At 36.3% G+C, this 110,384-nt stretch overlaps 7 protein-coding genes and 1 long non-coding RNA gene across 8 annotated transcripts in view; 4 read left to right on the top strand and 4 right to left on the bottom strand.

Annotated features, from left to right (window-relative positions):
• Nucleotides 1-33, bottom strand: part of vtnb (vitronectin b) — a 4,202-nt gene extending 4,169 nt beyond the window's left edge. Inside the window, exon 1 of the mRNA XM_030153427.1 lies at nt 1-33. This exon is cut by the window's left edge and continues 181 nt beyond it. The gene's annotated coding sequence lies outside the window, so the exon portion shown is untranslated.
• An 8,675-nt stretch (nt 34-8,708) lies between these two features.
• On the top strand, nt 8,709-18,622 carry slc13a2 (solute carrier family 13 member 2). The gene is made up of 10 exons (XM_030153428.1): nt 8,709-8,822; nt 9,240-9,376; nt 11,417-11,851; nt 11,959-12,081; nt 14,955-15,158; nt 15,298-15,395; nt 16,938-17,053; nt 17,645-17,806; nt 17,881-18,018; nt 18,491-18,622. Exons 1-10 carry the CDS (start codon nt 8,724-8,726, stop codon nt 18,620-18,622), a joined length of 1,644 nt encoding a protein of 547 aa, XP_030009288.1. The 5' UTR covers nt 8,709-8,723.
• A 3,021-nt stretch (nt 18,623-21,643) lies between these two features.
• Nucleotides 21,644-53,985, bottom strand: unc119a2 (unc-119 lipid binding chaperone a2). The gene is made up of 5 exons (XM_030153429.1): nt 53,670-53,985; nt 27,772-27,885; nt 27,446-27,545; nt 26,502-26,674; nt 21,644-21,931 (listed from the first exon to the last, which is right to left on the bottom strand). Exons 1-5 carry the CDS (start codon nt 53,956-53,958, stop codon nt 21,819-21,821), a joined length of 789 nt encoding a protein of 262 aa, XP_030009289.1. The 5' UTR covers nt 53,959-53,985; the 3' UTR covers nt 21,644-21,818.
• Nucleotides 53,986-59,070: 5,085 nt separating this feature from the next.
• cryba1b (crystallin, beta A1b) lies at nt 59,071-61,004 on the top strand. The gene is made up of 6 exons (XM_030154450.1): nt 59,071-59,098; nt 59,464-59,526; nt 59,614-59,732; nt 59,910-60,051; nt 60,148-60,290; nt 60,416-61,004. Exons 2-6 carry the CDS (start codon nt 59,488-59,490, stop codon nt 60,561-60,563), a joined length of 591 nt encoding a protein of 196 aa, XP_030010310.1. The 5' UTR covers nt 59,071-59,098; nt 59,464-59,487; the 3' UTR covers nt 60,564-61,004.
• Nucleotides 61,005-62,020: 1,016 nt separating this feature from the next.
• LOC115433509 (Golgi SNAP receptor complex member 1-like) lies at nt 62,021-73,883 on the top strand. Its single transcript, XM_030154967.1, has 9 exons — nt 62,021-62,075; nt 64,178-64,295; nt 64,666-64,741; nt 64,921-65,028; nt 65,150-65,241; nt 68,345-68,419; nt 70,793-70,822; nt 71,046-71,128; nt 73,385-73,883. The coding sequence occupies exons 1-9, from the start codon at nt 62,033-62,035 to the stop codon at nt 73,507-73,509; spliced, it is 750 nt and encodes a 249-aa protein (XP_030010827.1). The 5' UTR covers nt 62,021-62,032; the 3' UTR covers nt 73,510-73,883.
• Nucleotides 73,884-73,915: 32 nt separating this feature from the next.
• Nucleotides 73,916-76,413, bottom strand: trarg1b (trafficking regulator of GLUT4 (SLC2A4) 1b). Its single transcript, XM_030154968.1, has 3 exons — nt 75,579-76,413; nt 75,267-75,393; nt 73,916-75,166 (listed from the first exon to the last, which is right to left on the bottom strand). Exons 1-3 carry the CDS (start codon nt 75,978-75,980, stop codon nt 75,147-75,149), a joined length of 549 nt encoding a protein of 182 aa, XP_030010828.1. The 5' UTR covers nt 75,981-76,413; the 3' UTR covers nt 73,916-75,146.
• An 8,160-nt stretch (nt 76,414-84,573) lies between these two features.
• On the bottom strand, nt 84,574-93,620 carry LOC115432477 (uncharacterized). Its single transcript, XR_003937210.1, has 2 exons — nt 93,342-93,620; nt 84,574-85,030 (listed from the first exon to the last, which is right to left on the bottom strand). It is a non-coding gene; the product is annotated as an uncharacterized LOC115432477 (long non-coding RNA).
• A 10,779-nt stretch (nt 93,621-104,399) lies between these two features.
• On the top strand, nt 104,400-107,168 carry LOC115433537 (protein LIAT1). Its single transcript, XM_030155001.1, has 2 exons — nt 104,400-104,628; nt 106,611-107,168. The coding sequence occupies exons 1-2, from the start codon at nt 104,505-104,507 to the stop codon at nt 107,126-107,128; spliced, it is 642 nt and encodes a 213-aa protein (XP_030010861.1). The 5' UTR covers nt 104,400-104,504; the 3' UTR covers nt 107,129-107,168.
• The last annotated feature ends 3,216 nt before the right edge of the window (nt 107,169-110,384 follow it).

The raw sequence follows: 110,384 nt of genomic DNA, 5'->3' as shown, positions 1-110,384 counted from the left end.
TGAGTGTCCCACTTCGGGGCGCAGCTGTGTGTGCAGAATATCAATTGATATTTTTCTAAAGCCACTGACCCCGAGGCGTCTGCTCCTCTGATTGGATAACCCTCAGCTGTGATAATCATTAAACTGATCTCTGTCCTGACTGTTCCCGAAAACCCCACAATCCTTAAATCTCACTGTGATCTATGCACTTAAATGCACAGACATAACAATATACAGTGTTTTGGTTGCAGTTTTTACTTCCTACTTGGAAAAATACTTCAAAGTAAATTCTAATTTCTGTTTAAACTGTTTTTTTTTTTTTTTTTTGGAGTTGTCGCCTAAAAACAGGCCATGCTTCTCGAAATGAAACTGGATGTAATATTAAAAACACCAGCACTAGTGACTGTGAGTGTGACAGAGCTAGAGTTCAAGCCCAGCATTGTGTAACTAGGACAGTCCTTTTCCTCTATTGATTACTCATGTAAAAATATAACCCTTAGGCAAATAAAATACCTCCTGCCAAATTTGGTCCCAATAGCTTCAGTGACATGCAAAAGAAGAAACAGCTGGAAAAAAAAATGCTAAATATATTACAATATGTGGTATTTTCAGTTCGTTTTTTGGATTATGTTTAACCAAATAACGGACTGAAAGTGACGATGGGATTCAGCACCACGGACAGTCACTGACGGTGAAAACTGCTAATCACCAGTGGGCATAAAACCTGAGCCTATAAAACTCCACAGACAGATTAAAGTGACATTATTACATCCTTATTGCTCTGATATCCAACCACGGGGTATCTGTCAAACATGGAACAATCCCTGTTTTGTCAAAAAGGCAGAGATTTCATTGGTATTGAGCAGTGGGTGTTGTCATTCACTGAAGTGTTTCCTGCCTTGAATATCAAGTGAAGAACAGCGTGGAGAAAAAGGTTTGTTTTTATTTTTGTGAAATAAGGTGAAAACCTTTGTACATCAGTTAATAGTGATCAGTAACATTATAAGGTATCTGCCAAATCTGTGGTAATATCCTGCCTGTTGGAATGACAAAGTCTCACATGGTTGTTTGGAAAATGACCCTGAATCTGAAGAAATCCTGATTGGACTTTTACATTACAAGTGCTATCTTTAGGTGTAGGTGTGTTTTATTATCTCAGTCAAGGAAGTTATGATTTTGTTAGCGTCTTTGTGTCTGTCAGCAGGAAAAACTACAATAGTTCTTTTAATAAAACTGGTTGGAAGGGCATGAGTCAAAGATGAACTAGAGATGGAGAAGATCCATAAAAAAGGGCCTGGATGCTGCTTTTTTATTTTATTTATTTATTTATTTTTTCTTTTTTTACTTTTTCTCACACTGCACAATCAGTATGGTCTCACAGATCACTTTTTATTTATTTTTTTGTAGTTTTGATTGTTTGCAGAGAAACAGCTTCAGCAGATGAACTTCAAATCCGTTGATGTGGTTAAAACTTCAGTGTATAGTCATTAAAGTCATTACAATGATTTGAGAATGAGAACCTTTTCATAACCAGCTTTACTGAAACAGTTTTTTATAGAAATTTGAAGGTTATTCTATACAGTAATTTGTTTTATTCATATTAAACTATAATGTATACTACACCATATAAGCTGTATAGTATAAGGTGTAGTATAGTAAAATGCAACACAATGCCACACAATTTATGAATGAAAGCATCTGTGTGGTTTCAAAAGCAAGTTCATTCATGACTTTTGAGGTTTAGTAGAAAGCTTCTACCTCTAAAATTTACATTCACCTTTCAGTGTTAAACTAAACTACACTGCCCCCAGTAAAACAACGAGGAGTGCTGTTTTCAGACCACATGGACCAAACCTTTGAGCTTTACATTGTAGACAGGGTCATGTGACACAGTCTGACATGCAGCCATAAAATCTACTCTATCACTGTGTGCAGACTGTGGAAAAAAGGAGATAGAAACACTGGATTCTGTGGAAAATTTGCAGGTTATTTTAAGTATTGAACAGTTGATAAGGAGCTGCATCGCTGAATTATCTGAGCCTTGATAAATACAGAAATATGATGGTGTGTTATTCAACAGTATTTTGAATTTGGTAGAAATCAGATTGAAATTTACTGTATTTTATGTTTTTTCTTCATGAATCTGAGATTTTTCATAAAACATCATGACTTTCACGGTGGACCTTGAGGTTGTGGTGCTTTTAATGAACACATTAAACACATCCAGATTCATAGGTACTTTAAAGCCTGTGTTTGAATTTAATAAGGTAGATATGTTTATGGTTTTATTGGAGCCATTTCTTATCCTTATCTTTCAAATGAAGTTAAGGTAAGTCATTTATAAAACAACAGAGTACACTAGATCAGTTCTGTGTGTGGTGTGAGATTCTAAAATGCTACAGATTAAAAATCTGTTACATGTTTGTAATATTTATAATAAATCTCCTTGTTATATAATACAAGGGTTCAGACTTTGTCTTCTTACTTTCATTTTTTTCTTTATTATCATCATCATCATCATCATCATCATCATCATCATCATCATCATCATCATTATTATTATTATTATTATTATTATTATTATTATTATTATTATTATTATTATTATTATTATTATTATTATTTTCAGTTTTTAGTCATTGAATTTAAGAAAAGTTCATATTAAAATTGACTCTTCTACATCAACACAACAAAATCCAGAAATCCCCCAAAGGCAAACTTCCTCCTATGTGATGATGCTGTGAGGAAGCACTGGATCATGGGAAGTGATGTTTTAACCACTGTTGTCAATGAACTGTGATAAAACTTGAAAAAGCATGTTTGCAGACAGTTTCATTTTATATACTAGCACACTGACCTGTGGGGAACCACGGGTTCTAGATGTGGTAGTTTTTATGCTGGGGAGAGCTGACTTTTGGGAAAAGATGTTAGTGTATATTTTATAAGTACTGACATAAAAATTGTTTGGTGAGTCATTTTTTAAAATGTAATTAATACATTAATACTAATATAATGTCTAGGGACTGAAGTTAGACGATGCATTGTTCCTGTTTTTAACTTAATTTTCCATCATGCAGTGTGGTACTGCCCTTCCTGTCAACCGTCATGGCCATAGCAATGTGATTGAACGGCTATTGTACTCCAAAATTACTAATATCTCCCAAAATGTTGGTCCTATCAACTTACCGTTTTTGTTAGAGTTCTTCCTCAACTAAAAATACATGATATGCAAAACTGCAGCAGTCAGCTATTTCTGGATTTTGTGTGATACCTGAAACATACACACACAAACATACAGAGTCCACTTCCCTTATATAATGTATATTAGTTTTATTTTATTATAGTTTCATATTCAGCTTAGTGACATATATTCACATTACATAATTTCATTGCAGTGAAAGAGCTGCAATATTTTCTTATATACTGTTAAATGCCAGGTGCTGTGTGTAACAGGATGGGTAAATTGTAGAGTCTGATTTTCTCTACGACTATAATAAAACAAGTTAAACTTAGCCTTCACCTTAAATGTTATGTTTCCCCCTTAAAGGGGATGTGACAGCATAGACAGGTGATCAAATGAAATAGGACATAACAGATTTCAACACAGCGATGACATAAACAATTCAACAAAAAACATGTGATGGGTCTAGTTATTTTGTAAATATTTTATTTCAGAAATGTTAAATTAAACAGAGTTGTTCAACATGACAAATGCTAAAAGTTCCGTATTAATCCATTGCACAAGTTTGTCAAAGCTAAGTTTGGCATAGCTCGGCTTAAACATCTTTAAAATGATCATACATGATGTATCGAACAAATGTGAATACATTTAAAAACATGAAAAATAGAGACGCTTAATTATTACTCACATAAAAACTCAGTGATTTTGGGTTCTAACATTTTAAACAATATTTTTTTTTAAAACAAAGTTAAAGTTAAACACTGTGGGTTTTGGGATGTGTGTGTTTTTTTGTTTCACTAACGTTTCACTCATGTTCTCAGTATACATAGCTGACATTTTGCCTTGTAAAAACAGAAACACAGGCGTTACTGGAAACATTAGCAACTCTTTGTTCCATCAGTGCCCCTGTGGTTTTTTTTGTTTGTTTTTTTTAAATCTGTCTATCTATTCTACGGGCTCCATACTATTCTATATATTTTTTAAAATTATTATTGTTATTTTTGTTTATTTTATTTACAAATATCTTGCACACACTAGAACACAAATATTGCTATTACCCACTTCAGACCCTTCAGACAAACCACTGTGTCTGTGGGACTTCAAACTGTGGACACTGTGGACCTTCAGATAATATTGGATGCAGCAGAAACAGCAGCTTTACTGAATAAACTTGTACACGTAGGTTAAAAGTTCAGGTTGCTGAGGTGTATTCTTTAATGACTAAACAAACTAAACATGGTGAAGCAGCTTTTAGCTGTTATGTTGCACACACCTGGAACAAACTACCAACTGAACTGAAATCAGCCCCAAATGTAAACATTTTTAAATCCAGGTTAAAAACTTTCTTCTTTTCATGTGCTTATGAGTAAACTCTTTTCAATCTTATCTTTTAAATACACTTTTTTGATTTTAATGTCTTGCTTTACTCTTTTTTATTTTATTTTAATGCATATTTTTAATGTATGATTTTAAAATAATTCATGTCTTTCTTTTATTCTGTGAACGCATTTTAAAATCACATTTTACCTCGGATGATTTTAATGTCTTTTTGATTTTAATGTAATTTAAATGCCTTGCTTTTTTTTTCTTTCTTCTGTGATTTTTTTTATGCCTTTGTAAGGCACTTTGAGTTACCCTGTGTATGACTAGTGCTATACAAAGTTTATAGAAATATTTTTTATTCTTTTATTTTTGGTCTTACTTTTTCTTCTGTACAGCATTTTGGTCCACTGCGGTTGTTTTAAAGTGCTTTATAAATAAAGGTGGATTGGATTGGATACAAATAAACTTCCCTTGCCTTTATATTATAGAGATTTCATTACGACCTAAGTACATGTTTCTGTCTCTGCTAACTGTGATCTATCATAAGTCATAGACTGACTTATACAACAACCTTCATTTGATATAGGTAATATAACTGTAAAGTACACTTATCACAGGAAGCAACGATATACATGCAGAAATTAGGATGTGATGTTGTCATTTTTCATCTTTGCTTTCCCTGTCTACATGGATACATCCACATTTAAATCCCATGCATGTAAAGAGACATTTTATAAAATGAAGGCTGTGTGGGCAGATTTTTTTTAAGTGGGAAATTATCTGTATCAGTGCACAGAGGGCTCTGATGAACCAGTGTGCATAACTCCATAGTCTGAATCTGATCCAGCTAAATGGGATTTAACCATTTTAAAAGGATATGTGTGTGCTGTATACTTTAACAAGCCAAATGCATGCAGTGAAAACAGGTCTATAAACAAAGCGGAACTTTAAAGTTTGTAAAGCGCAGCAGACCTGGTTGGGTGGTGAAGGACGTCTGTTTTATTCTCTCCAGTGACACAGCAAAGTCCGAGTGTCCCTTTGATCCACTTTACAAGAAAACCCACAGACAATTTAGTGAACTTACATAATATTAGCCTTCTGTATATAGTCTACATATTGGCTTAGCTGGCAAATACAGCAGCTGACCTTTGGTAAAAGTTATGAGATCCACCACTTCAGAAGATAAATCTGTCTCTTTTTCCTGTGGTTATCTTCCTCTCCTCAGTTGGGAATGTTCCTCCAGTCACCTTTCTGTAGTAAATCCATTAACTCAAGAACATAAGTACATATTTGGCATACTTATACTTCATTTTATTTTATGCTCCATCATACTTCCACTCCACCACATCTCAGAAGATGATATTGCAGTTATTTACTTTATTGCTTTAGCCTACATTTATTCTAAGCACTTTTGCAGATAATTAACATGAGCATAAACATCATATGTTATTATAGATTCTACATAGTAATTAAAATCATTCCTGATATTAACCTCCTAAGATCCACTGTCCACATTTGTGGACAAGGGTTTCACAACTTTAACCAAAAAAAAAAAAAAAGAAAACTGTCCACCACAAAGGACATTCCATAAAATTTTTAAAAACTGCATCTGAAAAAACTGTTGCATCATGATGTTTCCAATATAGGCACTTATTTAGTAAAAAACAAAAAAGCTTGTACTTTGCTGATATGTCCTGGGTCTTAGGAGGTTAAAGATGCACATTAAACATGTTAAAGCACTACCAATCCAGTTGTAGCCTGAATGATATTGTTGGTATTTTAATCATGAGTTGATGCTGATACTGCTGCACTTACTAAGGTTTTGGATGCACAACTTTTGCCTGAAGTATCTTTACACTGTGATTCTACTCTTGTGAGAGTACGTCCTCCGCCACAGCCTTTCTCTCTTTACCAATCGTTTCCTTTGTTCCCCTTGTGATCTGATCTCTTTAGTGTTGGGTTAATATTTGATTAGCTACCTCTATAAACACTAATTTTCAGGTGTATTAGCCCCTTTTACCACACTGGGTGTTTGTGCAGCACATCTCTGCTTTCCTTCTGTTTCACCTGATCTTCATATTTACCTGTCAAGCTCTCTGACAGCCTATTTTGGGGGGGATTTTTTTTATTTTTTTCCATCAGCTGTCTGTTTAGAGTTACCTGATTTTTATTTCTATTCTATTTTTGGGGTTTTTTTTGGACAGTTTGTTACCTCTTTGCAGATTATCATGGGTGGATGGCTGAGTTGGCTGTGGCACCACAGAAACTTCTTCATCATCACCCTGACTCCGATCCTGCTCCTTCCACTGCCCCTGCTCATCCCCTCATCGGTGAGTGTTTTATTTACTCAAACACCATCAAACCACAATTGCAGGGGGAGTTGAATGTTTCACAGCTGAAATATATTTCACATGGTTGTCATCTCATGAAATAATGGTTCTATTAATGCATGACTAATAGCCTATGGGTGGTTCACTAGCTTCTTAAACAAGTGCTATTTTTCAAGGGAGGTGTTCCATGTTAAATACACACACACACCTTTCTATTAACCATACAAAAATCCAATAGTAAATCCAGGTGACAAATGAAAGAAGTTATTGGATTACTATGTTAGTAACAGAGCAGGTAAAATGAGCCAAAACCGGCAAAGTTTACAATAGACACCTGACACATGCACATCTCATGTGTATAAAAGTAGGCATTTATCTTTCAAATGAAATTTGGTAGCCTCTGAATGCAACAGGGCTGCTTTTTACACATAAGTTCTAATGAATAATCAAAATGAGACAATCCAATGATTAATTTACATAAAAAATTGATCTGCACAGCTGTAGTGTTGAGAACATTTCACAGTTTGACTGTTAATAAACTCAGATATGCTGGCATATGTTGCGGCCAGAAATGTGACAGTCTCATTTATTTATATACAGGACAAATATAAAACTAAACAACAAGGTCGATCAAACACAAAACAAACACCTAATCACTCACATGCAAAAATTATGTGTTTATTTAAGGAATTAGAATTATAAAAGCATAAATTTGAATGCTGATACTTTTTTACCATTGATGCTCATAGTAGTGCTACATTGGAAAGACACTGTGAACCTGAAATTATAATGTATACAGACAGTTTAGCTTATGTAGCTCATATGGTCATTAGTCCAGTGCACTTCAGAGTCTAAATAACAGATAAAAAGTATCTACAAGGGCAAATTCTAAATATGATAAGCACTAACACATTCACTTAAAGACCCCAGTGACTTTGGACCACGTGTCTTGTGAAGTGGATTTCCTGACAATACATTTAAGCTTGTATTTATACAATAAGATGCAAAAGATAATTGCACACAGCATGCAACTTATTGTAACATATGAAAGTAGGATTATGTCTGTCAAACATTAAAAACAAAACAAAAACTCTGCACATAAATAAAATACAGTGTGTACAGGACTTATCCTGAATCTACAGCGGTTTCCTCATAAAATGTATTTGGTTTACAACATGCATAGAAGATAACATGCAAAGCCAATATTGCACATATGGCCATTTTTTTTTTTTGTCTGTTATAAAACAAAATCAGTTAAATCAAATAATTTCTTTCTCTGTTCCACCTGGCAACTCTCAACTCTAAATTAACAAGACTGAGAGATGAGACTATGTGTGTTACTGATTGTTTTTTTATTTTGTTCCTAAGCTAGTGTGTAAAAATACAAATGAATGACTGCATATGTTGTTAATATAGCTTATGCTAATCTTTAAAAGTCTTCTGAAATGCATTCACTGACAAAGTGAAGTCCAGCTGAGCCGAGTGAGATCAGTTTAGTGACAGGTCTTTGGATTTTTACTAAAGACTCATAAAGATTTTATCATCAGAGACAAGAGCACAACAAAGTGTTTGCTTTATGATCAAGGGTTGCTGTTATCTGCAGGTGTAAAGTCTTATTGCCTTTAAAGAAAAGCTGGAGATAAGACAAATGACTTGAAAGCTGAATTATATACTTCACTGTGAGACTCACTAATACTCTGTGCTTCTGTATCTGACTGTTTTTTTACTCACAGTATCTAATCAGATCAGGTTTCTTTCCATGTTACCATGTATCGTATGTAACACACATAACACACATAATGTGGTGCTGTGGTGCATCTCTTAAAATGTTGAACATTTATTGAGCTTCAAGTTTATTAATTATGTGTGTGTGTTTACAGGAGGCACGATGTGGTTATGCAATCATCCTCATGGCTCTGTACTGGTGTACAGAGTGTATGCCTCTGGCTGTGACTGCGCTGCTGCCTGTCGTCCTCTTTCCCATGATGGGCATCATGAAGGCCTCAGTGGTAAATTATTCTTAAGGATCACTCGCGTTTGACCTCAAATGTACCAAAACTTTACTGATGTGAGCAGTAAAACACAGTTTCCTTGTAGTGATTAGACTCTCATTTCCTTCAGTTACAGTTAACAATAAGGCTTTGTCCTGTTTCCCCCTCTGGAGTTATTTAGAAGATGTAACTAACAGATGTGCTGATTCCAGCATTTTACTTTTATTGCTCATAAAACAAGCTGGATGTACAATTACTTTTAAATGGGACAGCAGGTTCACAGGTTAAATTAGTGGGCTTTACAATGATTGTTTTCGACTTTATGGAATGTAAAGTGTCATGAGATAACAATTGTTATGATTTGGCACTATATAAATTTGATTTGATTTTGTTCCGTTTATCTCCTGACATTTCCTGCTTTGTGGTTGGTTTCAGGTTAGTGTCGAGTATCTGAAGGACTCTAACATGCTGTTCATTGGTGGCCTGTTAGTGGCCATTGCAGTTGAGCAGTGGAAGCTTCATAAACGCATCGCTCTCAGAGTTTTACTGCTGGTTGGTGTTCGTCCTTCACTGTAAGAAACTCTCAAAACCCCATATCACCACCCTGTCTGAATCTAGGATAAACAGAGACTATACTGGCATGTTTGTATTAAGACCGCATATCAATTAAAGGGACATTTCAAGTATTATAGAAAAAATTTGAAAATCACTAGAATCACGATAATTTCAAAGGAACTAAATTAAGGGAATTTGTTTGAATCTGTGTTTGTTCAAAAATAATGTGATGATGGGCTGAAAGACTATGAAGATTATTAACTGTTGGGGGGGGGCAAAACCAAAACAAAGAAATGTAAAGTAACATCTGTATCACCAACATATGTAGCTAAAATGTCATTTTGACTAATATTTGTATTAGCCAAGAACTGTGCAATCGTGCATTCCGAAACAATAGTAATAGATTCAAAGTGATAATAGTCTAAATGTATTGCCCAAACTCAGTGTATGACTCCAAAATGGGTCACAAAGTTGTTTTTTTGACAACTGGCAGAGGAAAAAAACCCAACAATAATAAGATATAAAAGGACAAAAACACTGTTAGCACTTGTTTGGTTCATGTTTCAGGTAGTTGGTGATGGTGTGTTTCTGTTTGATGAATGTTACCTGTCAGTGTTGGAGGCAACTGTTAATGTTATCTGGCAGTAAACATTCCAGCAAAATGTATTTAGTTCAACAGCCAAAATAACACTGGAAAGGTAGACATTATGATAAATTATAACACATAAATTTGTGTTTGCAGGAAACTAAAACTGAGTTTTTGGGCCTCAAAGTTTTGGCAAGGCAAGGCAAGGCAGGTTTATTTCTATAGCACATTTCATGTACACGACAATTCAAAGTGCTTTACATAAAACATGAAAAGCATTACAGCAGAAGCAATAAAAAGTATAGGCATGAGAAAAACAAACAAACAAACAAACAAACAAACAAACAAACAAACAAAAAATCAGATAAATAGATAAGACAGATAAAACAGACAAGCAAATAAAACAGATAAAAACTTTTAGCTTAAGAGGAACAGTGCAGATCTGAACTGATGAATCCAAACTCTATTCAAATGCAGCTGAGAACAGGTGGGTCTTTAACCTGGATTTAAATAAACTGAGTGTTTCAGCTGATCTGAGGTTTTCTGGAAGTTTGTTCCAGACATGTGGAGCATAGAAGCTGAACGCAGCTTCTCCATGTCTGGTTCTGACTCTGGGAACTGACAACAGACCGGATCCAGATGACCTGAGAGGTCTGGTGGGTTCATACTGGGTCAGGAGGTCACGGATGTATTTTGATCCTAAACCATTCAGAGCTTTATAGACCAGCAACAGAACTTTAAAGTCTATCTTCTGATGGACAGGCAGCAAGTGTAAGGACCTCAGAGCTGGACTAATGTGGTCCACTTTTCTGGTCTTAGTGAGGACTCTAGCAGCAGAGTTCTGAATGAGCTGCAGTTGTCTAATGGATTTTTTAGGTCGACCTGTAAAGACACTGTTACAATAATCAAGCCGACTGAAGATGAATGCATGGACTAGTTTTTCCAGGTCCTGCTGAGACATCATTTGGAACCTCTGGTCTTAATAATGTACGAGGGCCGTTCAATAAGTTCATGGCCTCACCCAGAAATACTGGTTGTTATAATACAGGATGTTACATTCTTTCGTGATGGGATAGTGATGCTTGAACATCGATGGACCAAGTGCATTGCTGTAAATGGAGATTATGTTGAAAAATAAAATATAAATTATCAGTCTGTGTTGTTCTGTTCTGGGTGAGGCCATGAACTTATTGAACGGCCCTCGTAGAAGCTAATACATACTTCTTAGTTCTTGAATCCCACATCCACATGATCCACCCAAACCACAGCACCTGAACACCACAGAAACGAAGACCCACAAATGTATTATAAGTGAAGAAAATAAACTGAGATTTGAAAACTGAGTCTGTACAGAACACTTCTGATTTCATTTGACAGCTTACATTACATTATTCATCACAAGAATCAAATATTTAGACATGAATTCCTTCAACCCCTCCTGGTTGTTCACATTCCCTCCTGTTTGTCACAGGTTAATGATGGGCTTCATGATCGTCTCGTCCTTATTGTCCATGTGGATCAGTAACACGGCCACCACAGCCATGATGCTGCCCATCTCCCACGCCGTGCTACAGCAGCTGAAAGCCACCGAGGCTAGGGCAGATGCGCGGGAATTTCAATCTGCAGCTCAAGACAATCATGCATTTGAGGTTGAGCCCACGCAGACCAAACAGGAAGTGACTGAGAAGAAACCAGAAGTCAAGGTTGAGCAGGAGGACAAAGTTGAGCATGATCACGAGTGGGCTCTGGAGTCGCTGGAGGAGTCGAAAAGGAAAGCAATAGAGGAGAAGTACGACCTCCTGAACAAAGGCATGAGTCTGAGTGTGTGTTACGCAGCCAGTATCGGAGGCACAGCCACGCTCACTGGCACCACCCCTAACCTCATCCTCAAGGGCCAAATCGACAAGTAAGACAATAACAAATACAGCAAACACACACAGGAGGAATAACTGCATAACATACAAATTCATCTCCCACTATATTTCGTCTTTGTCCTGTTTGTTGTCTGTGAAGGTTATTCCCTAAAAATGGTGACGTGATCAACTTCGCCAGCTGGTTTGGATTCGCCTTCCCAAACATGCTGCTCATGCTGGTCTTCTCCTGGTTCTGGCTTCAGTTTATGTTCCTGGGCTTCAAGTAAGACCATCTCACCTTGAGGTTCACAGAGATCTGGTCACAGACATAACATTTCCAGTGTTGTACAGTTATTTTGATACTAAATGCTCCAAAACTTAAAGTTAAATTGACCTTCAAAGGAGTGATAGTCACTTTTTCTTCGGTTTTGTCTGGTTCTGATATAATAATCCTCAATTCTAGTCGGCGCTTTAATTAACATCTACATGATCAGTGAATTAAATATAGGAAAAAACCTGATTTTTACTAAAGAACAAAAACAAACCTCAAAATACAGAGAATAATATTACAGTAAATGGTGATAAATCATGTAAAGGAGTGATATTTTGCTTTTTTAAATGGAATTATACATTTTAAAACATTTCCCTGTGGTCTACATAAACTGTAAATGCTATGCTTGGGTCTGAATTCTTCATTAATTCAACTCCACACGTCCATCTTCAACCCTATTTCTGAGTAATGACATGAGCGCTGGCCCTTTAAATCCAAATGAGCCACTTCACGCCTCACCTCCTCCAGGTTGTTGATCGTGCTTTCTGTCCCGTTCAGCCGCTTGTGTTCGTTAATACAACCAACAACTGAACATTTTAGGTAATTGGCTCGAAGGTTGGACATATTTTCAGTATGGACTACAACCACTGCTGCTGATAAACAATTATGTCGTACTCGGAGAAATGTTTGTCAGAAGTCTTGACCTTATATGTGCAAATGTCATAGCGTTGGCATGACGTAACTACTTATAAATCGTAATAAATTAAGCAGGAATTAAAACGGGTTGTAGAAATCCAATTGATTTTTCAAAATGAATATAAAGATAGCTTTGCAGCACCTGGAGGGTTCAAATTCAAACTTTTGGAACGATTAGGGTCTAAACACACAAACAAATGAACCAAAGACTAATAAAAGTGGGTTTAGCAAAATATGACCCCTTTAATGTATAGACAGTCCAAGTCCCGCCCCTTCCAACTGTGCTCCATTGGAAATTATTTTGAGAAAAAAATTGTATTACAGTCGATGGTGAGTGACAAGCTCGGTTAAATTTTTGGATTATTTACAGATATGATGTTTGTTTGATGTCACTGTAGTTGTCTCTACATTTTTAACATAACCAGACTCTAGTGATTTTCACCTTTTTCTCAACATTTTTTCACCTCACTTTCAAAGTTTGAGGTAAAATGTGCCAAACCTGTTTTTAAGATCACAGACAAGATCAAGAAACAAGATCAAACCAAATCAAAAAATATTTTTCTCTTGTCACTGACTGCTGATCAGAATTTTTTTGATGACCAGAAGGTGCAGGACTTTGGCTCTCATTTTGGCAAAGCACTAAAGAACTAATTTACCTCAAACTTCAACAAACATAATTTAATTGCGTAATTATTTTATGGACCACAAAATCACAGATCACAAATATCCCCCAGTGGACTCAACATTCTGTACAACATACACGAAACCTCAGCACAATCAATATGTAATTATAAAAGAAAGTCATATTTTACTGTAAAATATGAAAAATACACATTAAGCCATACTCTCTGTCTTTAATGAAGATGCAGTTAACAAGTGATAGTGGAAGAAATTTGCATCCTTTTGATGCAACTATAATTCTTTGTCTTCAACTTTCAACATTAAAAAAAAAAGTGTCATGAACGGCAAAAAAAACATCAAGAAATTCAATGATATGGCAAAAGACATACTTTTAAATAGAGTAACTAGCAATAGCAAATTCTTTGTTATCCATAATAACTCTACTCATATGGAAAACATACAGTACAGCCCCATTTTAACCCATAAAGACCCAAACATCTACCAGTGACCAAAACCGTCTCCTGATCTAAATTATTTAATACCCATTGATCCACTAATCCAGTCAATACATAACTGGTATAAAATACAGTTTGCCATCTTTTCATGGTCATCAGATATGACCCATTTGGACGTTCAGAGGCTTTGTAGTGAACGTGGAAACACTGTCATCTTCTACAACATTGATTCACCAGTAATACATACCGTATATATTTCATATAATAACCCCCAATTTTACCTCCAACTTTTATGGATATCTACATGATCAGTACATTAACCCATAAAGACCCACTGCTATTTTTGTTGGAGTTCTCAAATGAATTTTTTCCTCTATTTAACCTTTCTTAAATGATTTAGCAACATTTATTATAACATTATCCTCTGTATTTAGCATTTTTCAACGTAAATCATGCATTTCCCTACATTTAATTTACTGATCATGTAGATGTTCATTGAAGCTCAGAGTAAATTCAAAGGTTATTAGATCAGAAACAGAAAAAAACCTGAAGAAAAAGTGACTTTTTCCGCAAAGATATCAATAATTGAATGTTAAACCAAGTATGTCCATCCACTATCATTGATCCAACTCCAGGGATTTTACTGCTGAATCAGTGTTGTAGAAGAGGATAGTGTTTCCACGGTAACTACAGAGCCTCTGAACGTCCAAATAGGTTATATCTGATGACCATGCAAAGACGACAAACTGCATTTTACACCCATTATTTACATGTATTGATAGAATTAGTGGATCAACAGGTATTAAACAGTTTAGATCAGTAGATGGTTTTGGTTTCCAGTGTATATTTGGGTCTTTTTGGGTTAAATATAGGAAAATACAAGATTTTCTGTTAAAAAAAAAAAATACAGAGCCTGATACAAGAATAAATGGCAATAAATCACTTGCGAAAATATTAAAAATAGAGAAAAATGTATTTGAGAGCTGCCACAAAAGTAGCACTGGTCTCTTTATGGGTTAAAGTTTAACAAGACATTAGAATTTTATCACACATAAAAATGTTCAGATGTCTTGATTTGTCAATAAAACTGGAGCATGTTTGGCTTCATTTCAGCCTGAAGAAGACGTTTGGCTGTGGCGGGAAAAACGACAGAGATAGAGAGGCGTTCGCTGTTATGAAGGAGGAGTACAGGAAGTTGGGAAGCATGACGTTTGCAGAGGTGGCAGTGCTCATCATCTTCAGTCTGCTGGTGGTTCTGTGGTTCACCAGAGAACCTGGGTTCATTGACGGCTGGGCTACGGTGCTGTTCCCGAAGGAGTGAGTCTACTTTTTCCACTCTCTCAATCTGCCTCTTTCTGTTTGGCTCTTTCTGCACACAAACCATAGTTCTCCAATGAAACTGTTCTTTTAGAGACAAAGACAAATCTCATATATATCTTCTGATCGTGTCCCTCAGGTTTGTGTCAGATGGAACTGTGGCCATTTTAATGTCGATGCTCTTCTTCGTCATCCCGTCCCAGCTGCCCAGATGTGGAGGTTATCTTGACGAAGATGGTGTGTATTTCTATCCCACTGGTTATATTACTCAAAAGAAAAAAAAAAATCTGTGCAGTAATTTAACCCGTACAGACCCAGTGCTACCTTAGTGGCAATTCCCAAATTAATTTTTCTCTCTATTTAACCTTTCCTAAGTGATTTATCACCATTATTATAAAATTATCCTCTGTATTTTGTCTTTTTTTCAGTGAAAATTAGGTATTTTCTTATACTTAATTTACTGATCATGTAGATGTTCATAAAATCTTAGATTAAGATTGAGGATTATTATGTCAGAAACAGAGAAAACTGAAGAAAAAGTGACTTTTTTTTGTCAAATCTATCATTAACTGAACATAAACAAAGTGTCTCCATCCATTTTCATTGATCGAACTCCATGGGTTTTACTAATGACGTAATGTTGTAGAAGATGATGGTGTTTCCCTGTTTACTACAGAGCCTCCGAACATCTAAAGGGGTCATATCTGATGATGATTTAAAGCTGAGAAACTGCATTTTTTAAAAATATATCTTTATTGCTTTTTATTCATACAAAACCATCAAACATCGTGAACATCTTGAACATGGCAGAGAAGAAATAGATAATAATAAAATATACACAAAAAGGGTAAAATAAATACATGAAATGAAAATAAATTAAACCTCACAAAGATGTCACAGGTATTGTGCTGAGAGTATTGAACAGAAACAACAAATTAAATTACATAATAAATAAAACTTAGGTATAGAGTTGAAATAAAGCTATACATGTACATTAGTAGTAGTAGCAGTAGTAGTAGTTTATTTGGTCGTCAGTCACTTCAAACAACAAACAAAAAACACAACATATCCATTGTTCCATATATATTGTGACCAAAAGGGTTTAGGCTGAAGTTCAGGCTTATTTTGCCTAACCCTATTCACAATTAACACAATGTTTCCACATGAAAACAAACACACAAAAAAAATTCAAAGTAATCATTGCTAAATATACAACAGAAGAGAATACATATTTTATTTAATTCAGATAAATCATGTCCTTATCTCAACTACCAACATTAATCCCAGTCTTTCAAGCAGTATTTTCTTTAGTCAATCCTCAGCTCTGTATTTTTGTATAATAGTTAATTTGTACATCTTTTTAAAAGTTTTAATTCCCACAGTAAATGAAATAGTATCCCAATTAGTCAGTTTTTCACTACCCCTTCAGTATCACCATTCTTAATCAATTCTACAAACATCTTCCAAATGCCATAGAATTCCGAAGCTCTCTTTCTATCTGTCTATGTCAGTTTCTCAAGAGCCAAACTTGAGGTTAAATTAGTTAACCAGAAGTCAAGAGAGGGACAACCAACAGTTTTCCAACATAAAGCAACAGATCGCTTGGCTTGTAGAGAAACTACATTTTACACCAATTATTTCTATGTATTGATAGGATTAACAGTTCCTAAACATATTAAATCAGTAGATGCTTTTGAGTCACCGGTGGCTGTTTGGGTCTTTATGGGTTAAGGTTAGTTGATGACTACCTGAATGTGGCACTCTCTGTCTGTCTCACAGGGAAGATAGTGAAGTCTCCTCCTACTCTGCTGAACTGGCAGGTGGTTCATGAGCGAATGCCCTGGAACATCATCCTGCTGTTAGGAGGAGGCTTTGCTCTGGCCGCCGGCAGTGAGGTAAACACCCCAGAGCTGGGTGGACCTTCAGATTATGTGCATGAAAGACTCAGTTATCTTACTGGTCGGTAGATTTGCAATAGATTTTTGTCAACTGATTATCTCTGCTAAAGAGGTTCTCAAAGTTGTGCAGAGAAATTGTGTATTGTTTTCAAATGGTCTGGGTTACGGCATCATCAAGGTTTATTCTTCAAGCAATTTTTTTTTTTTTTACTTGACTGTTTTTACTCTTACATTGTCTTTTAACTTGACTGTTTTACACTTATATTTTTATTTTTGACTGTGTATTTTACTTGAGACCGTACAGAACAGAAAACCACATTTCATTGCACTGTACAATGGTATTATGCAATGACAATAAAGCTTATTCTATTCTATTCTATTCTATTCTATTCTGATTTACTGGTATATTGTGTTGCTTGTTTCTGTTTGTGTTTTTGTGTTTCTTCTTCATTCTTATGTCTAATCTCAGTGTGACTAAGTAAATAAAGAGTACACAAATAAATAATCTTTTTACATTTTTTTTTTTTTTACAATTTTTTTCTACTGTACTCTTCCACATTGTGTAAATGTGAAAATGTTGTGTTACAGGTGTCAGGTTTGTCCACGTGGTTAGGAGAGAGCTTGGCACCTTTGGAGAAAATCCCCCCATTCGCTATCTCAATGCTGCTCAGCCTGTTGGTGGCAACGTTCACTGAGTGCTCCAGCAACACTGCTACCACCACGCTGTTCCTGCCCATCCTGGCCTCCATGGTAAACACAAGTTCAGAGTCAGAACACACCTCTGTGCATAAACACATGACATTAAAGTCTGCTGTGTTTTTCAGGCGACAGCGATTAAGATCCACCCGCTGTACGTAATGTTGCCCTGCACCATCGCCGCCTCCCTGGCCTTCATGCTGCCTGTGGCGACACCACCCAACGCCATCGCCTTCTCCTTTGGAAACCTCAGAGTCCTCGATATGGTGAGAGTCATGCATGCACTTACTCATAATGTTTTTATTGTTTATTCAACACAGACAATGCAGATGTCATAGTTACTAATAGTCCTATAGTTGAGTTTTGCATACAGTCTTCATCGATAAAACCATGACACATCACAAATACAGAAATACAACAGTACATGATACAATATCAGTGCTACTTTAATGTTTACATCAAGATTCATGGACTGATTTAAATATAGCTGATATAGTGAACATTCCAAGTTTTCTGGATTAAGGCACAAAATGAAAGAATTTTTGGTAAAATATTTTTTCAACAATTTCTTATATATATATATAGATATAGATAGATAGATAGATAGATAGATAGATAGATAGATAGATAGATAGATAGAGATAAAGATATAGATATATATTATTATTATTATTATTATTATTATTATTATTATTAATAGAGGTTTTTCTGAGCCACTGTCCTTCCTTGTTCCTCCAGGTGAAAGCCGGATTCATGCTGAATATCATCGGGATTTTGTCCATTAATTTAGGAATCAACACCTGGGGATTCGCCATGTTTAACATGGGCACTTTCCCCGACTGGGCCAACGTTACACATGTCGACCCCTGAATAAAACACAACATAGAGAGATGGAGGAAAAAACAGTTTGTATTTATCAGAAGAAAAAGTACGCCAGTATATGCATGTGTTGCAACAGATGTTGCAGAGGCTTTGATTAACGTTAAAAAGTGAAATGACAGGGGATGAAAATATGGGACATATTTAAAAATTAACTTAATTGAAAGGACAGATATGCAAAGATAATGCACCTCTGTTTCCCAGTGTCCACTGCACTTCAGACAGCAGAAAACCACCCACTACAGCTACTCATCAGCCCCATCATCCAATTTAATATTAGATGAAAAACAAATCTGTAAAAATATAAAACTACTGAGGAAACAGAGATGAACATCAGATAAACATCAGACTTTTGTCTGTATGATTATTCATGTTCTTCTTAAAACTAAGGTCATTTCTTATACATTTCCCTGAATGTGGCATCATGTTATCAATTTATTTATCATTGACAGTTAAAAATGAATGTGATTTTAGAGAGATCATGTGTTTACAGACAAATGTAAATGAGCTAGAATTCAGTTAATTGCATCAGTTAATTTAACTTATTGCTGTGGTCCTTTTGTTGAATCTTTGTTTCTGTAATATAATTTATTTTTTACCAGTGTTTTTCACACTGTTTTTATCTCATAAGAATTGACTTCATATTTCTTATCTTGTAATTTTTGGGAACTTTTGTTAGAAATTCTGGCTGTAATAAGTTTAATAGATGAGTTGAGATCTAAAATAATAGGAGATAATAAAGATTAGACAAATGTATGAATAAAGAAGAGCTGATGCTAAAATGTCTTACGATTAAAGAAGGTGAAAGGAGGAAAGTGCACAACTCAATGACAGAAGATTTTCTAAGACTGTCTACAGTATGTACAGATCAAAAGCTTGGTTGAAGGATAACTTTTAGATAAGAAGCTGCCAAAACGATAAGATCAGAGGTCAGTATCCGTCATTTATTGCGACTCAATGCAATAATCAGGAGGTACAGTAAAAGAGATGTGAATGTGCAAAGTTTCCAGTGTATGTTTCTACTTTACAGAGTAGATTTTCATGTAACAGATGTTTTGTATTCTGAAAATAAAACATCATGTGAACAGTGCACACCCTCTCTTCTATCAACAATACAGACAAAGGAGTCCACACACAAATATGTCCAAAAAATCCCATAAATTTTTATTTATTTCACTTTTGTTCAGTCACACCAACATTTCCACTGTCAAAAACTTTACATCAGTTCAAAATAATTTTACATGAGACACAATCAGTCATAAATAAATCTGTTCTACATTTATCTTTCCTACATTTTTGACAAAAACATTCAGGTCAATCTGTTTTTTCTTCAGTTCAGTCTTGTTCATTTCACTACTTTTAGCATTCCCGCCGTTATTTCCTACTCTACTCCCCAAAATTCTTGATTAGGAGCTACCGCAGGCCAAACCCACCCCAAAAAAACCCTCAGGGAAAAACAAAGTCTAACAGCTGCTGATGACTTTGCACCACAGAGGAATAGTTTTTTTTTTTTTTTTTTTTTTTTTTTTTGTGCTGATAAGAAAACAATCATTAAGGTAATTTCCATCCAACTTGCAGCTCTAATTTTTGCAAATAATTTCCACACAGGCAGATTTTTACAAGACTTGAATGCCTCAAATCAGACAATACGTTCAGGTATGAAATAAAAGAGAGAAAAAAACCCTGTGTACTTGTGTATCTAAGTACAGTACTGACACAAAAGGAGGCATCTTAATATACTTTCTGCTTTTCTGTAGGATCTGAGTAAGAAGTGGCTTCAAATACCAGCAGATCAACTTGTTCAGGTCCTAACTCACTGGAATGTGAAAACAATGAGAAAAAAATATAGAAAACGGACACAAAAAAAATGGCAGAAGTGGAAATAAAAGAACCACAAGATGGAAATATTAAACACACACACACACAAAAACAAAACAAAACATGCGAATATGGTGTTTTAGGTGAGACTTGTTCATTAAACTATTTCTGCTACATTCCCCAGAGTCTTAAATCTTCACTTCTTTGCACATTAACGACTGAAAAATAGTAACATTTGCGACTTTCCCTTTTCCCCTTTTGAAGAGTTTTAAAGGTTTTACCTGGACACAATCGCAAATAGTGCAGCTTTAGGCTTTCAGTAACTTAAATGATCATCTTAAATAAATAAAATGAGTCTTGAAAAGAACATCCGTAGATGACAAAGTATGTTTATGGCCAGTGCACATCAGCTGACCTTTACACCTGTCTTCACTGTTGGCGCTTGTCGGAGATGTTGTGCTTTGAGGTAAGACAATAAATACATAAGATCTACAGTAAATACAGGTCACATGACGCAGTAAAGAAATAATGAACCGAGGAATAAAGGAATCAGGAAATACAGCTGGTCTGACAGATTTATTGTCTCTAACTACAGCACTGCCTACTGTGTACAAAATGTGCTATCAGCTTTTGGAAATCTATTGTAAACTACAGTAAATGACCACGATGGACCATTACTTATGTCTAAATTATTTTACCAGAGCAGTAATCATGCTTCAAACAGGCCGACACACACACACACACACACACACACACACACACACACACACACACACACACACGCACACACACACACACACACGCACACAGTCACACAGAAACACATAAATGTCTCCCAACTTTTTTTTTTTTTTTCTTTTTACTTCTAAAAACCGTTTTTTTTTTTTAATTAAGACGCAACATTTATTTCTTAACCTGAACATGTACAGGAATGAAAAAAATAACTTCTATCTGTATTTTAAGAGTTTTTTCCATTGTTTCTTCGTGACGTGGCAGGAACTGTTTGATTTTACCCTAAAAGTTTCTTACTTGCTGGTTTTTCACACATGATGCTGCAGACATGGACTGTGTTCACCTGTGTGTGTGTGTGGGTTTTTTAGGCTCTGACACACACACACACACACACACACACACACACACACGCACACACACACACACACACACACACACAGTTTAACACTGACACATTGTCTGCACAGGCAGACTCATCTCTCCTGATGAGTTGGAAAGAGAAAGAGAGAGGGAGATGGGGAGGGATGTGGGAGAGATACTACAGGGTCGACTGGATGTAAATCCCACCAGCGTCCCCAGATCGTCCCTTGGGTCAGTCCATACATCCACCATTCTCTTGTGTTGCTGTGTGTCGTCTCTATGTGCCCCCGTTGTATGAGTAGTCCGCCTTGTTGTGCATCACCAGCTTATTGTCCACAAAGTAGAAGCTGTCGGACTGTGTCTCGTACGGGTGTTGGATCATGTCTCTGACTGGAAGATAAACACATCACTGCTGTTACAGATGGCATTATATGGGCCAATATATAATTGAGGGGCTTTTGAAGTCCATGGGATATAGCTTGCATACATCTTTATTAAAATAAAAAAATAAAAAAAAAACGAATGCTTTTTTATGCTGTCTTTAAAAATTTGATAATTATTTAATCACAGAAACAATCAATTATTAATAAATGATTAATAAGTAATAAATAAATGACTAGATATACTAAATGTCAACTAAATAACCATCACTTTTTCTTCAGTTTTCTCTGTTTTTGATATGATAACCCTCAACTTTAATCTGACCTTTTATGAACATCTACATTATTAGTTAATTAAATGTAGGAAAATAGCTGATTTTCATTAAAAAAAAAAAAAAAAAACACAAAACACAGAAGATAAAATGACAATAAATGGTGATAAATCACTTAAGGAAGGTTAAATATAGAGAAAAATTCCTTTGGGAACAGCCACAAAAGTAGCACAGGGTCCTTTTGGGTTAAGTGTGTGAATATTATCAACAAAATGGGCGTCCAGTAGGAAAAGGTAAACTTATCATTGTGCAGTAAAAGGGTCCCTGTCAGTGTTTTACTATTAGTCATATAGTACTGTGCAAAAAGTCTTAGTCCAACTCTAGCTTTGTTATTTTTGCAGGGTTGAAATGAACATGAATATTTATTTCTCATTCTCTTTTCTTCACATACAAGAAACTACAGAAAATATATGCACAGCCTTAAAAGACGCACAAACAATTAGAAACGTGTTGAATGAAACCCGGTATAAAACATCAGAAAGTTAACGCAATAAATCTCGTATTGTCTGAACAAAAGAGTTAAAGACATGTTGAGTGCAAAGGGAGGTCACATGAAATACCACCACTTTGGTTTAAAGAGGCTGTTTTTTTTTTTACTGAAACTTTTATTTTTAGTGCTGTACATATTTCACATATATCTAGATTGTATCATAATACAGAGACTGAGAAATGTACAGTATCTGTGTGGTCATTAGACCTTTACTAGACCAACAAACATAATGTTGGCTTAAGACTTTTACACAGTACTGTATATATGTTATTTTTTAAATTCATTCTAACGCTGCATTAATGTCTATGTTGCATTTTACTGCCGCAAATGTTATAGGTTGAGCTCATTTTAACTACTTTATACAGGGTTCCTACAGGTTTCTACAGGTTAAATTTAAGACTTTTGAAGACCTTTTTCAGACTATTTACAACAGAATTTAATGCCTATTTCACAGTCTATTTCACAGCCATACTGGCAAAAATATGACTCCTAGAATTTAGGGAAACTCGTGTCAACCAGATAAACAATGATCTTTTCTCCAACCATGCATTATTAAATTTGCACTTCCTTATGCTGACTTTTCAGGCGCATGTGACTAATGGCTGCACATGTATTGGGCTGAATATTCTGCAAAGTTAGTGATATTTGGTTCCTAATTTCAGTATAAATTGTCGGGTTGGAACGGGTGGAACTGAGTAGAGTAATGTTACTTTCTTTGCAACTTAGACATTTAACAGACACATTTAAACACAATACAGCCGACAAGTTTATGACAACATAACTTAAGACCTACCATATCAAATTTAATACCTTTTAAAGAATTTTTTAAGGTATTAAATGCAGATTTGTAAATTCAAGACTTTTAAGACTTTTTAAGACCCCGCAGAAACACTGTTTATATATTGTTGGTAGATTAATCTGTAGTAATGTATTATTTTCTGTGAGATAATCATTTATTTTGAGCACTGCTATCCTGCAAAAGGCACATATCTTTAAAAAGCCAACATTTCATGAGAAAAACTGATGCGTTTTCAGGTTTGAGCCAATGCATTACCCACCAAATCGAATAGTTTGTTTAGTTTAAGAGGAAAATATTAAAGTTAACCACAAAGGGACACGTTATCTTTCAGTTTATCCATTCAGAATGAGCACATCTGGAGATACAGGACAGGACAGGGATGAAAAACTGGATCTGAAAGCTAATTAAATCTGTCAGACAAATGAAGCTGAGTAAAAAATACAATAACAGCCATTGAGATATAGTGGAGTAGAAGTATAAAGTTGCAGAAAACAGAAATTAGTCAAGTACAGTGCAAAATCCCCAGTACTCTCAGTGAATTATTTCATTACTCTTAGTTGGAATAGATTGGTCAGACAGAAGGATAGTTGTTTTCAAAATGTGTTACTGGAACTTTCACCTCCTCCTCTAACACACACACTATTACACACAAAGCACGACTGAATAAACAAAGAAAACAGTGCCACCTACAGAAACACTAAAAGCAGACGTCACCAAGCGTCAACAAAAGCAGTTTATCATTTTAACACAAACAGCTGATATAAACAGTGATCGGGAAACTTCAGAGAAAAAGAACTTACATCCAGCAGAAGCCACTGTTAAATAGTGCTACATTAGTGCAGTGGGCACAAAAATATAGATTTTAAGGCTTTTCCTGAGGGGTTTTGTGCCAGGGTTCCTAAAGGTTTCTACAAATTAAATTTAAGTCTTTGTAAGACCTTTTTAAGACTACTTAGAACAGAATTTAATGCCCATTTCACAGAAATATTGGCACAAAATTCATGACTCCTAGAATTTAGGAAAATTCATTTATTTACTCCAATGCCTTGATTCCCATTGTTCCCAGTTGAATGCCCATGCTGACCTTTCACTTCTGTGATCAGTTCTCACCAGATGCTCCAAAGTTAGGGATAACTGGTTCCTAATTTCAGTATAAATTGCAGGGTTGGAATGGGTGGAAATGAGTAGAGTAATGCTGCTTTCTTTGCAGTTTGGACATTTAACAGACACATTTTAACACAGTACAGCCAACAAGTTTATGGCAACAGAACTTAGGACCTACCATATCAAATTTAATACCTTTTAAGACTTTTTTAAGGTATTAAATGCAAATTTGTAAATTCAAGACTTTTAAGACTTTTAAGACTGCACAGGAACACTGTGTGCAAGTAGATTTTTTAATTTACCCCAAAGTTAATCATTCAGTAATAAACAAATGTCTATATATTTAATCAACAACGTGAATATTTTCTGCTCAGTGTGCAGTGTGATAATCATACACTTACTGATATGATGGTGTTCTTCTGTTTATGGACATATATTACATGTGTGTACATGTGTACATGTGTGCTCATATGGCCTGGTTTGTGGTTTAGTATGGTTTATCTGTGTTTAGAGTCTTGTGATGAGTTATCTTTTTATGTTGTCAGGATGCTGTTTCATCATTAGTGTGAGTGATTCCATAACATGAGATAAATCAGTTCAGTGGAACATTCAGCCATTGTCAGTGTCAAGTTTGTGTCTTATAAACATATGTGTCCTTTTTCTTACATGAGACACTGAGGATTTATTATGTCTCTGTTCTGTACAATGATACCTTTAATCCACAACCTGTAATTGTTTCATATAAGTTAACACACCAAATGAATTTGATTAATTAAGGTTTTACGCTCTAAAATTCGTGAAAAATGAATAAATCATGAAAGCAAGATTATTCCTCTGGAGACATTTGCTACTAAACAAAACAAACTGTATGCATTCTGTTTGTTTCTAGTAATATATTACTTATGAATATGTTTATCAAAAAGACAAATAGTTTTACTAAGGAAAGAGTAGTTTTTAATCATGTTTTGTTTTCAGTCCATGTAGCCAGAAAACAATTAATTAAAATTGTGAATTGAAAAAAAAATCCAGATTTAGTATTATTCATTTATTCAATTTATATAATTTAATTTATTATTAGTAATATTGCCTGGTTCTAGTGTCATGCACTTTTCAAATTCTAAAATTAAAGTCTGCAGCTTTCCATGACATTTTTCAACAGTGTGCTTTGTTCCTACAAGAGAAAATACCTAAAAGATTACCCATCCGTTCGTGTAATTGTATGACTAAACACATCAAATTACACTAATGCATCCAAAACTGATCCTTTAATGAAAAATGTTGTCATTTGCGCTATTTAAATACTTGTACTATGTGAATAAATCATGTTTAATAAGGCTCCTGAGCACAACAGTGGAAAAGTTTCCCTAAATTTGCTCTGCTGGTTTCAATAAAGGAAGGATAATGAAGCTCAAGTTGATTTTGAGGAAAGGATGAAACCATGACAACAGTGTTTAGTGAATGTTTGCAGAAGTGTACTCATGAAAATCCCACATTATGTAGTTTATATTGTCAGGATACATGTATTTCTACTGAGGCATTTCTTGGAGAACATTTGTCAACAACAAGCAGGAGTACAAATATACATTTCTGTTGCTGAATATGAAGTCTGTCATTAAATGTGAAGCATATGACTATAAATATCTGGATTAAAATGAAATAATTTGCATTTTGATTCAGGATTTCAGGCCAAACTGTGTAACTGTGTGATTAAAGTACTGATCTGAACCTTAAACAGATTTAACTCTGTCCTCTGCTGGATTTGTTCCACATCACTGTGATTTTATCATGTTGACAGATCCACATGTCCCCCAGATTATTTTCTGCTCAAATAGTGTCTGTGTGTGCGTAGACTTACTAATGTCCTCGGACAGAGGTGGGAACTCGTAGATGTGTTCACAGGTGTTCTTGCTGCTGGGCATACAGAAGCCGAACTCAAAGTCAAAGCTCTTCAGCAACTTCTCTCTGAAATAATGCCTCTCGATCATTCTGAAGTTCTCTATCGGCATGTCTCCCACTGTGAACTCGACGCTGGTAGGACAAAACCAGACACAAAGCAGAGAAATCACAGACGTTAAAACAAAGACAGAGAGAGAGAACAAATAAAACGAATGGATACAGTCCACTGTTGCCCATAAAGTTAGTAAAGGAATAAAATATTTGTACGTCTTCACATGAAATGATTGTGACAATGTGATTTGTTACCTCCACCAAGTGTAACAGCAGAGATTATGTTTTCATCGGGGTTTGTCGGTCTGTCTGTTAGAAGGATGACTCAAAAAGTTATAGAGGGATTTTCAGGAAATGTTGATACTGGCACAAGGAACAAATGATTAAATTTTGGTGGTGATGGTGTGGTGGGGGTCTGATCTGCCTTGGCAGAGGTCTGAGCTCTCCGAGTGCTTTTCTAGTTCTTTATAGATTGTGAAACTGGGACTCAGTATGGAATCATTGCAACTGTCTGCATATGTCCATCTTCACACAATTGCATTCCAACTGTACTGTACTGGACTGCACATACTGTGTTTTACATGTCTTACTTATATATAACGTTGATATACATATTGTTTAGGTTTTTATACTGATGTACATATTCTTGAGTGTTTATATATTATCTAGCTGACAACTACCTCTAAAAAAGTGTTATGTGCACATAATGACAATAAACATTCTTAAATCTTGCATCTGGTCAAAGGTGATTACTAACGTGGAATAAAAAGAGGAATGTGTCTGAAAACAAAAACCTTCCAACTCTATGGGCGACAGTGTAGTTCTATGCAGGGCTTCATGTGTCTTACTTACGTGGCTCCAACTTGCCGCAGTCGGAGAAAAGCGGGGGTGAACTGGTAACGCACAAATCGCCCAGCATTTGGGTCAATGTCCCTCTTCTCTCCTGCTTTTTCTGGAGTGAAAAGTAAATGTTTGACAAAACTAAGATCAAAAAGAGAGCCCACAGGAATAAAAAACTGAAGCTTTTACCAGTTTGCTGTGCTGTATTTATCAATATTATCATTTGCAGATTTTTTCAGAGCCTACAGGTGTAAAGCTACTATAAATAAATACACAAATAAACATTAAAGTTATCATTTTGATAATGTTGCATCAAAATGTGTAATTTGATGACTCACCTGTGGACGGAGGTTTGGTGATCTCGAACAGTACTGTGCCTGTCTCCATGTCCCGGATCTTAAATCTGGTGAAGTCAATGTTGTACACGTTCTCCTCTGGGCTGCATAGATAATCTGACAAATAGAGGGAAAACACAAAGGATGCAGTTTTTCATTAGGATATTTTATTTCTGTATTTTAACTTTTCATAAAGCCCATCTAGGGACTGGTGCTGCGAATTAGCTTTTGCTATAAGCACTATGATGCATGCATGGGATTACTGTGTTACAGTTGGTCTGTCTTTTGTATCTGTCCCTATCAAATAAACCAAACAAATAAATAAATACATTTTTACCTCTGCCAAGGAGGTTATGTTTTTGTCGGCGTTGGTTTGTTTGTCTGTCTGTCCGTGTGCAAGATAACTCAAAAAGTTATGGACAGATTTGGATGAAAATTTCAGGAAATGTTGATACTACCACATGGGGGGGGGGGCACTGATCTGCCTTGGCGGAGGTCTGCACTTTCCGAGTGCTTTTCTAGTTTAATATGCCACCTTTTAAAAGTGAGTACTGAGGAGTCACACCTTAAACTGAAATAAAAAATAAATAAATAAATAAATAAAAAAGTTTCTGGTTCTTGTCATGTAATGTGCAACCAGATAAGCTCAAAGTATTTCAATACATTCAATGATATATTCCAGCTTTTTTCAACACTCATAGATCACTGATCTGAGGAGTTATTTTCTGATCTCTGTCAATGTAGGTGTGTGTGTCTATTTTAAAAGTAAAACTATTATTTGCAAGTAAGGAAAGTTTATTTAGATAGTTATATGTATGCTTATATAGCTCTTTACACAGAAAGAATTCCAAAAGTGCTGCACAGTAAAATCAGTACAAATAAATAAATAAATAAATAAAATACATAATATAAAACAAAGAATCACACAACCACACAGAAAAATATATAAGGATAAAAACAAATTGTCACAAAAACACTTAAGTAAAAGTCTGTCTGTTCTTCAGTTGCTTTTTAAAATACCCAACAGACTTCAAAGTTCACAGCAACAGTGGAAGAGCAGGAAGGTGAAACTTCTGTTAAGCAATAGATGGTTTCTATCCACGGAAATGAAAGAGGACTTGTATTTTGAAATGATTAAAGAAGTGGTGAGTTTGCAAAAAAAAAAAAAAAAAAAAAAAGCACATTGCAGTATTTTTCATACTGAATATGACCTTTTCTACTTGTTAAACTCCATCACTTAAAGGCCTGGTATCCTCTGCAGCAAAAGAAATAAAAAGCCTGGACACTATTATAGGAAACACAGCAGGTCATTAAGAGTTGAAACGATATTAACTGAGATTTTGGTTACATCACACAGCAGTACTTATGAAGCAGTGACTAAAAAAATTATACAAATACTCTCAAAGTGAGTAAAATCTTTCCAGGTTTAACTTATTCTAAAAATCAACAAATTACTCACACACACAGAAATCAAACACATTCATGTGATAAAATCTGGTTTCACACAGTTCACTTATGCACTAATAATCAAGTGAATGAATGAACTTTGACATGAATCCGGAAGTTTCCTTACAGAGACAGACTCACACACGCAATCAGTCAGAGAAGAGAGTTATTTTTATTCCTCTAATCCTTCCTGCCATCACCAGGCAGTGTCACTTCTTATTAGCGTCCTCCAGCAGAGCAGACACTTCCTGCTTCATCTGTGACACTACTGGACGACAGGTGCAACTGCAGCATCTTTACAGAACTACAACTTTATGTCAATGATTGTCACGTAAAGAAAAAAAGGCCCCAGGAGCCAGAGAGTAACCTTGAAATACAGAGGTGAAAACCTGGTAGTCTTTTCCATTGTGTGTAAAATGACTACATAACTGCCCATCAAACTCTTTTTCTCTCCCTGTTTGATGATGACCCATCTGCAGTTGTCTTTTCTACTGTTTCTCTTGACAGATGTGTCTGTGTGCGACAGAAAGGCAACAACAAGACGACATCTATCAGCCCAGAAAACACATACTGCAATCACTAACAAAAACATCTGACTGGCCAATAAACCCACCAACTGTTCAACTGATCGACAGCAACTGTTTATGCTGTCAAATATGTCTGACTCTGTCTAAAACTGATGCAGCAGCCCAGCAAAATAAACGAAGAGTCACAGCAATAGAGGAAATGAAACAGATGTGTCAAATAACTGACATATAATGAAGAACTAGATGATTAAGATAACCTTGTTTTTACAAGATGAAGCAATAAAGACAAGAGAAAAAAGAACTGAATATAATACGTGCCATTAGAAATCTATCCACATTAAACTGCGCTATGATGAACATTATGATGGCTAAACAGATAAGCAATAAAGGTTACAGGCTTGCAATAAAAGTAATAAAAAAGAAAATTGTCCTGTGCAAACACTGGGCATTTTAACACAATTCACTTTAACAACACAAAGTCGTTTTATGTGCACTGAGAGGTTATTAAAATATGAATTCACTCATTAATTGGACAAGTATTTAAGATAATACGTCATTTATTTGCATGTAGTTTGTCATGCTAAGCTAACGGTGGCTAGTGTTGCTGCTATAGTGGCGCAGTCTGGTTTCGACCGACTCTAAAGTGTCATGAGATAACTTGTGTTAAGATTTGGCGCTATATAAATAAAATTTGATAGATTGATTGATTGACTGATTGAACTAGGAAACTCATGAGCCAGGATTAGGGTTTTTATGGAAAATATAACCCAAGTCTTATAAATTATTAGTGCAGGTTTTTTATCATGGATGTAGGAAAGTAAGTTGCAAGGACCTCAGCTCTAAAGTGAAGCCAACGTGGAAGGATCTTAAAGTTGTAATAGCATTGACATTGCTGGCTCTATTGACTTTGGATTTCTCTCTAAAAATACTAAGCAATTTTTTTTTCAGGAATATTTCTGGTCTCGTCTGTTTTATCTGAAACCATTATTAATTTATCTAGCTGTCCACCTTTAATTTTTTTCTCCTGTTAATCAGATCTCAGGTAAAATAGAAGGTTTGATGTGTGTTTTATTGAGCTTTGATTGACAGGTCTTTATGACAGCTCACTTGTCTGCCAAGTCGGACTTTCAGAGTTTCTGTTTATTTAATGAAACACATTCCTGACAGACAGCTCCAGTGCAGCTGTGGTTAATAGGTTACACCAACAAACATGTCAAATTGAGTGTCCTGTTAGTTCAGTCTGACCATGAAGTCAAGCTCAGCCCACATATCAGTACATGACTGACAGCCCACGTCAGCTGATTCTGGTCTGTGTGTCCTATTGGTTAATTTAATGCACGATGTCATGTTTAAATTGCTTCTCTAATGTTGCTGCATTGTTTCATTCTGTATCTGACTTCATTCATATAATTTGTTTTCATATATGCCTACTCGGACGGAAATTCCTCTGATACACACAAATGTTTAGAGTTTTACTAAGTCACTAGGTTAGGGTTTAGCATTAGCTGGCCTCTGACCCTTGGGGTTGTCATAGTCCTGCCCCTTTTTGTCCAAATATGGTCACTTGAGGCTCCAAACTGCCAACATGAGGATCAATAAGTTAACTATTGTCTTGAAAACAACCATTCAGACACCAGTGGGGTTCACTGTGGTTCCTCCATCCACAAATACTACATAGAACGTGTAGACCCTACAGCGGCTGACAAGGGCCAAACACATTGCGACAGCCCAATGCGTCTCAGTTAGAGGAAACAGCTGCAAGTACAGAAACAACGCAAATTCACAAGCACAAGTCTGAACGAGGTACAAAAAGAGGAACGTGGTACAAATGAAAAAATGCGCTACAAGAAACAAAAACAAATGCATAATCATCAAATGTTCTGCAAATAAAGAAATGATTCAAACCAAGAAAACATCTGCAAACGAAAAATGCTGCAGAACCAGTCACTAAAACGGAAGTGTTCCAAACCTGCAGCCAGCCAGTGTTTATAGACAACAGACTAGTGTCAAATAGAATCAAATAAAAGTCACATGACCGCACTACGCTGTAACTTCCATTTGTTCCCACTGTAGTTTGAAACACTGTCAGTCAGCTGTTCTCCGTCTCTCTCTCCATCCTGTGTGTCTCTGCATTGAGCTGTTCTGCTGACAGCGCCCCCTACAGGTTTGGAGCACTTCTGTTGTACTGACTGGTTATGCAGCGTTTTTCCTTTGCAGATGTTTTCTTGGTTTGAATCATTTTGTGCTTTGCATCACTTCTCTATTTGCAGAGCATTTGATGATTATGCATGTGTTTTTGTGTCTTGCGACGCATTTTTTCATTTGCACCACGTTCCTCTTTTTGTACCTCGTTTAGACCTGTGTTTGACTTTGTGAATTTGCATCGTTTCTGTACTTGCAGCTGTTTTCTCTAACTGAGATGCATTGGGCCGCTGCAATGTGTTTGGCCCTTGTCGGCCACCATAGTAGTGTCAGCTTACGGTTGGCTAAGGTAAAAAAAAAAAAAAAAAAAAAAAAAAAAGTAAAGAAAATGTGACCAAACTAAAGTTTTAACTTTGAAAATATACTGAGCTAAAGTCGTCATGAAATAAACAATGACATTAAATTTCCAAAACAGCTGAAGTACTAACAGAAACAACAACCAGGAATGAAATCAGATTAATTCCTTTATAAGACAAAAATGAAGCAACTTGAAGATTTTTCTAAATATTATTACAGTGTCAGGTGCACCATGGTAAAACTATACTCAGTAAAAAACAGCTACATCATAAGAATCTGCTATTTGATAAGCCCCCCCCCCCACTAAAAACAGCAGTGAATAGACACACTGGGACTGAAAAAAACAAAAACAAAAAAACATTTAAGGCCTTATAAATAAATAAAACAAGTGACTATCATACCTTACCAACCTTACTGGAATATTACAACAGTATTAGTGCATACAACAGTACAGGAATGATTTAATATGTGGTTTATTTTTAATTATAACTAATGAAGCAAAAGACATTCTTTATTCTAAGAGAGGAACAGATACTGTGAAAACAAACTCTGGTAAAAGCAGAAGTACTGAATTAGAATTGTATTTAAAATTAGGAAAGGAAACAATCCAGTTAACTGAAGCTCAAATTACATTAATGTACTGGGAAGACAGTTAGTGTGTACTTCAGAAAAAACAATACATTGAAAATAATGAACATTAATTTCACTACAATGTGCAAAAAATCAGTTTTCTGTGTGTATGTGATGCATCTTCTCTATGTTATTGTCCCATCCATGTGGACTGTAATCTGTCTTGATGTGGAGATGCATCAGAAACTAAAATAACATGGCTGTTGTGAAAATGTCAGGAGTTGAAAGTTTACGTATTACTGTTAAAATATAGGAAGTAAAAATAAAAACCTGTCAGAAAAATGAATACTCAAAGAAACAAAGTATTTGTACTTTCTGTCTTCTCACCTCTACTCTCATAATTTGTCTGTGTTTAGTAAATAAAACATAACAAAAGGGGTGACAGGAGATATCGGCTTGTTTTAACTCTGGCATACTTTCAGGTTGAACACACTTGTTTTAGAGAAAATCTCTGACCCATAACTGCTAAAGAAACTAATATATCTATTACAGCAATTTCACCTACTTTTCCTTTGGTGAGTGTGGGTTTTTAGGATGGAGCACAGATATAACTTGCATCATGTGCATCAAACAGTGATTCCTAAACTTATTTTTAGCTAGAATCCCAAAGCATCGTTTTCATTTGTCCCCTCGACTGATGGGACAATGTGGAATGAAATGTTCTTTGCTGGAATGTTGGTACGTCACTCACAGATAAATCAGATCTATCAGAGGCATGACAAATGATAACAAACATAATAAAACATGACAGACTGAGTTTTTTTTAAAATATCTGGTTTCATGTCATTTCTTATGTTTAACAATTTCCATATTTTGTCTTTCATGTCACTTTCATCTTGTTCTGCTTTTTACATAGTTTTTCATGGTTCATTGTTGACAGCTGAACATTTCACATGGAAGTATTTAGGGTTAGCATTTCTAAACTCTTTCTGTTTTAGCTGGGAAATTTATTCACATGGTATGCTTGTTCCGTTGTTTTACTTGGTATTTTTATTTTCACTTTTTTTTATTGTTGTTAGAATAATTGTACATAAGTTATCACATTCATGCCATACTTATCATGTTATTATATGCTATGTTGAATGAGGGCAAAGTGCTCTTAGAGTTCTTTTACAGGTTTTGCAGAAGTGAAAGCACCTCGGAGGATGGGGACCATGCCTTGGAGATCAGTTGACCCATGTCGTCTGATTGAAAGCAGAAGTTCACACAAAGGCTACACAGATGCGTCTGGACAATTCAGTTTTGACATTTAATAAGAGGAAAATAATCATGCCCCCATGTACTAACAATGTGATCAATATGTAAACCCTCAGACTAATCACACCCATGTAACTAGGGAACACACAAATGAAATAAATAAGGAGAGAAAGGGCAGGACCCTCAGAGTGAGTTGGGACATTGTAACTGAGCAGTGTTCTGTCAACTACTCTCCTCGCAAGCAAGAGATACTTGACTCCTGTGTGTTCTTGTGCCTTTCTTTATATCTAGGTGTTTTGAACCTGACAATTGTACAGCTGTTTTTATGTTTTGTATGTATCTATTCTTCTATTTTAATCTATAATTTTGCTTTTTTTGTTCTTCTGTAAGCCTTTTTTTTATTGTACAGCTGTTTCATGTCTTTGATCAGTTTTGTATTTTATTCTTTTATTTTGGTTTTTCCCCTGCCAAATGCATAAATGTAAATGTAAATGGTATGTGTTTTACTCTAAAAATTCGGACTCAAAAATAAATAGGTCACTGTGAGGTTTGAGGCAGAATTACAACATCTGATCTAATAGTTACTGATATAAACTCCAGCTGCATATCAATATTGGTTACTGTTGCACATCCACACATAAAAATGTCGATCGAATGTGGATTCGGGTCTTCTGTTATCAAACTAAAGCCTAAATGAAGTGGGTGAAAGAACACATCATGCTTCACCTGTGCTGTTTCTGCAGGTTTTGGCTTCCTTGGTTGTGCTCACAAACCTCCCCAGTGGATTATTCTCAACCCTCCCTGTGTGTGATTCTTCATGTTTATGTATTCATGTCACAATGCTGCAGCACAGAACATCCCCAAAGCAGAACTGCGCCTCAAGTCAGAGCAAATTGTCAAGTCCATTTACTGGAGGAGGTGAGCTTTCCTGACAGAGCTGATCTGATTCAGTGTGACGCCGGGATGCTTTTGCTCCTCTGCCAGTCTGAATGCTGAGGCTGGCTCTTCAGCTCTGTGAACAGCGCTCCATTTACTGCTGAACAACACCTCTAGAGCCTCTCCAGACACACATGAAGGCAACAGATGAACACCCTCAGCAGCAGCTTTACTTTAATTAATACTAAATCTAGAGTTTACAGACTGCATATCAGCAAAGACGGGTAATAAATGTTAACACAGCTGGTGTTGTCCCTGCTGTTTTGCTAAGCTAGTGCTAATGGTTACCTTTGAGCCCCCTAATGAAGCCCCTCGAGGACACGAATGTAAGATTGAAAGAGAGACAATGAGTGTGTTAATGTGCGTTAATGTGTCAGTGAGTGTTTATGTGTGAGACTGAGAGAGACAGTATGAAAGTGATAGCGAGTCTTTTGGAGCTGTCACTTCACTTCACAAAACCTAAGGCGTTTGTAGTACACACACACACACACACACGCACGCACACATCTATCCAAGGGTAACTTGATACAAGAAGCCACCGACAGACTCCAGTTCATCACTGTCAGTGCTCCTTCTGGGCTGTGATAGTAAACACCTACAGACATCCACATCCAACGCTGTGTGTGTGTGTGTGTGTGTGTGTGTGTGTGTGTGTGTGTGTGTGTGTGTGTGTGCGTGTGTGTGTCCGTGCTGAATTTTCTGGTCAGTGCCCTTCACAGCTGAATTATGCAACACACTGAGAGGATACTAACACTAAAGTGTAAAAGCCAGGCTCTAAGTGTAAACTCGGCAATGGTCAAATGCTGCTAGAAACAGGAAGCTCATTTGCAAACCACTTCACCACTTCTTCAAAAGACAACATCAGCAAGTTTGACAAAGTCCTGCATTAATCCATAAAGACCCAGTGCTACTTTTGTGGCAGTTCACAAATGATTTTTTCCTCTATATTTAATCTTTCTTAAGTGATTTCTCACCATTTATTGTAATATTATTCTCTTTGTTAATTTTTTCAGTGTAAATTATGTATTTTCCTATATTTAATTCACATGTCGATGTCCATAAAAGCTCAGAGTAAATTCAAAGGTTATTATATCAAAAAAGATTGAAGAAAAAGTGACAATTTTTCAGTCAAATTTATCATCAACTGAACATAAACCCAGTGTCTCCATCCACTGTCATTGATCCAACTCCATGGGTTTTACTGGTGAGTCAGTGTTGTAGAAGATGACGGTGTTTCCATGTTCACTACAGAGCCTCTGAACGTCCAAATGGGTCATATCTGATGACCATGAAAAGATGACAAACCACGTTTTACACCATTTATTGACATGTATTGATAGGATTAGTGGATCAACAAGTATTAAAAATTTTATATCTGTAGATGCTTTTGGTCACCAGTGGCTGTTTGGGTCTTCATTTATTCATTTATGCTTATATTTTTTATGCTTCCCTGCTGTTATGCTTTTAGTGTTTTATGTAAAGCACTTTCAATTGTCTTGTACATGAAATTTGCTACATAAATAAACCTGCCTTGAATTGCCTTCATGAAGTTCTTGAAGTTGTGGACATCGAGTCTTTATCACCGAAAATACATCGGCCTTTTCCATTTCGCTTCAGTCATGAGCTGTGGATGGTTGCGTTATGTAAAGCTACAATGACAAAGCAATTAACTGATGAGACAAGGAAGTAAAGTGTTAAAGTCACGGTACATGCAAATAAATACATTTCACGAACACTACCACATGCTCAATCACTATGATCGCAGAATTTAACAGATAAAGATGTTGCAAAGTGCATAATTGTGAACCAGTACTCATTAATATAAGCATATCTATAGAATCTTAACTGAACAAATTCAATCATACAAATTTAAACCTTAAATATCACACAGCACATAAATGTTGGCCACCGTTATCAGTAAAATGACATCTTACATCCCAATATTAATATTAATGCATATATAACAGACAAAAAACTCTCCTGATGTTAAGCCAATATATTCATGCAGATGCTACTGTTAATTAATGTCAAATAATATTGTTTTGTCATTTTTAATGTGGAAGTTTTATACTCTTTCATGTTGGAGCTTCTGGAAGTTGACAATGCATTCAGCAAGTGTTTCAAAAAATGAATGCATTAAATACATCATTGTGAACTGAGTAAAATTATAAAAATAATAATTTCATTGCATTTCACTGTAAACCAGATATGCAGGGTATAGCTTTCTCTTTAATAGATTTTGTTTCTGTTTACATTTCTTTTTTAATAAAATTAAATAAATAATGCATCTGAATGAGCTCTGTTATTTTACAAATGATGAATTAGTCACAATAGTCAACAGATTTTTCAGTCATTAAACATCTAAACTGTACACTGTATTTCAATCAGAAGTTCTTTGAGGGTACAGATTTCTGTTACCATGGAACGTGGAGCTTTTCTACAAATGTATTAAAGCAGTGACACAGTTTTTAATGGCTTTTAAAAGTCACATCGACCTACCGGCTTAAGAAGTGAAAGAGCTGAAGTAATACGTTGATTAATCAAAAGAATGTTAAACTTTTTTAAGGAAAAAAAGTCAACATTTGCTTTTATTTTCTGTCAACATCTGTAAGGTCGCACTTCAGATGAAATCTTCCTCATACAGGTCTGACAGTCGAAGCAGCTCACAGACAGACTAGGTCAGGTCCAGATCTCAGTGAACGACCCAGATTTGGCCAAAATAAACACTTCTGAGCTCTTTTTAGCAGTTTATTCAGAGAGCAGCTCTTTGGAAGCTTCCAGTATGAGGCTTTAAGATCACTGCATTTTAAACCATATTAAAGGCTTATAAATACAACATGCACGCTGGCGCAAATTACAGCTGACACTGATAATGAGATCTAGATCAGTCTGTTCCACGTGGACGACTGGCATCTTTATTCTGCTGCAGCTTTCAGAGGACCGGTCCTCTTCTACAGACACATAAGTCACATAAATATGATGACTGTTTCATATGCCAATCATTACATCTAGTTAGGACATTTAAATACTAACTAGTGTGTTGACCCATGGGAACAATGGGTTCTAGAACCTCTGATACAGCTCATTCATTTACTTTCTTGGTAAATCACCGGCATTTTCAGTTGAATAACCTCTCAGCTGGCGTGTCTGTTTCTGCACATGAAATTTGACACCATGGCAACATGGCCCTATTGTTTATCTGCTGCTAGGTAACCCAAGTCAATGATGATTCCACAATTCTGGGCACTGCAATGTGATTGGGAGGCCACTGTATTACAAAATTACTAATATCTCCTAAAATATTGGTTCGATCAACTTGCTGTTTTCGCTGGTCTCTTCCTTGAGCAAAAATACATAAGTGTGCCAAACTGCAGCAGTCAGCTCTTTCCAAATTTTGTCTGATGCCTGAGACACACACACACACACACATATATACAGAGTCCACTTTCCTTTTATAATAGCTATTGGATGTTAATGGTATCTTCTCTTTTACTGTGACTTATTATGATTTAATTACATGGATAAAAATAATGAATACTGTAATTAGAATCACCTACTTTAATTTTCTCTATATTCCCACTGGCCTTAAAGAAGAATCTACACTTAGACCCTTTTTTTATATGTGTGAAATGAGGAAACAAATACTGCCCTTTTATGTTAAAGCTAGATAGTGATGTGGCTTTATTAAGCTGATAGTGTGGCAAAGGTTACTGTTCTAAATTCCTAAAATTCGGCATTAATCCAAAATCAAAGGTGTTCTTAGGCATATTTTTTTAACAAAACAGATCCAGTTTTCAGTTGTTCCCTCATCCAGTCTTTACATTACAGGATGACACCTCAGTTTCAACTTCAACTCTGCAGTTAACTCCTGTTCTCATCATACTATGGTGAATGTTACAAAATCCTGGACTTTAAGAATCCATATCTGTAAAACAAATATACAATCGGTAGGAGCCAGCACAGGAGATAATATAAGTGTTAAAATAGGATGTGTCAGTTCAGTGAGAGGAGGAAGACACTGTGGTCCATCTCAGCTCACATGGACTAATCTGCTTCAGCTTGTTGTACGAAGGCAAATCCAACTAATCAGTACAGGGAGGGGCAGCGGGGGGGAGGGTGGGAAATAATCTGTAAAATCTGAAGATTGCAGGTAGGCCCACACGACATGAGGAGCAAGTAACAATAAACTGGAATGACAATCCACTCGTTAAGCCGTCACGTCACTTCACGAGTCCCGGTCATTCATCTGTATTCAATCTGCTGCAGTTCCATAAAACACATCCAGTTGTCGTTCTACCACTTCAAATATGATGATAAAGAGAAGAGGAGGTAGATGAAGTTGAGTAATGTTACAATTTTTAACCCATTAAGGCGTAGTGCTACTTTTGTGGAAGCTCCCAAATAATTTTTTTGCTCTATTTAACCTTTCTTAGGTGATTTATCATCATTTATTATAATATTATCATCTTTAATCAGCATTCTTTTAAATGAAAATCAGGTTTGTTCCTATACTTAATTCTCTGATCATGTAGATGCTCATAAAAGCTCAGATCAAACTTGAGGGTTATTATATCAGAAACAGAAAACTGAAGAAAATGTGACTTTTCAGCAAAGATATCAATAACCGAACATAAATAACAAGTGTTTCCTTCCACTGTCATTGATCCAACTCCATGGGTTTTACTGGTGAATCAAATTTTGTAGAAGATGACAGTGTTTCCATAGTAACTACTGTGCCTCTAAATGTCCAAATGGGCCATATCTGATGACCATTAAAAGATGACAAACTGAATTTTACACCAATTATTTACATGTATTGATAGGATTAGTGGTTCAGAAGTTATTACACATTTTAAATCAGTAGATGGTTTTGGTTGCCCACTAGCTGTTTGGGTCTTTGAGGATTAAATAAATAAGAAACATTAACATTGCATCAGTCAAACTGGAGCTTTATGGATTATGTAAGTTTTTCACATCTTCATCCTTCATCTTTCATTCGTCAACCCTTTAACTGAGCTGTCGGGTTCAGGGGAAGGTAAATAAAGTACTAAAGTTTCCTGTAAGTCAGTGCAGTAAATGGACACAAGGTGAAGAAATGCACTGATGCAAATGGACCTAAAGACATTAAAATAAAAAAACCCAAAACATTAAATTCAGATTATTTTCATGGTTTTATCTGGACTTGTTGGTCTTATGTACCACCCAGAGAACTCAGGTCATCTGGAGCAGGTCTGACGCAGATTTTACTTTTTATGGCACATATCTGGAGCCAACCCCCACAAAAACATCAGACTAGAAACCTGTTTGGCATCACTTTTACCTCTACACTGTAACTCTTACTCCTTTACTTGCTATATATTTTATTTTTTGAAGAATCTTTGAATGTTTTATGTTGCTTTACATTAATTTCATATGTTTTTAATGCTCTGAGTTGTTCTCGATGCTTTTACATTTTGAAATGCCTTGTTGTTGAAAAGTGCTCTATATAAAAACTTGCCTTGCCAGTAATAATTCTGCTGTGTCTGTCACCTAAATGTGTCTCTGTGATCTTCTGTCTACTGCAGGTAAAGCACTGAGAGTGAAAATGGCAATGAATATAAATTAAACAAGTGGTCCCAGGCACAACAAACCCCACCCCTCATATGTATTGTAGCTTATTTTGACATGGATCCAGCTGATCATATCTATGCATGTGCTGATGTCAGCATATCAATTGCCTCTATACACTACCAGTCAAAAGTCTGGACTCACCTGGTTTTTCTTTATTTTAATGACTGTTTACACTCTAGATTCTCACTGAAGGCCTCAAAACTATGAATGAACACATATGGAATTATGTAGTTAAAAAAAGTGTGACATAACTCAAAGCATGTTTTATATTTTAGATTCTTCAAAATAGCCACATTTTGTTTTTATTACTGCTTTGCACATTCTTGGCATTCTCTCGATGAGCTTCATGAGGTAGTCACCTGAAATGTTTTCCAAAAGTCTTGAATGAGTTCCCAGTGATGCTGAGCACTTGTTTGCCATTTGTGGTCCATCTCATTTGAATGTCATTTAAATGAGAAAGTGAGTCCAAACTTTTGACTGGTAGTGTATATGTGCCAAGTCTGAAGTAAATTGAAACAAAATTGATGTTTTTATAGACATTTGAAATTTTGTCTATTATAAGTAAATCGGAGAAGAAAAAATATTTTTTATTTTTTCTATAAACCCAATTTGGTATGAATTCAACCAATAGTTTTACTGCTACAGACACGCGAACTTTCACCCATTATAACTAAATGGGAAAAAAAAAAAGAAAAAAAAATTCTTAAAAATTGGGAACTTTGACCTACTGTTCCCAAAATGTAATCAGATCTAGTCTGGGTCACTGGCAATCTATACACCAAATTTGGTATGAATTCAATCGTTTTGCTGCTAGTGTTAACAAAGAAACAAGCTAACCGAACCAAAAACAACACCCCTTCCCTCACCTTCAGGGGGCGGGGTAATAAATGACCAGTGCTACATTATAGAAAAGTTGACTTTATGGACCTGAACATGAGTTTAACACAACCGTGACGTCAGATTTAAGCAGAAGTAACTTTTAATAAAACACTAATGTAGCTGTTAGGTGCTGACACCTATCAGAGGCTTCATCTGATGGGACAAATAGTGTGAATCATCGCTGTGAATGTATGCCATGTGGACAGTTTTTCCTATTAATCACATTTCAGCCAGTCTGTTTCTCATGGTCATATCCTGATAGCAATGAAAATATGATTCATCAGTCAAAACTAAATATAGGTGACGTTAAAGAGTTATACTGAATTCACCTGTTTATGACTATAGCACCATGGAAAGAGTGTTAAAGTGTTGATGAAAACAGGAATCACTTAAAAATGAGGGATGAATATAAGCAAACCGAGTGGAAAAACACACTACTGATTACTGAGTAATCTGTAAAAAAATAATAAAATAAAAGTATGTGTTATAATTTCCCATAGCCTGACGTATCTAAGCTGCTTTTCAACCCTTTCATGCATACTGGTCACTACAGTGGACACTTATTCTACAACTGGTCACTTGTTTATTCATGGATTTTATTGTTTTAATTCCATATCAGCTAACACAGTGGACGCTTGGTGGTGCAGTGGTTAGCACTCGTGCCTCACAGCAAGAAGGTCCTGGGTTCGATTCCAACACCATTCGATGGGGGGTGGGACCTTTCTGTATAGAATTTGCATGTTCTCCCCGTGTTTGCGTGGGTTCTCTGCATGTTCTCCCCGTGTTTGCGTGGGTTCTCTCCGGGTACTCCAGCTTCCTCCCACCCAAAGACATGCACTGATAGGTTGATTGGTTAATCTAAATTGCCCCTAGGTGTGAATGTGAGAGTGATTGTTTGTCTCTATATGTTCAGCCCTGTGATGAACTGGCGAAATGTCCAGGGTGCACCCCGCCTTCGCCCCTATGTAGCTGGGATAGGCTCCAAGCGACCCCTGTGACCCTAGTGAGGATAAAGCGGGTTCAGAAAATGAATGAATGAATAATAATAATAATAATAATAATAATAATAATAATAATAATAATAATAATAATAATAATAATAATAAATCTACGGTTAATAATTGTGTTCTAAAAACTGCCGTCTAGTCTCTGAAGTGTCTGATTACCTTCTACAGAACATACTCATGACAGGTTTTTACTAATTACATGACCCATCTCTGTCATCTTTTAATGATCCTGACAGAAAAATAAAGCTGGCCTGGTTTCATCACCTGCTGTCCCATTTAACATGATACAGTACAGAGCGTTTAACCGCATCACATCTGCAGCGGCAGTACAGCAGGACTGCAGGACTAAGTGGGTTATGAGCTCTGATGCTTAGCAGAGGTTGTGGGCTGTAAGAATGTAGAGTTTATTCTTAGAGATCATTACTTGATTATTTTTAGGTTTGCGCTAAAAGTCACAGTGCGGCTGGTTGTTAAGGCCCCTGTTGACTCAAAAATAATCCTCGACATTTTAACACTTCTTAATTCAGGAAATGGCATTTAAGGTTGTGAAACTGCAAATGTGACTGACAGTGGCTGCAGACTGGTGACCATCTGCTGACTGTTTTCACACAGACTGAATTTAGCTCCTCGGTGACCAAAGTCTGATGTCCAATGACATTATGTGGCGTCTGCTAAGATGTCTGAACAGGCTGTGGTAGTTTTGACACTGGTCTATACAAAGTAAAATGTTTTCTGTAATAAAAGCTGTGAAACTTTACCAAGTTTGAGTCACTAATAAAATAAAATAAAAAAAAGAAGTCAAAAATGCTGCTTGGCTGTAGCTCCCAGTTACAGTCTTGGGTCGAAATGTGAAATTCTGAAAATTAATGAGAGAATGTGTTCAAAAATAAATGTTTGTCTCAGAGCTACCAGATCTACTTCAAAACTCTATCTGCCATAATAGTACATACATTCACTTTTCAGGTTCCTTCTAGTGGAAGATTTTATAAATGTATTGTATAAATGTACATAAACCAATACATGTGTAATAATACATTATCATATACATCGAAAACATCAGCTAACCAGCTCTTTGGTCATTTGTTTTCCAATTCATCTTATTAAAGTATGTAAGATTTTGCCCATTTAATCTTTGAGGCAGATAATTACTAAAAAGTTGCAGACCAATTCTGGCTGAAAAGTTTGGATGATAGTTTAACCAACATTTATACTCATGTCTATTAAACTGCAAGTAGTCAAAGCCAAATCTGATGCTCACATATGTTAAAGCTATCTTAACTTTAGTAGCTGTCAATTATTAAATTAATCAACAGCTATTTACCATGCACTTTTGATTGTATGAATGTGTATTATTTTTTTTAGTACTTCTATTAATATATTTCTACTTTTTAAATATATTTTTCTGCTTTTTTTTTTTTTTTTTTTTTTTTAAAACATATTCATTGAGCGTGGTCCACCTGAATGTCATTGTATGCTTCAACAATGACAATAAAGAATCTTAACTTTTGAATAAGTTGGATAATTAATAATCAGTTCTTGTATTTTTTTATGAACATGAAGTCCAAAATCGTCTGCAACCAACTTCTAAGATTTACATTTTTTCATTTTCCCCCACTATAATCACAGTGAACTAAGCAAGACCCAACTTTCCCGCAATTTCTGACAATCCATTGGTCAAGAACATAATATTAGCTGCAGCTCTTAAACCAAGTGTACTCAGCATCAGTCTAAAGAAGGTTAAAAGCTAGAAATATGTACTTGTTTGTTTGCCCTGGTAATCCATCAGTGAATAATAACAAACTTCAAAATGCATGCAAGCCTTTTACAGTTTCTCAATCACACACATACTTTGTGTTATCGTCTTATTATTCATGTCTAATCCCTTGAAAAATAGATTGTAGATCACAGTAAAGTAATGCTGCTGCAGCTGCTGAAGATGACGTAAAAAAAACCCATCAGCTTGGCCAAATAATAACCCAACATCTTTACAATTATTTGTGTCAAATTGTGGTTGAAATATGAGGATACAAGCATTTTCCTCTTTTTTACCATAAAAATCCACTATTAGCCAGGTAGAAGATGTGATAAGGGTGCCGTGTGTAGGATTTAGTGTCATCTAGCAGTGACGTTGCACAAAGAAGAACCTATGGCCATGAAAAACCCCTTACAGGAACCAATGTATAGTTTGTCTTCTTTGAGATATGGTAAAAACATGGTGAACTGTGGAAGACGGCTTCAGCTGCACGTTCTAATGCTGCATTCCAGAGTGCTGGGAAATGGGAAGTTTCTGACGTCCGACTTGGTAAAATGCATTGGAACTAGGGATGTAATGATTATCGGTATAATGATAAACCGCGATAAAATTGCCAATGGTTAGTATTACCGTTTAAATTCTAATTATCATGATAACCGTGTTTGATTACTGCACTTTTCCGGAGAAAACGTTTATGTACAGATATGCTTTTATGTCAAATATTAGAGTATAGTTTTAATTTATTATAATTTTAATTTTATACACCTAATATTTGGAACCAATATTCACTTTTAAAGTCTTTGAAATGGTTCATTAAGCATCTTTGTGTTATTTATGCAATAAATTATATACATTTTTCACATCGGATTTTATATATTTTTTTGTGTTTTCTGGCCTTTTATGTTGATATAGTCGATTAAAGTGAAAAAATAATAGGCAGATGACATAAATGAAGCGCTGAAAAAAAAGTTACCAAACATTGGTATAGTAAACATTTCTTTATATAGTATATAAAGGCAAAATCAAAAATACTGAAAAACAGCCAAAGTAGGCTCAGAGCCCTAAGGGTTAATATTTGAATGTTTCTGCCAAGGGAAAGTGCATTGTGCCAATTACTTTATTTGGTTGTTTACTTTATTTATTTATTTATTTATTTTTCCAAATACAACTTGGTTAAATTACTTCAGTGTGTGCATAAGTACTTTTTGAACATTTTGAGCACAATTTCAACAATACCGCGATAATAATGATAACCGTGATCATTTTGGTCACAATAACCATGATATGAAATTTTCATATCGTTACATACCTAATTGGAACGCTTGTCCAAGCCAGAGGTCCAAGTTGCAAAATGGGGCCACATAGAAGTACCCTGACCTCACCAAGAACTACAATGTGACGTCCACACAACAAAGGCAGCACACAGTGTGGAAGTTCGCAATGAAAAAAAACTTCACAATGTATAATTAGCTCATCCGTCATTTCGCCTCTTCCATCTCATTAGCGTATATGAGAACACTGTACTGTCGACAGTCAAAATAACACTGTACTGTCGACAGTCAAAATGCCTCTTCAGATACAAAGCAGATAGGATCTTAGATCTACGATCTTCATGTTTGTTGTTTATGTTCAACATGGATGACCTGGAATACTGTGAGGTGGGATGTACAGTGATGTGCAAAAATATTAGAACACTTATCAAATATTAAGTAACTGGTGGTTTATTTTTGTCCCAGAGCCTGAATTTCACTTTTTTGCCATTGCAAAAGTTAAAGGCAAAGGTACTGAGAATATTTCACCTACAAATTTATCAGTCCAGTCCTTTTTTTACGTTTTACTTTAATATTTAGTGTGGCCCCCCTTGACAACAATCACAGCAGCGCATCTCTCTGGCATTGTGTCGATGTATTTTCTGAGAGTTTCAACCCCAATGTCATTCCACGCTCTCAGAAGCTCATTCCACAGAGTTTCCTTAGAGTTTCCTTAGATTGTTGCCAAGGGGGGCCACACTAAATATTAGAGTAAAATGTAAAAAAAATGCAATGGCAAAAAAGTGAAATTCAGGCTCTGGGAACAAATAAACCACCAGTTTCTTAAGATTTGACAAGTGTTCTAATATCTTTGCACACCACTGTAGTTAACTCCAAGTGTGATAGATTCTACCTTCCAGCACTCTGGAACAAAGCATAAAGCAGGGGTCACCAACCCTGGTCCTCGAGATCTACTATTCTGCATGTTTCAGATGTATCCCTCCTCCAACACACCTGATTCAAATCATAAGCCTATCTATCATCCAGCTCTGCAGAAGCCTGATAACGACCTGTCAGGTGTGCTGGAAGAGGGAAACATCTGAAACATGCAGGATAGTAAATCTTGACGACCAGGGTTGGTGACCCCTGTTCTAAGGTAACAAAAACATTCTAATTTTCAGGTGATTACACACTAATGAAAACATATTTATGAATATTCATGCCATTTCTTCGCAATTAGGTCCCAGTAAATCCTGCTCACTACATGCTTAGATATCAATTACACAACCGAAGTGATAAATGTCACACTCTGTAACATAAAACAGTGTTTCTGCAGGGACACATTTTCTGCAGCCTGGGGTTTGTAATGTGTCATTACAGATTAAAAACATCAGTTTGGATCAGACCAGTCAGCTGAGCAGAAAGCCTGTTCTGTCTATGATTAAGTAAATCTTTAATTAATCTCACAGCCTGCTTTGATTGCCAGATGGATGGTGCAGAAAATGATTAGTGGCAACTGTATGAAAGTCATTTTGAGGGGAATGTATGTGACAGATAGTTTTCCTCCTTAAATATCAGCAGGTTTGACGCAGGACAGCTGTCAGTCTGGCTGAGCTGTGCAGGCTGTTGTCAGTGTTGGTGTTTTATGTCATTTCCAGCCACTTGAGTATCAGCGCTGAGGAAATCAGAGAGAGTCACAGAGCAACAGAAAATTGTCAGTGTCTGTCTTCTCAGGAGAGTGTTCAGGTTCGTTGCTTCTTTGTTTGACCACCAGCGACTGTGTGTGTTTGTACATTCCTGCTTGAGGTTTCTAAAGTGAAAACACAACTGACACAGAAGGGAAAGTAAAGGGAAGTAAAGAGGAGGATGTGTGTGGGAGAACAGAGATGCACGCTCCGCTGGCTGTAACCAAGGGGAGATGCTTCATGTTGCTGTAGTGATTCAAGCGTGTATCCATGTTGTTGTGGAGATTCACACATGCCTCTCCTTGCCTCTAGCGATGACGCTGAGAGCTAGGAAAGTGAGAGTTTCCAAGACCATAATAGGGTTCAGCGTGGGAGACAAAATCATTACGATATTCTCCGATGCATCGCTGAGTAGCTGGACAACGGGCCTCACAAAGACACACACACACACACACAAACACACACCTACACACACACACACGCACGCACGCACACACACACACACACACACACCAGGTCAATGATCATCACGCAAACTAAAAAGTAACCACATTGACTCATGTATGATTCTTTCATACTAATCTGGGGGACTTTATTAATCATACTGTGTCTTTTTACACTTATCTCACAGTTTACTTTTCAGTGGAGATGGAGGACAGTGAAGTAATTTCTTGCCATTTATCTTTTTTTTAAGGAAAAATGTTTCCTCAGATTTAGCTGATTTAGATTTTTTGTCTTTCTTCTTTCTTGTCAGTATGGAAAATGAATATCATGGACACTAGTTAGTCATAAAGTAATCTGAAGACTTGTGATTAAAAATATTTTCATGCTAGCTTTAGGATATTTTTTTGTACTTTTTGAACACTTGCTGCATATCAGCATCAGCATGTTACTATTTCACAAATAAAAAGATGATGATCTTGAAAAATATACAACACTCTTAAAATGATAATAGATATATGGGGTTAAATGAAACCCTTCCAAAGATGTCACTTTGCAAATCAAACAGGTTTACGTCTAACACATTATCTACTTTCCAGAGAGATCATGTGTCATTAAAAAATACTCAGATAGCATTTATTTTAAATGGCCTGTTTATCAGTGAAATTACAGTATTTTATAGAGTGTTGGACTAACCTGGTAACTACAACTAAGACAGTTTGATAGACTATTGAGTTTATTTGAGTGAGTTTATGTTCAGTGTTTTTGCATTAAAATATTGGGATTTGTTCTTTGTTAACTTGCAAAGTTTGCGCAACCTGTTCTTTTGCCACTGTTGAAAAAATGATAATGAAGAATTCCTGTAAACTCATCAGCTGTAGGTTTGGCTTCTGATCTCTGATGTGCAGTGAAACATTTCTGATTTATTCTAAAACTCCAGCAGGTTGAATCAGGCAACAATTTGGCTAATTAATGGAAATACTACAACTGTATGTCAAGGAAAATGTAGACTCATGTTTACCTCTAGATATTATCAATATTATTATAATTTTATTTTTCAAAATTATGCAGCAAAAAGTCATTACACACAGCATAAGCCTCCAGAAATCAGACAAAACTACAGGTAAACTTAGTTTGGTTGTATCTCACTAGTATTTTTTAAGACTGTGATATAGATTGTGTTCCTACTTCAACAGATCATCACATAATCTTTTCACAAGATCGCCTACCCCTACTTGAAATACAGTTTTCTGATATCGCTTCTGTACAAGTATGTTCTTAAAGATAAGAGACTTTTGAATCTAAGTGACTATTTTTATATATATCAAACTGCTATCTCTGACTGTTCATACTGTTTATCTCTGACAATGTTGCACATTAACGTCTCACCTACCTCAGACAGTTTTGCACATGCTGTATGCCATTTACCTCTGACAGTCTGCACAATTACCAGATGTTGCACATTTATGTAAATATATATTTTTCTCTTAGTAACAGTTTATATTTTTATACTCTTTTTTTTTCTTGCATGCCATTTTTTAAATGGCACTTTCTTTTGGTTGTGTAAGTCCTAGTTAAATTATTTCTCTTCCAATTTTTTATACTTATACTTTTATACTTATCTTAAATTCTTGTGGCATTCAGTTATGGGTGTAAGAAAATATCAGTTCTGCAATATATCACGATATTTCATTTCACAATACTGTATTGATATTAAAAAGTACAGTATTGATATTTTTAGGTATTTATTCAAATGCAGATATTGTGGAGGTTCATTTTTGTTTTATTTTGTTTTTCCTTTTTGTTTATATTTTATTTATTATTATTTAACACTCTTTTATTAAATAACATTAGTTCCTTTGTTGGGATTGCATAATATAATGTCATGATGTTAGTTATGAATTAATAGAATATGAACATTTGAACAGGATCTTAAACTGTAATGTCTGTAAAACATAATTTAAGTTTTAACACAGGAACTTTTGTGATATAGCATTAGATCCTGTTGTGATCAAATAAAAATGTGTTTAGTATTTATGCATATTTCTGGTGTAATTCAGTTCTTCAAGGAAATAATCATTTAAAAAAAGAAACAAACAAAAAATTGCCCCCAAAAATTGCCTTTTTAACAGTATCATGATATATCGTGATCCTAGCACTGTGATTTGTATTGTAGTGCCAGATTCTTGTCAATACACACCCCTACATTCAGTGTGGATTTTCATTGTACAGGGAAACCTGTTTCTTTACTGCACACATGACAATAAACATTCTAAATCTTGAATCTACAGAGTAGTCACTCAAAGTAATCTTTTGCAGCCCTGCCTACACTTTTTCCTCTTTTGCGTCTTACAAATTGGTTAAAGAACATTTAAACTCCTAAGCAGTTTTTTGGAGTTATAGTGACTAGTATACATAAGGACAAGCTGAGTTCGTCCTCTTCTTTAGTATGTTGGACTCAACATGAAAAAAATAAACCTTCTGTTTTACCTCAAACTAGACTAAAAAGTTAATAAATCTAAGAAAGAGAAAGGAATTATTGGCTTAAGTGGGAGTATAAACGGGAAAAATATGCCTTTTTATATATTTGTGTTCAGTGTTCTTTCTTAAAACATTACATTCAAACCTGCATGAACATCAGCTGTATTCTTTCATGTGTTATGTCACCAAGATGCAGAACACCTTTACAAATAACCTGGAGGCATTCACCATCCCACCTGCAGTTTGCATGTTCTCACACTCAGTATGTATCGTAACTGCTAATGTAACAATGTTGTGTAAGTCAGGTGTTGTTCTGGGCTTTAAATAGTCAGATGCCCTGCCGTCCACCTGTTAGCTAACCGCTGCTTTAAGACCTGGGTTCAGTGATGGTTGTAGGTGTACACACACATAAGAGCTTCCTTGCTGCGATCTAGCCCTCTGTTTCTTTGTAAGGAGCTTGAGTTAATGGTGTGATATAATTAGCGGCAGCTGGATTAAGTGCTACACAATGCTATCATCCACATTTTCATGGTGACATGATGAATAAGCTGCTTAAAAGAAGCAGAAAAGAGCTTTTGCCTTGAAATTACACACCAGATTGCTTTTTTTAGGAGCTGATAAGCAACTCCTTCCCTTGTTACTGCTTTCTGATGTACACATTAGTGCACTCACATATTTGGAAATGTTTATGCACGTCAAACTATAAAAGACCACAAGTTGACAATGGACCTCTAATCTGTAAGTGCATCATCTGACACACAGAAGGCATGCAAGTACATTTACTAAAGTACTTAAAAGTACTTGGAAGAGCTGCAATACTTTTATATGTACTCTATTAAAAAAGGGAAGATTCAGTATTTTATTGCACTATTTACATTTGACAACTCTAGTTACTGGTTACTTTTCAGATCCAATTTTTACAATGAAAATAAATTATCATCTTGTGATGTTTTGCTGCAGGTAGACCTCACCCACAGTAAAGTATATGAAGAGCAGGAATATAAGATCTGTTTAAATTAACTATAAAAGCAAAATGCTACAACAATCTGGTCTGTTTGTCTTTAGACTTACATATCAGATATACAGTACTGTGCAAAAGCCTTAGTCCAACTCTAGCTTTGTTGTTTTTGCAGGGTTGAAATGTGCATACATATTTATTTCTGTTGTCTTTTCTTCAACTACATTAAGAAAATGCAGGGAATATGTGCACAGCCTTAAAAGACACACAAAAAACTGAACTGGAGAAAAAAACGGAAATGGAGGTTCGCGCAGCCACCCAACTGCGGCAGCTGCTACAGGCATGACATGGAAATGCTGCCGCCACAGGCGGCTGCATGAGCCTCCCTTTCCCACAATGCATGTCGCGACAAAATTCTGAAGATGCCCGAGTTACCTACTGGCTCTGTTTGTAAACACACATTTTGTTTATGGTGGATGGTGCTTCGAAATTGTTCACCGTAATGCAAGAGATTCAGGTGAGTAATCACAAAAAGACTTACAGATTCATGATACTGAGGCTATCACTGAGGTTTTACAGATTTGATGAAAAATTGCGCACGAAAGTCTCCTGCACCTTTAACTTTTTGTTTGTAGTGTACATTTGACGTGTTGAATGAAACCTGATTAAAAAAAAAAAATGTATCTCCGAAAATGAATGGAATAAATCTCATATTGTCATGACAAAAGGGTGATAGTCATTCTAAATACTACCATTTTGTTTTTTTCCCTGAAACTTTTGTTCTTCCTGCTGTACATACTTTACATAAATATATCGAGCTTCTATAAAGAGACTGAGAAATGCATGTGTGGTCATGAGACCTTTTTTGCACAGTATACTGTATATTCACTTAGATATTTGCATAATGCTCTTTTTTTTCGGGAACTAATAAGCATTCACCTGTAATTACTTTTAGAAGTAACTTTTGTGAACTCAGGTGGGAGCACATTCATAAATGTCCATGCACATGTTACACTTAAGACCACATGCTGACAGTGGTCGTCTAGGTGCATCACCTGACACACAGTAGGCATTTAGTAATCTGAGGTATCTGAATACCTGCATATTTTATAGCTGTTTGTTGACCCACAGTGGTGTATATGAAGTCTAGAAATAGCTCATAGAGGGTGTTTTCTGCAAATGTACATTTTACATATACATTTACTTTAGTTACATACACTGTAAGCCCAGACTTTGTATTTACTTAAATGCTTTAATTACAAATGATTTCAGTTTTATTACATTACTATGAAATGTTAAGTATATTCTACTAATTTGTAGACATAGTCGAAAGTACGAAAAAGTTTAAGATGAATGGATTTAAATCACCAAGTTTTAGTCATGACCACACCTTTTTATCTCTGCATTGCACTGTGGGATTGGGCATGTTGTTGAAAATGTGTTATTTTTATGTGCAGGAGTTCAGGGGGGTTGTGGTGTTTGTGTTAATTTTGACATAATGTGTGTTTATTGTCTGTTTTGTGATTGTTTTTGTATTTTTGTAGAAAACTTGGAATTGAGTCCAATGAACTGATGATATTAAGTTAATGATTATACAAAGCAATTGACATTGCAACAAATTTTAAGTTAAATGAACTTGGCATTTAGTGTGTTGTACTTAAAATAGCAATTCCATTCAAATCAACCATTTAAGTTTAATACACTCAAGTTTTCATTACTCATTACTTAAATATTTTAAGGCAACTGGTTTACTCAAATTTTTGAAGTAAACTCAACTTGTCTGGTCTTACGGCGTAGAGTACTTTTTTTTTTTCCTCAAATGAACCAACCATTGCATCTTGATACAGGTTTTGCAGTTGTTTATGTCTAAATGTGTTTCAGTTTCTTTTTACATCTATAATATTTTATTTGTGTTAAAATATTCTCTTGATTTTGCTGGCACTGTCTGTATGTTATATATTTTTTGAAGACTGAGCAGACTGAACTCATTAACCTTTCCATCCAGATATCCATGGAAAAAATTCAGAGCAGCACCTGCTATAAATAGGACCAAAACACCACGTCTGTGTGTTTTCAATCTCCAAGGATGAATAAGAAATGAGAGGTGAGAACATCTGTACTAAAAACATGTGAAGCAGACAGGCTGCTGTGAAGCATGACCCCTCACTCACCTCACTCGTACCTTCCTGGTGAAATGCTGTCGCCCTGGTGAGTGGATGAGTGGACATGCTACTCAAGGGATGATGTAATTTAATAGGATAAGACACAAGTGATGCATGTTCAGCAATTAACTGTCATCTGCATTTAGACTCATTCACTGCTCCATCATGTATTCAGTCTGTTCATGCATTTGTTTCCAAACTGCACACACATCCATCCATCCATGCCTGTGAAACCTCCACTAACAGACAAGGTTTCATGCGCATCTGCAGACGCGGATCCACGAGGCTTTATTATGTTCGTACGGGCCCTGTATAGATTACATAAATGAGGGGACACATGGATGACGTGAAATATGACTCATCCACAGGAGCTGTAACATCTGAACACCTTTGTCCTCCTTTTCTCACTCAACAACTGACACAGTGGAAACCAAACTTACTCTCTGTGATCTTCTGCAAACCCAGAACATCCTCTGGACTGATCACGGCGCTTGCCAGCAGTTCCTCCTCCGTGGTCTCCGGGACCCCCATGTCGGTCGAGTTGCAGCCTTTCTTCACTTTCATCGCCGCCTTTTGCTTCGGGCTGCCTCCGGTTCCGTTACTGCTGGAGCTGCTGCTGCTGTCGGTGCCGTCTGTGCCCCCGGTGTCTCTGCCTGGATTATTACCGGCAGGCTTCTTAGCGCTTGATGGGTCCTGGCTGTTGCCTCTGCTGGTACAAGAATAGCTCATTCTCCGCTCCTCCTCCCCCTCTTCCAAGATACAAAATAGTTGCCTCCCTTTCTCCCTCCCTCCCTCACCGAAGGATGCACAGTTGCTGTCTATTATCCGGTGCTTAATTCCAATCCGCTTCTTCTTTAGGATCCTGCAGTCTGTCTCCGCAGACGGGCTGCATATGCAAACGGCACCAGCTCTCCCAGGCTGGGCGCAAAATGCGGAAAGAGCGGGCTTTTTTTCTGCGCAGGTGCCCCTCTCAGACTCTGTTTGGTTTGTGTAAAGTGAAGCCAGAAGTCTGTGTGGGAAATAATCGACTGGGCTTGAAATTAAAAACAGAGGCAGCAGATGGTCGTCGCTGTCAAAGAGGAGGGGGGCGCGTCTCGGCGGCTCCCAGCAGCGCCCTGTGCGGCTGACGGGCAGCAGCTGAGGACTGTGCGCACAGTCTGCGCTGCAAACATGCAAATGCGTTTTTACGCACCGCTCAAGAAGACGGTACCCTGAATGTGTTAACCAAACACAGTGGAAGTCCAACACAAACACATTTATCTGTTTAATTGAAAAGTAATATGCAATTCTACTAAATATCCATAGTCCTTAAAAGCATCACTGTTACTGTGTTCAGCTGAGTGGTTTTGGATACCAGTTGGTCTGATTCTATTTTCAATTATACGAATTTTTCACCACAAATCAACCCTGCGGGTCAACTAAATAGCTTACATCAATCAGGAACAGGAAGCTTTAAATATAAACTACAGGTATCCGGTGAGGACCTATCTGGTAAAATATATATATATATATATATATATATATATATATATATATATATATATATATATATATATATATATATATATATATATATATGTATGTATGTATGTATGTATGTGTATATATATATATATATATATATATATATATATATATATATATATATATATATATATATATATAAAATTGATACTCTTTGTTCTTTTTGCAGCAACGCAGAGGAAACAATATGTCATTTATTTTGGGATTGCATCTACACATATATTTTGGATTGATTTAAATAATTTTATAAACACAAAAATTGACTCTTCATGTAAATTGAACTTTCAACACATTTTATTTGGCCTATCACACATTGATAAAATAACTCCAGAAAAAAAGATATATTGTCAACCTTTTGATTATTTTTTTTTGCCAAATTTCACATTCATTGCTCCAAATTTGCACATCAACATCCAAACATTGTTTTCATAGCCCTTTTTTCCAATTATGTAGACAATTTGAGGAACAACATAAATTCTAAGGCAAATAAAACAAAAACAAAAAAGTCAAGTGTATGATCTTATTTAATTTGCATAATTTCTTTTTATACCTCGAGCAATTTTTTTTTTTTAATTTTATTATATTTCGTATTTATTTATTTATTTTCCTAATGTTTTTATTTACATGTATTTCTATACATTTGTAATGTAAAATATTCTGTGAATTATGAAACTTTCTACCCTTGTTTGATGTATACTATTATGTATATATACTGTTCAATGTTTATTGTTCAAAAAAAAAAAAAAAAAAAAAGTTTAAATAAATAAATAAATAAATAAATAAATAAACTACAGGTATCCGATCATAACCCAGTGAAAGAAGGAGCCAGGATGTAAACAACCCTCTGATCCTATTTCTGACAAGTCTGTGACTCATCCATAGAGGTTTCGGTCACATCTGACAGTCAGCTGTGCAGATGCTCTGATCATAACAGTGTTTAAACAGTAAATAACAGCAAATCACCATCTGAGACAAAAACAACTGGAGGTCATGTTCACACAGTGGCTGGTACATGAACAGTCCTTACATGTTCCTCAGTCCCAGCATGTTTCACATGTCTTTGCCTTCTGCAGTGATTAAGGACTCAATTAGCTGGAGAGGTCATTAAGAGTGTGATTATTCCCTAAATTAATTACAGAAGACCGGGGAAACCCAGGGTTCATGAGGAAATATTGCACCCTAGAGGCGTTTAGTGTTTACTACAAAGTCAGTCACCGCTGTTCACTTCATTACAAACAAAAGCATTTATCAAGAGCTAGAAGTGATTATTTAAAAATACAGTTTCTGTTTTTATTAGTGCTTCACAGATCATGCAGTTACACTAAATAAAGAAAATTCAGTTGCTTATCAATAACAACATATAGTTTTGTTTGCGGTGCATTCATGTGTCAGCAAAGTTCAACAGGGAGGAATAACAAAGGTCAGGGGTCAAACAGGTACAAACACAGATTAGTGACTTTTATTGTATTTCTGTGCAGCTGGAAAATGAACGTGTCATTGTTTTGTTTGAGTCTGTGAAAGACAATGAAGGTACTTTGGTTTATTTAGTTAAAATAGCTGCTGTGTCATGTCAAGTCACGGATGTTCCATTATGTGGGTTATCAGTGGGACCAAATATTCATACAGATATAGATAAACTTTATTATTCCCCAGTTGGAACATCAATATCTGTCAAATCAAGAAAAATAAATAATAAAAATATACAAATAATTTACAGAATATTCAGTCTATGTTCCATTAACGAGGTGCTGTACAGTCTGATGGCAGTGGGGATGACAGGTTTTCTTTCATCTTCATCTCTAAATCATATTTAGGTGAGTCTTCCACTGCAGCTGCTTCTGTTCGAGTTCGACTGTGATGAAGAGGATAATCCACACTGTCCAAGATGTTCCCCAGTGCATCCAGTGTACGTTTCCCCACCACATTCCCCTGTGGGTCCAGCTCTTGTCCAAACACTGAGACAGGTACCAGGTATAGTATGTCAGCAATAGATAAATGGGATTAAATCACATTACTTAGTTTTACACCATGTCATCAATACAAAGGCACCAATCATTTTAATGTGGATTAAAGCATGCATACTCATACATCAGGTTTCCATGCTAGTTTGAGTCACTACAGCTTGAAAGATGATCCACATGGATATGGATGGCCTTTTTTTTTTTTTACATTCTATAATTTCAGTGCAGTTAATGGGTCTACTTTATAGGGTATTTTTCTTCTACAGTTGTGTAATCTATCGTAAGTCTGTGATTCCCATCTGTGATGTGGATCTGTATGATATCTGTATGTGGGTACAGAGAGTCAGCTATATGGTCAGTGTAGGCTCTTCACGCCGGCCTGCTGAGTTTGCTTGTCCCTTTGTCACCTCTGAGCTGCTGCTATCATCAGCAGAAACACACACACAGACACATTTGTACCAAAGAGCATTGTGAGGACACTCTGTGACAGAATGCATTCACCGAACTCTAACTACCACAACTGGACCCTAACTGTAAAACTACGTTGGAAGCCTCAAACAGCCCTTTGAAGATCTGTCTGACGGGGACCAGCCAAAGTCTCCTCACTTTGTCGGCTCAGGCCCTAACGTTGATAGTTAAAACTCAACCTGGGTGTCATAACAACTGCCATACAAGACCGCACACATACACACACACACTGTCTGTTCTGTCTCACTTTTGGTTTCAATAATCCACCTTGATTGGAAATTTAATCACAAAGACACTGTATTATGTTCGTATTATGTAGGCTACACATGTATCTAACTCAATCAGGGATTTATGTGGATACTCACACACACACACATCACAGACACACAGTCTGGGCAATGTGCTGACCTCAGTAAGCCATTCCTAAATGTTTATTGTTCAGAGCAGCTAGAGGAGAGAGGAGGGTGTTGGCTCTGTTATATTCTGGCCAGCTGCATTTTATATCACTCTGTTTTTTTCATTGTTGCTTGATTTAACAATACAATAAAGAATTCTGCAAAGTATGTGAATAAACATAACTTTATACAGTGTTTATAGTTACAACAGAAAAGATACAAGATTTTTTTTTTTTTTTTTTTTTTTTTTTAAAGCAGCTGCAGATTTTAATGTAAAAAAAAATATTAAAGCTGTTGAACATCTCCACATTGGCACTCTGTTTTTTCTTAAATTAATACTACCACAGTCTTTGTCCCTCAGGAACATTATACTGTTTACACTGTTGCTTGTAAATGCAGCTGCCAGTTTCAGCTGCCAGTGCTGCCAAGTCTGCCATTGTGTCCCCTGATACTGAAATCATTCATTGATGGTTTATTTGTCTTCACACATTTACTAAAAATAGCAACAGGTGTTTCCATTAACAATCTATTGTTTAAAACACAACATGAAAAACAGAATGAAGTCAGCCTTGTTGTCCGTGCTGGAACATTGCGATCATACTCATACTCAAAGAAAACATATAATAAATAGAATACAGATTTTATCCATGTCTGCTCACCAGGCCTAGATTGCAGCACTTCTTCTGGTCAAACAATCAAACTTAACATTGCTATAATTTCTTTATTTCAATTCCAGTTCTAATGTTATTGATCCAGTTTCTCTGGCTTTTATAAAACTTGGTGTTCATGTTTCAGTAAATTAGATTCCAACTGAAATGCATTTTCAAATTGGCAAACATAGGGTGGAGACAAACAACTGATCGTGTCTTGACAAGCAAATTATGATGTCTGACACCCAAATGTTGACACAAGATGTTAAGAATTTGACTGACCAGCTAGTAAAGAAAACTCATGTACATATTTCTTAGGGTGTCTCAAAATGACGTCCAGAGAAATAACTCCATACTCTGCAATTGTTATAATGACAAAATATAACAAATTGGGGTCACTGAACCAGTCAAGTATATAAAAAAAACTATCAACCTGTCTGAAATATCAGATGGGTTTACACTGCTTAATTTTCTTAAATCAATCCAAATCTCAACACCATGTATACTTTTTATTGGTGAAATGCAGTACACATAATCTTATTTGTTAATGGCTCTGCATAGTCAAGGGGAAAGCTTATAGGTTTTTTTTTTTGTTTTGTTTTTCAGCGTGTACGTTTACTACAGCAGCGTAAGTGGTGCAGTATAGCCGCTTGCCCTCTTTGTGTTGTGTTGAATCACAGTGTGGCTCTCAGTGTTAACCCCTCTGTGGCTCAGACAACAAAACAATGGAGACCAAAGCAAAGTGCTGACATGAGTCCAGGCGTGCCTCCCCCCTGGCCCCTGGCACCCGTGGGTGTATATATACCCCCCATACACACGGCCTCTGCAGACCGTTCAGTGGAACCCTACGACACACAGCTCACCATTTTGGGTAGGTCACCGTATAGTTAAGTGCTTAACACTATAGCAAAGTTTCCCAATCTGTGGACATGATGTAGAGAGGGCCTCTAATGTCACATATCAGATGTAGGATGATGTTTCACTGGAGTGAAACAATAGCGGCTTGTTTAACTACTAAAGAAAACACAACACTTGACTGTTTAAAAAAATAATTTGGGGTTTAGTTACACATAAGACATTAGGATATCAGCCTGATATCCTCTGATGAAGATCAAGTATTACTGAGCAGCAGGCTTGGTTGTTATTTATATTATGTGGCAATTTAGTGGAGCATCATGTATATATGTTTAAGTATGGTTTTTAGATAAAAAGCCTAAATGATTCTCTGTTTCACAGGTTACTACTGACAAAGACAACAAAATGGCTCTGACAAACCCCATGCCCATGGGCCCTTGGAAGGTAAGCATATGACTTATAATGTAACTCAGAAGAAGCCAAAATATATTTACCTGTATTACAGCTCCCTTTTCTCTCTGTCTTTTGCAGATCACTGTCTACGATCAGGAGTACTTCCAGGGAAGGCGTATGGAGTTCACCGCCTGCTGCCAGAACATCATGGAGTGTGGGATGGAGAACATCCGCTCCCTGAAGGTCGAGTGTGGCGCGTACGTATGCAGAGATCTTTACTTATAACAAAACAGTAAAGTCAAATTAAAGCTCGGGTCCAACAGATTTTTACAGGATGAACTCTGATAGGCTTTAGAGCTCTGTTTTGTTTTGTTTTTTTTTTTACCTTGTTTCTTGAATTTCTAAGCCTGTTGTTTTTCTCTGTCTGGCTGCAGCTGGGTGGGCTATGAGCACTCCAGCTTCTGTGGCCAGCAGTTTGTCCTGGAGAAGGGAGACTATCCCCGCTTTGAGGCCTACAGCGGCAGCAACGCCTACCGTATTGAGAGGATGATCTCCTTCAGACCCATCTGCTGTGCTGTAGGTTCAATATGCAACACAATAGCTGCTCATTTCCTGTTACGTGAAATCTAAATGTATCATTATAACAACCAACACACTTTCATTTGCTCTCAGAGCCACAAGGAGTCCCGTATGACCATCTTCGAGATGGAGAACATGATGGGCCGTCAGTTTGAGCTGTGTGATGACTACCCCTCCCTGCAGGCCATGGGCTGGTTCAACAACGAGGTTGGATCCATGCACGTTCAGTGTGGAGCGTAAGTTTGTCTTCCTGACACATCTAAGTTATTTTCTTTGGACACCTTCAGCTCATTCACAACTATTTTAAACTGAAACATAAACTATATGATTGATATGAAGCTTATTTGGTATATTTTTTCAGCTTTGTGTGCTACCAGTACCCTGGCTACCGTGGCCACCAGTACATCATGGAGTGTGACTGTCACGGAGGAGAATACAAGTGCTACCGCGAGTTTGGCTCCCACTCCCAGACTCCCCAGATTCAGTCCATCAGGAGGATCCAGCACTGAGAAGGGAGCACTGCCTTCACACCTCTTCATCTCCTCCTCCTCTCCCTCCTCCTGCACATCCATCCCTCCTTCTCCTCTTCCTCTCCCCCATCCACCTCCCCGGCTCCGCTGGTCCGGCTAGTCAAAGCCATCCAGTCTTGGGCTGGACTTCAGGTGCTCACTGGCGTTAGCTGTTCACAGCACTTTTGTTTTATTTTTTTTTAAAGAAACATCAGAAAACAAAGGAAAGATGTAAGAAAGACAGAAAATAGGAATGACAGAATTCAGAAAGAAAAAGCTGAATCAGTGTGAAAGAGAGGCCTCATCTGCCGAGGTTGACTGCAGAACGGTGAAACACCTCAAAGATTTTGCTCTTTTTCACCTGCACCATCGACGGCATCATCACACCATCATTGTCTTTTACATCAACACGATCAACAGTTTTGCTGTTACTGTGATATCAATGACTGCCTATGTTCAAGATGATGAATAAAGAGAATGAGCAAAGAAACAGTAAGATTCACAATATGAGTCACATGTATTTTAATCACATCTCTGAGTCTTTTCTTTCTTTACACACAGTTCGCCTTTTGTGTTAACAAATAGTTCAAATTTAAAATTAGGTTATTCACTTGAAAAAATATACAAATCATTCAGAATCAGAATGCTTTATTCTTATTGGGTGTTATTCAGTAGGACAATTCCAAGGCTAAAGGTTAAGGAATTAAATAATTCCTTGTGTTAGAGTTAGTACATCACTAATTTTCATATAAAACATATGATGAATTGTAGAATACAATTCATAAATTAATCAATTTAAGTGTAAAAATTTGCTTCATCTCAAGCAAAAAGAATTATAAATGCATTAGGTAAAATAGGAAAAAAATACTGTATAAAAAGAAGTTACATTCTTCTTGTAATTCTCATGCCCTAAGTGTTTTGATTATGGTACTTTTATGCCTGACAGTCTGGAGTAAAAGATTTTTCCAAGTGATTTTTTTGTGCAAGTCTGTTGCCGATATTACTTTAAAAAGATGCTATAAAAAATAACCTTTAGAATAAAACAGAATTTGGTTTAATATTGTTGCAGAATACAAGTATTCCCTTACAATGAAATTTATTTCTATATCTCTGTCAAGAGTCCAGAAAAAAGTTAGCAATATACAAATCTAAATAAAAGGAAACCAAGGATAGTAAATGTGCAGCATGGATAGAACTGAAATATAAACATGAGTATAAATATAACAAAGGACAAGTTCCAGTATGAGTCATAAAACTTGTAAAATATCAGTAATCATTAATTAAACTATAAGACAGATATAAGCTATAAGATATGACGTTTCATACTGAAACCCACATAATATTATTGGAAAAAAATCAATATTGATTTAGCGTTGACAGAAATGCATTTGCGGCTTAAAACCATAAGAGGCCGCTGTTCGTCGACTTAGAATTACGACAGTCGTTTCGTCTTTACGGCAGATGGTGACATGTCAACAACAAGTATGGCAACTAATAGCAACTACTGGGAAGGTAAGTTATGTTATAGTGACATTGGTGTATTCATGGACGCATTTTACTTTTCCTTAACGCTCCAGTAAAGAAAACATCTAACATGTTCTGTAACACTTCACGTTTATTAAACTATTTGTAGGAGAAGGGAGATGTCTCTAGCTGTTCGCTAGCTAACCTGTTAGCTTCCAGTTGGACGTAGGGCTGAAGAAAGTTTTGACTTTCACCTTCAAGGTTTATTTTTCCTGAATCTGGGGTGAACGATGGTTCGTTTGACCTGCCTGTTAGTTCTTCTGTCAGCTGGAAAAACTGAAACCAATAAATCAAGCAACAGTATTAGAGTTAGCTTAGTGTAAAAAAAATGAGGGCAGTAATGAAATTATATTTAAACGGAAACAATGAAATATGGTCTGAACACATTGTTCCTAAAAGCATTTACATCTAACGGCTGTTTTCAACCAGTGTCTGATGGATTTGATGGTATATTTAAATGTGTCTGAATAGGATAGTTTATATTACTTTTTGCAGATGTTGTGTTAATTCACCAAGATATTCCGATGTCCATGGTCATAAACTGAAAACAAATAAAATTTGGCTTTCAGAAAATATGTAAAGCTTTTAACTAACTTATTTACTATAGCTATTACGTTTTCTAAATCAAAAGGTTTTAATTATTACTATATTAAAATATATTAACTTATTTAAAAGTCCAGCAGGACTGAATATTTAGTATTGTCAAGCATGACATCAGATCATAGGAGATACATTTTTTTTTTGTTTGAGATGAAATATGCCATAACATAGCATTATAAAGTAGTTGTGTGAGTGAGATTACTTAGTTTGGTACAAAGCCCAGTAAACATCACATAATCATTTTCATTTTTGAAGATGCCCTGCAAAAATCACATCTTCCGCTAGGCTATTAGTAATAACATTTTGACCCACATCACAATGTCAGTATATGTCAAAATAATAGCATTATGATTTAAAAACACACACACACACACACACACACACACACACACACATATATATATATATATATATATATATATATATATACACACACACACACACACACACACACACACACACACACACACTACCAGTCAAGAGTTTTAGAACACCCCAATTTTTCCAGTTTTGTATTGAAATTCAAGCAGTTCAAGTCCAATGAACAGCTTGAAGTGGTACAAAGGTAAGCGGTGAACTGCCAGAGGTTTAAAAAAAAAAAAAAAAAAAAAAGGTATGGTTAAACAAAACTGAAAAATAATGTACATTTCAGAATTATACTTTTCTGCAGACAGAGGGGGTTGGAAGTAATTAAGAAGTGTTGGGACACCTGTAGGAATTGCTAGCACCAACTTTTGAGACTTGATCAACCTCCATTGCTGCAGAACGGCTTTAAGTTGTTAACCCATTTCTTGTTCGCCTTTTTGTATAAGTCTGAAATGTATGTTATTTTTCAGTTTTGTTTAACCTTACCTTTTTTTTTTTTTTTTTTTAACCTCTGGCAGTTCACCACTTACCTTTGTACCACTTCAAGCTGTTCATTGGACTTGGACTGCTTGAATTTCAATACAAAACTGGAAAAATTGGGGTGTTCTAAAACTTTTGACCGGTAGTGTGTGTGTGTGTGTGTGTGTGTGTGTACATATATATATATATATATATATATATATATATATATATATATATATATATATATATATATATATATGTATGTGTGTGTGTGTGTGTGTGTATATATATATTTATATATATATATGTGTGTGTGTGTGTATATATATATTTATATATATATATGTGTGTGTGTGTGTATATATATATATATTTATATATATATGTGTGTGTGTGTGTGTTGCACTGAGGAATCAAACAAGAGCTAATTTCCTCAGATGGAAGTGATTATTTACAACTTGCATGACTCACAGTGTGTAGTAAAGACCACAGTATGTTTTGTTTAGGCAAGCATGTTCAGTAAATTTATAAATAAATAGTATGTAATACAAGTAAATATGAAATACTTTCCTTTACAATATGGTATAGTGCAAACCCATAAAAAAGTTTACATAAAAACATTTAAGTGCTTTTTACAAGTATTTCCCTGCTTCTTCATTCAGATTTGCGTAAACAGGCCAGGCAGCTGGAGAATGAGTTGGACCTGAAGCTGGTCTCTTTCTCTAAACTGTGCACAAGCTACAGCAGCAGCAGCTTGAACCCGAGGACAAGAGACAGCAGGTCAGCAGATGTATTACTGTGGATACTGTAGTTTTTAAAGCCGTTCAGTATGCATCCACATTACTTAAAAAAGTCAGTGTAACATTTCTTTGGATTGTGTAGACATGTTAAATTTCAAGGCAGTGTTTGTAGATATTTTTTTTAAATGTTGTATAACTATTAGTACTTATGCCTATGTTTTTATAAATGTGCATTAATTACTTTAAGTTAACTTGGCATTTTTACAATGAAAGCAGAGAATGTTTAAATGCGAGTTTTACAGCAGTGGTCTATGCTTAACTTCCTTAGAGTGATATTATATTTTATCTGTTTGTTTATATATGAATTGACAGGTAGAACTGTTTTTTCTGTTTTCTTTACTTGTGATCAGGTCTGACTCTGTTGGTTCATCTCAAGACAATATGCTGGTGGCCATGACAACTGAGCTGGAGCAGCTCTTGGCCTGTGTAAGTCTGTTAATATACAATCAACTGTACTTTCACCCAAAAATGAGCACCATAAATGTAAATGAAGTTGAAATGATGGTCCTCTAACACTTGCAGAAACCTTGTCAAATCTGTATTCTACTGAATGTTACATTGTACTCTTGATATCAGTGTCGTCATCTTTTTTGTTTTTTTGACAGCTATCATCAGTAAATGATAAAATGGCAGAATACACAAACACCCCAGGAACTTCAACACATAACGCAGCCTTGATGCACACCTTACAAAGACACAGAGACATTTTACAGGTATTTACAAACAGTCACTTATGTGCATTACACTGTCATACTGAAAGTGTTTCAAATTTTCTCCTTTTTCTTGAAGTGGAAACATTATCATATTATAATATTGTTCATTTTTATCCTGTAGGATTATACTCATGAGTTCCACAAAACCAAAACCAACTTTTTCAACCTGAGAGAGCGTGAAGACCTGCTGGGCTCTGTTCACAGAGACATTGAGTAAGAACCTACATGCATGTCTCACAAAGAAGTGAAATTCGTTTCTGTTATTCATATCAATTCAGTGATTGTTAAAGGCAAAGTATGTAACACTAGTTGCTTGTGTTAGTGAAATTGAACTCTTTCACCTTGGACTCTCCTTTCCAGAGAGGTCATTGATGGTGTGAGACTAAACGAAAAATGCAAGAAAAAAGTATAAAATTAAATCATTGCACCTACACCTTCACATAGGTGTACAGGAATGTGCTATAGGCAAAATATAGGTGAAACACTATCTTCCTCATTTCTGCTGTGTAACTGAAAGGTCTGATTTGCCCAGAGTTTTGCCTATTAGACAGAACTGTGCAGTAAATAAGAGCAGACAGAGGAGAGAGGCCTGTGACTGGTATCATTTGATTTTATATTGTTTCATATTGTTCTTCCCACACACTGTGTAATGTTGATTGGCTGAATATACAAACTCACTGGCCAAAGATCAATGGCCAAAAATGTCCAAAACACAGCAGAACAAGACGAAATTAGAAAATATCGTTAAAGGGCAGAGTTTTTTTCGCATAAATACACCTCCACACTCAGACCCACACAATGTGTCAGAAGTGATGATTGAGAAGGATTATTATTGTCAGAGTCTATGAATGTAGTGTTACTTAAAACAAAAACACATTCCCTTTAAATAAACTTTGTGATAATGTCCAGTTATCAGATCTGATATTCAGCATTTTTATGATTATTGCAATTTAATTTTCTTATCCAACATCCAATGAGATTAATTCATATAAAATATGCTTCTCACTCAACTCTTTGTCGTCATCACTCACCACATCACTGAGCATCTTATGGGAGTAATAGTTTATTATTGTCAAATTAGTAAAGAACATTAATTTATTTATCACTACTTATTAATCATTACTCCATTTCAGTATGAATATAATATTGATAATAATGTTGTTGTATATCATTTCAATTATTACCTGTTTACTTGATTACTAATAATTTTTTCTCCTGTGAAAAACATGAGTTCACCCCATTTAGAACATATTTTCTCTCTTTCTACAAATACAACACAAGATCACTGCATTACTCTTTTTCTCTTTACGCTTTTCCTTAACCAGTAGGAGGCAGAACTGTCTTAATTTGTTTCTCGGTGCCCCAGCCCTTCTTCACTCCTTCGATCATGTTTCATCCTCTGATGAGGCACCTCCTCTTGTTAGCAGATCTCTCTCTCTTCCCTTCTCTCAGTATTTCTCTCTTCTCTGGGGAAATCTTTGCTAAGTGCCTTCTACAGTAAATCAAACCACAAGGCTTTCATTCAGCCAAAGCTTAGGGAGAGTGGTTACATCGGGTCCGCCCCACACACAGAGAGAGAGGACTTATCAGACGATGAGAGGGAGGGGAAGTCAGTCAAACAGAGAGACATTGTACTGATCGGGTGTTGACTGATTACAAAAATGATGAGAGTGAATTTTAATGACGTCCATAGAGATGTGAAGTGAGGAGGAGGAGGCAAGAGAAGAGATAATGGATGATGAATTGATGATCAGTCCTAATAGGGAGGAGATGGTGTAAATAAGGGATGGAGGACAGAGTTGTGGGTTAAGCAGGGCTAATCACTTAAAAGCCTTAACACAGGAAGTACATAATCATCAAATAATCAGAAATACCCTCTCATCCCCATTCTCGTCTACAAACTGTTTCTACATGTATAAATATGAAAGATAAGTTGTCAGGGTTTTATGACGCAACCAAGTATTCAATCAAGGGCAACTTTGCTGTCAACAAGAACCAGAAATAGTGACAATTCTTTTTTACATGTTGCAATGCCGGACTTAAGGATATTTTTGTGCTAAATAGAGCAAAACATTGACTATAATAAACAACAGATATCCCATCCAGTACTCTTATGAGAAATAATAAGAATGTATTCTGGAGTTCATAATAATGTGAATTTGATGTTTTTTTTTCCTCACAAAATGTATTGACCTTATTTAAGAAATGGTATATATTCCGGAAATTCAACCACCTCACACTAGATATTTTCTGTTCTCCTGAATGCCAATTGCTGTGTCAGGATGGCTTCAAATTTCCACATTTGGGAAAGTTATATTCTAAGTCATGATTCTCTGCATAATATTTGTGATCTGACAAATATCACTTATAAGTAAAGATCCTTAATTCAGACTCTTGGGAGCACAGAGAAGCTAACCTGACAGTGTGGTCCTCTGCACAGGTATCATTCCATGAGATACTGTAGGTGCATTTTTGGACTGGCAAACGTCTTTGGAAACTGCAAAATTTGAAAAGGCTCCCAGAATTTTGCAAATAAAAAGTTTTTTGCTCACTTGAGGGTTTTTTTTTTTTTTTTTTGGCTTAAATGTAAATACACATGTTAAAATGGAAACAACTTTTTGAGTAAATTCTCATATTGTGTTTACTTAACTCATGGTCTTCAGCTGACTGATGTTCTGATAAAGTGTGAAAACATGTCTATTTGTAGAACAGGTGATGTGGACATCTGAGAAAAAAGATTTTTAGATGGGAAAATGTGTGTATTGTAGCCTACAGCGCCACCCACTGACAACACTTTAAATACGACAGCCTGGATTATTCCCTCAAAAACCATATGGAAACACAGCTAGTGAAACTCAAACACTGCTATAAAAGAACTTTAAAAAAGAAAAAAAAACAAGCTTAGAGCAAGACTTTAATGGTTTTATTCATTCTGCATATCAAAGAAAATAGTTTTGTGTTGTTGTCAAGAAGCTGATATTTATCACTGACCATATAGATGAAATGTTTTCTATTCATATCTGTGAAATATATTCAGCTCTTTACCATAAATTTGGCAACAATCAAAGTATTATGCCACTGCAGAGATGTGGGTGTCCACATTTGGTTTCCTCAGAGGAAAACATTAGTATCTTTGTACATTAAGTTTTTAAATAAACTGTATCATATGACAGCAATGCACACAGTTTGATTACTGCTGGGAAGTATTTGTTGCATATCTCCTCATCTCATTTCTTAAAAAACTCTTTGATTTGCTGTATCCTTTTACTGTCTGTAAACACCGGTCTTTATCCTCCTCATCTGTTTTCTGACTCAGGTCCTATAAAAGCAGCTCAGGGGTGAACAACAGAAGGACTGAGCTTTTCCTGAAAGAACATGAACACCTCAAAAGGTAAAAGATGTTTCTCATTTATACTATTCTATACAGTGGAAACATACACAAAACATGCAGTTATAACAACGTAAAAATGACATAAAAAAAAATACAAGGTGATTCAAAAAGCGCAATAAATAAACCTGAAAATTAAGAGAGTATAATGAAATGACAGAAAAAGCATGTTTTCATCACACAAGATGTCTGCAGATCGTTGAGGTCTTAAAAAGTCTTAAATTTGATTTTATTAATTTAAAGCCTTTATTATCTTTAAAATTGCTAATTAAATCTTATAGGGGTCATATTTTGCTAAACCTACTTTTATTAGTCTTTGGTTCATTTATTTGTGTATTTGGACCCTAATAGTTCAAAAAGTTTGAATTTGAACCCTCCAGGTGCTGCAAAGCTATCTTTATATTAATTTTGGCAAAAATCGAGTGGAATTCCACAACCTGTTTTAATTCCTGCTTAATTTGTTACGTCTATAAGTAGTTACATCACAACATTTACACATATAAGGCCAAGACTTCCGATGAACATTTCTCTGAGTACGCCATAAATATTTGTCAGCAGCAGCGGTTGTAGTAAAAACTGAAAAAATGTCCAAACTTTGAGCCAGTTACCTAAAATGTTCAGTTGTTGGTTGAACAGGACAGAGCAGCACAGCCAACAACCTGGAGGGGGTGGGGTGTGAAGTGGCTCATTTGCATTTAAAGGGCCAGCGCTCAAAATGACGTTTCTGGTGTCATTACTCAGAAATAGGGTTAAAGATGGACCTGTGGAGTTGAATTAATGAAGATTTCAGACCCAAGCATAGCATCTACAGTTTATGTAGACCACAGGGAAATGTTTTAAAATGCATAATTCCATTAAAAAAAAAAAAAAAAAAGCAAAATATCACTCCTTTAAATCCGACACTCTTAAGTCTAAACATTTCCATAGACATAATAAATGATATTGCTCTATATACTTTTTAAATTGTAGTAAAGATTTTGCCAAATTCCTGGAAGTGCAAGGGGTGGAGCCACCAACAGTCTTTCATGGCTTTAACATCAGTAACAGAAACATTAGTCATAGAGAAATGAAAATGTAACATTAGCTGGATTGAAATGTACTCAAGACTGGTTCAAGACAATAACTATGACGCCGGTTGTACTGTTATTTATGTAAATGTAAGATCTTCAATTTGACACACAGCACCTTGAACATGTCTTCAACTTATTAGCACATATTAGACCAGAGAGTCCAAAACAATCCAAATCGTGAACAAACATTTTTTTAGAAGTTGCAGCTTAGTTCCTCAATTTCAGTGCAACAACCTGAGAGTTATTTTTTATTACAATGCAACATGCTTTTATATTTCATACACTACTTTGAATATAAATTTTAATTTCTACATCTTTATAAACACAAACTGCTTAATCATTTGGTGTGTTGTCTTTGCCAAGTAGATTGAGCTGTACTTTTCATTTTTTGGACAAATCTGATATTCTGATATTCATATCTTGACCTCCTGGCAATGTCACAGTACATCATAAAACTGACTCTCAGAAAACAAATTTATTTCCATTGGTATTTCATGAAGGATGAATCCAATAACAGTATTTTTTATTGATTTCACGCCATGCATCCAATGTTGATTATTGTTTTTCTCTTGTCATCCTTGTAAATTGACCTTTGAGAATTTCGCTTTTGTCAGTAATCAGATGTGATCTGTCTACTTTGTGGAGCGTAGGCATCGGCATTCCGGTCTGACAAAGAAAGTGCAGACTGAAAGAAGAGTCGAAAAGGCAGCGGCAGACTCATAAAGTAACGGAGGACAGCAGTAGATAGATAGTGGGAGAGGTGGACGGATAGATGGAGGAAGTATAAAGCTCAGTATTGATTTTTGGTCTCCAGTGGAGTCCGCCAGGATGCACGCTGCTGCCCTTATATGCTCTGCTCAGCCCCTGGACTCAACACTTCAATTTTCTGTCCGTCACTTATCTTAGAAGCTAATGGCAGCTGATGTAAACCTTGTCTGTGTTCAGGCTCCACGTTTTGAGCCGTGTTCTGCTTATATTCAACCTGTATCATATAACCTGCTCCATCCCAGAGTTATAGAGATGAATAAGAAGCTGCTTTTATGAGTCGACTTTAGCAGAATCCTTCAGAGTGATAATAAGCTGAAGAGCTGCCGGTGTGGCTTTAAACTGTGAAAAATGTACAGTATTATGCATGCTACTAAATGACACTGGGACTATTTACTCAGGGTTTAATAAAAAATGAGAGGGATGATCAAAGGACTGATGAATGTGGTGCTTTAAAGTTTGGATACTGTGTTTTTTACTTTAGTTAGGTTTCAGATGGACGTTTTCTTTATCGCTGTATTTTTTTTTTTCTTGTTCACAGCTCGGATCGGCTTATTGACAATGCAATAAGGTGAGCTTTATTGCTCCATTCTCTGTCTTCCTCTCTCTCCTTTTACTCTCACTCACTCACTCATCTGTTACAAACATACACCCTCAGACCTATTAAAGCAGACCATCATACCTCCCCACTTTGTGAAAGTTTAAAAACCAGGTTAATGTAATGGTGTGAAGGCAGACACACGCAGACACACTCCTTTCCTGATAATGACACCTCATGGTTTCTCCGTCTACAGCATCGCCATGGCTACCAAAGAGAACATCACGTTTCAGCGGGGGATGTTGAAGTCCATCCAGACCAGGGTCACAACTTTGGCCAGTATCCTTTTCATCATGTCACACATTTTACTTCCCCTCGTGACCTTTTTTTTTTCTAATTTTACCCAACATACTTTGCTCTTTCTCATTGATCATCTTGTCTGTGAAAGACAGCTCATATGTTATCCTTTGAACTGCCCATCAGGCAACTGCTTGTTGTTACCTCCGCCAAGGAGGTAACAACAAACATGTTTTTGCCAGGGTTTGTTTGTTTGTTTGTTTGTTTGTCTGTTTGTCTGTCTGTTTGTCTGTCCGTTAGTGTGCAACATAACTCAAAAAGTTATGGACAGATTTGGATGAAATTTTCAGGGTTTGTTGGAAATGGGATAAGGAAGAAATGATTAAATTTTGGTGGTGATCGGGGGTGGGGGGGCCCACGGGGGGGGCCACTGATCAGCCTTGGCGGAGGTCTGCGCTCTCCGAGTGCTTCTAGTTTTAATATATTTTTAGAGTATAATTGAAACATATAAATAATATATTAAATGTGTGACGCTAAGGGTGATCTAACAGCAAAACCAAAGTATAGTATTATTTTACATCAGTGTATAATCATCTGAAAATAAGAATTGTGTTGGATAACCTTAAAATGAGCCATTTTTACTGTAGTCCAGAATAGACTCCATTTTCCCATTTTTTACATATATGTACATTTATTTATCAGGGACACAGTGGTTCAGTGGATGGCACTAGTGCCTCACAGCAGGAAGGTCCTGGGTTTGATTCCAACACCAGTTGATGGGGGTGGGACCTTTCTGTGTGGAGTTTGCATGTTCTCTCCGGGTACTCTGGCTTCCTCCCACCATCCAAACACATGCACTGATAGGTTAATTGGTTATTCTAAATTGCCCATTGTGAATGTGAGAGTGATTGTTTGTCTCTATATGTCAGCCCTGCGAAGAACTGGCAACATGTCCAGGGTGTACCCCACTGGGATAGGCTCCAGCAACCCCCACAACCCTAGTGAGGATTAAGCAGGTTTAGAAAATGAATGAATAAGTGAATGAATTATCAGGGACAAAGAAGTAAACATAGTGAACATAGAACAGCTGATGTTCTGCCACAAAGAGTTTATAATATTTATCTAATTCACATCCCAACCAAGGACTCCCATCCTTGATCAGGAGTTTCTGAATGGGTGGCATCTAGTATTTTAGTTTTTAATCCCTTTAATTAAAATATATAGTGCAGATAAAACAAACTCTGGCTTAATGAAGTAATTTCATATTTTTAGTTGCTACAGTAGAGTGAGATGAGAACAGAGACTGTGTAATTAAGTGGACAAAGGAACTGTGATGTCAACCATTGGTTTCTAACCTCCCATTTTGAAGTTAGTAGTTTATGATTTGGTCGTTGCCATATCATCTTTATGGAACCAGAACTGACCAAATATAAATAAAAGGGGTAGAAACACAGGAGTGTGAGGGGTCATGGGTGAGCTAATATTCAGAGCTAGCTCTCTTGAGTCTGTGAAACTGTAAACTTCATCAAACACTGCAAAGTCATTTTATTAACCAGTTAACCATAACTATGGTACAACTGTCAGGAGGGAATGTGATTTATTAAACAGAAACACCAAAATTATGACTCGGCAGGTAGGCAAACTGTCATACAGATCTGTCAATCAAAGCTTGATACAGCAGGTATCCTGGAGAAAATTATTTTTTTAAGAGAAATTCAATGCCCGTTTATGGAAGGCAGGGCTTCTTGGAACCAGCCCTAGTGGTCATCAGTGGTATTACAACTTCATTGCCTGAGGGGTATTCAGTTGTTTGCAGTTTGTAAACTCTACTAAATGCCGCTAAACATCACACAGTGAAGTTATAGGCTTGGATTTAATTTATTTATTTACTACCACCAATAATGTTGTCTTCCCTCACCTCTGTCTGCCTACCAATAGGATTACACAAAAACTACAGCCAGTTTTTTTCATGAAATTTGGTGGGAAGTTACTTTATGGATCGGATCCATTAAAAGGATGCAGCCTGTATTATTAAAAAATATCATAACATAGTGAAATAGATAATGTAATTGAACAACAGGGGTTTGGTGAAGAATTTTGTGGGTTTATACTGTTTTTTTGTTCTCCATACACTCAATGACTAGTGCAGTAAAAGCCAGTATGACTGCATCATTTGTTCTTCTGGTTATCTGCTGATGTCTTTTGCCTGCTGCTTTCTGTCTCTTACTCACTGCAAAGGAAGGGAAACCCTTCTTGATTGTTAATTATTTTCCTTCACCGCTCTCCTCCGTCCCTCAGATCGTTTCCCAGCCATCAACAACCTCATCCAGAAAATCAATTTGCGCAAGAGGCGGGACTCTTTAGTCCTAGGCGGAGTGATTGGCATCTGCACCATACTCCTGTTGCTCTATACTTTCCACTGATTCACTGGTTAAACCTGATTTTCTTACTGACAGTTTTTTTAAGGGCAGAAACATGTTCAGGATAAGGTTTTATATTCGTACATGTTAATCATTTTATTATAATTTACTTTTAAAAGAGTTCATCAAGAGAGAATTGTCCTTTTTAAAACAAATGAGATTAAACATAAGTCTTAATGGAGGGATTGAACTCACAGATCAGAGTTTATTTATTTTCTGAATGATATGAACATTTTCATCTGAAGTTGTATATTGCTGCTTATATACGGTTGTATCTTTAACTCTTTGTAAATGCTCGATGTCATATTTTCCTGTTGATGTCATATCTTTTTATGTAGCAATGGCAGTGCCTAATAAAAAATAAATAAATAAATAAATAAATAAAAAGAAAAAAAATGATGTGTCACTGTCAGGTTCCTCATGCTCATTCAGGTTTATTTCCAACATGCAAAACTATGGCACAGTAAACCAGTCATACAGTATAAATGTATAAACATCACCATCAGAGTGCCAAGAACAGTGCATACAGAGAGAACAACCCATTCATATCTTGCAGTATATCATAACTTCATGAAGGTTAGAGATCCAGGCAGTTCATTAGACTTTGAACACGAGTCTGTTCAGTTTATCTTTAACACAGAAGCAAAGCAACATATCACATATGACTACAGAGAAGCTTCACTGTGATCAACGTACGTACATACATGGGCTTTAAACGTGGATGTCAACAGTGTATGAAATCAGCTTATACGTTTCCCCACAGTCTCAAATGTCCAGTGTTGATACTTGGAGAACAGGAAGAAAACTCAGCCCACTCTTTGTTGTAGATGTTCAGAGAATCAGAGCGGGCGGTGGCAGCATCACAAACTGACCATTAAACTAGCGGTGCACTGATGGTTTTTCTGTATTCTGTCAGAAAAAAATCATCTTGTGGTGGACTCATAAGCAGTTTACAAATCATGTGTCTGATTTTTGTTTTTCTAGATGATATTGATATGTTTAGTCTAGAAGAACACTTTGGTAAATACTGATTTGATACTTTATTTTAAGCACATTTTAGTGCTGTGTAATTGTCATGGTTTTGGGTGTGTCCTGACACTATTTATAGATTAAATCATCGACTGGTATTTGTTTATATCAAGATGTTGAAAAAATGATATTGATCACAAAAAGTCTATTATTTGGAGATTCAGTTGAGTAATAATGTAAAGTAGTCAGGTTTGCTTTGTTAATGGTAATTTCAATAGATTCCATGTTACAATAAAGCAGTGCTGAAACTTTTATTGTCTCATAGGATATATATGATCATATTGTCTGCCATGAAAATCACTGCACCACTAGTTTGGACACAATGTTTTGTCTTCATGTTTGACTTTGCTGTCGTCCCTTCTTCATTCCAGGGTTATTAGTGTTAGAAAAAAAGGGGTCCTCCATCTTCTTTCCTTCCTTTTACTTTCTTTTATGTGGTCCACAGCAGAAAAAAATGTGTAAGTTGCATGTTAAAGTCTCCTCAGCTTGCTCAGCCTGTTTGATTTTGTGCTTTTTCATCTTCGAAATCATTTGTCCTCCTTATTCTTCTGTGCAAATCTGTGATCAGATGAAGTTTAAGCAGAGTAGTGTCACTCCTGTCATCCCACAGGTCAGTCCTGGGTCTGTTTGTCTAAAAAAAAAAAACAGAACAAATAGATACAACATTGTAAAGTACTACACAGAGATTTATACTGAGCCACATGTGTTGCTTGTGTTCCTTTCATTTATACCTATTGTAAATGCAATGAAGATGATGACAGCCACACCCAGCAGCATTGCCAGACAGCTGAGCAGCACAGACAAACGCCCATACTTCCTTGCTCCTGCAATATCTCCTGTATGGAGAACAGACCTCGACTAACGGGAAAAAGCCACAGGAAAAGAGAAATAACTATTAAAGTCAGAAATATTACACTTAAACTGCATCATGGAACTATTAAAGTCAGAAATATTACACTTAAACTGCATCATGTATCCAAGCATCTGAAACACAGTGAGCCTGTTACTGTATAAAGCTGAAAGCGTAAATAAATGCCACTCACCACATGTGCGTACCACAGCGCGCAGATGTTGAGCGGCCACCCGGGACAGAAACACGACAACACCGCCAGCCACAGGTACGTCCGCGGCTCGGACCCCGGCGGCACCGGGGAGGGCAGGGGGCCAAGGCTGAGTCGGGACGAGGACTTGGGTGGGGTCGCCAACTGGCCCACGGAGCCCGACTTGAGCGGTGATCTGTGTCCGTTCTGGTCCGCGTCCAGAGAGCGGATACTCCCGCGGATGTTGAGGGAGAAGGAGTCGGACTGTTTGATGTTGCTCTCACCGCTGGGCTCGGTGGTCGTGGTGTTCAGTAACTTCTCTGTGTCCTGGAAGTCGGTAGGATTGGAAACTTCCCTTTCTCCCAGGGCGCTTTTCCCAAAGGCAGCATCAGTGTTGATAGCCATCACTGACAGAGTAGAAATCTCCGGGTGTTGTTGTGAGAGAGAGCCGCTTTCCTTCGGATGGAGATGCTGAGGAGTCTGCCTTTAGATGCTCTCCATTGGGGGTCATCAGAAATAATGTTATAAATTCAGAGAGTCCAATATCTTAAACGCAACCTATTTAATTAAGCAATCTAACTCCATTAAATTTTCTTAATGATGAGCGAGATGTTATCGATGCTTTTGATGCGTAGTCCCTCTCGCGTTTAGTTGGCGGTGAGCGTCCGGACGCACGCCTTCCCTTTTACCCCCCTCTATTATGTAGTGAGGAATTACCGCATTCCTTACATCTCCACAGCACATCCCCAGTGTCTGAAGCCTACTCAGGCACCAGGCGAGTCTTGTGACAATGCAAAAACAACAATTAAACTTCTTTTGGAGTGAACACGCGCGGTGCGTAAAAGCTTTCCATTTACGCGCGGCGGCATCAGCTGGATCAGCATGTAGGACACCGCACAGGGTGTGTGAAGGAGAGTGTGAGAGGAAAAGGTAGGCTAAAAGACTGCACGTACACTGTAAAATAAGAACCACACGCTTCTCATCTCCAGAACGCCCTGCTGACTCAGGGCCCTGAACTCACATTCTGCCATTTTAAAGATGCAACAGGAAGCTCAGTGTCTTTAAACTCTTGGTTATGTAATAGGCAAGTTTTACTCAAGTGCAGAATACATACGTTCAAATGTGAGGTAGGTGAACTTCCATTTTCTGCAACTTTATTTTTATGTATTTACACTGTAAGACCGGGATAGTTGAGTTTACTTAAAAAATCTCTGGTAACTCGTTGCCTTAAAAATGTAAGTAATGAGTAATGAAAATTTGAGTGTATTAAACTTAAATGCTTGATTTGAATGGAATTGCTATTTTAAGTACAATACACTAATTGACAAGTTCATTTACCTTAAAATTTGTTGCGATGTCAGGTGCTTAGTATAATTATTAAACTTAATGTCATAAGTTCATTGGACTCAGAGCCAAGTTGATCTAACCTTTAAATCTTTAGCAATATAAAGTATTTTGTATAATTTTTTACATTGTAATACTGTACCATAGGCATAAGTCAGTTCACTGTAATTTGTCAGTGCAAGAAGTGTTAATTAACTGGCAAAGCATCAAGATTCTCATGATACATAAACCATCAGAGATGAACAGTAAACCGATTGTTCTTCCTATGGCTCTGACTCATGGTGCAACTCTACAAAAATACAAAAACAAACACAAAAAGGCCAATAAACATTGACATACACACATTAAGTCCCAATTAACACTAACACCACAACCCTGCTGAACCCTTGCACATAAAAATAACACATTTTCAACAACATGCCCAATACCCACAATGCAATGCACAGATAAAAAGGTGTGGTCATGACTAAAACTTAGTGATTTAAATCCATTCAACTTAAACTTTTTCGGACTTTTGACTGTGTCTACAAATTAGTAGAATATACTGAACATTTTTTATTAATGTAATAAAACTGAAATCATTTAAGTACATTGTAATTAAAACATTTTAGTGAATACAACATCTGGGCTTACAGTGTGACAACTTTAGTTACTTTTCCATTTACAATTTTTCTACCCCTTCCAGACCAGGTAAGACCATTAACCTCCAAATGTGTTGATTTTCAATGTTTCTGACAAATGTAAGGATGGATTTTTCCTTTATTTGGTGAATATAAAATTCTCCTCCTTAAACTAAATAACCTTAGCGTTGTTGTTTGTTTTCTAAGATCATGAAAACCTGTCCTGTTACAGATGGTTGTCATGGTTCTCACAGGACAGTGATGCCACAAAGATATCATAATCTTATGGAATGTGATGAAAAACTGCAGATTAAACTAGAAACAGTACAACCTTTAACATCTACTGTAAAATTGCAGTCATAAAATGTATCCAAAATATCATATAAGATGGTAAAACTCTGACAGGAACTATTTTATTACATGATGACTACTTTAGGACTGTTTACTTATGTACTTTTTACATTTTCACCATATGGTACCACTCCATTAACTAAATCAGGGGTGTCAAACTCATTTTAGTTCAGGGGCCAGATTCAGCTAGATTTGATCTGAAGTGGGCCGAACCAGTAAAATAATAACATCATAATATATAAGTAATGTCAACTCCAAACTTTTCTCTATGTTTTAGAGTGAAAAAAGTTAATTTACATTATGAAAAGGTTTACATCTACAAACTATTCTTTCAAAAGATGTGAATAACATGAACAAACTGAAAAAATAAGTGTAATTTTAACAATATTCTGTCTCAGTTTATCATTTACACATGTACATTATAACGTACAGATCACAGTGGATCTACAAACACAAAAAACATTGAGTAACAGGCAGAATATTGTTAAAAGTATACTTACTTTTCTTAACACATTTCCAGTTGTTCGTTTTTGTTCACATTATTCACATTTTTTTGCAAAATTATGCTTTGTTTTAGTGTAAATACATGAAAATATTTCCATTTACAAAGAAACATTTGGAGTTGTCATTATTTATATGTTATTATGATACTATTTTACTGGTCCTGCCCACTTGAGATTGAATTGGTCTGAATGTGGAACCTGAACTAAAAGGATTGTTAATATCTTAGTGTAATTTTTGCATTTCACAAATTCATCCCAAGGGCCGGACTGGACCCTTTGGCGGGCCAGATTTGGCCCCCGGGCTGCATGTTTGACGCCTGTGAACTAAATCAAGCATCCTCCCACCTTAATGAGTGATTTGGCTCTTCAACCTGGCTTTAACTTGTCAGGATTGTCTGAATACTGAACTAAACAGCAGTAGCCAACAGTGAACTTGTAACACTATATAGTTCTGGAATGTTTGACCTCACTTAATTATTTGCATTTGGGGAAAACTTTTTTTTTTTTTTGCTCAGTTTATTTAGCAATGCATTGATTTCACGCCCAAAATATACATTATTTCAGTACTTTCCACTTCATAGATACACTGATTATAGAGTTAGACATCAAAAACATATACATCCCCTTGGGTAAGTTATCTGACTGGGGGTCAGGTGATATACAAAAAGTACCAGTACCAAAAAACAGTGTAGTTCCTGTACAAAAATGTACTCCAGCCGTAATGTTTGGAGCTGCATTTCTTCTCTCCAGGCTTCTAGAGGCAACGTATATACAGCCCCCATCTTATATATCCAAAATCCTTTAGTTTTACATCATGTGATTAATCCTCTTGCAATCTATATCATGATATTGGAAGGTCTCAGAGCATCTGTGTGTGTATGTGTATGTGTTTACAGTTCTGAGAAACTAAGACTTGTTTTTAATAATATTTTATTTTGCAGTTTTCAGTTATGTAAAACACACACACACAAAAACCCACTGATGCTCAGATGTGTGTAACAGCTGATCAGTTAATTAACCAGTCAGTCGTTGTTCAAATAAAGAAAGAGGGGCAGAGGCTGAAGACAGTCACTGGTACACAGATATACTCCCTCGTCCAGTTTAACTTCCTCCAAGTATGCGAGAAATGGAGTCCAAGCATTTGAAAAAGTGTTAGAAATTGAGATGTTTTTAACTGGCCAGTTTGGTTCTTACAGTTGAGGAATAGTCCCATCTCCACACTGAATATCTTGGCAACTTAATAGTTGGGAGATATTAGTAATTTTGGAATACAATAGCCTTACAATCACGTTGCTCTGCCCATGATGGTTGACAGGAAGCGCAGTACCACACTGCAAGATGGGAAATGAAGTTAAAAACAGAAACGACACATTTACTAACTCCAGTCCCTGGGTATTGGTATTAATATGACAATACGCTAGCAAGCATATAATGTACAGGGAAAACAGTTTAAGGAAAAAATATTCTCCTAAAAAAATTCCGAATATGAAAAAGATAAGTTTAGATATAATTGATAGAATAGAATATGTAGAATATATACAGAAATACGAGCCATATATGTTTATTTCTATGTTTTGTTTTATTATAAATTCACTGTACATTATGACAGGTGAAGTGGTCGTAATGACTGTTGCATTAGAAAGGCATCTTTAAATGATTATTAGCCAAAAAGTGAATATTTAGCCTTCAAAGCTGATATGTGGAAAGAGCAAAATGTACAAACATAAGGATCTGAGTGAGTCTGACATGGGCCAAGTAGTGAGACAGATCATGTCTAAAGCTCCAGGTCTTGTGCCTATGCAATCATGTTGAAAAAAGGAAAACTAGATCATCAACTGGGAGCATGACATCATTACTACCAGCCTAATATTGTGTAGGTCCATCTTTTGCTGCCAAATTTACACTTTTTTTTTTAAGTCCTGTTATTTGTGACATGGGTCTAAGATGCATCTGGTTTGTTTGTCCAGCACCTCCAGCAGAAGCTCAGTTGGACTGACTTCAGAACGTCTTTTGCTAACCCACTTCTGTTTGGTTCTAACCACTGCACACAAAGATGACTCAACAAGATCTGCACTTTTGGAGATGCTCTGAGCCAGCTGTTGCCATCACAGTTTATCAAAGTTACTCAGATCCATACGCTGCTCATTTTGCTGTTTCAAACACATCAGCTGGGACTGAACGCTCACTTGAATGTTCAACCCAGTGAAAGGTGCTGTTGAAATGATATAATTCACATCATAATGTCATGGCTGATTGATGTAAAAACAAAAATACTGGCTACAGTGTCTGTGAAAAATGATGAAAATATCAATACAACAGTGCATAACACAGTAACAGAAGTGCAATCAACTGTCTAATGAAGGCTTTTCATTTATTTTGCTGACAATCTGAGTATGTTTGTCTAATTTGTTCTGCAAATTCAACATCTTTGCTCATCACTAACAAAGCTCAGCAGAGGAGTTTCAGCACAATGGTCTTTTCTTTTTTATATATATATATGGTTAGGATAGAGAGGTCTCTTGGCAAGCGCTGCTTTTTTCACTTTCCACTGATCGACTTTCATCTTCTCTAACACTTAGATCACTACTGCTCCACATCCCTCATTCACATGTGATGTTATGATGATCAGTTTCTAAATGACTCTGATTATTCAGACTAAATTGAAATTATCCGCTTTGGTAATTTGCTTGATGCACTTTGAATCAGGTATATGGACTGCATGTACATCTGGCACATGTAGTAATAGCTGAGGACTTGTTTCAAGCTGAAGGAGGCACATCCATGCATACTATTTCAGACTCTCCATGCATTTCCTCATGGATGGCATCATCTTCCTATTAATTTGAAGACTCGCTCTTTGCTTTTACAGTTTGTTTACACTACAGAACCTTTTAGAAACAACACTCACCACAAACAAAGTAGGATTTTACTGCCAAATTAATATCTTAAAATTGAATAATTAGCCTCATTCGTTGACAGTGGTCCAGTTTCCATTCCTCACAGTTAAGTAGGTGATTAGTCTTCCTTCTACATTTTGCAGATGTTAATCTGCCATCTGGTGGTGATTCTAAAAAACTGCAGTAAAACCCCAAGGCTGCAATGGTTCTATTATACTGTACTTCGTCATACAAAATGTGTAACGTCTTTTTTTGTTTATTTTTATTATTTGGTTAGCATAATAGTATATTATACACTTTATGCTTTCATATCCTGTACTACCCTAGCTCCACAAAAGTTGGGACATTGACCAAAATGTAAATAAAATCAGGTTGCAATGATTCATAAATTTCATAAAGGTACAACTTATCCACAATACAACATAAAAAACATAAAAAAAACAAAACATAAAATGTTGAAAATTAGTAAATGCACCGGTTAAATAAATTTAAAAAATGCACTTTTGAATTTGATAGCAGCAACATGTCTCTAAAAAGTTGGGACACGGGTGACAAAAGTTCTCCTCCTGCCCAAAAAATCAGTAAAAATCTGTCTAATCTAATCTAATCTAATCTAATCTAATCTAATCTAATCTAATCTAATCTAATCTAAAATGCTATAAAAGTAGGTGGTACTAAAAGAAACAGCATGACTATTTTGAAGAAGAATCTTTCTTTTGTCAGTAGGTTCACACATGTAAACATCCACCACACTGAAATGTGTCCTCTGCCTTTAACCCATCACTAGATCATGCATGTATGCATAGCACACTGCATACTAGGAACAGTGGGCTCAGTCATATCAGGCGCCCAGGGAGCAAATGGGGGGTTAACTGCTTTGCTCAAGGGCACATCAGCCAATAACTCTCTGCCAGTCCAGGGAATCGAACGGGCGATTTGTGGAAAAACTGTGGCTACAAACTGGAGAACAATTTCAGAATACTTCAACAAAAATTGCAAAACTTTTGAATGTCTTATCATCTACAGAAAATAATATAATCAAAAGATTCAGAGAATATGGAGAAATCCTAGATGTCTGTGATCTACACTGCATTAAAACCAGGTGTGATTCTGAGACTGAAATCACAACATGGACTCAGAAACACGTCCAGACATAGTTATGTGTGAACATAGTTCAACTGTGGCATCCGCAAATGCAGGTTAAAGTTCTATCATGTGACGAAGAAGCCAAACGTGAACATGATCCAGAACCACCGCTGTCTTCTCTTGTCAAAACCTCATTTAAAATTGACTGAGGCAAAGAGAAAAACTGTTCTGTGGTCAGACAAATCGACCTCTGAAATTCTTTTGGAAACCAAAGACGCTGCATCCTCCAGACTCAACAATAAACCCAATGGTCCCTAATGCACCCCCATTCCACCAGAGAGGGTATAGGGGTACATTACTGAAAGGAGTCCAGGAGTTTTATCAACTGAAAACACTTAGTGCACTGAAACCTGAATTAAAAATATGATCAAATGAAAAATTAATGGTAACAGTTGTTAAAAGACATGGTGATGTTACAGTGGTAAACACGGTCCTGTCACAACATTTTAGAGACATTTTTGCTGCCATCAAATATGAAATTGCCTTTTGTTCCCCTTAAAATGGTTGATTTTGATGATTTTAGTGTGTTTTCTATGTTCTACAGAGAAAAAAATGGGTTTCTGAGATAAGTAAATAATTGCATTCTGTTTACATTTTACGCAGTGTCCCAACTTTTATGGAATCAGGGTTGATTAACTCACAAAGACCCAGCGCTACTTTTGTGTCAAATGAACTTTTCTCTCTATTAAACCTTTCTAAAGTGATTTATCACCATTTTTGTAATATTATCCTGTCTTTGGTGTTTTTTTTTAAGTGTATATCATATTTACCTGTATTTAATTCAGTGATCATGTAGATGTTCATTAAAACTCAAATTAAAATTGAAAGTTGTTGTATCAGAAACTGAAAAAAACAGAAGACAAAGTGACCTTTTCCACAAAATCTATCATTAACTAAACATAAATCAATTGTCTCCATCCACTGTCACTGATCCAACTCCATGGGTTTTACTGGTGAATCAACGTTGTAGAAGATGACGGTGTTTCCACGTTCACAACGGAGTCTCTGAACGTCCAAATGGGTCATATCTGATGACCACGAAAAGATGACAAACTGTATTTTACACCAATTATTTATACATATTGATACAGTTAATTGAACAACAGTTATTAAACATTTTAGATCAGTAGATGTTTCGGTCACCAGTAGCTGTTTGGGCCTTTATAGGTTAAGTATCACTGAATCTCGTACATCACAGACCACCAAATCTGTAACAGAGACATTTCTCCTTTTTTCATCTCTGTATTAATACTTTTACTGACATGTATCATTTTATAACTACAGCTACTGTACTCTATGCATGTCCTGGAAAATGAATCCCTCCTCTGTGGCTCTTCTGTGAGGTTTTTTCCCCATTTATTTTCTCACTAAAGGTTTTTTTTTTCTTTACTCAAAGGGCAAAGGATGTTGTATATTGTACAAATGGTCCAGCCCACTGAAACAAAGCTGTGATTTGTGGTACCGGACAGATTGAATTGGACTGAACTGAAGTAAAGGATCTTAATACATCTTCTACCACTGCAGCTAGGACATACTGTACATTCATCACTAATGGAATGGTCTGAGAATATACACACACTGAGCCCAGACCTGAACCCTATTGACAGTCATTGTGATATCCTGGAGAAGACATTACACACAATTTGACTGTACCACCATCACAAGCTACTGGTGAAATACTTCTATGAGCAACTATGCATGTAAGAAATCACAAAAAGACTCCAAATGTTGTGGTGCAGGGATGTTCTTTAGGTTTTGCCAATAAAATGTCTCAGTACAGAGTTTAAGTTCAAAAACATCTACATTATGGATACACAGTAATCATTGATGGACTCTGATAGACAAGGCTGTTGGATCTGAAGGCTCCAGGTTAATTTGCCTGAGTGGTGGTCAGTGCAAATGTCTTGACAGTTTAAGAGCTTTTTAACTTACCTTTTGCTGCCTTTAAGGGATCACCAGATAATTGAACATCGGGGGGGAAGTGTGGCTTATTTTTGCCTAAAACAGCTGCGTGTGTCTTTACATGAAGGTGTTTTTATTTTTAGAAAACACACAGGCATTTAATCATTTTCCTTTCTTTATCTCTTGCTGATATATATTATTTTGCATATAGTGTGCAGACAAACACCATGCTTGAGAGTGTTTTATGATCTTTATTGTTGGAAAGACATGCACGTTAAATTTAAGAAGGCAACAAATCCAACGTACTCACAAATTACAGACACGTCAGTGCCTGCAGTGACACGTGTCGTACATGTGATAAGTTGGCTGTGATCTGGCAGGTTATTAATGTCCCGTCAGACTACTGTGGTGTGAAACACTGTGTTCCTCAGTCCTCTTCCTCCGTCCCTCCCCCCGTCCCCCATCCAGTCCACTTCCTGTTCTTGACTCCTCCGGGGCAGGGCAGACCACAGCAGTTCTTCAGCTGGCAGCTTTAGCATGTGTACAGGAACATAAAGCTTGCCAGTGAAGAACTGCTGTGTGTCAGCCATTTGGGTGAGGAAGAGCTAGGAGTGGAACGTGACAGGCAGCCCAGCTCCAGGCACGAACCGTGACTTCTTCTTCTTCTTCATCTGCTTTAGGTGCAGTCCTTCCTGCAGAAAAAGAAGAATCATTTAACTTCCTCTCTATACACTCCAGTGGCGTGGGTATGAGGTGGCCTGCAGCCAGTCACACAAATACAGTAAGTGGGTGCAGTGGAGCTACAACGTGTGCGATCAGCTGTGAGTAAGTGGGTGAAATGAGCTGATATGAAGAATGACTGAGGAGATGCACATAAGATCATGTGTCAGATGACCAGAGGGCAAACATGCATCAGCAGCTCAGCTGTCCTACACCACGTTACACTGTGCCAAGAAGAAATTGTTACTTTTTTTGTAGTTTTGATGCTCAAAAATCACAGATTGGCCTCTGGAAAATCACTTTGGATTTTTTTTTTTTTTTTTTTCAGTTACCGTGGTTACGCAGCATGAGTGAGAGGTGATGAAGAGGAGTAGACAGGCTCTACGGGAAAGTAGAGAAACCCTTTCAGGAGCCAACATTTGTGAACGTTGAGGTATTTTCAGAAGAGCTTATCTCTCTAGAAAAACTTTAACTGCATGGATTACAGAAATATCATACATTTATCTAGCTTTAATTTTTAGGCTAGTATTCCATTATGATTCTTTTTCTCATGTACGTAACTATCAAATTGTTTCACTTTTAAAGTGGTCTTATTATTGCCTGTTTGTCATCTGTAAATGACTGAAAATCATTAACCTGCACAAAAGCAAAACAAATGAGCAATAAGTGTTTTACTGAATGATAATGCTTAAACCTGTATAGTATGCAAGTCATGCTACTGGGGGCCTTTAGGATGCTGTGGGATCATAGGAGTTGATATTTTCAACACAATTACAGATGAAAAGCTGACGTGGCTCAGGCAGAAATCATATTTACAGAAAAAGTAATTAATTATTTATTTCATTAGATTCAATTTAATGAAACAACTGTACATAATGTTAGTTAATGTGATGTTAAACACCAATTTAACATTTAATGAGTCATTACATTAGATGAGATATATGTTTGTTATTAACGGTGCAGTACATTATTATATAAACAAGCTTGCTGGCCACCATAAGCCACTGGCTGACACTGAAATATATCAATAAATAATTGAAGTCTGTGCTGAATGAAACAATAAAAACTAGAAAAGCACTCAGAGAGCACAGACCTCCACCAAGGCAGATCAGTCCCCCCCCCGATCACCACCAAAATTTAATCATTTGTTCCTTGTGCCAGTATCAACACTTCCTGACATTTTTATCCAAATCCGTCCATAACTTTTTGAGTTATCTTGCACACAGACAGACAGACAAACGCCGGCAAAAACATAACCTCCTTGGTGGAGGTAAACATACGAGTACAATTTGGTGACACTGTATGAGGTTTTATCTGATGTTTACTGTGTTTCCCGTAAAAGCAGATATGATACCACTGACAGGTGACCAAATGAAACGGGACGTTACAGTGAATAACATTATCCAGGTTTTTCTGAATAGTAAAAACTGAATAAATATCACTTTGAAGTGCTAATATTGTCGGAGCACATGTCTGGAAATAAATCTATAGCTGTCCATGCACTCTGGCCTCTGAAGGTTCTTGAGTTTTTGAGGCCACGCTTCACTTCTCTGGTTGGAGATGAGTAACACATGCTGCACATTCCTGCAGTAAAGAGAACCAGAATAATCCCAGGTATTTGAATGCCCCGTAGCCTGCAGACTGTGCACAGCGAGCGGAGGGCAGGGGGGTCACAATCAACTGGACTTATGAAGGTTTTACAGACACCGCCTGGAGCAAAAATGAGTTGGTCTCAGACTTGATTTGGATTTTGACTTTTGGCGTCTTTCTTTAGTCCGACAGATCACTGTGGTCATTAACACGGTGGTGGTTTGCACGTAATGTGATTTTCTTTTAAACTTCTGACAAATGTATCTTCGATTGCTTTTTTTAAGTGGGTGAGTCAGCACAGACAAGCCCGACTCAGTCTGCTCTGACTCGTGACTGCTTAACACTGCAAAAAGTTTCCATCTTAGCAAGTTGTTATATTTAACGTCCATCTTTTTTTTTTAAACCTCGGAGAGTGTCTGCCAAACCTGTCTCCCAAATACTAAGAGTAAACTGTCTAAAGTTCTGTCTGCCCTTAACTGGAAACAAGCCTATTCAACCCAGTAAGTGATGATGTCTTTGCCAGCAGGGTTTCGCCTCTCCTGTTTCAGGACATTTTACATTCATGTCAGATCAAACACATCATACTGTAATAACAACCATGCAACTAGAAAATAATAAGTCTCTGAGTTCCTTGTTAAGATGACAGTAGAGCTGGAGAAGGAAAAAAAAACTACAGTGTAATCAAAATGGCTGCAACTACCATCACTGTAGTTATCTAAACAAATTACTTCCTAACTCCGATGCCATTGATGAAGCTTACTTAATAGGAATACACAGTTTAGATTTTTCTGATTTCACTCCTAAATAAACCACTATAAATACATAAACACAAAAGTAACGCTCTTAAAAACCTGATTGCAGTTCTAGAATACAGAGTTGAGTTTTCCTTCTTCTTTCAAGTGGAGACTGAATATTCTAATATAATAGCACCTGTTATCCCAACGTCAACAGTTAACATATGGGACACTTGTACCTTTACATGCAGTTGTCATCTAAAGTGATTTGCTCCAATAATGTTGCATGAGTGAGTTATTTTGTTGCGATATCATGATTTTTGGTCACTGGCACAACATGTTGGGTGTTGAAATTCAGAAAGTTTTGTTTGTACTGACTTGTGTTTTTGATGCTGGATGACAGTATTTTGAAGCTACAGTAGCTATTGGCAACTAGAACAAAGGCACAGAAGAAGTCAAGAGCAAGCATTACAAGATTTTAATAAAAAAAAAAAAAAGTCCATTGCATTTTAAGTCATTACACTGCGGTTATTATGATATAGGTAAAGGTAGAGGAAATGCACCATAACTCTGAAGGTCACCTGCTATGAAAGAGATAAAATAGAAGGAAATCTGTCCCTCATACATAAATCTCTTGTTTAGGACTTGAGACAGCAGCCCCTTTTACACAGCACTTCTGTTATGGGAATATTTTACCTTTATTCCATAACGACGTCCGTGTAAATGAAATGGTGGGATCATTTGGTCCCACCTTTATCACGGCTCTGTAACACCTCTGGAGGTAGTAACAGAGCCGTGATAAAGGTGGAATCATGATTCCAGAATGCTATGTAAAAGGAACACCTCTCGTTTTCCAAACAAGGTGTGACATTTTGTGGCTTCATGCCACTGGTGCTGTAGCTACATGCCATTTTCACACATGGCATGTAGCGCCGACACCTGGGGCGGCTGCTGCAGAATCCATGCCAGTGCCTCCATAAGTGCCTGCTGTCTCTCCCGTGCCGGCAGGATTTAAAAATGAGCGTGGGCCGTGTACAGTAAACAAGCATATTAATGCAACCAGAAAGATGCCAAACTTGGGATCTGCGAGCTGTTGACACTTCGGGCGGAGGACTCTATCCATGCTAAGGTTTATGGAACAGTGAAAGACGGGCTGACTCTGGAGAGGTTAGCAACACCGCTATGCTCAGGGTATTTCTGACATGGAAGTGATACATCGCACTATACACTGCGTCACTGCCTGTTTGATTCTGGAACGCAGGTCCGCTGTGAAAAATCCAGCCTGTCTCACCTGTTACTCCTTTGGCTTGGCTGTGGAAATCAGTCAATGTTGGAAAAAAGGTGAGATCACCATTTTGTCTTTTTTCCGGGATCCCTGTGTAAAAGTGGCTAGTGTTTAGGATGTATAAATTGCCACCAGTCTCCATAGCTGAGACTAGAAACCTAAATTGAGACTCGACAAACAACAATTTCTTTAGGGGTGTAAGAAAATATCGGTTCTGCAATATATCGCGATATTTCATTTCACAATACTGTATTGATATTAAAAACTACTGTATCAATATTTTTAGGTATTTATTCAAATGCAGATATGGCAGAGGTTCATTTTAGTTTTTTTGGTTTTCTTTATTGTTCATATCTTATTTATTATTATTTAACACTATTTTATTAAATAATGGTTATTTGAAGGATCCTAAAAGCACTTCTTACTGTCTGAGAGGCAGATGTTAGTTCCTTTGGAAACTAGGAGAATTAGAAAAATTTTGTGATATAGCATTAGATCCTGTTGTGATCAAATAAAAATATGTTTAGTGTTTGTGCATATTTCTGGTGTAATTTCATTCTTCCAGGAAAAAATCTTAAAAAAAAAAAAAAAGAAACAAACAAAAAATTGCCTTTTTAACAGTATCATGATATATCATGATATATCGTGATATATCGTATCATGACCCTAGTATTGTGATTTGCATCGTATCGCCAGATTCTTGGCAATACACACTCCTAAATTTCATCCCAAAACTGCTAAGAAATCTACAGATAGTGATTACTGGGAAATAATCCACAAGAAGTGGACATCTTTTCACCACAGAAATCAATAATTTGACACAAAAAATATAAAATGATTAACCAGATGTGAAAATTACTTTATTGCTGCCAACAGATTCTAAAAATAAATTGAATACAGTGAAACAACAGTCTATTGTAGAGAAAAGTCAGACTGTAGACTGCCACCACTGGCCAAACTGAATGGAAAGTGCAGCAGAACCAGGTAAAAATGCTTAATAATGAACCTGCTTAAGTAATACTTTTTCAGCACATGTTCAAAGTACAGCTGTAAGCCTTTGAAAAAATCGGAGCTTTATCATCAAAACGCTGTCATTAGTCACATTAGTATCATGACATGGGGTATCACTGTCCACTCCCTGCACACAGGTTCAGAGGGAGGGGGATGCACAAGGGACCACCGACCATGGACTTCATCTGCCTCCACCTTAAGCATCAACTGTATTAGTGTTTTGTTGTATGAGCGCCACTCCCTCCACTAACAGTGACTCCGAATCTTCCCAGTCACAAGTGTATAGCCCCTGACTCTTTTGCTTAGCCACGCTTTCCCATCTCTCTCTCTCTTTTGGGGCTTTTCTGACTCGCCCGTCCTCTTCTCCACCCTCTCTCTCTCTCTTGGTCAGATCAGACTGTCCTGCATTCCTGACATTCCTGCTGCGTATGTTAGAAATTCCATCCGGCTGCTGTGGGCTCGAACCGTCTCTTCCACTCCTTCTTTTCCATCCCTCTATCCTACACCCATCTTCACGTCTGCGTCTGGTCTGCAGCCATCTGCAACAAGGCCCACTGTCACTTCCACCCCTCTGTCCCTTCTGCCTTTCTTTTTCCCATACCCTCCCCCAATTTTTTTCTTTTTCTTTGCTGCTTTGGTCATGACAGCCAACGTACACGGCCTTGAGACAGACTTTTATACATGGTGCAACAGTGTAAAAAAGATAACGCACACGAAAGACAGAGCTTATCTGGGACTGTGGACGTGCAGTCACTGCCACAGCAGGGAGGGTAAGAAAGAGGAAAGACACACTAGAGGTGAACGGCCAGGATGTGCGTGTCTGAGAAAAATAAGAAGGACTATGAGTAAATGAACCATGAATTAAGAATTATTGACTTTTCAACTCTTTAGGACATGGCTTTTGTCTGTGTTATCGAGCCTCGGCTGCAAAAAGAGTTGTCAAAATAGAAAAAAACAGTTGATTAATAAACAATGAAGCAGGTATTTTCTGCAAATGAGATGGTGAATGAGAATTTCTGTTTCCTTTCAGTCTTATAGGCATCTACAAACAATAAACAGCTATTTTCATTGTTGATTCATTTGTTGATTAGTTTTTTGGTTCCATAAATTGTAAGAAAATTGGGAAAAATGTTGATCAGCATCTCTCAGTACCAAAGGTGACATCTTCAACTGTCTTGTTCTGTCCGCAAGCCAATGATATTTAGGTTTCCGATCATATGGGAGTACATAAAGCATAAAATAGTGAACTTTAGAAATTGTTATAAAAAAAAAATGCATACTTCATAATGAAAGATAATTAAATATCAAAACAGTGGTTAATTTAATAGTTGACAACTCATCCGTTCATCAAGTATTCCCTGTAGCTCTGCAACCACAGACCTGAAGATAAATCTCAGTATCTATTCCACAAATACAAAGCAAAAGTAATAAAATGAAATATTTTCTGTGTTTCCATTGGGAACCATTTCACTATATCACTGTCAGACAAACAGAGAAAAACACAGCTCACACAATACCGACCCGAGACCTTTTCACATTTCGGGTCATACTATTGTGTGACAAACCATATGAAGTGAGGAGATAAGGTATTTCATTCACGGGTCTGACAGCCTGATTTGAATTTGGTACAAATCCACTGTCAGTGATGAAACAATGCAGATGTATCTCAGCCATGTTGCAGAATCATCATGAAAGAGTTGCAGATTTTCATGCTGCTGTTATGGCGCGTAGTAATTAAATGTTACATATCAATTCAGGTACATTCCTCTGCTGTGGGTGTGGACCAGTTGGAGGGTGTTTACTGTCCCAGATTGTAGTCTGTAATACAGACTGATCATTTTAGACTGGGAATGGGGACAAAGACAGGGAAAGGGCGGTGGCTTTGGCAACACACTGATCATAGTGCAGAGAGCCTCTTCTTCTGCTCAGCTGCTCTGGACTTTAAAGGCTATCTGACTTAACCCTCAAGATCACTAAAAATAAAGGGTGTGCGTTATTTCATTCGCTAGGAGGAAGAGCTGAATGCCATCGTGAATGCATGATATCCTGGGAAATGGTAATGTACAGTATGAGGCCTGTAAGCCTGTCCTCAGGCAGTCTGTGCCATTTTATTTCAAAGAAGAGGATTTTTTTAAATGAACATACACAGCACATCCCTTCTTGCCCCATCCTCCCCTGACAAGACACGCAATAGGAATGAAGGGTGTAACCCAGTTGAGCAAGATGGCTTCACTTCTGCAAATGTAGGCAATAAAACAACACAGGGGGGTTGTTTTTTTTTTTTTGCCTGGATGCAGGACTAACAGATGTGGACAAAATGACAGCCAGTTCAAAGTTGCTTTTTAACGGACACTGTGTCATTGCCATGTGATTCTCATTGACAGGCTGTCTTATGTCACACTCCAGGTTGCAATGGCACAAATGCATCTCGTGACACAGCCTATTGCGCATTCCTACCGGCGGAGTGAACTCTGGCTGTACAATTATGTAAGACAGGCTGCAACAATGTAACATACACTCCGGTAAGCTTTTCCCCTCTGACTATTCATCCTAAAGAAACACTATTTCTATATAATCCCACCATATATCGGACGAAATCACTGTAAGGCCTGTATGTATGGTACTTAAAACTTGAGAGCCCTTTGAGCTACAGGACAAGGCCTAATAGTGTCTTATGTCATCTGATTTAAGAAGGTCTTACTTCTCCTCGCAGACATCTACAGTATGAAACTTGTGTTTATAAACTCATCTTTCATTTGAGGATTCTTCCATCTCAGCCAAATGACTGCTGGTACCACTGCATTTCTCAGAAATGGCTTGGCTTCTCACTTATCTTCCTGATTTGTACCTATTCCCCACCAGAGCTCAGGTTTTTTTCAGGGCCTGTTATCGACTTAACAAATATATATAAAAAAAAAAAGTTCTGACGTGTTTTGACACATTTAGATTACATAAATACTGACAATGTGGTGTTACAATATGGGAATCCAAAAATGATGAAATTACCACTCTATCTGGATGATCCTTTGGTTATTATGACACATGCGGTAACTGATTAGGACATTATGTAAGAGAAAATATGTCATAGCACTGATACTTCTCTGGGTTAGTCTGCTGGATTTTCTGCAAAATCTATTTTGTTGCACCAAATGCACACTCTTTTTACTCTCAGACTATAATAAGACTTTGTAAGTGACTCCCTGTGCAAATACACCACGCAATGCCACGACAAAACCTCGCACTGTCAGTCATCCACATGTTGCATAAAGGGTTTGCAGGGTCTGTGATGTTGCCAAAGGGTGTCCAAATATCTATGGTGCGCACAAGTCCTACCAGCACCCCTGTTTCAGTAGGCCTGGACGGTACAGTCTATGTGACACACAGGCAGGCCTTCAGCCAGAACTCCTTCAACATCAGATCTACACCCTAGAGGATCAGACGCACCACACTGTACAGAAACCCACCAACAGAACAGAACAAGAACCGGATCAGACCCGAAGAGGCCATTTGGACTTAAGGAAAAGTGGTTTTAGGACGGTTTCCCAGTGGTCGTTTTACAAGCAAACTGGGTCATCCAGCCGCCATGGGCTAAATCAGGCTGACAGGATCAACATTTCTCCCGCAGACACACACAGACACCCTGACACCGGTAATGCGCCCCACCTTGACCGCCGGCCGGGTCGCTCCTGCTCGGCCAGCCGATCCACGGAGTTCACGGAGCCTCGCCCACTGCACTGCACGGCGGAGTCCTGGACCTCCAGCAGCCCGTGTCGCTGTCTGAGCGGATATTACTCTGACATCCGCGATAGAAGACGGTTTAGTGGGAGCTAAATGTGCGCCGGTCCCACTCCTGGAGTCCGCAGCAGCTGTACAGAGCACCGCGCAGGACTTCAGCCCCTTTTACACAACTCCTGCCCGACTCCTCTGTCCTCCCGCCCCCCCTCCTCCTCCTTCTCCTCCTCCTCCTCCTCCTTTCCCCGTCAAACACACACCCAAGTCAGGCACAACCGGCTTCCACTCCGATCAGCTGGCAGCGTCATGACGTAGGCAGCCACGAGTGGTGAACGTCAGAGTCCGCGGATCTGACGTGTACACGCATGTCTGCAGCAGCTTTGACTAAGCAGGTAGCAAAAAAAAAAAAAAAAAAAAAAAAAAAAAAAAACTAAGCAGGTAGCAGTCTTCATTCCAATAAAACTCTAAACCAGGGGTGTCAAACTCATTTTAGTTCAGGGGCCATATTCAGCTAAATTTGATCTGCAGTGGGCCGAACCAGAAAAATAACATAATAACCTATAAATAATGATAACTCCAAATTTTTGTCTTTGTTTTAGTGTAAAACAAAGAAACAAACAAAGAAACAAACAAAACAAAACATTAAATTATGAAAATACTTACTTTTATAAACTATCAAAAAAAAAAAAAAAAAAAACAACAACAACAAAAAAACAACAACAAACAAACCCTGAAAAGTGAAATTTATATTAAAAAACGTAAGAAAATTTAGTGTAATTTTAACAATATTATTCCTCAACTTCTAATTTGTCCATGTGTATTATGGATCGGATCTACAAAAACATTAAACACTGAGGAACAGACAGAAAAATAGTTAAAATTGTGCTGAATTTTCTACAGACATTTCAGGTTGTTCATATTTGTTCAGGTTATTCACATTTAATTTGTTTCAGGATAGTTTGTAAATGTAAATATTTTCATAATTTAATGTTATTTTTTGCACTAAAACAAAGAAAAAAATTTAAGTTATTAATTCTAGATTTTTTTTTGGCTTAATTCAAGATTTTTTTTTTTTACTTAATTAAAGATTTTTTTTTTTTTTGCTTAATTCAAGATTTTTTTTTACTTAATTAAAGATTTTTTTGGGCTTAATCAAATATTTTTTGCTAAATTTGACATGTTTTTTGGCTTAATTGAAGATTTTTTTACTTAATTGAAGATTTTTTTTTTTTTTTGCTTAATTGAAGATTTTTTTTTTTTTTTTTTTTTACTTAATTGAAGATTTTTTTTTTTTTTTTTGGCTTAATTCAAGATTTTTTTTCCTTAATTCAAGCTACTTTTTTTTGTTTGTTTGTTTGTTTGTTTTATTCAATTCAAGACTGTGGAATTTTTGTACTTGGCAAAAACATCCCAGGGGCCGAACCTGACCCTTTGGTGGGCATTTGGCCTCCGGGCCACATGTTTGATACTCCTGCTTTAAACAGTGCAGATGAATTATGCATTGATAGCAGACCGTTTAATTCTATGGGTATGTATAGATGCATTTAGATATATAACTTATTGATGAGTTTATTTTCCAATTGTTGCAATTCTATGCACTTTCTATATGACAGGTTTCCTTTAATTGCTATACAATGCAATTTTAAGTATTTTCCTCCAGTTTTCTGTTGTTTTCTTTTTAAATCATTTATGTAGCCTATAAAAAATTCTTACACTGGGACAAAATTAATCTTGAATTGTTGAATTGCTAGATTTATCTTGTTTTCCGGCCCTTGAAGAAATTATATTGCAAATTGTATGGTGTAATTTATTTATTGTGGATATGTTTCACATCATTACTAACTATTGGTGCTTTATTTGAACTTACATATATGCTGTGACAAGTAAACTTGCTGTTACGAAGTCAAAAAAAAAAAAAAAGACTAAGCAGGTAGCATGGCTGTTACCATATAGATTTTGTATTAACAATAAATTCAAAGAAATACATATTAAAATTTTGCACAATATATATATAACAAACTCACATCTCTCTAAGTTTTTAGATGTTGAGAATAAGTGCACTTTCTGTAACAATGAATCAGAAAAAATAACACATTTATTTATTACTGTGTACATTCAAGTGAGTTCTGGTCTCGATTAGAAAGTTATATTCTGTGCAAAATTAAAATAAGTGTGAAGATAGAATGTAAAAACATTATCACTTATTTTGATCACAATAATGACAAAATTGAATTTTTTCTTAATTTATTAATTTTGTTTGTGAAATTTCACATACACAAAAGTAGAGTGTCCAAAGTAACCCCCTGTTTTATTCATTTTAATTGTGAATTTAAAAAATACATCAAAGCATTGAGATATTTAGATTCAATGAAGAGCATAAAAACTGTCAAGCTATACGATATGTGGTTTAAAGAAGAAGAGAGTTAATGTTATTTTTACTTAATTGGAATTTCTTTATTTTATTTATTTTTCTTATGTTGATTTATGTCTTTTCGTTATTTATTCGACTGTTGAGAGCGTATGTCTGTAATTTTTTTCTTTGTACACTTCAGTTGGTGTTTGCTCACTGTTTGTGCCTTTATGAACAATGAATATGTGGTTGTGCAATGTTTGTGCCTTTTTGTATTTTGAATGTTTGAATAAAGCATTTGGAAAAAAAAATTACTTAAAAAAAAAAAAAAAAAAAAAAAGACTAAGCAGGTAGTTCCAAATGTGATATCTTATTGGAATAATCTATTTCCAAACCTAAAATGGAAGAAAATCTGGTGTTTACCCTCTAAATATTTAATAATAAACAGAATAAAAGAAGTTTCTTTCAAATTAATTCATTGTTTCTATCCCTCCAAACTATTCCTACAAAGATATAAAAAAGACATCAGTGTAGATTGCTCATTTTGTAATCAGTCAGAAGAGAATATATATCATCTGTTTGGTCCTGTCCCTTTTCAAATATTTTCTGGCAAGATGTCTGTTTTTTAATTTGTCAAAATATAATTTCTGATTTTCAGATCAACATTACATAATCACTTTAATTATATTTTTGGCAAAATACCACATTCACAAATGTAAATTCTCAAATCTCAAACCTTCTTTTTTAATTTTTAAAATTGAGCTATCCAGTATATTTCAAATATTCAATACTCTAAAAATAGAAAAGTTATCAAAACCACTGATTTATGCAACAGATTTGAACTGTGTGTGTGTGTGTGTGTGTAGATAGATAGACAGATAGATAGATAGATAGATAGATAGATAGATAGATAGATAGATAGATAGATAGATAGATAGATAGATAGATAGATAGATAGATAGATAGATAGATAGATAGATAGATTAGATTTGTTGTATTTGTTATTTTTAATTATTTATTTACTTTTTTATACTATTATTTGTATATTATGCTTTGTATCTTTAAATCTATGCATTATTTTCCTAAACTTATATGTTCAAATGCTTTTCCCTTTTTGACATCTTGTTGTTTGTTCAAATTTTTGTACTGTATACTCAAATGTTTTCAATAAAGTTGGAAAAAAAAACTTAACTTCCTCTTTTATAACATGTTCATTAAAGCATAAGAAATGTGTTTATCCAGATTATTCTGAGTGGTTTGTTTTGTTAATGGGTCATTGGTAATTACAGTGGCTGAAATTTAAAGTTAAAGAACTGTCTGAAGTAAAAAAAAAAAAAAAAAAAAGAAAAAAAGTGCTGCCCATAAAGTTGGAACAAAATATTTTTACCTCTTCTCGTAAGAGAAGGGATAATGTGATTTATTCTAGATTAATAGAGTGTAAATGGGACTGCACTGAAATAACTGCACCAGGCCAAAGGTGGTCTCTGATGTGTATAAGTATATATAAATAATATATAAGTATAAAAACAGTAATCACCACATTCCAAGGTGTTCTAGACCTTCTACTAAAATTGCAGTGAAAAAAAAAAAACCCAAAACAAAAGTGATCACACCAATATACACAGACTTCAAACTTCATTTGGATGGTCAAGATTTTAAGTGTGAAAACAGCCACTGACTTTAAGAAGCATTCCACATGTTTTGTGACCATCAGGGGAGAGGGTGAGGGGGTTATTCAGCTGTTTGTAATCTGCAATGTCACAGCTAGATCACACTAAATATTACGCTTTAAATAAATCAAGTGGCCTAAATTGACTTTGAATTACGTATCTTTATTTGTGAGTTTATTACACTTGCAGACATACATCACACACTGATGATGAACCTCTGCTTTTAACCAGTCACTATCTGAACATGCAGGAACTCACCACACTGCAGACAGGAGCAATGGACTACTAGGTCAGGTGCCCTGGATATTCTGGGTGTAATGCTTTTCCACAGAGCAAAGACTAGACACCATCTGTATTGTTTTCATTTTTTCTTAAAATGTCACTGCATATGGTCTTTGCAAACAAACTTCATGGTCATATTGTCTCATTGTCATTTCGTGCGTATTGAGGGGAAAAGTGAGATCTGATCACAAGATACATGTGAAGACATGCTCTATTGTCAGGGTTAATGGGGTTAACAGAGACAAAGGGGGCCTCTCCTGGAGCTGAGACCCTTCTGAACAGGGCGATGCATTCATTAACATAATACCAGGTATCATGGTACATATTTGACACCCCTTTCAACAACAGCAAATATAAGCATTTGATCTGATACTGTTAGTGATAAATACTGCTGAAATATTTAACCATCTTACTGTCTTTTCAACTAAGTCAGGGGTGTCAAACTCATGTTCTTTCAGGGGCCATATTCAACCCAATTTCATCTCCAGTGGGCCGGACCAGTCAAATAATAGCCTAATAGCCTATAAATAATGACAGCTCCAAATTTTTTAGTGCAAAAAATAACATTAAATGATGAAACTATTTCTATCCAAAACAAAAAAAGATGTGAATTACTGGAAAAAACTGAAATTTCTGAAGAAAAATAAGTACAATTTCATCAATATTATGCCTCAACTTATGATTTGTACATGTGCATCACAGATCAGATCTACCAAGGCACAAAACAGGCAGAATATTGATAAAATTGCACTTATTTTTCTTTAGACACTCCAGGTTGTTCATATTTGTTCAGGTTATTGACATTTTATTGTTAAAGGATATCAGAATTTAATGTTGTTTGCAATAAATCAAAGACAAAAATTGGTGTTGCCATTATTTACAGGCATAATATCATATTAGTTTTCTCACATTAAACCAAGAACATTTGGAGTCATTATTTCTAGGTTATTATGCTGTTATTTTTGAGTTTGATGCCCTTGACTGTTAATATCTTCAGGGTAATTTTTGCATTTTGCACTTTGTAAATTCATCCTGTGGGCCAGACTGGAACCTTTGGCAGGCCAGTTTTGGCCCCCGGGCCACATGTTTGACACCTGTGAACTAAGTGCTCAAAACACATTTGTCACAATTTAGCTTTTCCTTCCATATTATGTAAGGATACTAGGAAGGTTTACGCCAGTTACTCGCGCTCAGTAGAGTGGATTTCTTAGGACTGATAGGACAGATTAGTGATAGGTTTGGTGAGTTTTGTAATGTGCTAGTCTTTGGATAAGATGTTAAAGATTGTCACAGAGGTCATCTGCTTGTTATGGACCCAACAGTTTTCTCCAAATAATTGTTTATTCAGTGAACTGGACTGGTTCTCCCTTAGGATTCCATTCAGACACATCATCCTCTTGGCTCCCTTCAAAGACCCCGAGGTCATAGTGTGTTCACACCCAAAGACTGAAATTTGCATCTTTAGTCAGAAAATCATTCGTCAGTCATGTACCACTGTCAGACTGTAATGACTGAAGACTAATGTTAGTTATTAGCTCTCCATTGTATTTTCGCTTGCTGATCAACAGGGAATCAGTGAAATTATAATAATTTCCAAGTTCCCTGCACTTATACAACTTACAAACAACACAGCAGTATGGCATTATCCATTTTCTGTGTGATATGTCTATTGTATGACCAGAGGAAAATGGTGGCCACCCGGTGAAAAAAATATAGGTTTCATTACTTTAGCCAACCAGGTAGAATTGTGCAAGATGAGCAATGGTGAAGAAGAGGGGCATTCTGGACTCTTTTCAAATGTCTTGTGATGATAGCCTGCTGTATGAAAAAAAAGTACTTTGGCAGGAAGTGCTTTTCATTTAAAAATTGCTGGATTACACTCATTTGAATTCACTCAGTATTCTCTCTGTTTGGAGTTAAATTAACAGATTGCTTATGTTTTATTTAACTACAATGAGTGGATTTTATTCCAGACATTTTTATTTGAAAGTTGATTGAATAATTACTACAAAATCAAAGACACAATTATATTGAATATATTTTACCTAATACATTAATTAAAACCTACATGACCACAGAATCATTTATTACAGTGTGTGAATATGGTCTACTCAGTTCCCTTGTGCTAGTTTAGGACTTTTATGAAAAGCTTAACATTTTTTTGGGTCGTATATATGCATAAGCTGATTTTTCTAAATTTGAAGCACAACTGTGGCAAATCTGGGCCGATCCTTATTTCAAGTATATACATGTTGTACTCATTGTGTGGAGATGTTTAAAAAGGGGGCTCATTTTGTCCTAAGCCCCCCAGCAAGATCCACCAGCAAATCTGGATTCCTCCTGCAGTGCTATAGCTACGTGTGGTACTACATGTTTAGCAGTGTTGAAAGTCAAATCACGAATCAGGTTTGTGTGACCATTTAAGGGTTCGGGAGGTGTTTGCTGACACAAACACACAAAAGGCGTGCTGTGTAAAGTCAGCCCAGGAGTCTGCAAATGGCCTCATGAGACATCAGCAGGTCAAGATGAACTTGTTCCCCTTTCAACACTGACGCAGACACACACACAGTCCTTGCTCTGTATGCGTGTGTTCTCTTTTCTGTCTCTCTCTCCTGTGGACGTGGACTTGTCACTCAGCGTCCTGCAACTTTAAGGTGCTGCATGGTGCTTTGTCACTATCAGCTGACATGCTGAACACACAGCCCCTCCATATGAGACAGAATCAGCTGTCTCATATATTGTCTCTGTGGCCTACATGCATTTTAGGGTCTGAAATACACAGTCAGGCATTTTTATTTCTTAGAAAACACTACAAATGGATCATGAACTTCCAGACATCATCAAAGGTGCCAGTCAGGGTTCATCCCTTGACAGGAAAAGATTTTAAATTCCTAAATTCTTTCTAAATTACTGCACTTCCCATGTGCTAAATTGTCCCTGCACCAAACGGACATGATGTTGTTTCCATGGAAATGATAATCAAGGCGGCAGAGTGGTGACCCGTCGTTATTCTGGCTGCATGATTCAGACGTGATGTCCTTTTCAAGGATGACTTTTACAGAGGAGGAAACCATTATGTAATCGTCATTATGACACTGGTAGACAATGTTATTGAAAATGAATGAAAATAAAGGAGTGAGAATTCATGGTATCAGTCTGAGGAGCTTAGTCATCATGGCCACAGTCATGAGCCTTTTACTACAATGCACATACTGTTATGAGCTTGCAACTTTAATGGTTTTATATGATGGGGTCATGAATACAACATACTGTATATATTTAATTGTTAATATTCATGCATATTAGACGTAATTCCACCTCATAAGACTGACAAGTACAAGTATTGAGTCCAGAGAATAAGCTGTACTTGTCAGATGTTGCGCAACATATTTATCTCAAACTTTAACAATGTGGTGTGTGTGTGTGTGTGCGTGTGTGTGTGTGTGTGTGTGTGTGTGTGTGTGTGTGTGCGTGTGCGTGTGCGTGTGTGTGTGTGTGTGTGGAGGTTGCATACCAGTGAGGTTAAACCCCTATAACATTCAGTCCTATGACCAGTCAATGAAGATTATACCACAAAACAATCACCTTCAAAATAACATTTTACATTTCCAAAAGCTACTGTAAAACTTTTTGAATGAGTTTAGAAGTAGAACATTGTTTTTAAGTGTCATCGGTTTCTTCATAACTGATTCATTGGCTTGTACAGACATATTTTTGTGGTATCTTGATAATCAGGTCTCAGCTATCCCAAAGACTAAACACATTAAAGAAGTTACTGTTACCTGTTCTCTCTGATTCAGCACTATGATATAGTCACTCACTTCCTGTACTTATTACCAGAAGAGCTCAGATGTGTGTAGGAAATGCAGAGGACAGACTTGTTTCAGCTCAGAGTCTATTCTTAGCACCAGTGTGTGTGCTTTAATGGGGACGGACAGAACATAGCATCCAAGAGCCAAATTTAGTAACATTGTAATGATTAGAAAGGTTAAAGTTAGACATGTTGGAAGCTGGAAAATGATTGTGTATATATTTGCTGTTTTTGTGTGGACATACAGTAAATGTGATGTGAACCTTGTGTGTTCTGAGGAGCAAGTGAGGAACCTGTGGGACAGGAATAGGATGGAAACTCCCCGGGAAATACCACACCACATGCTGAGGATGTAGTCAGAGCTGAAATATGAAGTCTGTGTGCAGCCATTAGGAAGAACATGGATTACACTCAGTATTCAGTTCCTTAAATGTGTTGCAGGAAGAAAAAGCACATGAAACACACAGCTATATTCTGTATTTCCTTTAATATGAGCAAATTCGCAGAGTGCTGTTGTTTTGTTTTTGTTTTTTGATGCACAAAAAAAAGTCCCTTTATCTAATATAGAAAACAGTTGAACAGTAAAGAAATACATGCAAAATGGAGGGAAAATACATAACATATCATCTTAACCTTGTTTAACACCTTTGAAATAAATACAGTGAAAATTAGGCCTTTGCTGAGATCTACTCAGATGTAGATTTTATGAAATGACAAGTGAATGAAGTCTGTTTCTGTAGTCTTTCCTCTGCATAATGTCTGTTGATGGCTGTAATTGCTACTTCAGACTGTAGACCAGTGACTGAAAGTCCTCCCAGATTTATCCAAGGGCTTAAAATAGTTTAGACCAACAGGTCTCACACTGCTCTGGTTTCATCTCATGATCAGATGAGACTACTTTTATTGACATTTCATAGCAAGATGTTTCTCTGTTGCCTTTTAATTTGTTCCATCCTCTCACTGTAAAAAGGGAGTTTAGTTAAATGAATAGTTAATAAATAAATGCAGGGAATCATAGGTACATAGTTATAACAACTATAGAATAAACCCAAACAGATTTCCTTCACTAATTTCAAAAATTCTGAGATTCCACCAGATTTTTTCTCTTTTGAAAGTAAATGAAGCTCACAGTATTAATAGCTACTTTATTTGCCAATAAAAAGTCAAACACATGGTTTCTATACATTGAATTTATTTATTACAAGCTATTTCTGCCATTTGTGTATTTCTTTCTGATAATAAGAGGTGTTAATAACCTTACATGTGACAGTAAACAGTAAATGTAAACAGTTGTTTGCAACCAAAAGCAGACTCTGACACTACTGATCAAAAATGTTTAATAACTTTTGTACCACTAATAAAAAACACCATCATCTTCTGCAATATTGATTGACTGATAAAATCCACATAGTTTGACAAATGAGAGTGGTTTTAGATGTTTGATTTATACTTAGCTTATTAAATATCTTGTGTTTTTTTCTGTTTGGTTCAAGATTCAAGATTCTGTTTTCTTTTTCTTTATTGTCATTCAACATATGACATGTAGGACAAAATTATGATCCACAGGTTCAATAGTGAAGTCAGACATATTTAAAAAGACAAAACATGCAATTATAAAAGATAAAAGCCAGGTATAGAAACCACAATGATAAATTTTATAATATAGTTGTCAATGAGTGAAATTACCATACTCAATTACGTTTTCAAAAGTATTTTGCTTAATCACAACTACAGAGTGTCATGAAACAAAGGAGCAACTTAGCTCATGGTGCAAGACAATGAAATCAATATAATTAATCATTCCACAAGAAAACAACTAACAAAAAGGGTAAAACACACCATAACTCGGTTATCAAACAAGAACAACACTTCTTTTCAACATAGAACACTGAAACTATCCCCAGTTACTTTGTCCCAATGCATGCTGGGAAACTTCCCCCAGCTGCTCCTCCAACATGCCACAACAACAACAACAACAACAACAACAACAACAACAACAACAACAACAATAATAATAATAATAATAATAATAATAATAATAATAAGAAGAAGAAGAAGAAGAAGAAGAAGAAGAAGAAGAAGAAGAAGAAACAAACAAACAAACAAATAAATAAATAAATAATGGGCATAGAGGGTGAGGAAAAGTGTCTGGAAAATGTAAATGTATAAGCAAATTATTGGACATTGTAATTGTGATAAAAATGGCTATACAAACCATTGAATTTACTCAGAGCTTTTATTTTTACATTTACATGATCAGTAAGTTGAAAATGGGGAAAATGCTTGATTTTTACTGGAGAGTGCAAAATGCAGAGACTAATTTAATAATAAACAGTGATAAATTGCTTATGAAAAGTTAACTGTGTATAAAAATAAATAAATAAATAAATAAATAAATAAATAAATAAATTTAAAAAATTGGAAGTCTCCACAAAACTATTTCTAGGTCTTTAAGGGTTAGGTGATACAGGGGATATTAATATGTTTATTTGGATAAACCTTTGCTTTTTGCTGCTTTTGCGTCTTTGTTAAAGAAAAGAAAAGAAAAGAAAAGAAAAGAAAAGAAAAGAAAAGAAAAGAAAAGAAAAGAAAAGAAAAGAAAAAGAGAGTCTCTTTCTCCTTTCAGGGAAGTTGTTTCCCGTTGCCATGGAAACACGTCACTCAGCAACGCGTGGTGAAACGTGATTGTGGAAATGCTCGTCCCGGAACAGAGTGGCAGCGTGTGTTTTCAATGTTTATCTCGTTTTTATTCGATTGTAGAGAAAGTGGTGGCAGTTCTTCCTGTAAACTATCGGAGGTGTTCTTTGGCTACAGGAGCATATGCTGTTCGCTGTTTGCAGGATTCTTCCTCGTCGCCGTGTTTGTCCCAGGCTGTGGTTCATTTACTGGCCTGGTGTGGTCTGTGGAGGGTTAAATGAGACAAGGTATCTGGAAAGACCTCACATAGCTTTCAGAGCAGGTCAGATCATCGAGATTAAAGCATGGCAGAGGACAAAAACAGTGAGCAGCTTCAGCCACCCAAGACCATGGACTGTAAAAAAAAGAAGAAGAAGAAGAAGAAAAGGAAGAAAGCACCAGCCTCCAACACCCCTCCAAAACATACAGGTAAAACTGGGGTTGGAAAAATACTGCAGACAAACGGAAAGGTTTCTCATACAACACTGTGCTAAGTCCTAGACATTTATTTATTTATTTATTTATTTAGGCTAATTCATTTATTTTGCCTTAGTTTTTAGATACAAAACATAAGGTCTGTTTGTAAAATCTGACTTCATTTCAATGTTTTGATTTTTTTTTTTTTAACATGTATTTATTTTCAGTTTTACAAAATACTGGAGACATAAAGAATTCGGTACAATATTAATTTAACAACATGAACAGAACAGAACATAGCCAGGGGACAAAATGTACAGGCAGAAATAATACATCAGTTTACTTAAATATTATAAGTGTTACGTAGATCAGTGGTTTTGATAGCTTTTTTATTTTCAGAATATTAAATACTTGAAATATACTGTTTAAACTCACATTAAAGATTAAAAAAGAAGGGTTGTGATTGGAGAGTTTGGATTTATGAATATGATATTTTGTTATAAACAGAATTAGATTGATGATGTAATATTGGTCTGATTTGGTAGCAGGATATGAGAAAATATCAAACAATATTTTTGCATAAATAAGAGAGAAATCAGAATCCTAGGCAGCCTTTAGGTTTGTTGTTGTTGCAGGGTTGAAATGGGTTTGCAATTTTTAAGAAATATACAGGAAAAATGTGCAAAGTATGACCACACATATGCATGTCTTAGTCATAGTAATATATGTACAACTGTAATATACAGCAAATATGTAAACAGTATTAAAAGCAAAAATGCATTGCCAAAAAAAAAAAAAAAAGAACATTGTAGAAGCTACATGGGATCATATTTTGCCATCATCATTTTATATACCTGTGTTTTATATATGTATGTGTGTAATTTTAATTGTGTTTTATTTATTTTAACAACTTTGTACGGTGACCTTGAGTGTCCTGAAAGGTGCCTATAAATAAAATTTATTATTATTATTATTATTATTATTATTATTATTATTATTATTATTATTATTATTATTATTATTATTATCTGAACAGAGAAAATGACAAAAAACCATGAAAGTTTGTGGGACATTCTGAAAGTGTGTAATATAACACAAGATTGATTAAGAAAACATCCAGATGGTCGACCCAAGAGAGCTGAAGATTTACTGAATCCAAATGGAGGTCACACTAAATACTGACTTTATATGCAGAAGCTGTTTAGTTTAGTTTGTGTGTGTGTGTTTCAGTACTGTGTACATATTTCCTGCATATTTCATGTTAGAAATAAAGATATACGCCCATTACAACCCTGCAAAAACAACACAGATAAAAGCTGCCGAAGACTTTTGCATAGTATTTGCATTACCTGTAAGTGTTTACTGTATTCTACCAGCTCTCTGAGTAAATGTGTATAACATTTTATGGTCTGAGCTTGAGTTTCAGATCGTTTGAGAATAGACGTTGTGAGTATTGATTGACTTGATGGGCAGTTATGGTCACCCTTACAGGTAGCAGCCACCTGTAGACCTAAATCAAACTTTACTTTTATTGACTTTTTTTTTTTTTTTTTTTTTACAAATTACAAGACTAAATTCTCTGCCATAACACATCTATCCTAATTTATATTCATATTTAAAGATCAGAATGAACCTGTGATCAGAAAATTCTTGATGAATATTGACTTTTTTTTTTTTTTTTAGAAATTATAAGACTAAAATCTCTACCATAACACATCTATCCCAATTTATATTCACATTTAAACATCAGAATGAACCTGTGATCAGAAAAATGTTGATGTATAGTAGCTTTGATGGTCCTTTTTCCATGAATGTAGAGAAAGGATGACATGGTGTTTGGAGGATTCCTTTCAGTGTTGTGTAGGTCATGAGAGAATAGGCCCCCAGTGTTCTGCTCCTCACTAATACATCTCCAGCTCTATAGGGGCTCATTAGTAATCTAAACCCTGGGCTTTGTTCAAAGTGTCGACATGTTTACGTCCTCCCCCCTGCAGAGAAACCTCATACTGTATCCGTGCCTCCAGAAACCTCGCCAGTGTCACTGTTAACCCCCGTGTACCCACCCCAAGGCCGACCACCGAGGCTCAAAACAGCCTCCAGGAAGGATGGAGAACGGCTCGGCAGCAGCGGTCGGACGAGTGAGAAGAAGCCTAGCAAGGACTCACCGACAGACAGAACCAGCACGGCTCCAAAGCAGGACCGGGTGGAAGAACCGAGCCCCCGGACCAGGGAGAGTCTGAGGTGGGAGGAGGTTCTGGAGGACCCCCAGGCTGAGGAGGAGAGGCTAGAGCTGTACAGGGCCAACAGGCGGCAGCGCTATATGGCACACAGAGAGATGATGCTGAGGGAAGCCTACGCTGCTCTGAGACAGACTGTTCACAAAGAGAAAAGTGAAGAGAAGCATCGGTGTGAGCAGGAGAAGGACTCACTGCTGCGTTTGAGCAAAGACTTGGTTAAAAAAGAAGGAAAAACAGAGCCTTACTACTTTAAAATGCAAGTAATGCCCTTTTAACTTCCCGCAAACCAGGTGCCATTAACCCATAAAGGCTCAAACATCCACTGATGGAAATGATTAATGCCTGTTGATCCAATAAACCTATCAATACATGTAAATAACTGATGTAAAATGCAGTTTGTCATTTTTCATGGTCATCACATATGACCCATTTGGACGTTCAGAGGCTCTGTAATGAACGTGGAAACACCGTCATCTCCTACAACATTGGTTCACCAGTAAAACCCATGGAGTTGGATCAATGACGGGATGTAAACACTTGGTTTTATGTTCAGTTGTTGATATCTTTGCTGAAAAAGTCACATTTCTCTGTTTCTGACACGATAACCCTCAAGTTTAATCTGAACTTTTATGAACATCTACATGATCAGTGAATGAAATAGAGGAAAATACATAATTTACACTGAAAAATGCTAAATAAGCAGGATAATATTACAATCAATGGTGATAAATCACTTAAGAAATGTTAAATATAGAGAAAAATACAGTTGGGAATTGACACAAAAGTAGCGCTGGGTCTTTATGGGTTAAGAACTTGAGGTGTTGCTGATTTATAATAACTCGATAAGACTGCTTTGTCAGGTACAAACTACATTCCCTCAGTGCCAGCATTGTCCTTCATTGTCTCCCCCGCTCAGTGTCCCTGTTAAAAACTTAATAGAGGATTTGCACCGTTTTTTGTTGACCTTCTGAATTATGTAGCCCATTCAGAAACATACAAAGTCGATCTTTCAGCCCTGAAACCCAATCGGGATAATACTACTGACCCCAGGTCAGCGGGCCAGACAAGGCTAAAGGTCCTTTTCTTTTTTTTAACTTTGTTCCATATTTATCCTTAAACACCATCTAACGTATTAAACCCTGATGCTGAAAATGTGCCACGATGTGTAATACAGTCCTGAGTTTGACTTGAGTGGATCAAGTCTGTCTTATTCTATGTTTCTCTGTCATCTACACAACAATCAGTAATTAAAACATCCTTTAAAACACTGCAGTAATCTATTCACTGTTTGCAACAACATTTAATCATGCATGGAGGTACATGTACAGGGTGGGGAAGCAAAATTTACAATATTTTGAGGCAGGGATTGAAAGACAGTGTATGACCAATTAGTTTATTGTAAGTCATGAGAATTTATTTACCACAAGAAAATTTACATAATAGAAAAGGTTTTTATTCTATGTGTCCTCCTTCTTTCTCAATAACTGCCTTCACACGCTTCCTGAAACTTGCGCAAGTGTTCCTCAAATATTCGGGTGACAACTTCTCCCATTCTTCTTTAATAGTATCTTCCAGACTTTCTCGTAATAGTTTTGCTCATAGTCATTCTCTTCTTTCCATTATAAACAGTCTTTATGGACACTCCAACTATTTTTGAAATCTCCTTTGGTGTGACGAGTGCATTCAGCAAATCACACACTCTTTGACGTTTGCTTTCCTGATTACTCATATGGGCAAAAGTTTCTGAAAAGGTATGGATAATAGTGTTAGGTATGATTATGACATCAATATATGTTTGGTTTCAAAACAATTGACGTAGTGCCTGCTGAGAAAAAACAACTAAATGTTCATTGTAAATTTTGCTTCCCCACCCTGTACTTCAATATTTCCATTTTATGATGATTAATATGCCTATTCTACAACACCTCAGAGGCAAATATTGCACTTTTTATTTCACTGTATTTGCCTGTTGCATTTAGTTTTTCCATCCCCTTCCTGTCCAATGAAAATCACACATCTGCAAATGTTTAGATTTCTAATATTTGTCACTCATCGTCTTTTCATCGTTGCAAAGCTGAAACCAGACCTGTATTTCTGAGCTCATGAAATGCTGACTGGTGAAACTGTTCATCCTAAAGCATACAGCGATCTTAACAATATGACACATTGCTGTAAGTAAGTATAGTAATTCATATGAGTCCAGTTTTAAAAATGTACAGAAGTAAAATGCAACATACATGCAAATCAGTATAATGAATCAAAAACATCATATATAATAAATCACTAACAAGGGCATTTACTTGTCATAGTTGAACCTTTGAAGACCAAAACTGCCACCAGTGGCCAAAAACCTTTGATCCACTAATCCATACACTGAAATAATTCAGATAAAGTTTTTCCAGTGTCACTCTATGGGATCATTTAATTAAATATAAATATGATTTCAGGATGGAGGAGGATAATACTATAATAAATGGGGATACATCACTGAGGAAACTTTAAGTGTAGAGAAAATTAATTTGTAAGTCAACACAAAAGCTGAGTTCTTTGAGAATTAAGGATATGTTGCTGTTAATATTTTTTACATAAGTGAGATTTATTTAACTCTGACAAACTACTTTATCAATGGAACTCTTTATTGTGGGAATTTAATAGGATTTATTGTAATTAAAGTACTAATCTTATTAACCTTTAAAGACCTAGAACTGTTTTTATGACTTCCAAATGTTTTTCCCCCTACATTTATCCATTCCTGAGAGAACTACTGTAATGTGCTATATTATCCTTTAGTATTTTGCATATTTCTGTGTAAATAAGATATTTTCTTACGTTTAATATACTGATCATATAGATGTACATTGAAACTCAGAGTGATTTCAAGGATTTTTATGTCAAAACAGAGAAAAATGAAGATAAAGTGACTTTTTCAGCAAAATATATCATTAACTGTGCGTAAAAACAAGCATCTACAACCATTGCCACCATCAAACTACATGGGTTTTACTGGTGAATTCATGCTGAAGAAAATAATGATGCATTCATGTTCAGTATGAAGCCTCTGAACATCCAAGTGGGTCGCATGTGATGCCAGCTTAAAACTAAGAAACATTTCCATCTACATGTTATCTGACTTATTTCAATGTACTGATAGGATTAAGCATTTGATAGTTATTAAACATTTTAGATCTGTGGATGGTTTTGTTCATCAGTAGTTGTTTAAGTCTGGTTGGTGTTGTGATCCTCATTAGACACTCAAACATTTTACTGAACACTACCACCGATGGCAGACAGATGGCAGAGAAGTTCAGGTAAAGCAATGAAAACAAAGTGTTATTGCCTGAGAGCTGTTTTAATGTATGTACAAAGTGAAAAACAAGACAAAAATGTTAATGACATGTACATCTGTGTTCTTCCAGGGCTCACTTTGTATCAATCACAAAAATGTTACTTATAATTTTTTACTCTTATCTTAAAATGTTGGAAACTGAGGTAAAAATGATGATCAGAATCTGAACATCGCTGGCTTTGCAC

The sequence above is a fragment of the Sphaeramia orbicularis genome, chromosome 14, assembly GCF_902148855.1.
Source record: "Sphaeramia orbicularis chromosome 14, fSphaOr1.1, whole genome shotgun sequence".
Taxonomy (NCBI): Eukaryota; Metazoa; Chordata; class Actinopteri; order Kurtiformes; family Apogonidae; genus Sphaeramia; species Sphaeramia orbicularis.
The sequence above is the reverse complement of the archived record's forward strand: the minus strand, read 5'-3'. Positions and strand labels throughout refer to the sequence as shown.

What these genes read in the sequence shown, in the direction of transcription:
- slc13a2 (XM_030153428.1), top strand. Translation starts at nt 8,724, where the DNA reads ATGGCTCTGTACTGGTGTACAGAGTGTATGCCTCTGGCTGTGACTGCG. An exon ending in GTTGGTGTTCGTCCTTCACT is followed by an intron (nt 9,377 to 11,416) that starts GTAAGAAACTCT and finishes TGTTTGTCACAG; the next exon opens with GTTAATGATGGGCTTCATGA. An exon ending in TTTATGTTCCTGGGCTTCAA is followed by an intron (nt 12,082 to 14,954) that starts GTAAGACCATCT and finishes GCTTCATTTCAG; the next exon opens with CCTGAAGAAGACGTTTGGCT.
- unc119a2 (XM_030153429.1), bottom strand. Translation starts at nt 53,958, where the DNA reads ATGAGCTATTCTTGTACCAGCAGAGGCAACAGCCAGGACCCATCAAGC. An exon ending in TTTGCAGAAGATCACAGAGA is followed by an intron (nt 27,886 to 53,669) that starts GTAAGTTTGGTT and finishes TCTATTTGTCAG; the next exon opens with ATTATCTATGCAGCCCAGAG. An exon ending in ACCTCTGTCCGAGGACATTA is followed by an intron (nt 21,932 to 26,501) that starts GTAAGTCTACGC and finishes TTTATCTTCCAG; the next exon opens with TCAGAGACATGATCCAACAC.
- cryba1b (XM_030154450.1), top strand. Translation starts at nt 59,488, where the DNA reads ATGGCTCTGACAAACCCCATGCCCATGGGCCCTTGGAAG. An exon ending in TGCCCATGGGCCCTTGGAAG is followed by an intron (nt 59,527 to 59,613) that starts GTAAGCATATGA and finishes TGTCTTTTGCAG; the next exon opens with ATCACTGTCTACGATCAGGA. An exon ending in TCAGACCCATCTGCTGTGCT is followed by an intron (nt 60,052 to 60,147) that starts GTAGGTTCAATA and finishes ATTTGCTCTCAG; the next exon opens with AGCCACAAGGAGTCCCGTAT.
- LOC115433509 (XM_030154967.1), top strand. Translation starts at nt 62,033, where the DNA reads ATGTCAACAACAAGTATGGCAACTAATAGCAACTACTGGGAAG. An exon ending in GAACATGAACACCTCAAAAG is followed by an intron (nt 68,420 to 70,792) that starts GTAAAAGATGTT and finishes TCTTGTTCACAG; the next exon opens with CTCGGATCGGCTTATTGACA. An exon ending in CTTATTGACAATGCAATAAG is followed by an intron (nt 70,823 to 71,045) that starts GTGAGCTTTATT and finishes CTCCGTCTACAG; the next exon opens with CATCGCCATGGCTACCAAAG.
- trarg1b (XM_030154968.1), bottom strand. Translation starts at nt 75,980, where the DNA reads ATGGCTATCAACACTGATGCTGCCTTTGGGAAAAGCGCCCTGGGAGAA. An exon ending in CGCTGTGGTACGCACATGTG is followed by an intron (nt 75,394 to 75,578) that starts GTGAGTGGCATT and finishes TTTTCCCGTTAG; the next exon opens with TCGAGGTCTGTTCTCCATAC. An exon ending in CTTCATTGCATTTACAATAG is followed by an intron (nt 75,167 to 75,266) that starts GTATAAATGAAA and finishes TTTTTTTTTTAG; the next exon opens with ACAAACAGACCCAGGACTGA.
- LOC115433537 (XM_030155001.1), top strand. Translation starts at nt 104,505, where the DNA reads ATGGCAGAGGACAAAAACAGTGAGCAGCTTCAGCCACCCAAGACCATG. An exon ending in CACCCCTCCAAAACATACAG is followed by an intron (nt 104,629 to 106,610) that starts GTAAAACTGGGG and finishes TCCCCCCTGCAG; the next exon opens with AGAAACCTCATACTGTATCC.